Source organism: Phyllobates terribilis, unplaced genomic scaffold, assembly GCF_046119375.1.
Source record: "Phyllobates terribilis strain yellow unplaced genomic scaffold, ASM4611937v1 Scaffold_1__5_contigs__length_1240528914, whole genome shotgun sequence".
Classification (NCBI taxonomy): Eukaryota; Metazoa; Chordata; class Amphibia; order Anura; family Dendrobatidae; genus Phyllobates; species Phyllobates terribilis.
In genome coordinates, this window is record NW_027362761.1 from 565,686,967 (window position 1) to 565,831,145 (window position 144,179).

Here is a 144,179-nt window from a genome sequence, read left to right on the forward strand (position 1 = left end):
GACCAGGGAGGATCCGGGCAGAGGGACCAGGTGCTACTCTGGGGACGACCTTGTAAGAGAGCAGGTGGCTCCCACGGGTCAGATGGCTGGGACTGACCGGTATCGTGGATGGACACAGCAAGCAGGCAGAAGTCTCTGGTTAGCTGACAGGTGGTCACGGGACGTGACAGCAGAGCAAGTGGTAGTCTCTAGGTTTACCAGGCAGGTGGTCACAGCAAGTGACAGCAGGAGCCTCCAGGTAGGCTAACAGGTGGTCATGGCAAGTGACGGCCAAGCAGGCTGAAGTCTCTAGGCTAGCAGGCAGGTTGTCACGGCAAGTGACGGCAGAGCCTCCAGGTAGGCTAGCAGGTAACAGACGGGTAGCAGGCGAGCGCTCCCAGGTGAGCGGGTTAGCAGGTACGGCAGGTAGCAGGCAGGTAACTGGCAGGTGCTTCCTGGTAAGCAGGTGGACTTGCCCATAGACAGACTGGCAGATGACCGGAGACAGACTGTCGGGCTGGAGAGTAGACAAGCTGGCAGACAGGACTGGTAGTCAGGCTGGCAATGGGACCTAAGGGCTGAAGCAGAGGTAAGTATACTTGTGCAACAACTTTTGCTCAGGCACCTCCATTTTGGAGGAGGTGCCTTATATATGGGAGGTCCTCCGGCAATTGGCCGGGGACTCCTTAGGACGGCGCGCGCGGCCCCTTTAAGAGAGAGGGAGCGCGCGTGCGCCCTAAGCACAGTGCCTGGGAAGGAGCAGGCGCCGGCCGCTGCAGGAAGAGGAGCGCTGGAGGACGCCGCGCAGGGAGCGGTGAGGTGAGAGGGACAGCGTCTCTGCCTGGCAGGAGGCAGAGACGCCGATGCTACAGCATGTAGCTCCCCAGATACAGCATGAGGCCGCACGTAGCTCCCCATGTCCAGCATAAGGCCGCACGTAGCTCCCCAGATACTGCATGCGGCCGCACGGTGCTCCCCAGATACATCATGAGGCCTCACGGCGCTTCCCAGATAAAGCATGGGGCCGCACCGCGCTTCCCAGATACAGCATGAGGCCGCACGGCGCTCCCTAGATACAGCATGAGGCTGCACGTCGCTCCCCAGATACAGCATGAGGCCGCATCTAGCTCCCCAGATACAGCATGAGGACACACATAGCTCCCAAGATACAGCATGAGGCCACACGGCGCTCCTCAGATACAGCATGAGGCCGCACGGCGCTCCCCAGATACAGCGTAAGGCCGCACGGTGCTGCTCAGATACAGCATGAGGACACACATAGCTCCCCAGATACAGCATGAGGCCGCACGGCGCTCCTCAGAAACAGCATGAGGCCGCATGTAGCTCCCCATGTCCAGTATGAGGCCGCACGTAGCTTCCCAGATACAGAATGAGGCCGCATGACGCTCCCTAGATACAGCATGAGGTTGCACGTCACTCCCCAGATACAGCATGAGGCCGCATGTAGCTCCCCAGATACAGCATGAGGCCACACATAGCTCCCAAGATACAGCATGAGGCCACACGCCACTCCCCAGATACAGCATGAGGCCACACGGCACTCCCCAGATACAGCATGAGGCCACACGTAGCTCCCCAGATACAGCATGAGGCCGCACGTAGCTCCCGAGATACAGCATGAGGCCACACAGCACTCCCCAGATACAGCATGAGGTCGCACGGCGCTTCCCAGATACAGCATGAGGCCGCACGGCGCTCCCTAGCTAAAGCATGAGGCTGCACGTCGCTTCCCAGATACAGCATGAGGCCGCACGTAGCTCCCCAGATAAAGCATGAGGCCGCACATAGCTCCCAAGATACAGCATGAGGCCACACGGCACTCCCCAGATACAGCATGAGGCCGCACGTAGCTCCCCAGATACAGCATGAGGCCGCATGGAGCTCCCCAGATACAGCATGAGGCCGCATGTAGCTCCCATGTCCAGTATGAGGCCGCACGTAGCTCCCCAGATACAGCATGAGGCCGCACAGCGCTCCCTAGATACAGCATGAGGCCGCATGTAGCTCCCCAGATACAGCATGAGGCCACACAGTGCTCCCCAGATACGGCATGAGGCTGCACGTAGCTCCCCAGATACAGCATAAGGCCGCACGTAGCTCCCGAGATACAGCATGAGGCCACGCGGCACTCCCCAGATACAGCATGAGGCCGCACGTAGCTTCCCATGTCCAACATGAGGCCGCACACAGCTCCCGATGTCCAGCATGAGGCCGCACGTAGCTCCCCATGTCTAGCATGAGACCGCACGTAGCTCCCCAGATACAGCATGAGGCCGCATGGCGCTCCCCAGATACAGCATGAGGCTGCACGCTGCTCCCCAGATACAGCATGAGGCCGCACGGCGCTCCCCAGATACAGCATGAGGCCGCACAGCGCTCCCCAGATACAGCATGAGAGCACACGGCACTCCCCAGATACAGCATGAGGCCGCACGTAGCTCCCCATGTCCAGTATCAGGCCGCACGTAGCTTCCCATGTTAAGCATGAGGCCGCACGTAGCTCCCCATGTCCAGCATGAGGCCGCACGTAGCTCCCCATGTCCAGCATGAGGCCGCACGTAGCTCCCCATGTCCAGCATGAGTCCGCACGTAGCTCCCCATGTCCAGCATGAGGCCGCACGTAGCTCCCCATGTCCAGCATGAGGCCGCACGTAGCTCCCCATGTCCAGCATGAGGCTGCACGTAGCTCCCCATGTCCAGCATGAGGCTGCACATAGCTCCCCATGTCCAGCATGAGGCTGCACGTAGCTCCACAGATACAGCATGAGGCCGCACGGCGCTCCCCAGATACAGCATGAGGCCGCACAGCGCTCCCCAGATACAGCATAAGGCCACACGTAGCTCTCCAAATACAGCATGAGGCCGCACAGCACTCCTCAGATACAGCATGCGGCCACACAGCGCTCCCCAGATACAGCATGAAGCCACACGTAGCTCCCCAGATGCAGCATGAGGTCGCACGTAGCTCACTAGATACAGCATGAGGCTGCACGTTGCTCCCCAGATACAGCATAAAACCGCACGGCGCTCCCCAGACACAGCATGAGACCGCATGGCGCTCCCCAGACACAGCATGAGGCCGCACGGCGCTCCCCAGATACAGCATGAAGCCGTACGGTGCTCCCCAGATACAGCATGAGGCAGCATGGTGCTCCCCAGATTCAGCTTGAGGCCGCACGGTGCTCCCCAGATACAGCATGAGGCAGCACGGTGCTCCCCATATACAGCATGAATCCGCACGGTGCTCCCCAGATACAGCATGAAGCCGCACGGCGCTCCCTAGATACAGCATGAGGCCGTACATAGCTCCCCAGATACAGCATGAAGCTCTGTGATGGAGTGCGTGGTCGGTGGACTGGGAAACAGTGAGTGACTGCAAGAGGAGAGACGGGTTCCGGTGCCATTCACATTGAGAGGATACTGACAAGCCCTGGTGAAAAGTTCTTCCCGGACCGTAATCTGAGGCTACAGGACTAAAGTCCCTGGCATGTGGGCTCGGCATCAGCCGACAAGACAAGGAACCTTTGCTGTTTTTGTAAGAGTTGTTTTTATTTGGCGCCAAAGTTTTTCGGGACTAGCTGCAGCCACCGCGAATCACAGGCCTGGGAGAGACCACATCTGAATTTAATGGTATTGTAACTTTAAGATACCCGGGTATCCCTATACTAAGGGTATAAGAGCAATTGGTGTAGTGTCATGTATTTTTATTGTTAATTTTGGTAGGTTTGTACTCAGTGTGCCATTTCAGGGATTCCCATAGAACACCCTCACTAGATTGACACTGTGTTTAGGTAAAATTGTTCCAGATCTTTAGTGTAACTCACATAACCTGGGAACCTTGGGATTGGCACATTGATTTCAGCTTTTGCTGAGTGTGTGTAACTAGTAGAGATAGTGTCCTAGGGGTAACCTGAGACTGATTCATTCAATACTGAATTGTAGTCTAACCCCTGTTTCAGTAAAGAAAGTGTTGTTTATTTCTGTCTTTGTCTCAGTTTGTGACTCACTGGATCTCTCTCGAACCTCCGTTCATTACATTTTTGGCATAATCGGCAGGATCCAGTGCTTGTTATGGATGGAGGCGAGGGAAGAAATGACTCTGCCGGACCAGCAGCCCCCCCACTGGTAGCGAAACCACTGGCAGCAGCCGCGACTTTGGGAGGGTATGTGCCGGTAAGAGCTTTACTCCAACACATGCTGAAATACGACGGGCGTAACATGGCATTGCAGGATTGGGCTGAGAGGGTCCAGAGTATTCTGCGGATGTGTAATCTGGTCCCCGCGTTACGAGCAGAGCTGGCATTAAATGCACTAGAGGGAAACGCTAGGCGGATGGTAATGGTACGTCCAGAGTCAGATAGGAGCGCGTTAGAGAAAATCTTGGAGCTGTTAGAGGGGAGTTCGGTAGGCCCGGCTCGTGTGGCCCAACTTCGATCCTTGTTTCTCAATCGACTACCTTACAGGATACGTTGAATGAGGTGCAGCGACTAGACCCAGGGGCCATGGGGGCATTCCGAGAGGTAGACCGCTTGCTCCGGGATCAATTCATAACAGGGTTAGCCAATAAACTCTTTCGAGACAAACTGATGGAGATGACCCGGGCTACCCTGGAGTTATCCTTCTGGCAGATTTATCGGGCCATGGTGGAAAGGGAGGAGGAGTCTACTCTGGTGGTCGAGGAGGCAGTGGACAGTGCACAGCTGGAGGGAGGTCGGGCGCCAGTTTCAGGAGGGGAAGGACTGGTAAACGTTGTACAGGCTCTCCATGCCAAGCTGAAGGAGCTAAAGCTGGAGGTCTCTAAATTCAGAGCTGGGCCAGTCCCTACTCCCACGGAAGGGTCACCCACCGCATCCTCTGGAATGGTGGTTCCGCAGTCTGCCAGGTCGTCATCCTCAAATGATTCAAGCTCTCGTCCTGCTGGAGGTGTGGGCGTCGGTGACACATCTCCCGATACTGCCGGATTTCTGCAGCCCCGGAGCCTCCTTCGCTGGCGTTAAACGCCCACCCCCCACAAAGTCCTCGACGGGATGAACAAAATTTGTTCACATGCAGTCCAGTGCTGGAAGCAGAGTTTGAAGGGTGGAAGATGAGATGCTTGGTTGACGCGGGATCCGAATGTACCGTAATGCCCTTAGAGGTGTACGAGAGGCACTTCAGTCAACTAGGGGTTCCCGAGAACAGCCGAGTGATACGACTTAATGCCACTAACAATGGCCAACTTGCGGTGAAGGGGATCATGTGGATGCAGCTGAAATGTTTGGTCAAGAGCTGGGTCAGAAAGGGATAGTGCTGGCGGACCACCCTCCTAGAATAGGAATGGAGGTGACACTCGGAATGAACGTTCTGTGAGATTTAAATCATCAGATGTATGCCAGTGAGGGACCCCGATACTGGGCTCGTGCTACCCACCATCAACCCACACAGAGAATGCTACACCGTCTAGTGCTGAGCTGTGATCTCCTGAAGAGTGCGGTCCCTGGGGGCCGGGTGAGCCTGGTCCGAGTGCCATCGCAGACCACGATCTCACTAGCGCCCCGACAAGAAGAACTCTTAATGCTACCGGTGGGGGCTACGCAGAGACTGAATGGGCTTGAAGTACTACTCGAGCCAATCCCTGAGAAGTCCTCGTTTGCCAAGGCGCACCTGGCCCGGTCTCTGGCGATTGTGAAGAATGGATGGGTGCCCGTCAGATGTATCAACGTTTTAGATGAGGCTGTTACAATTCCTGCTGGGACCATTCTGGCTGAACTGTTCATGCAGGCGGGGAATGTGCCTGACAAGGCAGTGTTCGAACTGCGCCCAGATGAACAGTCTTCCTGGACATACGCGGTCGAAGTAGGCCGGACTGAACCTCCTACCAAAGAATGGAATGGTCTTGTGATCATGGACCAGTTGGGATTGGATTGGGAGAAACTGCCCCCCGTGCAATTGGAGCAGCTGGAGAGGGTCTTGTGGGAACATCAAGAGACCTTTTCGCGACATGCGGAGGACTTCGGTTGTTCCCGGACGATTGAGCATGAGATTCCCACAGGGGATACCCCTCCTATTAGTGAACGTTATCGTCAAATTCCCCCGACGCGCTATCAAGAGGTGAAGGGCATGGTGGCCAGTATGCTTGACAACCAAGTGATCCGAGAGAGCCTGAGCCTGTGGGTGGCCCCTGTGGTCTTGGTGCAGAAGAAGGATGGGACCCTTCAGTTTTGTGTGGACTATCGCAAATTGAATGCTCATACGGTGCGGGACGAATATCTATTACCTCGCATTGAAGAGTCTCTGTCGGCATTGGGTTAGGCCAAATATTTTTCAATGTTGGATTTAGCAAGTGGCTATTGGCAGGTACCAATGGCCGAAAAAGATAGGGCCAAGACGGCGTTTGTCCTACCAGTGGGGCTCTATGAATTCAACCGGATGCCCTTCGGGCTCACTAACTCCCCGGGACCTTTCCAACACCTGGTGGAACATTGCTTAGGCGATCTGAATTTGGAATCAGTCCTGATATATCTAGATGACATCATGGTGTTCGGGACCTCATTTGAAGACCATCTTGAGAAGTTACGTCAACTTCTTCGGCGGCTCCATTGCTACGGCCTAAAAATAAAACCGAAGAAGCGCCAACTGTTACAGAGTCAGATTGAGTATTTAGGCCACGTGGTGACTCCGGATGGGGTGCTGCCCGCGACCAGTAAGGTCATGGTTTTGCAGAAGTGGCCACCTCCCTGTACCCTAAGAGAGGTTCGGACCTTCTTGGGTTTATACCTAAGTTTTCACAAGTAGTGAGTCCCCTGAATGAGCTTTTAAGAGAGACAGCACAGGGCCCCCAAAATCGCCCCTTCCCATGGGGACCCCAGCAGCAAAAGGCATTTGAGGAGGTGAAAGCCGCCCTAACAAGTGCTCTGTTGTTGGCGTATGCCCGGTTTGATGCTCCTTTCCTGTTTTACACCGATGTCAGTCTGCATGCGCTGGGGGCGGTACTAGCACAAATGCAGGATGGTCAGGAGCGAGTAATCGCCTATGGTAGCAGGTCTTTAAGAGACATTGAACGCAACCCAGCTAACTACAGCTTGTTTTGCCTAGAACTACTGGCCCTGGTGTGGGCGATGACAGAATGCTTTGCCGAGTATTTAACAGGAGCTGAGGTGCTAGTCATGACTGATAATAACCCTCTGGCTCACCTAGAAAATGCAAAACTGGGAGCGTTGGAGCAGTGGTGGGTCGCTCACCTTGCTAAGTTTAATTATCCAATTAAGTTTCGCTCTGGGCGGGAAAACGGAAATGCGGATGCACTGTCAAGGGTGCCCCTTGGATCCTCAGGGGAAAATGTTGATGACCAGCTTGAGGACACTGAAACCCCTGACTTGGGGCAGGTACCTATCTTCCGAAATGTGGTACATTCAAGTGGGGTGGCGTCAGGGATGCCGTGTGTTCTGGGAAAAAAACCTTCGGATTGGGCGAAAGACCATAACGAGTGCCCAGACATTACACTAGTACACACTTGGGTACAAAATGGAGTCGGGCTGCGTGCAGAGGACAAGGCCCAACTGTCCGCGGAAGGAATGAAACTACTGCGACAGTGAGATAAGCTGTGTGTGGAACAGGGCCTCTTGTATCTCAGGGTGTACCTGCCATTTGAGCTGCAGCACCTTTACCAGCTAGTAATCCCTATGGGGATGGGTCCAGTCGTTGCTCGCAAGGCACATGAGAAGGGGGTCCACTTTGGGAGTGAAAAGACACTCCAGTGGCTACAGCGAGTCCTCTATTTTCCTGAATTGGGAGGGATGGTGACAGAGGCATGTTGGCAGTGTCAGATCTGTGGGCTCAGTAAGAGCCCTGAGCAGCGGGCGCCCACGCAGTCTATTAAGACTTCCGCTCCCTTAGAGCTGCTCATAATTGACTATGTCCTGATAGGATACTCAATGTCTGGGTATTCCTATTGCTTGGTAATGACAGACCACTTCACTAAGCATGCTGTGGCGGTGCCGAAAAGAGATCAGACGGCGGAGTAGGCGGCTGAGGCCATGTGTCGACATTTCATCTAGGTGTTTGGGTGTCTGCAAAGAATACACTCAGATCAGGGGGCATGTTTCCAGGGGGCGTTGATGAAGGAGCTGTACCAGCTGTATGGCATCGCACCGTCGAGAACGGCACCTTACCATCCCCAAGGTAACGGAGCTTGTGAGCACTTTAATCGGACTCTGTTGCAGATGTTGAGGACGTTAGAGGGTAAACAGCAGGTACGCTGGCCTGAGTATCTCCCCGAATTGATGTGGGCTTACAATAATAGAGTGCACAGCACTACTGGCTACTCACCCCACATGTTGATGTTCGGGAGGCCAGGACAGGACATTGAGGATTTGAGCATGCCAGGTCCATCCTCCAATCCCCCTCGAACCGCATCAGAATGGGTTTGAGAACACCAGCGGCAATTAAGGGTGGTTCATCAAGTGGTGGGTGATCGACTCAGTCAGGTGACCCATAGGTACGCATGGCTTGTGCAAGCCAAGCCTTTCTCCCCGGGGCATAGAGTGTTGGTGAAAATCAAACTATGGTCAGGGAAGCTGAGTGACCGGTGGGAGGCGACGCCGTACCTGATAAAAAAACTGGTGAGCCCTGAGATTCCAGTCTACGAGGTAGAGCCAGTGGGGACAGGGGGCCATTCCGTAATCTTCATCGTAACATATTACAATGGTGCTGGTTTGAAGATGCGGTCCCCGTTCCCACGGTACCACAGGCCGTGTCCCGAGGGCTGGGCATTCCTAATGCTCTTGAATTTGATGATGAGTCTCCCTCTGCGCCTGCTTACTCGCCCTCTACGATCAATCTGTCCCCGTGTGGAGAGAGTGTTGAGAATGTGGTATGTCCTTCAGAGAATAGGGAATCAGATCAGTCACCTGACCCGGATGATGTGGCACAGGGTGCCACACCTCAGGAGTGAGCAGCTTCATTGGCTCCCTCTGATGACACCGCTGAAGAGACTTCTGCCCTCTGGGGGATCGAGTCTGTTGGGGTGTGTCTCAGGAGAACTACTCAATCTACGAAGGGTATACCCCCTCAGCGCTATGCACAGGACGACTTTGAGTGGGGAGGTGTGTCAAGGATGCCAACCTCTAGTGGGGTGGCATGTGAGAGTGCGAACTGTAATAGCAGCAGGAGAGCATTAGGGCCTTGTGGGTTTTGCCTGGCTCAGCAGAGAGCAGGGGCAGACCGGGAGACCCTGTGTGTTGTGAAGCAGACTGCTGTGAGAGATGCAGGAAGCAGAGTCTGAGGAGAAGTGTGAGGATTGAACTTTGGTGAGACTTTCTCCACAAGGTTTCCTGTAGGGGTTGTTAACCCCTGTCCCAAGGGAACCTGTGGCCCTGCTTAAGAATGAGTGCTGAGCTGGGGAAAGTTGTGTGGCTCTTTGGAGTTTTGTGGAAGTCCATGTGGAGTGGACTAGAGACTTTGTGCTGAAAGGGCTAAGTGGCGAGGATTTGTATGGAGACAAAGGATACCATCTCTGTGACGGAGCGCATGGTCGGTGGACTGGGAAACAGTGAGTGACCGCGAGAGGAGAGACGGGTTCCGGTGCCATTCACATTGAGAGAATACTGACAAGCCCTGGTGAAGAGTTCTTCCCCGGACTGTAACCTGAGGCTACAGGACTAAAGTCCCCGGCGTGTGGGCTCGGCATCAGCCGACAAGACAAGGAACCTTTGCTGTTTTTGTAAAAGTTGTTTTCATTTGGCGCCAAAGTTTTCGGGACTAGCTGCAGCCACCGCGAATCACAGGCCTGGGAGAGACCACATCTGAGGTTAACGGTACTGTAGCTTTAAGATACCCGGGTATCCCTATACTAGGGGTATAAGAATAATTGGTGTAGTGTAATGTATTGTATTGTTAATTTTGGTAGGTTTGTACTCAGTGTGCCATTTCAGGGATTCCCATAGAACACCCTCACTAGATTGGCACTGTGTTTAGGTAAAATTGTTTCAGATCTTTAGTGTAACTCACATAACCTGGGAACCTTGGGATTGGCACATTGATTTCAGCTTTTGCTGAGTGTGTATAACTAGTAGAGATAGTGTCCTAGGGGTAACCTGAGACTGATTCATTCAATACTGAATTTTAGTCTAATCCCTGTTTTAGTAAAGAAAGTGTTGTTTATTTCTGGCTCTGTCTCAGTTTGTGACTCTCTGGATCTCTCTCAGACCTCCGGTCATTATAAGTGCACAGTGCAAATGGCTATGTGAATAAAGGATGCGCAGCTGTGGAGACATAATTCATGGTAATATCAATATAACAATATATACAGTACAGACCAAAAGTTTGGACACACCTTCTCATTTAAAGATATTTCTGTATTTTCATGACTATGTAAATTGCACATTCACACTGAAGGCATCAAAACTATGAATTAACACATGTGGATTATATACTTAACAAAAAAGTCTGAAACAACTGAAAATATGTCTTATATTCTAGGTTCTTCAAAGTAGCCACCTTTTGCTTTGATGACTGCTTTGCACACTCTTGGCATTCTCTTGATGAGCTTCAAGAGGTAGTCCCGGAAATGGTCTTCCAACAATCTTGAAGGAGTTCCCAGAGATGCTTAGCACTTGTTGGCCCTTTTGCCTTCACTCTGCAGTCCAGCTCACACCAAACCATCTCGATTGGGTTCAGGTCTGGTGACTGTGGGAGCCAGGTCATCTGGCGTAGCACCCCATCACTCTCCTTCTTGGTCAAATAGCCCTTACACAGCCTGGAGGTGTGTTTGGGGTCATTGTCCTATTGAAAAATAAATGATGGTCCAACTAAACGCAAACCGGATGGAATAGTATGCCGCTGCAAGATGCTGTGGTAGCCATGCTGGTTCAGTATGCCTTCAATTTTGAATAAATCCCCAACAGTGTCACCAGAAAAGCACCCCCACACCATCACACCTCCTCCTCCATGCTTCACGGTGGGAACCAGGCATGTAGAGTCCATCCATTCACCTTTTCTGCGTCGCACAAAGACACGGTGGTTGGAACCAAAGATCTCAAATTTGCACTTATCAGACCAAAGCACAGATTTCCACTGGTCTAATGTCCATTCCTTGTGTTCTTTAGCCCAAACAAATCTCTTCTGCTTGTTGCCTGTCCTTAGCAGTGGTTTCCTAGCAGCTATTTTACCATGAAGGCCTGCTGCACAAAGTCTCCTCTTAACAGTTGTTGAAGAGATGTGCCTGCTGCTAGAACTCTGTGTGGCATTGACCTGGTCTCTAATCTGAGCTGCTGTTAACCTGCAATTTCTGAGGCTGGTGACTCGGATAAACTTATCCTCAGAAGCAGAGGTGACTCTTGGTCTTCCTTTCCTGGGGCGGTCCTCATGTGAGCCAGTTTCTTTGCAGCGCTTGATGGTTTTTGCAACTGCAGTTGGGGACACTTTCAAAGTTTTCCCAATTTTTCGCACTGACTTACCTTCATTTCTTAAAGTAATGATGGCCACTCGTTTTTCTTTACTTAGCTGCTTTTTTCTTGCCATTATACAAATTCTAACAGTCTATTCAGTAGGACTATCAGCTGTGTATCCACCAGACTTCTGCACAACACTACTGATGGTCCCAACCCCATTTATAAGGCAAGAAATCCCACTTATTAAACCCGACAGGGCACACCTGTGAAGTGAAAACCATTTCCAGTGACTACCTCTTGAAGTTCATCAAGAGAATGCCAAGAGTATGCAAAGCAGTCATCAAAGCAAAAGGTGGCTACTTTGAAGAACCTAGAATATAAGACATATTTTCAGTTGTTTCACATTTTTTTGTTAACTATATAATTCCACATGTGTTAATTCATAGTTTTGATGCCTTCAATGTGAATGTACAATTTTCAAAGTCATGAAAAAACAGAAAAATCTTTAAATGAGAAGGTGTGTCCAAACTTTTGGTCTGTACTGTACATATATGTGTTTGTCCCATCCATATCATGAAATTATGACCATGCTAATACACAATAATGCAGCATATGTATACATATACCTGCATGTCACCCTATCAAAAATATAATGGCATTCCCTGCCAGATTAGGGGTAATCCAGAACTACAGGAGTGAAGGAAGACAACAGGCTCCAACAGCAACGAGGCCTGTGATCATCTTTTCTGTTCTTGTTGTGGTTTATGGCTATCTAACGATCGGCCCCTTATAGTCCTATTACGTGGTAATTAGCACTGGTAATCCATTGTTATACATAGTGTATTATTATATTACTACCTTTCCTATGAATTTCTTTCAGACATATACAAAGACACATACATACACGCATAAACATATTTGAAACAAAAAAATACATATGAACAGACATATCACACATACATAGATAAACACAATCCCGCACACACACATCACTCACCATTCCCCCTGCTCGACTCCCGTCGTCCAGCTCCTCTCCGATGCAGCAGTGCAGGACGCACTGCATGACGTCACATTAGCAGACACGGCTGCGCACAAGGCCGTGTCTCCTAGCTGTGAAGGGCCGGCACACAAGCAAGTTTACAGGTGCAGTGCCGGCCCGGCCGAAGAAGAAGCTAGCAGCCCTGTACAGCTGCTGGGAGAGTGGCCCCAGGTCCCCCGGCCCAGCCCGACCATGCCTGTCAGGATATGTGAACAACGCACTGCATCGGCAGCGTACACATTATAATGAGGGCAATCTGGCCATGGGCCCCCCCTGAGACCCGGGCCCGGGGCGGTAGCCCAGATTGCCCTTGACGCGCCCAGGGGATGGGGATGACTCGTACCCGGGCCTTTACCTGGTTTGGGGATGTCGCGGTGGTCGGCTCCCGAGCCCGTACCCTGGGGTCACTCTTGAAAAAGGGGATTGGAACTTGGATAAAATAAATAAACAGTTCGTGACGCCACCTGTGGTACCTGGTAATGATTACCAGCGCTTCTTCAGACCTCTGGGGGTGTTGGGATGGCAGCTGAAGTGTTTCTGCTCCCCACAGGTGGAGCGGGCCCCCAGGGCAGGGATGGTGTGAAGGGATGCAGGAGAGAGGGGACCCAGCCGGGTCAGAGGAAGAACAGACACGCACACAGGGTTTCGCTTCAGTACCTTTACTGATGATGGTAGTCAGGTACAGTCCGGGGTACTTGTAGGTGGTGTGCACTTCTGGACTTGCTCCCCAGTGAGCGGGTGTGAGGCCTCCTTGCCTGTATCTTCCTGTCTCTCTCCCTGGAGCTTCTGACCTGCCTGGAACAGGGTCTAGCTTCCTTGATGATTCTCTCACCCGTCTGCTTGGCGGCGAGCGCTTTCCCCTGGTTACCACTATCCCTGGACGCTGGGGCCTTCGTGGTACCTAGTCCTCTGAATGTGTGGTATTCACGGGTGGACCGAGGCTATAAATCCTCCTCAGTATGCCGGATTCCCTACTGGGCATAGAGATCCCAATAGGCACGGGCCCGATGTCCGGCTTGCGTCTGGGACGAACCTTCTATGGTCCCTCTGTCCCAGATGGCTCTTCTCCTCTACTCTGCCTTCTGGCCCACTATAGGCCCTCACTGGCCATACTAGCCCACAGCCTGGGGCCTAGCCTGGCCTTCAGCCACACAGACTGCAACTTGCTCTCTCTAGTTCCTCTCTGTCTGGAAGCTGACTGAGAACTCAACTCCACTGCACTGAGAGCTCCCTAGCTAAACTCCACCCCCCAGTATCTGCATACTTGTCAGGGCTCCATCTAGTGGACTTGGGTGGAGATGTCTGCATGTATTGAGGCCACTGGGGAGAATCCGTCTGTGCAACACCCAGGAGTTCTGTGACAGCTTGCAGCTGCAGGGCGTCACACCCTCATTATAAGCCACCTATGTTGGTCATTTCCAGCTGTCAGATCATGTTGGAGGTTGCAGTGTTTTACATTTATAGGGTATAATGAAGTTTATTTCGTGGTCATGTCCAGTGGTTGGTAATGTTCATAATTGTAGTTTTGTATGAATGAAAAAAAGTTCTATTATGGTTGTGTCTAGTGATTGGGTCATGTTGGAAGTAGTAGTACTATGTCTAAAACGGTATTATAATCATGTCAAGTGATTGGGTCATGTTGAGAGTTGTAGTGCTCTCTGTATAAAGCCTAGTAGAATTGTATTATCTAAATTTCCTGTGGTTTGAATTATGTTGGGAGTTGTAGTGTTTTATGTATACAGTGTATTATATACTTTACATCAATTGGAATTGAAATAGCTGGTATATCAGCCTGTAGCTTTGACATGACATTGCTTTCACTGTAAATATGATCCCATGTAATTGCCATCTACAAAGAGATGAATTATCGTTATCTTCAAAGTTCCTTGCTGCCCTTATACCCTGAAAATGGACATTTACAATAACGGCTCCGGTGTCGACTTTCAGGATAATTATCCATAACTCAATCTCAGCAAAAATGGCCGATCAAAGACATTTCTAGCCTAAAGTGAAGGGTCTGACAAAGTTATGCCGCAGACAAGGAATACTGTAATTTGTGAGGCTGTTAGAAGAACACAATTCCATTGTGGAATATTTACAGTCTGTGAGCACATTCTATGGAGAAAAGCTTCCTGCGGAGTACAGTGCAGCGGATGAAATTCCACATGAAATATAATAGTAGATGCCGGGATTGTGGGAAAAGGATGTAAAAAAAAAAATCTCATTTTTCTTAATTTACTGTACTCACCAAAATAATTAACCCAAATGTGAAATAGGTGCAGTTGTTGACTTGCAGTTGTATGGAGTGAGCACTCTACCAGGCAGATGTTATCTGCGTTACATTGCTGATGTGGCGCCCAGCTGTGCTTGGTACCACAGATCCTAGGAGGGTGTATTGAAGGATTCCTCCACCAGAGGGCTCTCTAAGCACACACACACCTTCACCTCCCACCTCAGACCACCAGAGGGAGCCCGTTAGGGATATAAAAGAGGGGAGGTGGAGCTAGGGAGGGAAGTCTAGGCTGGAGTGCACAAAGAGCAAGTGTACAGAGCAGAACCCAGGTTGCTGTGTGAGGTAAGCTAAGCTTCGAGCAATCCTGAGGCCCAGTACTGACCCAAGTGGCTTTAGTTAGTTAGAGCCCAAGGTGTGCCGACGCCGTTAAGAGCGGTAGAAGAGGCAGCCAGCTAACTGCCAGTGTGTATATATATTTGATACCCTCGGCACAAAAGAAAGATAACTAGTGTAATGCCAAAAGGAAAATTTTATTCAGAGCGACCCAAAAATGGAAGACAGTGCAATCCATCCTGCCAGTGTGTATAGCCTAGTGAGGGCCCCGAGTAGGCCGAAGGCGAGTCGAGAGTTAGTAGCAGTGGGGGCAGAGGAGCTTAACCAGCTCACCCCGAACGATACCGGACACCGGGTCCGAAGTTACCGGGATCTCTATGACCCAGTAAAGTACAACCGGAATCCCTGGAGGACTACAGGTCCCAGGACGACTAAAGTGCTGATACGTAACAGAGCCAGGAGACACATAGGCCCCGCAAGCTGGAAGCGTGCACTCTAAGAGAAGGCCCTACCACAACGTCAGCCAGTGTAGGACGGAGACAAAGTTAGGCCTAGCTCCAGGCAGGTCACAAACTTACCACACAAAGACAAGAATCAGGAGGCCCTATCCCCGCTCCCTGGGGGAGAATCCGGCAATGCACCCTTCACCCTACACTGCTCCGGGATGTGCCTGAATTCCATCAGTAAAAGGTACCGAAGAGAACTGTGTGTGTTTGCCTGTCTTTCCGTAGGCCCGGCTGGCCTCTTCATTCTGCACTCCCCTCTTCATACGCTGCCCTGAGGCCTAGCTCCACCTGTGGGGAGCTATACCACCGAGCTGCCTTATCATCGGCCTCAGCGGACTGCCGCAGCGCTGGTGAATCTCACCAGATACCACAGGTGGCATCACGAACTTTCATTTAATTTGTCCACCCTTTTAAAAGAGAGGCCCAGAGTACGGGCTCCGGAGCCGACTACCGCGACATCCCCAGTGACAAGGCCCGGGCTCTGAGTAACCCCATTCCCCTGGGCTATACACTGACATCTGCCTTGACCAGAGTTAGCTACTATCGTTGCTTTTTCAACATATACATGCTGGCCACTAGAGGAAGTGGAGAGGTAAGTAAAACCTTTTTTTTTTAATAAAGTGAATAAAATGTGGCTGGGAGAGAGGACATTATAATGAATTGAGGGTGAGGGGTGGGAGATAGAAGACATTATATTATAATGAAATGAGGGTGGGGTGGGAGAAAGGACATTATAATAAATTGAGCGTGAGGGGTGGGAGATAGAAGACATTACATTATAATAAAATGAGGGTGGTGGTGGGAGAAAGGACATTATAATGAATTGAGGGTGAGGGGTGGGAGAGAGGACATTATAGTGCAATGAAACAAGGGTTGAGGGTGTGAGAAAAGAAATTACATAGTGAATTGGGGAGGAGGGTATACAATTATAATGAATCGGGGGAGCAGGAGGAGCACAGTGGGGGGAAGTTGAGGATTCAGAAGTGTGACTGGTAATGATTTGGGGTAAAGCGTAAAGGGGCTAATTCATTTATATATTTATTGGGTTGGGAAAGTGGCTAATTATAGTTAACGGGGCATAGTGGTAGATTTTAATTAACAGGGGTGGATTATCAATTTACATTTGTAATGGTGGGTTGCATAAGAGCTAATTATATATTATTGGTGGATGGACGTCTGTATTCAGTGGCACAGAGTGGGGGGATTTCTTATTTAGGAAACATGTGTATTGTGGTAGATTGGCTCACTCGACAGCACACAGAGGTAGACACGGGAACACTGTCTCTTTAAATTCTTCCCAGGTTTATTAAAAAGCATAAACTGTGGTCACTGGTGACATAAAATTAAACACTGTCATTTTGGCAAAAATAGGAAAACAAAACACAATGGTACCACAAAGCACAGTCCATGTGGCAGCGGGGATCAGTCCGCTCAGAGTTCAGCAAACAAATGGTTCAGCTTTTCCTTGTCAGGACACAAAACACTGGAGTCCCTCTCTCCAGCCCTACCAAACACTGAATAATTCAAAAGGTCGGCCATTTATAGCCCAGGCCACACCTTGGGGTGGAGATATGGTGAACAGCCTTCCACCTGCTCTACAGCTGTTCACATAAAATCCTAGCCCATTAAAAATGGTCAATTAACCCCTATACACATAGTGTGCTGGAGAAAACTTCTAGGTTTCACATCACTGAAGCAAATAGCCTCAGTGAAACATACAGTATCTCCCCTCCAGTACTTTGCCAATGATTTTGTCACAGTACATACTGTATGTGTAACCTTTTTTATTTTCAGGTCCGCAGTGATCAATGCAATAAACTCTGCAGTGACCGAGTCCTGGCGTAAGGATGTTGACATGAAGGTTTGACAAGATTAAAAAGAAAAAGGGTATAATCAGATGAGACTCCGGCAGTAAGTTACTGGATGTAAATATTTATCCTGTATCTCCACTGTATATGTGTATATTTACACGGAATGACCGGCGGCACTAAACAACCACCAATCGGTAAACCATTACCAATCGTCAGTCATTCACTGCAGTCTGTCTGTTTAAACAGGCTATTAAACAGTGAGCACTGGGTGATCTGTCCCATACTAGATAGCATCCCCTGTTGTTATATATAGCGCCATCCCATATTATATAGTGTCCTCTCTTATTACATGATGATTTCCTCTATTATGTATAGTGCAATGTTATGTATAGTACTGTACATAAGAGAAAAAACTTTGCACGGCGCACTACATGGGCCACTCTCTCTGTCTTTTTGCATCTGCAGATGTGCACCAGAGCACCTGTGTGGTAATCGCATGACCTATCACATGTCCTCTCGAAGGAAATAATGTGAAATGTCACATTATACATTGAGTACTGGGGGCACCCATGCCCTCTAAACTGCCTGGGGTCCTGGCTACTCTTAATCCTCCTCTAGATGGGAGTGATGCTATACTACATATAAGGGTAAGGTCACATAACCGTTCTCTCCACAATCGAGAAAAACGGTCCTATTACAGAGCTTCATCAGCGTTTGATCAGAGTGGCAACAGTTTTTCAAACAGGCCCAAAAGCTGCCAAAACACATCAAATTAGGGGCAGACACCGGGAAAGTGCTATCAATTGACCCAGAGTACAAGTACTATAATTATTATTTATTTTTATAGTGACATTTATTCCGTGGCGCTTTACATGTGAAAAGGGGTCACCGACTGGTACAAGAGGAGAGAGGACCCTGCCCGCGAGGGCGCACAAACAATCTACAAGGGATGGCTGAGGATACAGTAGGTGAGGGTACATGCAGCGGTATGCTGGAGCAAGGGTTAGCGCAGATTGTACACTTGTCAAAAGAGGTGGGTCTTCAGCTTCCTTTTCAAGGTTTCCACGGTAGGCGAGAGTCTGATGTGTTGGGGTACAAAGTTACACAGTAGGGGACATGCACGAGACAAATCTTCTGAGAGCCTAAATGAAGGTAAGCTTCCAAAAGCTCACAACTGAGAAGATTAACCCCTGCACTGCTAAAAGAAACATGCACCGATTAATATGAAGGCGAAAGGCTTCTAATGAGTGCAGGAGTGGGAGGAATCAGATGCTGTGGTCTTCTAGCTCCTCTCTGTCACTGTAAACCCGTGACTAGAGATGAGCGTTGTTCTACTCGAACTGTTCGCCAATCTCAAATTCGAGCTGTTTTGGGCGGTGTTCGAGCCGTTCGGCGAACACGAACAATTTGAGAAAAATTCGGCTGTTCGAGGTTATGTTCGATAACTGTTCGTGCACCAAAATCATAACTGGATTTTTTCTCAGTAATGATGAAAATTAATGTTAATACACAGTTTGAGTGTACAGCGGGGCGGGGGGAGGGGCAGGGGATGGATCTCTGCAGGAACAATGAAGATCTCCATTTTTTTTTCTCTTTCCCGCATTTACAGTGGGGAGGTGCAATCTGTCAGCCTATCAGCAGCGCACACACGGAGCGAAGTGCTTTTTTTCACACAAGCAAGGGCATGTGTCATTGGCAGTGTATGTCACATGTCCTTGCCCTATAAGACCAAGCCATTTTCCCCGTCGCCACCATTTTCTCACTGCTGCAGCTGCGTGTTAGACGGCACCGCTGTTGCTGTGTGCGCTATACCTTGTTAATTTCAAGCCAATTTTCGCACAAATATACAGATAGCTTGGGAGTAGGGAATAGTTGTGATTGTAGTCCTTTTAAGGACTAGGTTACAGCATTTCCTACGACTTTTATCAGGGAGGTCTGTGCTCTTAAATAGATAGGTTGTGGGAGTAAAGACTAATTGTAATTGCAGTCCTTTTCAGGACTAGGTTACATCAGTTCCTATCAGTTTTTGCCAGGCAGGTCTGTGCCAGTGCTGTGCAAGTTTTTTTCACAGCATTTGGCTGAATCTAGCAAAGCTAATCCTTTTTGGCCTATTGCAGAGTGTGTTAGTCAGTGGAGTAGCCTATCTGTGTTGCAAGATATACCACCTGTGCATAGAATACCAATTTTTTTACTGCACCTAGTGAAGTAAAATCTTTTGGGCATAGCATCATTCTATTAGTCCATCTATACTGACCTCCATCAGGTTGCAAATTAAAACTAATTTTTATCTGCATCTACAGTACCTCTGAAAAAATATTTGGGCTTCTACCTGTGTGTGGGACTTGTTGTATTAGTCCATCTATACTGACCTCCATCAGGTTGCAAACTGAATATATTTTTTTCCTGCATCTACCTCTGAAAAAATATTGGGCTTCTAGCTGTGTGTGGGTCTTGTTCTATTAATCCATCTATACTGACCTCCATCAGATTGCAAACTGAATATAATTTTTTTCTGCATCTAGCTCTGAAAAAATATTTGGCCTTCTAGTAGTGTGTCGGACTTTCTCTATTAGTCCATCTATACTGACCTCCATCAGGTTGCAAATTAAAACTAATTTTTATCTGCATCTACAGTACCTCTGAAAAAATATTTGGGCTTCTAGCTGTGTGTGGGACTTGTTGTATTAGTCCATCTATACTGACCTACATCAGGTTGCAAACTGAATATATTTTTTTCTGCATCTACCTCTGAAAAAATATTGGGCTTCTAGCTGTGTGTGGGACTTGTTGTATTAGTCCATCTATACTGACCTCCATCAGGTTGCAAACTGAATATATTTTTTTTCTGCATCTAGCTCTGAAAAAATATTTGGCCTTCTAGTAGTGTGTCGGACTTTCTCTATTAGTCCATCTATACTGACCTCCATCAGGTTGCAAACTGAATATAATTTTTTTCTGCATCTAGCTCTGAAAAAATATTTGGCCTTCTAGTAGTGTGTCGGACTTTCTCTATTAGTCCATCTATACTGACCTCCATCAGGTTGCAAATTAAAACTAATTTTTATCTGCATCTACAGTACCTCTGAAAAAATATTTGGGCTTCTAGCTGTGTGTGGGACTTGTTGTATTAGTCCATCTATACTGACCTCCATCAGGTTGCAAACTGAATATATTTTTTTCTGCATCTACCTCTGAAAAAATATTGGGCTTCTAGCTGTGTGTGGGACTTGTTGTATTAGTCCATCTATACTGACCTTCATCAGGTTGCAAACTGAATATATTTTTTTCTGCATCTACCTCTGAAAAAATATTGGGCTTCTAGCTGTGTGTGGGTCTTGTTCTATTAATCCATCTATACTGACCTCCATCAGGTTGCAAACTGAATATAATTTTTTTCTGCATCTAGCTCTGAAAAAATATTTGGCCTTCTAGTAGTGTGTCGGACTTTCTCTATTAGTCCATCTATACTGACCTCCATCAGGTTGCAAATTAAAACTAATTTTTATCTGCATCTACAGTACCTCTGAAAAAATATTTGGGCTTCTAGCTGTGTGTGGGACTTGTTGTATTAGTCCATCTATACTGACCTCCATCAGGTTGCAAACTGAATATATTTTTTTCCTGCATCTACCTCTGAAAAATATTGGGCTTCTAGCTGTGTGTGGGTCTTGTTCTATTAATCCATCTATACTGACCTCCATCAGGTTGCAAATTAAAACTAATTTTTATCTGCATCTACAGTACCTCTGAAAAAATATTTGGGCTTCTAGCTGTGTGTGGGACTTGTTGTATTAGTCCATCTATACAGACCTCCATCAGGTTGCAAACTGAATATATTTTTTTCCTGCATCTACCTCTGAAAAATATTGGGCTTCTAGCTGTGTGTGGGTCTTGTTCTATTAATCCATCTATACTGACCTCCATCAGGTTGCAAATTCAAAATAAGTTTTTTCTGCATCTAACCCAGCCAATAGTTTTGGCCTAATACCACAGTTTGGCCACTCAGCTCTGCTCGGTTACCATCCATTGTTTTTTTGTGCAAACAACTCCAGAGTTGTGAATTAGTTAACCACCAAAATGAGTGGAAAAAGGCCTGCTGCTGGTGGAAAGGGGAATAGGCGTGTTGGGAAGGGGAAAAAAGGTTGTGTCCGTGGGGTAGGTGTTAAAGCAACAGTAACATCTGCAGAAGAAAGACAATCTTCCAGCCAAACTAAAATGTCTACTTCTTTTAGCGGACAATGTGATAAGATCCCTTTCTTACGGCCACGCCAATCGCTACAAATTCCAGATGAGGCACAAAAACAGCAGGTGCTTCAATGGATATCAAGTGCTCCTTTAAGTGGGCTCTCCTCCACATCAACTTCAACATCACAAATACTCCAGTCCTCAAAGGTGTCACCCAAATCGCACTTGCTTCCTCACAGCTCCCAAATCTCCAGCTGCCCGTCTGAGTATGAGGTAGAACAGATGGTTGAGTCTGCAGAGCTGTTTACTCATACTATAGCCTGGGAATCAGAGGTCGACTCCAGCGCTTCTGTGAATCCAGACGAGGAAATGATCTGCACTGATGCCCAGAATCTTTATGAGTCGGATCCAGGACCAGACGCAGAAGGTTCTGACCATAATGTAGACCCTCATTCCCAAACTGTAACTCCTGTTGGTGGAGACAATGAGGAAGACGATGATAAGACTCAAATACCTGATTGGAGCGACAACTTTAGTTTTTTGTCAGGGCAGGAACAGGTTGGCTCTGAGGACGACGGGTGTGATAACGCACAGGGTGATGATGATGAGGTCGGAGATCCCACTTACTGTCAACCCACAGTCAGCCAAGAGATGAGGTCAGCAGAGGAGGTGGAGGAAGATGCTAGTGACGACGAGGTCAGGTTGCGCCTTCCTGGACAGAGACGTAGTACTGGAAGCACGTCAACAACTGCATTCTCAAACACAACTCTGCCTCTCACCACAAGTCGTGGTGGCTCTTCAGGTCGCATGGGTGCTAAGCCTTGCATAGCCTGGGCATTTTTTCAGATCGATAAAGATGACCCAACTCGTGTTATCTGTAACATTTGTCAGCAAAAGCTAAGTAGAGGCCAAAAAATACATAGTTTGAGTACTTCATGCATGAACCGGCACATGGACATGAAGCATAAGTTGCAGTGGGAAGCTCACTGTGCTACAATGCGGCCTAGCCGGCCGGGCCAACCACCGTCTGCCATATCTTGTGCATCCGCAGCCTCTTCATCCTCTGTGACTGGGGGGACAGCAGTCACACCTGTTTTGGGGCGCAGACCTGCCACCTCTTTACCCGCAACAGCCAGCGTGATTGGCAGGTCATCATTTTCTTTGGAGGTGGTAACACCAGCTGGTGTTGAGCGCTGTCCGACATCGATAGCACCACCTTTGGATCAAGGCAACCTAACATGTCCGCCTGCATCTTCCTCACAGACCGGCAGTTTGCCGGGGACACCCTTATCAACCCCGTCTAAGCACAATAGCCAGCCCTCGGTCCCTCAGATGTGGACAAGTAAAAGACCATTTCCTCCTAGCCATGAGAAAGCTAAGAGGTTGAATTTCACCATCTGCAAGCTCTTGGCTACAGAAATGCTGCCTTTCCGCCTGGTGGACACAGAGGATTTTCGAGACCTTATGTCCGTCGCAGTGCCCCAGTACCAGATGCCCAGTCGGCACTACTTCTCAAAGAAAGGTGTGCCTGCACTCCACCAGCATGTCGCACATAACATCACCGCTTCTTTGAGAAACTCTGTGTGTGACAGGGTGCATTTCACCACAGACACTTGGACGAGTAGGCATGGACAGGGGCGTTACATGTCGCTGACTGGGCACTGGGTAACTATGGTGACAGCAGGACAAGGGGCTGCTGTCCAAGTCTTGCCGTCCCCACGAGTTGTGCGTCAATCCTCTTTATGTCAAAGTTCCTCCACTGCTTCTGCCTCCTCAACCTCCTCTCGGTCTTCCACCTGCACCCAAAGCCTGTCTGGTCATGCCACAAGCTTTCTAACTGCGCAGAAGGGATCCTGCACACCTCCTTACTATGCTGGCAGTAGGGCTCAACGTCATCAGGCGGTTTTTACATTGAAATGTCTGGGAAATGTGAGTCACACAGCTGAGGAGTTGTGGTCAGCTCTGGAGAACCAATTTCATGAATGGTTGTCTCCACTGGACCTGAAACCAGGGAAGGCCGTGTGCGACAATGCTGCAAACCTGGGTGCGGCCCTTCGCCGGGGCAATGTCACACACGTGCCTTGTATGGCTCACGTGTTGAACCTGGTTGTCCAGCAATTTTTAGCCCACTATCCCAGACTAGATGGCCTTCTGCAGAGGGCACGGTCGCTGTGTGCTCACTTCCGCCGTTCGCATCCCGCAGCTCAGCGACTTACATCTCTACAGAAGTCGTTGGGCCTGCCACTTCACCGGCTAAAATGTGATGTGCCTACCCGGTGGAATTCAACTCTGCACATGTTGCAGCGACTGTGGCAGCACCGACAAGCCCTGGTGCAATACGTTCTGACGTATAGCCTGGGCCAACGAGATTCAGAGGTGGGGCAAATCACGCTGGAGGAGTGGTCTCAGATCAGGGACCTATGCACCCTTCTGCACAGTTTTGAAATGGCGACGAAGATGTTTAGTGCTGACGATGCCATTATCAGCATGACTATTCCGGTGATTTACATGCTGGAGCACATGTTAAACAGAATTCGGAGTCAGGTGGTGGCACAAGAGGAGGTGGAGGAAGTAGAGGAGGAGGAGTTGTATGCGGAAGGGCTAACATCTGCAAGGTCCAGACGGTCGGCAGCACCAAGGCGGCAGGCATGTGAGGGTGGGGGAGATGGTTTTACCAGGGCGCATGGTAGCAGCCAAACTAGTGAGGAAGGTGCAGGAGCCCAGGAAGAAGTGGAGGACGAACTGATGGAAGACTCATCAGATGAGGGAGACCTTGATCACATTTCTGTTGTGCGAGGTTGGGGGGAGAGGACAGAGGAAGGAAGCATGATTGTTACCTCGCCACCAACACAACAGGGACTTGGTGCTCCTGGATGCGCAACACACATGAGTGCCTTCTTGCTGCACTACCTGCAACATGACCCTCGAATTGTGAGAATTAGAAATAATCCTGACTACTGGGTTGCCACACTGTTAGATCCCCGGTACAAAAGTAAATTTTCAGAAATTATTCCTGCCATAGAAAGGGATGCACGCATGCAGGAGTATCAGCAGAGACTGTTGCAGAATCTTACATGTGCTTTTCCACAAAATACCAGTGGTGCACGTAGTGAATCTCACAGTTCCAACTTGCCAACCGTGGGACCGTCAAGTGTTCAGCACTCAAACCGTAACAGAACCACAGTATCTGCTGGTAACATCAATTTTGCGGAATCATTTCACCACTTTTTTAGCCCATCCTTTGCAAGGCCACAGGAGACAAGAAGTCTGACACATAGTCAACGCCTAGAGACGATGGTACAGGAGTATCTCCAAGTAAACATTGAAGCCACGACTGTGTCACTGGACCCTTGCTCTTTTTGGGCTTCCAATCTGGATAAATGGCTGGAGCTAGCCACTTACGCCTTGGAGATCTTGTCATGCCCCGCAGCCAGCGTTCTGTCTGAACGTGTGTTCAGCGCTGCTGGTGGTGTGCTGACAGATAAGCGCACGCGGCTCTCCACTGATAATGTAGACAGACTCACGTTCATAAAGATGAACAAATCATGGATCCGAAACGACTTTTCTACCCCTGTGTCATCCTGGGGAGAGTAAAAGCTTGATGATTGGTTAAAATCACCCTACCAACCGTTTTAAGCTTTCAAATTACTAATCATGTTTATCTGTATCTTGACTGGAAAATAATTTGGGCTTTGTAGCAGTGTGCAGCACTGATCCTATTAGGCCATCTATACTAAAGCTTCACCAGATTTAAAATTAAAAATAATTTTTAGCTGCATCTAGCCCGGAAAATAATTTTGGGGCTCCGAGATGCGCAAGGCACATAAGTGCCTTCTTGCTGCACTACCTGCAGCATGACCCTCATATTGTCAGAATTCGAAGTAATCATGACTACTGGGTTGCCACACTCTTAGATCCCCCAAACTTTTCGATCAACCTTTTCATTTTAATAAAGACCAAAAAAATGGTCATTTTTGAAATTATAAGCATTAGCAGGTTGTTAGAAACTGAAATCAAACAGTTTTCAACTCAAAACTTTATTCTAGGTGATGTTACATTTTCACATAGGACCCCTTGTTCGAAAGGAGCTTCTGAACTCTCTCGTCCATTGAATTTGTCAGGTTTTGGATGGTTTCTGCTTCAATTGTTTTGCATGAGGACAGAATACCCTCCCAGAGCTGTTGCTTAGATGTGAACTGCCTCCCGCCATCATAGACACTCCTTTTAATGATGCTCCAAAGGTTCTGAATGGGGTAGAGGTCAGGGGAGCATGGGGGTCACACCATAAGTTTGTCCCCTTTTATGCCCATATCAGCCAGAGATGCAGATGTTTTATGTGCAGCATGAGATGGTGCATTATCATGCAGAAAAATGATCTTGCTGTGAAATACACGGTTCTTCTTCTTGAACCATGGCAGGAAGTGCTGTTTGAGAAAATCCACATACATTATGGAGTTCATCTTTAGCGCCTTCAGGGATCCTAAAGGGGCCGACAATCTCTCTCCCCATGATTCCAGCCCAAAACATTACTCCACCTCCTCCTTGTTGGCGCTGTAGCCGTGTTTGCGTGGGGTGTCCATCAACCAGCCATCCTCCACTCCATCCATCTGGACCATCGAGCGCTGCACGGCACTCATCCGTGAACAAAACAGTTTTGAAATCAGTCTTCATGTAATGTTTGGCCCACTGGAGCCGTTTCTGCTTGTGTGAAGTGGATAGAGGAGGTCGACAGGATGGCGCATGCACAGCTGCAAACCTCTGAAGGACCCTGCATCTTGTTGTTCGGGGGACGTTGGAGGCACAAGCAGCTTCAAAAACTTGTCTGCTGCTATGACAAGGCTTTTTTGCCGCTGCTCTTTCAACCTGACGTAATTGCCTGTAGGAAAGAGTCCTCAATTTGCCCTTATCAGCACGCACACGTGTGTACTGTGAATCAGCTACATACTTCTTGATTGCCAAGACACTTCATCCTGATCATCGCACAATGTTGATTGTAGTCATGCCTTGACCTAAACACTCCACAATTTGTTGCTTCTCAGCAGCCGACACATCCTTTTTCTTTCCCATTTTGGCAGAAAATGTAGGCTGCCGAATAATGTGAGAGAGCCTTCTTAAGTAGTCTTGCCTTTCATTGGACACACCTGACAAACTAATTAGCACTGGTGTCTGCAATTGCTTACAGTGATATAAAGAGCCCTGACACACATCACCATCAATGAGTTTAACTGACAAACAAACAAATTCTTCCCTTATCACTCCTAAACACTTTTTGCATAATAATTTGGAACGCAGTGTACATGTGCTTTTCCACAAAACACCAGTGGTTCACGTAGTGAATCTTACAGTTCTAACTTGCCAACCGTGGTCTGTATGGAGTTGTTCAATAAAGTGCCCAAAATTAAGATAACATAGATGGGAGAGGTCTCTATGAATAGGAATTCCTAAGTATTTGATACCCTGTGAGGGCCAGGCAAAGGGAAAGTTGGACTGGATGGAATCCTATATGGATTTGGGGAGGGAGACATCGAGGGCCTCAGACTTCGCTGCATTGATTTTAAAATTTTACCATGTAACAAAGTGATCTATTTCAGCCATAACAGCAGGGATGGATATATGTGATTGAGTGATATATACTAGGACATCATCAGCAAATAGAGAGCACTTGTACTCGGTGCCTCCCACCTCAATCCACCTAATATTGGGGTTATGGCGAATTGATGAGAGCAGGTGCTCCGTCACTAGGATGTATAAGAGAGGGGACAGAGGACATCACTGCCTTGTCCCATTGGTGATTGTGAAAGGTGATGAAAATGTTCTGACGTACCCCCTGGGCCTTGGGACACCCGGAGCCGGACCCTTTTTGGTGGATGCTGGTGGTTGTAGTCTTCGTGGCGGCGACCCGGTTCCGTGGCTCAGGGCGGCCAAACCAGTGGCGGAACTATTTATGTGGTTTTGATGTTTAAATGTCCGACTACGCCACCCGTGGATTGCGGTCAGAGTGAACCGCCGCTACAGGGCAGACCGCTGAGGCTGGTGTTGTGGGTGCAGCAGAGCGTAGCATAACTCCCCACGGGAGGAGTATAGCCTCAGGGCAGTGTATGCGGAGGATGGGGGTGATGGTGCAGGGCAGCAGCAGTAACGACACGGAGTCAGTGATGCAGTTCAGGGCCTTTACTCACAGTTCTTATTATCCAGACCACGTCTGCAGGTAACGGCTGCCCACGTCGTACTGTGCTCACCAGGTGAGGGGCTCAGACAACTCCCAGATAACTTTGGAGCACTTCACAGGACCCCCTTTGTGTGTCCTTTGTCTGGCCTTTCTTACCAACACTTCTGTCCGGCTGCCTCGGGCCTCCTCTTGGTAAACTTGGCGCCAGTTTCCCTGACCCTATGTGGTGCCTTCCTAGCGGGTGTAGCGAGGGGCTGCGCCACATAAAATGTCAGAGCCTCCGGTTTCTAGCTGAGGGTCGTTTCCTGCCTCCACTAGTTCGGGGACCGGTCTCCCCCTTTGGCCTGACCCCTCCACGCAGGTGGATTCGGGCGTGCGGTGGCGACTCGCCCGTCCGCACCCCTGGGATCCCTTCATTCCTCGTTCCTGGAGCCTTCTCCGCTCCTCTTCCTTCCTTCTCCCTCTTCCAGGCCTGGGCCTCTGTTACTAGGCCCGCCTCCGGAGCAGAGCTCATGCAGAGCCCCTGCTCCCTGCCACTTCTGCTCAGACTTCTCTGCACTGAACTAAGATGGTGCCCACCTTTTATACTCCCTTCTCAATGCACCCAGGAACTGCTTCCTCCCTGCTCCTGCACTACAGGGTTCCCCTTCCTCAGTGTTCCCTCCCCCCACTCCAGCCAGGGACAGGGACTGTCGTGCCCATCTCAGGGGCATATTGGTCGCCCTGCCCCACGGCAATGTGGTGTAATGCATGCAGGTGTCGGGTCCTGATCCACACTCCATCCTTACCTGAGAGTGAGATATCACACCTCTGGGTGAGGTGCAATACGTCTGTAGCAACCGAGCCCTCAGGGTGCTACAGTTCCATTTATCTTCAGCCTAGGTGACGTATTGCGATACAGGGCCGTGATTTTGGCTATAAAAGGGTCCCCCAGACCCCTACCCCAAGCTTTTTAAGAGAATCATATATGGCGTGCCAGGAGACTCTATGGAATGCTTTCTCAGCATCCAACGAGAGTATCTAATTACAAATTTTTAACTGCATCTAGCCCAGGAAATACTTTGTGCCTAGTAGCAGTGTCTGCTAGTCAGCAGATTATCCCGGCTGTTAAGCAAGCTGCACCGCCTGTAGTTTAGACACTTAATTTTTTCAAAGGAAATGCTTCGGGACCATGGGATACTTAGTGAAGAGCATCAGGAGGCACCCCAAGGCATAGGGGCTGGGACTGGCAGTAGGATGCCTTGCGGTGGACAGCCGAGCTCGATCCTTATAAAAGCTTTTTAACTGCAGCAGCTTTAGTGGACGCTACTGGAGCTGGAATTACCGCGGCTGCTGGCATGAGACTTGCCCTCCAATAGATCCTTGTAAATGGATTTAAAGTGTATTCATTCAAATTAGAGAGACAATTTAAATTAAAAAGCTTAGAGCTGCCTCCACCACAGGGGGGCTCGCTCGACCCACCAGCGGACAGGCACCAGTATTGGGAGAGGGGGGCTGGCCGTCAGGGTTCACCGCGGCTCTGGCACAAACCCGGCGACACGGAGGTGGCACGGGCAGGAGCGGACTGGCCGTGTCGGCTTCTCACTTTTTGGATTTTAGAAGGGCATGACATGCCTATATCTGTGTCTCCCCCTCCTTTTACTCCTCCACCTCTTTTATTTTCGCATGACTATATGTACTTGTCACTTTTCCATGTGTTAGTTATGTCTTCTGAGCAGTTTGTCAGCTTTTGGACACCTTTGAAGGTGTTTTCTATGTGTTTCTATGTGTTTTTGTTTGCCTGCCATTGGTTTTAACGGTGTTCGAAGGTGTTCGACGAACAGTTCGACGAACAGTTCGGCGAACACACGGGTGTTCGGCGAACCGAACCGAACTCGAACACTACGGGGGTGGCTCAACACTACTTATAAGCATAAAATGGAGCACAGAGAACATGTCCGCTCTTTATATAGAGAGGACATGTGATTTCAGCTGCCAATGGCACCAGCCCTTGTGTCTGGACAGTGTGGATGCATCCTGCGCTGTGATTGGCTAGCTGAGATTTGCACATATAAAGTTGGAAAAAAAAATTAGAAGCACGACGCTGCTCTCAGCTTCTGTCTGCTCTCCCCCAGCCCCTCCCCTCATCAAACACGTCCCCCCCACTCAGCATACACAAGCAGTATGCTAGGCAAAGTGTTAAAAACACTTTCGTTGCACCACAATAATTTTCCTGCACTTTTTCACTGAATGTTACCGATTTTTGCCGATTTTAAGAAAAAATGCTCGCGTTTCCGATCACGAATCCAAATGTGCCATATTCGTGTCGAATTTAACATTTGCGATCAGATTTCAAACATATTCGCTCATCACTAGTCATGTGAAAACTTATATGCGATTTGTTTACTTACTCTCAAATGCCAACTAGCTGCTTTTCCTAATTCTTTCAATGTTCAATGGATAACTACAGCCGCTCCTTCATTGAAAGAAGTAGGAAAAGAAGATAGTTGGCACGTGAAGTATGAATATCACATATGAATGGTCATATGATGACCACTGGAACCGGCAAGAAGAGCCAAATCCTGACAGTGGGTATATTATACACTGTTAGGATTTGGCATGCACAGTACTTAATTATATAATTAATGCTACTAACATAAATACAAATGTAGAATCACTTAACTTGTCAGGTGGCACAATTCTTTATTGACGTAGCCATGTATCACACTATCTGGAAAGTTTTGATATGTGTAAGGCAGCACTAGTCATCATAATGGTGAATACTCGCTTCGCTGCGACAATCAATGCACACGTGCAATGTCTTTCCATTTTTAAACAATGCTCAGCAGTTTATTACTTCATAAACCACAGTTCACCGGGTCTAACTCAGTGGCACGCCGACACACATATCTATAATATTCACGAGCCAAGTGACACACCGGCTCACTTGCTCCAGGTACAGCCTTCAGCAAGGTAATAACATAGCAATGTCCATATTAATGTCCATATAACACAGGGTATTACCTTTGCCAGGTTTAGCTGTCTCAGTCCATTACTCCGCCACCACTGTGGCTTTGCGGCTTCCCAGGTGGGGGTCTCCAGCCGTCGTTCCCTCAAAGGCCACTGACATCCACACAGGATCCAGGCTCTGCCTTTCAGGCACCAGGCTTCACTCAGCCTCACTAGGCCTCATACGGTCGGTGTCCCACATACACGGGAACAGGACTTACGCCTCTCTCACAGAACACACCTGTCTCCCATCAAGCAGGGTTTATATATGCATCCCGTGCACACACACACATACTGACAGGACCTTGCTGATGTCACAGTCATGTGATCAGACAGACATTCTGTGCGCGCAGGACCTGTGCTATGTCACAGTCATGTGACTAGTCACCTGAGGGGGAAGGTACATGGTCAGGTAAAACACATCCTGGACCATTACAGTAATGCCAGCAAGTCGCTGCATTACATATCCCCCCCACCTCTGTTCAAACTTGTGGGGTTGAACACATAATATACACAATGACATTATAACCCCCAGTTCACATAGGGACCATGTACTTTACAATTGTGCTACTCAGCCCCTGGAACATTAGTCAACGACATTAGCCCATTCCTTAGGGACCTACCATTTGTCACTGTCACTGACTTTGTCAGGTCACCTTCCCGGGTCGTAACCTTGTCAGAGCTCCCCCGCTCCCAGCGGTCAGTTGTAACCTTGTCAGGTCTCCCCCGCTCCCAGCGGTCAGTCATAATCTTGTCAGACCTCCCCCGCTCCCAGCGGTCAGTCGTAACCTTGTCAGGTCTCCCCCGCTCCCAGTGGTCAGTCATACAGCGGTGTGACTCACATGCCCTGGTATCTAAGGTCCGGTTCGACTCCGTAATGTCCCGTCCTCTATTGGGTCGTTTGTATGGGCTGCTCAAACCTGAGTTACTGGAGGTCTCACTACCTCTAAACCCACGCCCACTACTCTCAGGACATCTTGAAAGGTCCCTAACTCCAGCTATAGCTGTTCTGTTATTTAGGGGGCCCTTTCTCTGTCTGGTCTCATAATTTCTAGACGGCTGCCATCTTCTGCTACTCAGATGATGCTGTCTATCCACTCGCAGTCTAGCGAGATTCAACTGTTCTACCTCTCGCAGGTAGGTCACTCGGTACTCCAACAGCATGCGCATATATCCAGGCTTTCTTCTGTTCCTACAGCGGAGAATGATACCTTGCCGTCTTCGTCTGGTATCCAGTCCTGGCGATCACGTTTGACTGCTTACTTTCACCACACCAGACTTCTTGACCATCACCTGCATGGCTCGACCATTTCTCCCAACGATCTTCCTCACCAGAACATGAGGCACCCGGATGACCTCTTCACGCATACTGTGAGCTTTCCTAATCAACTCTAGTTGTCTAATGGCTTGTTCCGTCTTCAACCGGAGAAACCGCTTCGTGCGAATACATCGCCAGTGCATGTCACTTAGGATAGCCACCCTCTTCACTGTGACTTCGGTCGTGGACAGGACCACCAGCTGTTTAGCTTCTGAGGTCAGGTACACCTTACAGGCTCCCACGGCCTTCTTAAACTCCTCATGCACGGACTCACTGGTGCATTCTTCCCTCAAATCCTCGGGTACATCTACAAGGCACTTGTACCGAGACGTTTCGGTCTCACCAGTGGTTTCCAGACGACCAACCAGCTCAGGTTTCAGGGGCAACTGACCTCCAGCTTCTTCTGCCTGTATACTTCCCCTGAGCTGACTCACAGCTACAAATTCACAAATTTTCATCTTGACCACTTCCATCTCATATTTATCTGTGGTTAACACTCTCTTAGCTCTCCTCAGGTCCACCTTCTCATGGTATAAGGGAGTGAGTGCAACGTGTTCGCCCTTTTCCTTCTCCAAGAAGGCCTCGTTCACTGAGTGATACTTTGTCAGGCGACTTTTGAGCCCGGAAACTTCTTCCTCTAGCTCCGCCACTCGCCTCTCAGCGGCCCGTCTCTGAAGCTCTTCCTGCTTCAACTGCTCTCCCAGCAGCAGAGCTCTCTCAGACCTCTCCATCTCCAATGCGCCCACTCGGCTCTCAATAGCCAGTCTCTCACGCTTCTCTTGCGTCCACTGGGTTTGTAGCAACTCCTTGAGCTGCTTGATCTCGGCTCCGACATCCACCGAACCCTTCGAGCCCACATCACTCAAGGAGGTATCTGCTTCATACCTCCCATCACCAGCGGTCAACTCCTGGCCCTGGTCTGTGGCTTTTCCGATGGACTCCTCCATCCTCTCTCGCTCAGCTTCCATCTTGCTGACTGTTTCCTTAAGGTACGTCTCTGCCTTCTGGAGAGTATCACAGGACATCTGTAGCTCCTTCACCTGAGCTTCCAGATCTAGGGTCTTTCCCCGGAGACCATCATTCTCCTCACGGGTGTCTTGCAGAGTGGTCTCAACCACTTGGCGCACTTGCTCTGCACCCGCCTTATCCTCCCCTAGTTTTTTCTTCACCTTGAGGAGATCCTCATAATCTCTCTTACTCTGTTACAGTTCCCTACTGCGTTCACCACACTCCTTCTTGGAGTCACACAGCTCCTGGTTGAGCTGTTTGCGCAGTCGTTCTAGGATTTGTTCGCGTCCAGAAACACCATCCTGCCGCGCCTCCTTCTCAAGCTTCAACTGCAAAACCTCTTCCTTGATTTTGCGGCGGTCCTCCTTAATTGCTTAGAACATTTCCTTCCACTGGTTAATTTCCTCATTGCTTCCCTTTAGATCTCGCTGTAAGTTCTTCACAAGCTGGTGTATTTTCTGCTGTTCAGACTCCAGGATCAACTGGTCTGAGGACACGTTCCCCAGGTTTCCACATAATTGCTGCACGTCACTCTGACCCTGCTGGCCGATAGGCTCCAGCTCTTGGTCACGACTGGCCGCCTCCTCTTTCAGGGCTGTCAGATCCTTCTGACTCGGTACCGTACCGGAGGTTGCTACTGGCAACGTCACCTCCTCTTCTACCTCTAATGGAGGATCCACACTTAAAGCAAAGGCACACAGTACTACATTCTCTTTATTTTCATTTTCAGCCTAGTCTACAGGAGCAACCTTTTTGTGGCCCTTGCGCCGTCTACGACATGGGGACTTTCTCACCTCGTCTAGCCCCTCCTGACTGACCTCTCCTTCTACTTTCGTAGTGTCACCGTCAGCTACGGGGTCTGTGTCACTCCCCATGGTGTTGTGGACTAACAGGTCACCTCCCCCCGGAAAAATCTTCGTGGCCACGCTGAGCCACAGCAAAACCGGATTTGAGTGCGATGACAACCTTTGCAACCCCGCCGAGTTGCAGCCAGATGCTTTAAACTTCGTGAGCCCCGTCGAGCCACAGCAAACCAGGTTTGAGTGCGACGCCAATCTTCGCAACCCCACCGAGTTGCAGCCAGATGCTTTAATTCACACTCGTCCTGTGCCGTTGCCCCTAGCAACCGGGCTGCAGTTGCCCCTAGCAACCGGGTTGTCGTTGCCGCTAGCAACCAGGCTGCAGTTGCCCGCATTCTCGAACCATATGTAAGGCAGCACTAGTCATCATATTGGTGAATACTCGCTTCGCTGCGACAATCAATGCACACGTGCAATGTCTTTCCGTTTTTAAACAATGCTCAGCAGTTTATTACTTCATAAACCACAGTTCACCGGGTCCAACTCAGTGGCACGCCGACACACATATCTATAATATTCACGAGCCAAGTGACACACCGGCTCACTTGCTCCAGGTACAGCCTTCAGCAAGGTAATAACATAGCAATGTCCATATTAATGTCCATATAACACAGGGTATTACCTTTGCCAGGTTTAGCTGTCTCAGTCCATTACTCCGCCACCACTGTGGCTTTGCGGCTTCCCAGGTGGGGGTCTCCAGCCGTCGTTCCCTCAAAGGCCACTGACATCCACACAGGATCCAGGCTCTGTCTTTCAGGACTCTTACTCAAGCCTCTGCCTTCCAAGGCCACTAGCATCCACACAGGATCCAGGCTCTGCCTTTCAGGCACCAGGCTTCACTCGGCCTCACTAGGCCTCACACGGTCCGTGTCCCACACACACGGGAACAGGCCTTATGCCTCTCTCACAGAACACACCTGTCTCCCATCAAGCAGGGTTTATATATGCATCCCGTGCACACACACACATACTGACAGGACCTTGCTGATGTCACAGTCATGTGATCAGACAGACATTCTGTGCGTGCAGGACCTGTGCTATGTCACAGTCATGTGACTAGTCACCTGAGGGGGAAGGTACATGGTCAGGTAAAACACATCCTGGACCATTATCGTAATGCCAGCAAGTCGCTGCATTACATATGATACACGTATACAGGATCAGTACCAATAACAGTAGAGGAATACAGCACAAGAATCACCATCAGTACAGGAATACAGCACCAGAACCACCATCAATACATAAATCCATCACCAGTAGCACCATTAATACATCACCAGAAACACCATCAGGGCATAATTACATTACCAGAACTAGCATCAGTACATGAATACAGCACCAGAACCACCATCAATACATGGATACAACACAAGAACCACTCCAGTTTATGAACACAGCACAAGAACGACCATCAGTCATAAGTGCAGCACCAGAACCATCATCAGTACAGGAGTAAATCACCATAATCACCATCAGTACATAAATGCATCGCCGGAAGTGCTATAAGTATATGAATACATTACTCAGCTCAGTACAGTGATCAATTGCTGGGTGGGGAGAAGCTGCCGAGGACTTGCCCCTTGGATTAGTCATTTGTGCAGCATAGTCCATGGTCAGTATTTACATGTATGTATTCTCAAAAATTCTGCAGCATTTCACAGCAAAATATACCTGGCTGAAATGATACAGCCAGTGCCGATATCGGTTGTTTGTGGTTTGGACAGCATGTATCAGCTATCAGGTTGCCTTTAAGGCCTACCCTGGAAAAGTACACTGTATTGAACGCCATCAATACAGAACGCAGAATGCCTACCCCTGCTGTCAATTGATGTATGAAGTATGTGCCTCTGTATACCGCAGATGTGAAACCGTTAAAGCATAACTGTACTTTCCTGTGAACTTGTAGTGAAACATCTGAGTCTGCGTCTAGCTCCTTCTTCCCTCTCCATAGAATCTTATGAGCACCAACTGTAATCTCCTATCTCAGTAACGGGAACATCTTTTGTCACTAAATACTGATTTTAAAATTTTTCCCCATCAATTGTCATTGAAAGATCCATCCAGGAGGAGAAAGAAACAGATTTCTCTGATAAGATATATTGCAAAGTTGCTTATTTTGTGGTGCACTATTGATTTATAAAATAATTACATTGTGTATCACCATCCATAACCATCCAGTTTTAACTATTGCTACTCTTCAGGTCTTCTCTTTATTTGACATCACAGGGTACGCCACGACCATGAGGGAAAAGAAGGGTCACCCTCCCACATTCATGATGATTTAGCCCTTCCACACTGTATGAATACTGATCTATATATCCACACAGCGCCCTGGATCCTGCTTTGAAGCTCAGCAATTTAGAAAAAACTTTAAAAAAAAAAGTAAAAAATGCAACAAGAAATGTTTTCAAAAATATAAAAAATAGAAATGTTTGAATCCAGAACCCTTTTCCCCAATTTCAGAATAAAGAAAAAAAATAAAGTACATATGTTTGGTATCACCTCTACTATAAAAATTCAATCTATTAAAATACAAAATTATTTAACATGTCCAGCAAATAACGCTAAAAGAAAAAAATCAAAATGCCAGAATTACCTTTTTTTTTTCACCATACCTCCCTAAACAAAATGGAATAAAAAGCGATTAAAACATCATTGGTACCCCAAAAGGTTACCCACAAAAACTACAACTCTGCACTCTAAATAAAAAAGTTATGGATCTTACCGGCTACATAAACACCCCCCTCCTCCCCAACATTTTTTCTTTACAAATTTCTGCGCTTTTTTAGACACTAAAATATAAAAAAATCTGAATTTCTCTCTACAAATACTTGTCCAGGGAGGCAAATTTAAATTATCCACAGATGACCTGTAGTATTCTTACCTGTTTTATGTCAACTGAATTCATCCTGAAAACTCAGAACATAAAGGGGTTGTGGCAAGTTTGGAGGTTATCCCTTATCCATGGGAATGAATATGACTTTTCGATTGTTGAGGATCAGAACGCTGGACACCCATCGATCTCAAGAATGGGGCTCTAAAGGGCCCTGTCTAAATTGATGGGAGGTTGAGCATGCACACTGCCACTCCATTCAATCTTAAATGGTGTGCTGAAGACCACCCTAGTGCAGCGTTCAACTATCCCATTGAGAATGAATGGTACGGCAGTGCACATGCTAGGCCTCCGTGTCATTCAAACAGGACTCTTCAGAACCCTGTTCTCGGGATCCTTAGCATCCCAGCATTGGGACCCCCAGCGATGGGACATTATATCTATATATTATTATTTACTTTGAATTACTGAACTTCTAATCTTGGTAGACACACTTTAAGGCAAAATTGAGCAAATCCTTTGAATTTTGGGGGTCCATGTGAATATTTGGCGTATTGAAGGTGTGAGGTCACCTGTACAAGGCAGAGAGGAAGCATTGAGCACTATCTAGAGACTACCCTTGGATTGTTGAGCACTCATTAGAATGCAGCGCCAGACAACTTCAAAACTTTTTTTCATAGATTGTGATATAGAGGAATTGTAAGAAATAGATATAACAAATGAATAATGTGAAAGCAATGACTTTTATGGGGAAAACCTGACAACGCCTTTATTAGAGTGAAAATCTTTGTCCTAATCCCACCCCTCATCTATCCTGCCATGGTAGCTCCCAACCCAGTCTGTTTACCTCGTATTGGTCTTCTCTTCCGGCCAAATCCTTCAGTGCTGACAAGGCCTCATGGGGTCACATGGGTCGCGATGCACATCAGTGATGTAAATGATGTGGGTTGCGACACACGTCGTGCCCCACATAAGGCCTAATTTTCACCAGAAGGTTCCGACTGAAGAGAAGACCAACCCAAAGACCAATCTGAAGAGAGCATAGGACCAGGCAGGGAGCTGTGATGGCAGGTCAGGTGAATATCCGGCCTTGGAAAGGTGAATATAATGTTTTTTATTATTTTTTAATCCCTTTGATAATTATGCTTTTGGGTCTCGAGAGATATCAGAGCATAATAAACGTCTTGTCGGGGCATATTTGATTCAGATCTAATTTTATTCAAACAGAATTGAATCTGCATGACGATTTTAGCAAATCTGCCCAAAAAGGAATTTTGGAAGATTTGATCATCTCTAGATTGGAATAACAAAGGGCAAATTGTGAATGTCTAGGCTAAATGGCAGATGTTATAGGATGCTTTCGGTATATGGCAGGTCTTGAGTTGTGTTCCTGGTATAAGACAGGTATTTTGGGATGTTGTAGGCATATGGTAGGTCTTGAGTTGTATTACCGATATACAGGAGGTCTTGAGGGGTGTTCTCAGTTTACGACAGGTGATATGTGGTGTTTATGGTATATGGAAGGTCTTATGGGGTGTTCCTGGTATATGGCAGGTCTTATAGGGTGTTCCCGGAATAAGACAGGCTTCTGGCTGCTCCTGGTAGATAGCAAGTCTTGTGTTTTGTTCACTGTATATAGCAGATATGTTCATGGTATTGACAGATCTTGAGTTGTATACCCGGTATACGGCAGGTCTTGTGTTGTGTTCCCGGTATATGCTATGCCTTTAGGAAGCTTCCCAGTGTATGGCAGATCTTGTGGTGTGTTCCTGGTCAAAGGAAGGTTTCTGGTTTGGTCCCGGTATATATCAGGTCTTGTGTTGTGTTTCTCCTATATGTCAGATCTTATGGGGAGTTTCTGGTTCTTATGGGGTGTTCTTGTTGTACGGTATACCTTGTGTTGTGTTCCCGGTATATGGTAGGTTTTATGTTGTGTTGCTGGTATATGCCAGGTCTTATGTAGTGTTTCCAGGTGTTAATTGGTGTTTCCAGTATACTGAAAGTCTTGTGGAATGTTCTTGGTATACAGGAAGTCTTATGGGGTGTTGTGTTTCCAGTATACAACAGGTTTTATTGGGTATTCCCGGTATACGGCAAGTCTTATGTAGCGTCGGCGTCCCTGCCCTCTGCTAGGCAGGGACGCTGTTCCCCTCACCTCTCTGCTCCGAGCCCGGGGTCCTCCTCCCGCTCTGCTGGCAGCGCGCGCTCCTTCCCGGCCACTGTGCTTAGGGCGCGCGCGCGCTCCCTCCCTCTTAAAGGGGCCGCGCGCGCCGTCCTAAGGAGTCCCCGGCCAATGGCCGGAGGACTTCACCATATATAAGGCACCTCCTCCAAAATGGAGGTGCCCGAGCAATGTTGTAGCACTGTTCACTACTCTGCTTCAGCCCTCAGGTCCCGTTGCCAGTTACCTGCCTGATTCCTGCCAGAGTCCTGCCAGTTTGCTGTCTGTTTCCTGCCTGATATTCCTGCTACCTGCTTGCTAGCCTGAGGTCCGACGGTCTGCCTTCCTACTCCTGTCAGTCTGTCTATGGACCAGCTTGGCCGCTCACCTGGGAGCGCACATCTGCTACCTGCCTGCTAGCCTTCCTGGAGGCTCTGCCGTCACGTGCTGTGACCACCTGCTATTCCAGAGACTCCTGCCCGCTCACCTGGGAGCGCACATCTGCTACCTGCCTGCTAGCCTTCCTGGAGGCTCTGCCGTCACGTGCTGTGACCACCTGCTATTCCAGAGACTCTTGCCCGCTCACCTGGGAGCGCTCCTCCGCTACCTGCCTGCTTGCCTACCTGGAGGCTCCGCCGTCACGTGCTGTGACCACCTGCTATTCCAGAGACTCTTGCCCGCTCACCTGGGAGCGCTCATCTGCTACCTGTCTGTTGGACTTCCTGGAGGCTCCGCCGTCACATGCTGTGACCACCCGATTATCCAGAGACTCTCGCCTGCTCACCTGGGAGCTCACGTCTATCATCTGCCGTACCAATCCTTTACCCAGAGACTGCCCCGGTCACTTGCCGTGACCTCCTGCCCGTTCATCCAGAGACTGCCCCGGTCACTTGCCGTGACCTCCTGCCCGTTCATCCAGAGACTGCCCCGGTCACTTGCCGTGACCTCCTGCCCGTTCATCCAGAGACTGCCCCGGTCACTTGCCGTGACCTCCTGTCCGTTCATTCAGAGACTGTCCCAGTCACCTGCTGTGACTGCCTGCCCGTCTACCCTGGTCGCCACCCGCTCCCTTACAAGGACCGCCCCCTTGTATAGTAGCTCAGAGGTTCCGCCTCCCAGACCCGTTACAGTTTGCTCGGGCCCTGGAACCCGGTGGCCCCCAAGCTCCCTCGCTCTCGGACCTGTGTCATGAACTGTCCCGTCAGAGGTCCCAACAGGAGTCCATCCTGGGTCACCTGCGGAATGTCAATTCTCGCCTGGACACTCTGACTGCTCTGCCTGCAACCACCGCCAGTGCCATGACTCGCAATCCGGCAGCTCCACTGCCCACTAATAACATGGTATCCTACCCCGGACCCCGGCTTTCTGCACCTCCTCGTTTCGGAGGCGACTCCGCCCAGGCTCGGGGCTTCATAAATCAGTGCACCCTGCACTTTGAACTCCTGTCTCACCAGTTTAACTCCGACAGGGCCAAAATTGCCTTCATCATGTCCCATCTCACCGGAGAGGCCCTGGCCTGGCTAAATCCTCTATGGGAGAGAGGAGACCCCCTGGTGTCCGACTTGCCTGCCTTTCTCATGGCTTTCCGGAAAGTCTTCGACGAACCCGGACGGAAGACCTCATCCGCATCATCTCTGCTACGCCTCCGTCAGGGAAGTCTCACCGTGGGCCAATATGCCATACGGTTCCGTACCCTTGCCTCGGAGCTGGCCTGGGATAACGACGCTCTGGTATCCGTCTTCTGGGAGGGTCTGTCCGGCCGTATTAAAGATGAACTTGCCGGTCGGGACATTCCTACCACTCTCGATGACCTAATAACTCTTGCCACCCGGATTGACCTACGGTTCCAGGAGCGTGCCAAAAAGGTCACCCGTGAGAGGAGGTTTCCACGTCTAGCTCCTACTTTTCAGAAATCCGTCTCTCCCCAGGTACACTCTCCTGAGCCTATGCAGGTCGACCAGACCAAGATGGTCAAAACCCGTCAGGACTTACGCCATGCCGAAGGGAGCTGCTTCTACTGTGGCAGTAAGGAGCACCGGATCCGTACCTGCCCGGAGAGGTCGGGAAACGCCTGTGTCTAGGTTCGCTCAGAGAGGTCAACCTAGACAAGAATAAATCCTCTCCATCTCTGCTACTGTCAGTCTCTATTATCTGCGGGGAGAATCGTTATTTCGAACTAGCCCAACTTGACTCTGGAGCGGCCGGGAATCTTATCTCACAGTCCCTGGTAGAAAAATACCGCATTCCCACCAAACCTCTTTCTGTACCATTATCTGTCGCTGCTGTGGATGGGGGCCTCTTACCACGTCCCATCCAACTCATCACCGAATCCGTAACTCTGCAGGTGGGAATGCTGCATTCTGAGAGCATCTCTTTTCATGTTCTGCCTGGACTCTCTCACGCCCTCTTACTAGGTCTACCTTGGCTCCAGAGACATGCACCCGTGCTTGACTGGCAGACCGGAGAAGTCCTTCGCTGGGGACAGGACTGTCATAAGACTTGTTTGGTTCCTGTTCATCCCGTCTGTCCTTCTCCTACCCCAACTAATCTACCTGGACTTCCGATTCCCTATTGGTCATTTGCTGATGTCTTTAATAAAAAGGAGGCAGAGACATTACCCCCTCATAGACCATACGACTGTCCTATCGACCTGTTACCTGGTACTACTCCTCCCCGTGGGCGTATTTACCCATTGTCCGCTGCTGAGACCCGGTCGATGTCCGAATATATTGAGGAGAATTTGGCCAGGGGATTCATCCGGAAATCTACCTCCCCGACGGGAGCAGGCTTCTTCTTCGTAAAAAAGAAGGACGGCTCTCTCCGTCCCTGTATAGACTATAGAGGCCTTAACCAGATCACGGTGAAGAATAAGTACCCCCTTCCGCTCATTCCAGAATTATTTGATCGCCTGAGGGGGGCTAGAGTCTTCACCAAACTGGACCTCCGTGGGGCGTACAACCTGGTCCGTATCCGTCAAGGGGATGAATGGAAGACTGCATTCAACACCCGGGACGGCCACTATGAATATCTGGTAATGCCCTTTGGTCTCTGTAACGCTCCTGCCGTCTTTCAAGAGTTGGTCAATGACATCTTCCGGGACCTTCTCTACTCCTGCGTTGTGGTGTACCTGGACGACATCTTGGTCTTCTCTCCGGATCTCCAGACTCACCGGAGGGACGTTCGTCAGGTCCTGCTCAGGCTCAGGCAGAACCACCTCTTCGCTAAATATGAGAAGTGCCTCTTTGAGCAGACCTCGCTTCCGTTTTTGGGCTACATTATTTCTCAGACCGGCCTACGAATGGATCCAGAGAAACTGTCTGCCATCGAGAAATGGCCCCGACCGGAGGGGTTGAAGGCCATTCAGCGGTTCCTGGGCTTCGCCAACTACTACCGCCTCTTCATACCGCACTTCTCTTCCCGGACTGCCCCAATTTCAGCGCTCACCCGTAAGGGTACTAATCCCAAAGGGTGGCCGCCCGAAGCAGAGGAGGCCTTTCTTTCCTTAAAACAGGCCTTCTCTTCCGCCCCGGTGCTGCATCGTCCGGACGGCAACAAGCAGTTCTTTCTGGAGGTTGACGCCTCCTCCTCTGGAGCCGGAGCTGTACTTACTCAAAAATCTTCTTCCGGGAGGATGGTAACTTGCGGCTTCTTCTCCAAACTCTTCTCCTCTTCTGAGCGCAATTATTCCATAGGAGACCGAGAGTTATTGGCCATCAAGCTGGCATTGGAGGAGTGGCGTTACCTACTCGAGGGGGCTCTTCATCCGGTAATAATTTACACTGACCACAAGAACTTGGCTTATCTCCAGCATGCCCAGAGACTTAATCCGCGCCAAGCCCGGTGGTCCTTGTTTTTTGCTCGCTTTGATTTTGTTCTACATTTTCGCCCGGCTGACAAGAACATCAAAGCAGACGCCTTGTCCCGATCCTTTCTGGTATCTGATCTCGAGGAAGAACCTAAACATATCATCGATCCCGCCAGAGTAATGCAGGTGGCTCCCGTGAGTCTAAATCGTCTCCCTCCCGGTAAGACGTTCGTATCGGTACCTGATCGGGAGAAGATCCTACACTGGGGTCATTCGTCTAAACTAGCTGGCCACGCCGGTCAGAAAAAGACCCTCCAGCTTATTTCCCGGCACTACTGGTGGCCTAACCTGCGCAAGGATGTAATAGACTTTGTTTCTGCCTGTGTGTCCTGTGCCCGCAACAAAGTTCCGAGACACCTGCCAGCCGGTCGCCTTCTTCCTCTGCCAGTACCTGCTGCCCCCTGGCAGCATATAGCGATGGACTTCATAACTGATCTTCCCGTCTCTGCCGGTTGTACGGTCATTTGGGTGGTCGCTGACCGCTTTTCCAAGATGGCTCACTTCATTCCCCTGCCAGGCCTCCCGTCTGCACCCGAGCTGGCTAAAGACTTTATCCGCCACATCTTCCGTCTTCATGGCCTGCCCCGTCACATCGTGTCGGATCGTGGGGTACAGTTCACTTCTCGTTTCTGGAGAGCCACTTGTAAATTGCTAGACGTCACCCTGGACTTCTCCTCCGCTTACCACCCACAGTCTAATGGTCAAGTGGAGCGGATCAATCAGATCCTGACCAGTTACCTCCGGCACTTCGTTAATGCCCACCATTCTGACTGGGTGGATCTCCTGCCATGGGCCGAATTCTCGTACAACAATCACGAGAGCGAATCTTCCTCCAAATCCCCGTTTTTTGTAGTCTTCGGTCAGCATCCTCGGATCCCGTTTCCCGTCTCCACCTCGGTGGACAATCCGGCTGCGGAATCTCTTGTTAACAAATTTTCCTCCACATGGGAGAGTACCCGGTCCGCACTCCTTCTGTCATCCGAGCGTATGAAAAGACATGCTGACAAAAAACGTCTGGATCCTCCTCAATTCCGTCCAGGGGATAAGGTCTGGCTCTCGTCCAAGTATGTCCGGCTCAAGATTCCTTCCTATAAGTTAGGGCCTCGGTTCATCGGTCCTCTGGAAGTCATCAGTCAGATCAACCCGGTGGCCTATAAATTGAAACTCCCGGCCAACTTGCGGATCCCTAACTCCTTCCATGTATCTCTCCTCAAACCTGTGGTACTTAACTCTTTTTCCAAGTCTACAGGCACGCCTCCTGCTCCGGTTTCCGCTGAAAACGAATTTGAGGTAGAGAACATTCTGGCCACCAAAAGGGTAAGAGGGAAGACCTTTTTTCTAGTAGATTGGAAGGGGTTTGGTCCTGAAGAGAGAACGTGGGAGCCCCGGGAGAACATCCATGCCCCTCTCATCCTAGCTAAATTTCTGTCTGGCCTAAAAAAGGGGGGGCCTAAAGGGGGGGGTACTGTAGCGTCGGCGTCCCTGCCCTCTGCTAGGCAGGGACGCTGTTCCCCTCACCTCTCTGCTCCGAGCCCGGCGTCCTCCTCCCGCTCTGCTGGCAGCGCGCGCTCCTTCCCGGCCACTGTGCTTAGGGCGCGCGCGCGCTCCCTCCCTCTTAAAGGGGCCGCGCGCGCGCTCCCTCCCTCTTAAAGGGGCCGCGCGCGCCGTCCTAAGGAGTCCCCGGCCAATGGCCGGAGGACTTCACCATATATAAGGCACCTCCTCCAAAATGGAGGTGCCCGAGCAATGTTGTAGCACTGTTCACTACTCTGCTTCAGCCCTCAGGTCCCGTTGCCAGTTACCTGCCTGATTCCTGCCAGAGTCCTGCCAGTTTGCTGTCTGTTTCCTGCCTGATATTCCTGCTACCTGCTTGCTAGCCTGAGGTCCGACGGTCTGCCTTCCTACTCCTGTCAGTCTGTCTATGGACCAGCTTGGCCGCTCACCTGGGAGCGCACATCTGCTACCTGCCTGCTAGCCTTCCTGGAGGCTCTGCCGTCACGTGCTGTGACCACCTGCTATTCCAGAGACTCCTGCCCGCTCACCTGGGAGCGCACATCTACTACCTGCCTGCTAGCCTTCCTGGAGGCTCTGCCGTCACGTGCTGTGACCACCTGCTATTCCAGAGACTCTTGCCCACTCACCTGGGAGCGCTCCTCCGCTACCTGCCTGCTTGCCTACCTGGAGGCTCCGCCGTCACGTGCTGTGACCACCTGCTATTCCAGAGACTCTTGCCCGCTCACCTGGGAGCGCTCATCTGCTACCTGTCTGTTGGACTTCCTGGAGGCTCCGCCGTCACATGCTGTGACCATCCGATTATCCAGAGACTCTCGCCTGCTCACCTGGGAGCTCACGTCTATCATCTGCCGCCACAGGTCGTACCAATCCTTTACCCAGAGACTGCCCCGGTCACTTGCCGTGACCTCCTGCCCGTTCACCCAGAGACTGCCCCGGTCACTTGCCGTGACCTCCTGCCCGTTCATCCAGAGACTGCCCCGGTCACTTGCCGTGACCTCCTGCCCGTTCATCCAGAGACTGCCCCGGTCACTTGCCGTGACCTCCTGTCCGTTCATTCAGAGACTGTCCCAGTCACCTGCTGTGACTGCCTGCCCGTCTACCCTGGTCGCCACCCGCTCCCTTACAAGGACCGCCCCCTTGTATAGTAGCTCAGAGGTTCCGCCTCCCAGACCCGTTACATCTTATAGCGCGTTCCCGCTATACGTCGGGTCTTGGGAGATGTTTCTGATATGTCAGGTTTTGTGACATATTCCCATGGATACCTGAAGTGTATGGAGCAATTTATAAAAAAAATTGCTAAAAAGTTAGTCCTCGAAACAATCAGAGGTGTCGTGGAACCGATGGGTCGATAGGTCAGAGCTGGTTTAGTCGCACAATATTATGTAGGTGGTTCTTAATGGTCAATCGGTGTATAATTTAGAAATAACATATACATGGCTGAGATAATGCCACGCAGTGCATAGATAATGTCATACAGTATTCAAAAATATAGTAATTTATTGTTTTTTTTTAACATTGTGGGGCAAAATATTTGTCCCAAACAAACTATTTAAATCCTGATTGTTCAGCTGCCTTGCAGAGTAGTTGGCACTTGTAGCCGATGGACTATTGGAATAACTTTTTCCCCCTGTGATTAAGTGGTTAATTGCTGCCACAACAAACATTTCCTCAACTTTCCATTTCTTTAGCTCCAGCAGTTTTTGGAGTCACTGACCATTCCCAGTTCATTAACTGATTGACCTCGGCGTTAACACCCCCTCAGCCGGGGTTGTCTTGGAAACAAAGCTTCCTGTGCGTAATCCAAGATTATCCGGGCCTTTATCCCGCATGTGACCCTTAATTACTTGCTAAATTAGAATGGTTTTCTGAAAATCACAAGAGGAGGTTAATGTGCTCTTCCAGATCTGGTCAAGCTAAGATGACACTGAGTTTGGAGGGAATTGAAATTACGTGATCCTTGAAGGCGTCTCTTTTCAGTAAGAAGACGGCGTGGACCAGCAGGAGACAGTAGGTCCTCATGAAAAGCCTGTCACTTACTCTCCCGCGGTCATTATCCTTCTATTAACTAATCTCATCTACACCATTCAGTCAGGTAAATAGAGGCCATCAATAACGAAGAATGAGTTGCAATCAATTGTGTAACCAAAGTCGACGCATAATGGCCGCAACGTCAAAGAAAATTTTTCCACAATTCCTTGTTAAAAAAATGACTGGTCCTGTAGATAGAAAATGTCTGTAAAATGAAAAAAAAACAATTGGTGTAAAAATCAGTATCAACTAGAAAATAGTTTTCCTTGGGTTGTCAAAAAGGTCAATTGTTAGCTGACAACCAATATGGCTGACATTGCAGGTGGATCAAACATGTCTACAGGGGTTCAAAACTTTATGTGAATCCTACCATCTCTGGCGCCGCTTGGTGACACGAAAAGTCCATTAGAGAGAGCGACGTATCGGGATGGAAAGTCTGCCTTCTACTGGTTAACTGTGTCATTTCCTACTGGCCCTTTGGCACCAGCTTGTGTCCCGTTTTCCACCATCAAGTTATGGAAGTGCTAGTGTTTGTTGAGGTCTAAATTATTTTGGGGGTCTGAAATCTGGGCTCTCCATTATTTTTGGTGTCTGAAGTTTGGTTCTAAATTATTTGTTTGTCGCCTTGGATCAGAATTCATTTTTGAGATCTGAAGTCTGGAGTCTGAATTAAATTTAGAATCCTGAAGTCTAAGGTATAACTCAGTTTTGTGGTCTTAGACTGGGGTTTAAACTATTTGTATGGATATAGATGAGTGAATCAATTTGTGGCGCCCCTGAGGGTTCAGTCGCCACAGAGGTACTGCACCTCACCCAGAGGTCTGGTATCTCCTTCTCTCAGGTAAGAAGGGAGTGTTGCCCGGAACCCCAACACCCACACTCAACACTACACTACTCCAGGCCGGCTGGAAGGGCAAGATGCATTGTGTTCCTGCTGAGCCCTGTCCCTGGCTGGAGTGGGGGGAACCAAAGGTAGGGGGAACCAGTAGTGGGTGTGGGTGGAGGAAGTAGAGTAGGGGAGCACCAACATAGGAGGTATATAAAGGGAGGCCATCTTAGGGTGGCAGGTCAGTAAGAGGAGTTAGTGAAGACAGTCGGTTGGGAGCAGAGTCTCTTCAGGAGCTCTGCTCTACAAGTGGGGCCTAGTGATAGAGGCCCAAGAGGGGAGCAGAGGAGAAAGGCTCCGTTCTACCGAAGGGATCCCAAGGGGTACGGTGAGTGTAGGATGGCACCCGTACGCCCCGAATCTGCCAGGTGTCAGAGGGATCAGGCCGCAAGAAGGGACCGTTCCATGGACCAGCCGTGTTACTCCAGGTCTCAACTGGAAAAACCGGAGGCTTCTGCACTTCAATGGTGCAGTCGCCACAGTCTCATCCTAGTCACCGTGAGGGTCAAGTAGGTCCGGGAACTCCAGGTTGCCCAGAGGGACTTCAGAGCACCCGAACGGGACTGTGTGTGGGAAGCGCAGGGCAGGAGGGAGAAGACCCAGCGTGGGAAGTCGGTCTAGTTAGGAACATAAAGAAAGCGGGTTCCATCAAGCACTCCTGACTAGTGTTGAGCGAGTATGTTCTATTAACCCTTTCGCCAAGTATGCTCGGGCCGAGCTCCAAGTATTTATAGCTGCTCGGTGATAAGGTTAAATCACTCCCGTGTGCATGATTTGCAACTGTTTGACAGCTTTATTACATGTGAGGAATGTCTATTTCTTACACATTCCTCACATGTAATAAAGCTGTCAAACAGTTGCAAATCATGCACACGGGAGCGATTCAACCATATCACCGAGCAGCTATAAATACTCGGAGCTCGGCCCAAGCATACTCGGACAGAACATACTCGCTCAACACTACTCCTAACACTTCTTAGGAAGAGCTGAAGCCCTGGTCTGGTAGATGCAGTGCGACGCGGAGGCGGACACCCGTACAGTGTACCTGAGAACCTTGTACAAGAACTGTGAGTAAAGCTCGGATGACTGCACTGCACTGCCTCCGTCAATTATTTCAGCTGCGCCATCTCTCTCCCCGCACTACAAGCCCCAGCATCACCACGCACCACCAAACTCTACCCTGCCCTGAGGCCCGCTCCACCTGTGGGGAGCCGTTCCATCCCAGCTGCCTTATCAACTGCCTCAGAGGTCTGCAGCAGCGCTGATAAAAATTACCAGAAACCACAGGTGGCGTCACAAACTATTTACTTATTTATTTTATCCAAGTTCTAATCCCTTTTTTTCAAGAGTGACCCCAGGGTATGGGCCCAGGAGCCAACCACCGCGACATCCCCAAACCAGGTAAAGGCCCGGGTACCGAGTCGTCCCCATCCCCTGGGCGCATCAACCTCTTTCTGGCATCACGAACAGGATTTCGTGCCCGTTGCCACCGGGTACTGTGTGCCTAATATGAACTGTTTTTCCACATTGAATGTGGCGCCCGCCCCAGAAGAATGGGCGCCATTATGTGTGTGATCAAAAACAACAATATGGAACCTCCCATCGTAGGCCGGGTCCCAGAATGGCGCCAAAAGCACAACCTGCCCCTTGCAACTGTGACTGTCCGCATAGATGTGTCCATCAAGGCAGGGAGGACATCTCAGGGAGTGACCGACAGCAGGATGCCATGGGACTGCTCCTGAAAGGGGAGGAGAGATGGAATGGAGACAGGGTGTGGTCTTAACCAGTCTAGACAGACCGCACCCAGCATCCAGCATGGACGGAAGCAAGGATCAAGCCTCCGCCTCTGGCCTGCAGCAGCAAGTACCCCCCCTCACCCTGGAGGGAGCGACAAACCAACTTTCCCCGGAGGATGCTGAGTTCCTACAGAGCGAGATCCAGGAGCTGAGCCAGCAGGTGGAATGGGCCCAGCAAGCAGCGGTCGCCAGGTGGAAGAAGGAGCTGCTGGAGAAGTTAGCAGTTCGGCGGCTGCCCGCCCTGGGTACCAGCAGTGGCGCTCCAGCCCCGGCGGAGCCAGATGAGCACCAGGAGGCCGTGAGCAGCACAGGAGCAGGTAAGAAGAGTTCCCCGGTCCTGGGCGCTGCAAGCGCCGACCTGCTCCTGGGCCTCCTACACCAGCACTCCCAGTACCCCGCCATGTACCCCCTGGAGCAGCTGCTAAGCCCAGAATCTCCAAACCCGGGCGCTGACTCCAGAGACCTCCTGCTCAGCTCCCTCCCGGAACCTCCACCCCCGGGCGCTATCTTCACGGGCCCGTTGCTCAGCTCCCTTCTGGAACCGCCACCTCCAGCACCCGAATGGGTGTACGGCGCACCCTCCTTTGATTGGTCCGTCAGGTTTGAGGACCAGCAACAACACCCGCTACTCCCGACACCAGCGCTTCCGGTTGCCTGCCCCGGCGGAGAAGAGTTTAGCTGGGACAACCGGTGGGGGACCTGATGGGGTTTACCGCAGGAGACCCAAGCCCAAGCCCTGCAGAGAAAGGAGCTCTGTAGGCGGGAGCTCCTACAGCTGGAGATGGAGCGGCGCACCCGGAACAAAGTCGCGAAGGCCCAAGTCCGGCAGGCGGAATCTGCCCACTCCAGCCCCCGTGAAGAGGGACTGGTCATGAAATTTGACTTGAAGGCTGGGTGGGGCTTCATCCGCGATCCCAACTTCAACAGGGATATCTTCGTAAACCGACAGGATGTTGAGCCCTATCTGGAGCAGGGCCATCCCGACCGGAACTTGTACCCCGGTGACTGTGTCACTTACACTCGACACCACGGGGAACACGGGTGGTATGCCCTCCAGGTATACCGCGTGATTGAGGAGGAAGAGGACATGCCCCCGCAGTTCATGGCTGATGACCCGGCTGGGTCAGCCAGCAAAAATCAGAAGTACCCCCGGCGGGGACCCCACTACTAGGGACCAGTAGGTGGGACTGAACATTGTACATAATTTACCCGTAAGGGTACCAACAGAAACTTTAGTTATGAGTGTATAATTACCCGTCAGGGTATACAGACTTCAGGCTGAGGACTGTGAGCAGCCAAAGACAGACCTTGTATATAGTTTGCGCTTCTTAAAGTGCTCTCTATTGGTTTTATAAATGCAACCAAGTGACCTCAGAACAAAAACCCGTTTGGCGTGGCGGAAACGTGGTCCAGCACCAGGATCACTTATGCCCTGCAGCCACGCCCAGGGCCTACGTTGGGAGTTTGAGGACGGGTCCCTCATGCTGCTGATTTTGCACCTTTTACCAGTAAGGTGGACACCCTGTTTGGGATCTTACTGCAAGATGTTTGAAAAACGTATATGCCAGTGAAAAGTGTTTTATAATGTTTTGATAACCTGTAACGCTCAAAGAAAAGTGCCTCCCATAAACGGAAGAAATGTTTTGTTTATAGTCTTATAAGCGAATGCATTCTAAAAATTTTTGTATGTCTAAAATACCGTGTTTTTGCTCAGTTCCAGCCCGCGGACGTGCTGTGTTTTACCAGGGGGGAGTGTGGCGCTGTGGCGCCCTGCTGCGCATTGGTGCCACAGATCCCAGAGGGGTGCATGGATGGACTTCTCCACAAGAGGCCCTCATAGCATTCACACACCTCTACCCTACCACCTCAGACCACCAGAGGGAGCCCGGATAGGGATATATATACTGGAGGGTGGAGTTAGGCAGGCAGTCTAGAGAACAGTTTCCTCAGGGGACAGAGTTGGTTCCAGTTCCTGCAGAAGATGAGCCTGAGAGAGGTCAGTCTGCAGTGGAGCTCAGTCAGTTCCTCTAGAGAGAGTTCAGACTCAGTGAGCTCAGATTAGTGAGCCAGGAGCGTGCCGACGCTCAGAGAGCGGTGAAGAGTAGCAAGGCCTACTGCCCGTGTGAAGCCTAGTGAGGCCCCGAGCGAGGCCGAAGGCGAGTGAGTAAGCAAGCAACATAGGGGGCAGAGGAGCTTAACCAGCTCACCCCAAAATCATTTACCGGACACCGGGTCCGCGCCTACGGGGGGCCTATCTCCCCAGCAGGAATAACCGGAACCCCTGGAGAACTATACGTCCCAGGTTCACCAGAAGCTGACTGTTATACCAGGGTCAGGAGTCACGGAGGCCCCAGAGACCAGGGAGTGTGAACTCCAACAGAAGGCCCTACCACCAGGTCAGCAGGTGCAATACAGAGACCAAGTTAGGCCTAGCTCCAGGCAGGCCAGAAACTCATCCAAGAAAGGCAAGGAACAGGAGGCCCTATACCCGCTTATTGGGGAGAGTCCTGATATGCACCCTTCACCCTAAAGTGCCCTGGATCGTACCTGAAACACCACCAGTAAAGGTACTAAAGTGAACTGTTGTGTGTGTGCCTATTCTCACTCTGACCCGGCTGGGTCCCCTCTGTCCTGCATCCTTCACCTACACTGCCCTGAGGCCCCTCTCCACCTGCGGGGAGTCGCACCAACTAAGCTGCCTAAACACCGGCCTCAGAGGACTGTCGCAGCGCTGGTGATCCTCACCAGAAACCACGGGTGGCGTCACGAACATCCCTATCCCATACAACTTCCCCTTTCTTTTAAGAGTGACCACAGGGTACGGGCCCAGGAGCCGACCACCGTGACATCCCCCACGATCAGGCAACAATAAGGCCCGGGCGCCGAGTCGTCCCCATCCCCTGGGCGCATCATCTCCCCTGAGGGTTCAGTCGCCACAGAGGTATTGCACCTCACCCAGAGGTCTGGTATCTCCTTCTCTCAGGTAAGGAGGGAGTGCTGCCCGGAACCCCAACATCCACATTCAACACTACACTACTCCAGGCCGGCTGGAAGGGCAAGATGCATTGTATTCCTGCTGAGCCCTGTCCCTGGCTGGAGTGGGGGGAACCAAAAGTAGGGGGAACCAGTAGTGGGTGTGGGTGGAGGAAGTAGAGTAGGGGAGCACCATCATAGGAGGTATATAAAGGGAGGCCATCTTAGGGTGGCAGGTCAGTAAGAGGAGTTAGTGAAGACAGTCGGTTGGGAGCAGAGTCTCTTCCGGAGCTCTGCTCCACAAGTGGGGCCTAGTGCTAGAGGCCCATGAGGGGAGCAGAGGAGAAAGGCTCCGTTCTACCGAAGGGATCCCAGGGGGTACGGTGAGTGCAGGACGGCACCCGTACGCCCGGAATCTGCCAGGTGTCAGAGGGATCAGACCGCAAGAAGGTACCGGTCCCTGGACCAGCCGTGTTACTCCAAGTCTCGCCTGGAAAAACCGGAGGCTTCTGCACTTCCATGGTGCAGTCGCCACAGTCTCATCCTAGTCACCGTGAGGGTCAAGTAGGTCCGGGAACTCCAGGTTGCCCAGAGGGACTTCAGAGCACCCGAACAGGACTGTGTGTGGGAAGCGCAGGGCAGGAGGGAGAAGACCCAGCGCGGGAAGTCCTTGTACAAGAACTGTGAGTAAAGCTCGGATGACTGCACTGTACTGCCTCCGTCAATTATTTCAGCTGCGCCATCTCTCTCCCCGCACTACAAGCCCCAGCATCACCACCCACCACCAAACTCTACCCTGCCCTGAGGCCCACTCCACCTGTGGGGAGCCATTCCAACCCAGCTGCCTTATCAACTGCCTCAGAGGTCTGCAGCAGCGCTGGTACAAATTACCAGAAACCACAGGTGGCGTCACAAACTATTTACTTATTTATTTTATCCAAGTTCCAATCCCTTTTTTTCAAGAGTGACCGCAGGGTACGGGCCCGGGAGCCGACCACTGCGACATCCCCAAACGAGGTAAAGGCCCGGGTACGGTACCGAGTCGTCCCCATCCCCTGGGTGCGTCAACCTCAATGTTGCTCAAATTCATTTCAATTTTTTAGAAACCTTTGGAATTAGAGCAATATGGCCAAATCGCCTAAAGTGGTCTCAAAATTGCAGAAGATTGCATCAGCCAGAGAGAAATCACAGGACATCAAGTGCAGCCAGTCGGGTATCGTCATAATATTTAGCAACTATCACATCACATGGCATAGCATAGTCAATCAGGAGGGACTATCAGAGCCTGTATAAATGCAGCAGCCACTTTGTGGTAAATCTGGATAGTGAGAAGAAGTCAGAATTCACAGCTCGCCATAGAGATAAGGAAAGAAAGACAGAAAACACTGAATAAACTGTTCAGATAGTGTGTAATAGCACAGCGGTGAAGGCTATTGCATTAATTGGAGCCCTTTCTATTCCCCCCAATTCAAATTTCCTGACAAAATTTAGTCAAGCTGTTGAATTAAATTTTTTCAAAAGATTTGCTCATCTTTAATACTTAAGACCTGAATTATTTTTACAATATCGCATTTCAGGTGCTCGTCCTCTTTACTCCCTTCTCTGCAGATAAATGCGCCTGGTTTAGCTGCTGATTGGTTGAGAACATTTTGGGAAGGGATTCACATTGTACCAGCTTTCATCAACTTTGGCATTGGGGTTCCTGTTTACTTGGTGCAGTTATCACATTCTTGTTTCACTATTTAACCCTTAACAGGATATGATTTTGATATGGTACCCTAGACCTCCAGGGATCCTTACAATAACTTATACCCTAGACCACCAATGATCCTTACATTAATTCGATCCCTAGACCACCAGTTCTATGGTTGAAATTAATGACTACTTCCAGGTACGACCAGGACACATTTGAAATGGACAGCGATGAACTGGAAGTTGTAAAGGACTTCAACCTAATCGGACCAATGATCACTCAAGTTACAGCGACAACACCAGAAGTCAATAGGAGAATAGCTATGGGCAAATCAACAAAGAAGTCACTGGACAAGGTCTTCAAATCCAGGAAGATTTTACTGGTGATGAAGTCTGATCTTTTCTGTGGTAACATATGGATACGAAACCTGAACAATAAAGAAAAAAAAAGGAAAAAGAGTCAATGCCTTTGAAAAGTGGTGCTGGAGAAGGATGGTATCAATACCATGAATGGCAAGAAGAACAAAACAATCAATCTTGGAACAAATCAAGCTAGACATGTCACTGGAAAGAAGGATCACCAAGCTAAGACTTGCCTACTTTGGACAAATCATATAAAGAGAGAAATCACTGGAGAAGGACATCATGGTCGGAAGAATAGATGGAACAAAGCAAAGAGGAACAACAGCAACCCAATGGCTTGATACTATCACGATAATGGCGGAGATGACCGTGGTGGAGCTATCTAAGCTTGCACAAGATTGATCTTCCTACAGATCATTTATCCATCAAGTTGCTGTGGCTTGAGATCTAGTTAAAAGCCATTTAAAAAAAAGACCACCAGGGATCCTTATATTAAACCATACCTTAGATCACCAAAGATTATATAATACTTGAGATATCAACCTGGAAGAGCCCTTTACTGGGTGGTACTCAAGCAGCAAGTCATGCAAAAAAAGGAAGTGTTTTTTTTTTTTTGTGGGCAGACACTTAAAGACACTTATTTCTGCGCCTGTTCTTGACATATGGCCCCCTCTTCCCTATATGTAAATGTTGTGTTCCTATCCAAGTGGGTATGGTCTTACATTTCCCCTTTGGGTATCTTTTTGAGGACCACACCCACTTGGTAAGAAGCCTAAATTTATATACATTGTTGAGGGGTCTAGATTTCAGGAATGGAGAGGCGTAGGAACAAAAGGAAAAAAAATGTCAGATTCAGGAGAACAGCAATATTTCTACCATATACCGTAAATATAATTATATATTAGGTCCTCTATGATAATAGATCATTCGCAAAACATTTTAAAAATACATTAACCTTTGAGCCAATAGAAAGTGAAATCAAATTAGATATGTTGGGTAAATGTTTCTCATGAAACCCTTTGTGATATTGTAGACTATAAAAATAGGGTTTTTCATTTCTTAGGTCACATTTATAGTACCTCTAGTATTTATAATACTTCTCCTCCACAACACCACTGCTCAATACAAAAAATGGTAGATTTTATTTATGTAAGGATTGATGCGGAATAAATATATCGGACATGTTCATGTGTATTCTGTGTCACTTTTGAATAGCATTATTATTATATTATTAGAATAGTATGGAATTTACCTCTATTCCATGAAAACTGGACAATTGTTTGATTCTGCATGGAGAACATCACGTGTTCCTCAGATGTTCTAGATTGTGTCTTCAGGAGCATCCACTTTTATCCACAGTCAGTAAAGCTGACCATACACATGAGATTGCTGTTGACCAAGCATTTGTTCAACAGTGATTTCTCCCTATGTGTATGGGGACCTTAGATTTCTACTTTATTTTAAATAAATAGTTTAGAATTTAAAGTAATCCATATACAGTATTTATATCCCTATACACATTAGACTAATGTCGACTCTAACACACCAATATCGAATGGTTCAGTTGACAGTCTAATGTGTGTTTGGACTCTCGACTTCCCCCCGATAGATGATGTCTGATTTTGTACTACCGATTCTTCTATTTTTGGAGAGATAAGCCGTTAAAATGTCTCAGAGAATACAGGAACGCTCGGCAGAGAGTCAAGGGAAATGACTGTCATATAAAAATCGTCCGGATGATATTCATAATGATATTTAATGTTTTGGGGCATTTTTGTTATACATATAAGTGCATATGCTAATATCATAGGATGGATCTACCAATGGTCTGTAGATAAATATCTCATGTCACTTCTGTATTGAGAGTTGAGTGGTGCTGATGATGACACATCTGCACATACCTTCAAGGACAAGTGCCTGATGCATACTGGTAGATATGTGCAGACGTCTCATCACCAGCGCCATCCAACGGCCAAAGCAGAAGTGAGCCATGTCGGACAACCCTCTAGAGGTTTAGTTGTTCCAAGTCACTCAGCTGTTGGGAACTTGGGGTGATCCAACAACAAATACTATTTTCTCAAGTGCAGGATAGCGATTCTTTCCCAGGTGTTAAAAGAGGTCCTACAAAGACTTTTAGTGACAGGTCAGAAGTTTTGATTGGTGGAGGTCTGGGCTTTAGGACACCCACTGATCACTAATAATTTTCTGTGATCCTTCTTCAATCAACCACACCTCAATGACTGTAGTGGCCGAAGATTTTTGTATCTTTGTTTCACAGATTGGTGAAAGTTTCAGCACATGGACCTCCACCAAGCAAAACATCACTAAGAAATGTCATAATTTTTGGGAAGCCCAGTTACAATTCCACCTTTTGGCGCAAATGGATATTACTATTTGTCCACGCTGGGGTTTACATCTGAAGCAGGATCAAGAGCTAAGCCCACTTAACATGCCGGCTGTGCTATACTGCAGGTAACAGCAGCTACAAGAGCTTGCTCCGATTGCTGATGTTTAACCATTTTGATTCCGCTGTCAATTACAGAAGGCAGCATTTAAATGGAGCAATGGCAGCGTTACGATGGTTTACCATGGCAGCAGTGGGACAACTGAAGGCTGCCATGTCTACAAACTTGGTAGACAGCTATGGAGGCTTTCCATGGTTGACTGTATCTGGAAATTCCTAGACCATCATACTATTGCAGTATACAGAACAAGCGCTCAAAGGGTGGCAGTATCAAGTACCAAAAAAAAACAGGTTATACAAGTTTGATATTAATCAATTGGTTTAAAAATGCCCAAGAGAGAAGGAATTAAGGTTATGGTTGAATATTGCACATATTTTGAAGAATTATAGTAGGGTTGTGGGGTGAATTATATGGCTCTGCAAATGAAGAATGTGGCTCTTTTTGGGACTGAGCGGTAAGAGATTAAGGCTCCATCAGTAGCCGGTGTCCATTTTTATTTTATTATCTGTGCATATCAGGAAGCAACAACGACAGTAAAATTATTGTATGGCCAAAATTCTCATTTTTTGGATTTTCTTCATCTTGTCTTCACTAATTGTATAGTACACGGCCGGTATTTGAAACCCATTAAATGTTGTCGCGTTTGATATTGAATAGGCACCCTTGTTCGGGAATATTATCCATTCGCCCATTTCCAGATCTGGGAGACTGACCTCTTCTATAATAACGTCATAATCTGTACAGCAGGGGCCCCAAAGTCTGCTGGGAAACTGTTGTTGTGAATGGTGGTGGTCCTAGTACAGAAGGAAAAAAAAATAATGAGTGTAAATACAGGTGCTTCTCACAAAATTAGAATATCATCAAAAAGTCAATTTATTTCAGTTCTTCAATACAAAAAGTGAGACTCCTATATTATATAGAGTCATTACAGAGTGATCTATTTCACGTGTTTAATCCTGTTAATGGAGGATCACAAGGAAATGGACAGCATGTGACTTAAATATGAATGTCTGAGCCAAGGGTCTGAATACTTATGACCATGTGAGATTTCAGTTTTTCTTTTTTAATAAATTTGCAAAAATTTCTACATTTCTGTTTTTTTCAGTCAAGATGGGGTGCAGAGTGTACTTTAATGAGAAAAAAATTAACTTTTTAGAATTTACCAAATGGCTGCAATGAAACAAAGAGTAAAAAATTTAAAGGAGTCTGAATACTTTCCGTACCCACTGTATGTGTCTGTATGTTTGAGCTGTATATACATGCGTATGTATGTATTTGCCCTATGTATACTGTAAGATAGCTCTCGGACACATAGCTGATGGGAGGTATGTATCACCGAGATAGTTGTCGTCTGTGATGTAATGCTGGAATGTTGCTCTAGTGCACATAAGCATTAAGAGGATTGTTTGGTGCATCCGGGCCCAGGTTTTACGGGCAACCTGAGAGACAAGGGGTCTGAATACTTTCCGTACCCACTGTATATATGCTCCAATCTGATATAACCTGAGTATCCCTTCATCATGCGTGTATCATTGGTAGAAAAGGTCATTTACCTTCAACGGTTTCATTTTCAGACCTCCTAATTCATGAACCCAAAATGTTCCAAGTACTCCGTCATTCATATAATACGAGAGTTTCCTTATCTCTTTCCCATCTGTGCCTGTAAAACAAAAAAATCAATGCACAATGTCTCCTAGATCCCAGATTGTCTATGATTTTGTACCTTGGGTTCATAGCGAAGAGTCTAATAAGTTTTGGAGGTCAGCCTCAGACTAAATAATTTGGAGATGAAGCCATTTTTCTTGCTTTAATTTTTCCTCCCGTTCCTCCAAGAACCATAATTTTTTCAGTAGATAATGTTATACAAGGGTTTGATTTTGTATTGAACCTCGAAGGAGATCAAGGCTCCACTGAGCACTTCTACCTCTTCAGGCTAAAGATCAATGGAGGTCTCAGAAACTGGACCTCCACCATTCAGAACTTTTGACATGTCTCTCTCTTTCTGTGACTCGTCAACAGTTTTCTAAAAGTGCAGTTTCTCTTTAAAAAAAAATCAGCTAAAAGAGGAACCATCGCTTGAGTGAATGTAAAAGATTTTGCAACACCCAAAATAATTGATCTTCGTAAGAAGGATAAAATCAAATATATCCCAAAGCACCATAATCTTCTCACCTGTCACATACTCCTCTTTTTTGCCAATGATATTTAGAGCGGCTGTAAGAGCAGAGCCTACGAAAAATCGTCCAGGCTCTGAGATAATTTCCACTTCTTCCTTACTGGGAAAATACTGATTCAAAGCTTCAGAAATCACCGCGGTAAACTAAAATGAGAGATAATGACAGGCATTTAAAGCGAATTGTTCAGATTATTTTTCAGCCCTAAATATCCACCACAACCTGAAAATGTATGTGCTTTGCTTTCTAAAGATGTTCACGTATGTGATAATAAGAGAAGCAGAAGAGTCAAGGGTGGCCATGCTGAAAAAAACTCTTCCCATAAGGCTAGATTGACAGCATGTGCTGTTGGTTTCAGCCATTTTCTACTTCTGGCCCAGTGCAATGATGAGATCATGAAAAATGTTCTCTCCTTCACTGAACACAGGCTGGTTCTTAAATACAATGGTGTGCTATGGCACATGCTGGAAATTAAGCCATTAAGGGCTTTGGGCATGACCATTCTTGATGGCTAGACCTTCATTACTCCGGAAGAGTAATAATAATAATAATCTTTATTTTTATATTTGTGCCAACATATTCCATTTACAGTATTAGTGTGACGCTGAGACAGGGTAGCTAGGTGGTCCGAGGTCAGACACCAGAAGGACTCGTAGTACAGAGGAGTAAATCAAAGGCATGGTCAAGAAACAGTCCGAGGTCAAATGGCAGGAGGGTACGTCAAAACCAGGGAGTACAAAAAACAGATAGTAAAAGGCCAAGTCCGGGGTCAGATACCTGTACAGTCATGGCCAAAAGTTTTGAGAGTGACACCAAAATTATATTTTCACATGATCTGCTGGCCTCTGGTTTTTACTAGTGTTTGTCTGATGTTTATATCACATACAGAAATATAATTGCAATCATATTATGAGTACCAATAGGTTATATTGACAGTTAGAATGAGTTAATGCAGCAAGTCAATATTTGCAGTGTTGCCCCTTCTTCTTCAAGATCTCTGTAATTCTCCCTGGCATGCTCTCAATCAACTTTTGGACCAAATCCTGACTGATAGCAGTCCATTCTTGCATAATCAATGCTTGCATTTTGCCAGAATTTGTTGGTTTTTGTTTGTCCACCCGTCTCTTGATGATTGACCACAAGTTCTCAATGGGATTAAGATCTGGGGAGTTTCCAGGCCATGGACCCAAAATCTCTATGTTTTGTTCCATGAGCCATTTAGTTATCACCTTTGCTTTATGGCAAGGTGCTCCATCATGCTGGAAAAGGCATTGTTGGGCGCCAAACTGCTCTTGGACGGTTGGGAGAAGTTGCTCTTGGAGGACATTCTGGTACCATTCTTTATTCATGGCTGTGTTTTTAGGCAAGACTGTGAGTGAGCCGATTTCCTTGGCTGAGAAGCAACCCCACACATGAATGGTTTCAGGATGCTTTACAGTTGGCATGAGACAAGACTGGTGGTAGCGCTCACCTCTTCTTCTCCGAATAAGCTGTTTTCCAGATGTCCCAAACAATCGAAAAGGGGATTCATCAGAGAAAATGACTTTGCCCCAGTCCTCAGCAGTCCACTCCCTGTACCTTTTGCAGAATATCAGTCGGTCCCTGATGTTTTTTCTGGAGAGAAGTAGCTTCTTTGCTGCCCTCCTTGAAACCAGCCCTTGCTCAAAGAGTCTCCGCCTCACAGTGCGTGCAGAAGCACTCACACCAGCCTGCTGCCATTCCTGAGCAAGCTCTGCACTGCTGGTAGTCCCATCCCGCAGCTGAAACAGTTTTAAGATATGGTCCTGGTGCTTGCTGGTCTTTCTTGGGCGCCCTGGAGCCTTTTTGACAACAATGGAAGCTCTCTCCTTGAAGTTCTTGATGATGCGATAGATTTTTGACTGAGGTGCAATCTTTGTAGCTGCGATACTCTTCCCTGTTAGGCCATTTTTGTGCAGTGCAATGATGGCTGCACGTGTTTCTTTAGAGATAACCATGGTTAACTGAAGAGAAACAATGATACCAAGAACCAGCCTCCTTTTAAAGTGTCCAGTGATGTCATTCTTACTTAATCATGACTGATTGATCGCCAGCCCTTTCCTCATCAACACCCACACCTGTGTTAATGGATCAATCACTAAAACGATGTTAGCTGCTCCTTTAAGGCAGGACTGCAATGATGTTGAAATGTGTTTTGGGGGTTAAAGTTCATTTTCTGGGCAAATATTGACTTTGCAAGTACAGTAATTGCTGTTAAGCTGATCACTCTTTGACATTCAGGAGTATATGCAAATTGCCATTACAAAAAATGAAGCAGTAAACTTTGGAAAAATTACTATTTGTCTCATTCTCAATACTTTTGGCCATGACTGTACTCAGAGAGCATCCAAAGCAGAAGGGATAATCCACAAGAATCGTCACAACAGATACAAAGTCATAAACAAGATCAGAAGTCAGACACAGAGCAAGCACGCACCTAAAGCAAAGCTACAACTGACAATCTGCTGCTTACAGCAAGCAAGCTAAATACCTAGCAAATCGTTTGAGAAAAATGACCGTAGGCTAGACCAGATTGAGCAGCAGGGATGTCGTTCAAAATGCTGATGCTAACTCCGGCACGCCCCAGGATCAGATTGTGTGACTGGACTGTCCCTAGCAAAACCCACAGTACAGCTGACTCCAGTTCCATATGGCGGCTGAGCTGTCACTCACAGCGTTCCTAGACCACAGTCAGTTATAAAACCATGACAGTTAGCGCATGCAAGGATTAAAAGTCTATTTTTAATTAATTCTGCTGCTATAATTACAAATGATGGAAACCTTTAGAAAGCAAATGTAGACATTTTTGCAACATGTAACACATTGTGATCACAAGTTGACTAGAATGTTATCAGGACTCCATTTTCCTCATATAAATGCATGAAAATCATGAGTAGCCATGACAATTGTGCGATATCTATCTAATTTTAGTAGTGCATACCAACTAATGAAAGTTTTATTGAACAATCAGAGGTAATAAATCACCCTTTTCTGGAGATCCCACCCATTTTACAACCCAGAAAACAGGACACTTGTACGATTACACGTGTTAGGCATATTGGTTTAGCAGAAGTGCTTCATGAATGTGCCATGGTATCTTCATGGATCAGGGACATATATAAAAAGTCATGGAATGATGGAAAACACGGGATGGATAAGCATGTTACTGATCTGCAAATAATAAAAACATGGAAACAACATTTTTAAAACATCTTGATTTATTCAGTATCAAGCATGAGCGACACTCAACGTTCCCACATGAAGGTCTCTTCATGCCATTGCCCACGTGGTCTCCAGACCAATCTCTGCTAATCATTGCATCTCAGACAAAAGCGGCATTCATTGTTGAAGATGATAGGCTATCATTCCAGCCTTCATTGTCGTCTTGCTCTGCACCACAATAGCCTTTCCGAGCAGTGACATGAGGTCAATAGGAATGTGGCAATGCCAAGAAGAGACCTTCACGAGGAAATGTCACACCGGTCCTACTCCCACGATTATGGTGTAGATTGGCATAATGTACAGTAGCCAGACCCCTCCAGTCTTTACTTATTCTACACTAACAGCTCGGTTTGGTCGCTGAACTAGTGGACGGTCATGCTGCTGTGAGCTATCATGGCCTGCAGCGTCTCCGGACTTGTCTCCCATGAAGCACATCTGGGACGTCATTGGTCAGCAATTTCATAGGGAGCTGCCAGCAGCGGTTCTTGATGATTTGCCCAAGTGCACTCAGTGGCAGAACCTTCCTCAGACGACCATTAATAACCTGATAGCAGCCAAGGATGTAAGCATCGGGATTTCTGCACATTACGCTCATACTTGAGTCATTTGCATATCAGTAACATGTCTATTCATTTTGTAATTACTATAATTGCACAACTTTTCCTTCTTGGTGTTGCAGTTTCAATGTTGAGGAGTGTAGAAATGTCACCCCAAAATAATTAGTTTGTGCTTTTATGCTATTATGCCAGTGACACGAAAAAAAAATCACTTTCCAAACATCAGAGGAATTGATGATGATGATGATGATTATGATGACTTGCTTTAAATAGAACATTGAAAGTAGTGTTCCTCGTTCACAGATGATAGAAGGAGGCAGATAATCACAGGACAGTTAAGAAACTGTTTTACTCACAAAGAGGTAAAAAGTTTTGTTTTAACAGTCTCACAAGAGACACTTGTGACAGTGTGCAATCTCTTCATCAGCACTTTGGATCATTGCTTGTGTCTCTTATTTTGCGGTCACAAACATTGTTTGTGACTGCCATCCTCACTGTCTGTACTCTCGTGATATGGGCTTATCTTCTCCACCTGGGTTAAACTATACTGGGCAGAGCTCATGCTGGAGCTTGTCTATATTCCTCGGCACATCTCAGTAGCAAATGCTACTCACCCCTACATGCTGGCTAGCTATGGTGCAGACATTTCCTTACTGCTGCAAAGCTTCTTCTCCTCTTTGCCTCTCTTCATTTGAGTGGGGCTTAAATGACATCATTTCCTAATTTTTGGTAACAAGGCTGCAGATTGATTTTTCAACTCTCTCACAAACAGCCACTTCATTCTTTTTTACACTTATATTTAAAACTGTGGCAAGACATTTCTTGGGATCTTCCTATGGAGTATTGGATTCTCATACCACTGTCGCGGTAGCCCCTTCCAAGGAGAGCTAGTTTGGATTGAGATACAAATTCTTTTCAAATCTGCCATTTTTGGTTCAAATTTAATAAATAAAATAAATACGATGCATAGAAGAAAAGAAAATAAGACACAGTCAGTGTCCGAGTGTACAATTCTTGTCTGCCCTAAGATCCCAAGCAACAAGTATTTTATTACACCCCCAAAAGAAAGGGAATGGCTACGTACATTACCTAACACAGAAAGTATTTTAATTGGAAATAACAGAGTCGTAAACTATTGATTCTCCAGAAGTCCTTGAAAGTTGGCTGTGTCCAATTAACTATACTCTTAAAAACAAGGAAAGCTTTACATAAAGACACTTCATTAGAGACAACGCCCTGTGTTATTGCTTTATGAATAACACTTATAAAGCTAATATTAAAATACAAAATTATCAAAGATATATGAATTGTCTAAATAATAATAAAAGCAAAGTATAAATATTTACCATAACACCACCTACATACACAATCTAACAAACAGTAATGTTAAAGTACATAAGTTTGACATCAGGAGGCCACTTGGTAACCTTACTTCTTCAAATCCCGGCTGGAAGTCGTCATCTCCTGGAAAGCCTCCTCCAATATCTAACAGCCTCATGTCATGACCAACTTTCTTTCCAAGGTCAAATACATATCTGGAATCTGCAATGGCCTGGTAAAAAGATTTTGGCTGTCTGGATTTGGTACCGATATGAAAGCTGCAGCAGAAGTCAAATATAAAAGTTATATAGAAGACAAATGTAACCAAAACTTAATTATAGAGTATTGTTTTCATCTTTTTTTTACTAGTTGGCATCAGTGACAGGGAGAGTAAGTATTAGTTACCAACAAGACCAATATTACAAAATCCACCGACAACCTGTAAAGAGCAACCTGAATTTTGCCCGCTGTAGGCTGTTGGAGGGGGCAAGGATTGGGCATGTTGTACTTTAACATGCCCGATCATTTGTTCTGTGAGAAATAGGCAGTATCTTCTAGATAAGTTTATGATAAATTGTTATGTAAAGTGAACACACAGCTTATCTCTCTCAAATTGAGCCACTATAGTCATCTCCAATTTTTAAAATGGCTTTCATCTTGAAAAAAAAATGTGTCTTTAGATACCCCGATCTTAAGATACTGATGACAGTCCCAAGTCCGGGCAGTTCCACTTCTGGCTTGTGTTCGAAACAGGAGAGAGTTTCATTTGTTCTCACGTGATCAATACTGTATATCAAAGAGGCTGACTGTTGATTTCAATAGCTGAGCCAGCACCCTTCTCTGTGTGTCTGCTGTGACACAGAAGGAGGTGGTTTAGCTATTGAAATAAACTCAACCGCCAGCCCCCTTCATTCATGTCACTGGTCACATGTTTCACACAGGAAACAAACAGGAAGCGGACCTGTCCGGGACCCAGAACTGGCACTGATATTTTTTAGTTTGGGGCACCTTTTTTAATGCAAGCATATTAGTATGTTGCATACAGTATATGTTATCTATATGTTAACCTAGCATTTACGATGATTGGTCCTGGGCTTTAATGCCTCACAATTGCAAATTTAGCAAATTTATAGCACGAGTTTAAAGCCCCTGCAATCTAGCAGGAGCAGGTCCGGTCTCCAGCTGTTACTGCTGTTAGATACAGTCGCAGATCCTGGGGAGAAGACAGAATCGGATTATTAGTGTTTCTGTCTTCTCTTTTGCCAGCTATAGAATGCTCAATTATCGCTATGTACTGAATAGAAGCACCGGTACTGCCGAAGCTTTAGAAGGATCTGGTGAAGACATAAACGGTAGGTGTGTGCCAAGAAGAGCTGAGCTGCTAGGTCTTAGCAGATGAGTTCTGCTCTGTGTATAAAAAGAGGAATATAAAAACGCAGAAACAATGATCAAGAGGCCACAAGATGATGTATATATAAAAAGATCTTTATTTAGCAATAATTAATAGGGAGAATGTGGGGAAGAACAAGTGCAAAATGTGCAGGCAACTGTGTGCACAAAGGACGCACAGTATTGTAGTCATAATACATAGCAGTAGAATAACAGCATATATGTGTGTCACCCCAGGTCTGGATGCCACAAATATTAAAGGCTGTGTCTGAGAGCAGGAGGGAGGTTCCCTGGACAGGGACAATTAACATACAGCACCTCCTGTTCCAGGCCAGTAGGGGGAGCTGGCTGCCCCTATAAAAGCTGGAACTGAGGGCAGGGTTAGAGAGAACTGGACGACCTAGCTCAGGACTGAGACTAGTCCCAGAGAAGGAGGGACAGTTCAGCTGTAGCCAAGGAGTCCATGAGGCAGAGGAGAAGCTGCGATCCAGGGACAGAGGCGACGAGAGCCGGTCCTGGCTGAGAGAACTACACTACCGGACATTGGGGTCCGAGGCTGTCAGGGTTGTAAGCCCAGCAGCAGAGAACCAACCCGCGATGGATTTCAGGTCCCTTGGCCTAAGAAGCCTGGAGGCTCCGCCATACAGAGGGACCAGTACAGCACGGAGAAGCAAAAGGTACCTAAGGCCCGAGTCGCAAGCCATACAGGCGAAGTACATGGCCAGCTCAGGGACGTGGGCTATTACACCACGAAAAGGGGGATAGTCAGCAAGTGCAGAGAGAAAAAGGTAGGCCTTCACACTCACCCTGACCAGTGGGGCTCGCCCGAATGCTCTCAGATACCCAGGCCCATTCCTAACCGGTACTCCTGTTGGGTCATTAGTACTAACTACAATAAAGACCCTGGACTGTTTGAAGCGGACTCTGAACTCTTATTACTGCGGCCTGCACTATCACCCCCAGCATTCACCTACACTGCCCTGAGGCTACACTCTTCCCGTGGTGAGTTGTCCTACCCCTGTGCTGCACACCAACACCAGCCTCAGCGGTCTGCCTCGCAGCAGCAGTCATCCCTGACCGCAATCCACGGGTGGCGTAGTCGGACATTCAAAACACTGATAAATAGACTGCCACACAATTTGGTCTGACCACCCTGAGCCACGGGATCGGGTTGCCACTACTACCCCCAGCATCGCATAGAAGCCCGGTTCCGGGTGCCCCATGGCCCAGGGGGTGAGTCAGCTTTGGCGTAGTCGGCAGGATTGTGACCAACCCGCCACAAACGGGTATTGCGTGCCTGAAAAAGACTTCATACTTACCCGAGTAGAGCCTAGAAAAATTGGAGTGGGACACCCAACATATCAAAAACAACAGGATTGTTGTATGATTTAAAAAAGTCACTTTTATTAGGTAGAAACATTAAAAAATGTATGTATATATAAAGATAGTGGACAAGGTCAAATAGGGTAGGAAATATATGAACAGCAATGGCGGCAATAAATATGTGGGTCCCCCGGGGACACGGTATAAAAATCACATCAATGGATTCACAAATCATGGAGCAATTAGGATAATATATCCACAGTATATACCAATATAAGGCATTTCTGCAAGCTCAGAATCTAAAGATGAAGAAGGGAATGGCCACTGCTCAAAATAAGAGAGGAAATGGCCAGAGTCGAGAAACAGTTCAAAATAGGGAACTCACCCATGGGGACTGGGGACTGGGGTAACCACGTAGCCGTGCTGTAGCCCCAACGCGCGTTTCGCGTGGCTTCCTCAGGGGGCTGTGGTTGTGGATGGGGTGGGCATCAGTTAAATACCCTCCTGGATGCATCGCTGATGAGTGCAGCGCATGCGGAGTGACAGCGTCCCCCCGCACCGCGTCACGTCCGGCCAGTTTCCCGGGGGAGCGCGGGCAGTGACGCACAACACTTACCTGAGTGAAGTTTCCCGCCATCCGGAGCCGTTTCCCACCATCTTCAGCCGTTTCCCGCCATCCTCAGCCATTTTCCCTCCATCGGGCGCCATCTTCGGGATGCCGCGCGGGAAGAAGAGGGGCGTGGACGTCCGAACCCCGCGAGACCTGAAGCCCCGCCCTACGCACCAACTCTGCGCAAGGTCCTGGAAGGAGAGAGAGCGATGCTGACGTCACCAGGACGCGACGCAAGGTCCTCCCCCGGAGCAGCACCAACGGAGCCGCGGCCTACAGAAAAGGATCGCCGGAAGGTAGGCCACGGTTAACTAGGGGGGAGGAAGATGTCGGACGCGGAGGGACCTTCTACCACCAGGGTGGCTGCAGCAGCGGTGATGCCGTTCTCCATGCCCTACATCCCAGGAGCGGCCTGGCTGCCCCAATACTCAGGGGAATCCCATACATTAACTGACTTTAAGGAAAGATTGCACAGTTTATTTAAAGTTTATCCCCTGACAGAAGAACAGAAAGTGAGCATTCTGACGGGGCAGCTAACCGGTGCAGCCCAGCGGGAAGTGAAATCATGGTCAGATGAGGAGAAAAGGACTGTAAAGGACATTCTGACCCGGCTGCGGGGTACCTTTGACACCCGCACCTCTGCTGAAATTAAAATGCGGTTCTACGGATGTAAGCAACGGGCACAAGACAGCATTAGAGACTATGCCCTAAACTTGCAGGAAGCCTTGAGGGCAATTAAGCAAGCTGACCCTGGCAGCGTGCAGGATCCAGATAAACTGTTGACTGATCAGTTCATAGAAGGTCTGCTGTCCAGCGCCCACAGAACCCAGCTGCGCCTCATGGCCCTACTGAACCCCGATTTGACTTTTGCACAGTTCAAAGATAGGGCCATCCGGGTGCTCCGAGAACCCGCACCAGGTGGCGCTGTAGCTTCCCGGCGCCCTGTCATCATTTACCACCAGGGGGCGGCGCTCTACCCCGCAGACCTTGTAGGGGCTGATGCACAGGCCCTAAATCCATCCCAGCCTGCAAATCTGCACCATCAGGTCCAAGAACTGACAAAGAGTGTTGCTGCATTGACCAGGACTGTACAGTCGTTACAGATGGACCCGTCAGGACCAATCAAGCTGGCTTCAAGTCCGGAGGATGTCCCGTGGCACCGACAGAGGAGGATCCCGTCATTCAGAGGGAGGCCCGCCGACTGTTAAACTGAGGATGGACAGCCGATTTGCCGCCGTTGCAGCCAGCCTGGACACATAGCCAGGCACTGTACTTTAAATGGGTCCGACCTGGGGCAGAGGGGCAACCCCCAGGCATAAGGTCATCATGCCCGTCGAATTGGCGTGATAAGTACGTAGGGGGACACCCGGTTTTACCCGTAGTGCTGGACGGTATCCCCATGAGTGCACTGCTGGACACCGGGTCCCAAGTGACTACCATCCCCTATGTACTTTTCAAGCAGTACTGGAGTGACACTGACATAACCCGCTATCCAGACAGTGACTTGAGCATCATCGCCAGCAATAGCCAACCCGTGCCGCAGGTGGGGTTCAGAGAGATGACCATCAAGATTGGTAAGGTTGAACTGCCGGCACAGGGAGTGATCATTGTGGACATTGACCGTCGAGAAAGTCACCCTAAAATAACCTTGGGTACTAACGTGATTGAAAATTGTCTTTCAGAAGTAATTGTAATTTTGCAGTAGGTGGTGATGAATGCGAGCTCCAGCCAACAGAGGGTCCTCCAGAAAGAGATAAGAGCCCTGATGAGACGGCAACTGGTAGAACTGTCTGGTGGTGAGATCGGTAGCGTGAGGATGAGCGACCCGTTCCCCATTGCCATGCCTCCCAAAAGTGAAATGATGATCTGGTGTCGGACTGCAATCGGGTTAAGAGGAAGAGACTACCAAGCCATGGTAGAACCCGTGTACTCAGACAGCAGGCCCACCATTTTGACAGCCCGGGGGGTGGTTGATGTCCGCCATGGGGGAAAGGCGGACATTGGGGAAAGGGAAGTACACTTGCCCCGGTACGCTACATTAGCCAAATTGTTTGCTGTTGAACACAATGCTCTCAGGGTCGTGGAACCCTTGCCTCCATCTCCACCGGTGGAGGATAATGGCTCCCAGAAACACAAGGAGGACTGGTGCCAGAAACTCCACGTGGGTACTGACTCCACTCCCTCGCACCAAAAACAAGGAGTCTACCGGGTGGTTCAGGAGTACGAGAGAATCTTTAGTAAGCACCCGCTAGACTTCGGCAGAGTGAAAGGGGTAGAACACCACATCCCCACGGGGAGCCACCCACCAATAAAAGAGAGACACAGACCTGTACCCCCTGCACATTATCAGAACACAAAGGGCATGCTGAGAGAAATGAAAGAAGCCGGGGTCATTAGAGACAGCTGTAGCCCCTGGGCAGCCCCCTTGGTTCTGGTAAAAAAGAAAGACGGTACCATGAGAATGTGCGTGGACTATAGACAAATTAATCGTATCACCCATAAAGACGCGTACCCGTTACCTAGGATAGAGGAGTCTTTAGCCGCACTAAAATCAGCTAATTTCTTCTCTACTTTGGACCTTACTAGCGGGTACTGGCAGTTTCCTGTGGCAGAGGCTGACAAGGAGAAGACCGCCTTCACCACCCCGATGGGATTGAGCGAATTCAACTGTATGCAACACACCCGGGACCTTCCAGAGGCTGATGGAATGCTGTCTAGGGCACCGAAACTTCGTGACGGTCCTACTTTACCTGGACGATGTGATTGTCTATTCAAAGATGTACGAGGACCATCTAAAGCACCGAGGTGTCCGAAGCCCTGGCAGGCTATGGCCTGAAAGTGAAGCCCTCAAAGTGTCACCTGTTAAAACCGAAGGTACAGTACCTAGGGCACGTGGTGAGTGCTGAGGGAGTAGCCCCCGACCCCGACAAGGTTACAGCCATCAAGAGCTGGCCAAGCCCCTCTAACGTCAAAGAAGTGAGGCAATTCCTCGGGTAGGTAGGCTACTACCGAAGGTTCATCCCCGGGTTCACTAAGATGGCAGCTCCAATGCAGGACCTCCTGATAGGCCAGTCTAAATCCAGAAGTCACAAGCCACCCTTCAAGTGGGACAAGCCGGAAGAGGAGTCCTTCCGCCAGTTGAAGATGGCCCTCACGGGGGATGAGATCCTGGCCTAACCCGATTATGGCCAGCCTTTTATCCTCCACACAGACGCCAGTAATGTGGGGCTAGGAGCCGTACTGTCCCAAAACCAACAGGGCAGTGAAAGGGTGATCGCGTACGTCAGCCGGAAGCTGAGGCCCACTGAAAGGAACCCGGAGAATTATAGCTCCTTCAAGCTAGAATTCTTGGCAGTGGTGTGGGCCGTCACAGAATGGTTTAAACATTACCTGGCCTCCGCAAAATTCACCGTGTACACGGACAACAACCCGTTGACACACCTGGACAATGCAAGACTTGGTGCCCTAGAATAGCGGTGGATGGCCCAGCTATCAAATTATGACTTCACAATCAAATACCGGGCAGGCAGAACCAAAGCCAACGCAGACGCTCTATCAAGAATGCCCCACCTACCCGAAGGAGAAGAAGACTCAGAAGAGCTGGAGGAAGTAGAGCTCCCTGTGTTCCACCGGTATGGGGCCACTCAGTATTCTCACCGGGTAAGAGACAAAGGCCTAACCACCATCATGTTCAACCCCTTACCCCACCACGGCTGGGCTGAAATGCAAGATAGTGACTCTGCAGTTCGCCTGGTGAAAGACCTGTTGACCCAGGCAGACGCTAGCCCTGGCCCGGACGCTCCAGAGGAAGCCAAGCAGTTATGGAAGGAGAAAAGCAGGCTATTCCTCTACGAAGGTAAGCTGTGCTGAAGGCTTGTCAACCACCGGACGCACGAGCTGACCTGGCAGGTAGTGGTCCCGAGACGGGATGCAGCAATGGTCCTGGAGGCCTACCATGACAGAGCGGGACACTTCGGGTGGAAGAAACTGGAGTTCCTACTGAGAGAGCGGTTCTACTGGATCGGCATGAGAGGGGCCATAGAGAAGTGGTGCAGGGACTGCAGCCCATGTCACCTCAGAAGGAACGACCGTACCAGTCAGAAGACACCCTTGAGGCCCATCGTCACCAGGCAGCCTCTTGAGCTGGTAGCTCTGGACCATGTGAAACTGGCTCCAAGCCGGTCGGGCTACGTCTATGCCCTGACAATAGTGGACCACTATTCCCGGTTCCTGGTGGTGGTTCCTGTTAAAGACTTGACGGCCCAAACGGCGGCCAGAGCCTTCCAACAACACTTCTGCCGTCCACACGGGTATCCGGAACAGGTCTTGACAGATCAAGGTCCAGCGTTTGAGGCGGAAGTCTTCCAGGAGTTCTGCAACCTCTACGGCTGTAGGAAGATTCGGACAACGCCTTACCACCCGCAAACCAACGGGCTGTGTGAGAAAATGAATAATATCGTCATTGATCTCCTCAAGACGTTGCCCCTGGAAGAACGCAGTCTGTGGCCGGAGAAGCTGCCAGACCTGATAGACTTGTACAACCATATCCCGGTGAATGCTACCAACTGCACCCCGGCTTACCTGATGCGAGCAAGACCAGGTAAGCTGCCTATTGACCTGGAGATGGGAGTCCTGACACCCAAGGACACCACCCCAGATGCAGACTGGGATACGGAACGGCTTCTACAGTACAAGAAGGTACAGGAGAGTGTAGAGAGGAGTCTGGCTCAAGCCAGAGAAAAGCAAGAGAGGCTCTTCAACCACACGCCCCTGCTGGTCCCCTGGAACCTGGTGAGCAGGTCCTGAAGTGGAAGAGTAGGCTTCACAAGCTAGATGACCAGTGGGAGAGCGACCCGTACACAGTACTGCCGTCCAATCACGACAACCCAAAGGTATGTGTAATTACCAAGGATGGAGGAGAAACCACTAGCACTGTCTCCAGAGACCACCTAAAACAGTGCCCCGAGCAACTGCAGAATCCAAGTGAAGATCAAGATGACCTTGAGCCCGCAGTGGACAAGGAGGAAATGGTCAGCACCATTCTCGGAGAGTTCCCCCGGTCCTGGACTCGGATAAACGATGCCATAGTGGTACCCATCCTACACTTCCTTCAACCTACCCAGCAGGAGCCTACAGGAGAGCAGGAAGAACAAGAAGAACAAGCAGCTCCGGAGGCAGAAGAACCCATGCCAGCAGCCCAGGAGAGTCAACCTTCTGCTGACAGTGAGCCTGCCATGCCTGCGGTAAGCCAAAGGACCCACAGACAGCTGCCTGCCCTGCCTGTAAACCCAGCTAGTAGCTGTACCCTAATTGATAGTGGGGAAAGCCTGGTTAGACCACCACCAGACAGTGGGTTACGCAGGTCAACCCGGAGCACTAGGGGTCAGATACCCGCTCGCTGGAAAATCTGAATGTAAAGTATATAGTTAATGTTTTATGTTTGTTATCCGAGTATTAATACTGTTTTCCAGTTTTTCCTAGTACAGTGGACTAACAGGTTATGAACTTTGAGTAACCAGGACTTTCTTTGTAAAATATGTTCGCAGCCTAACCAAAGGAATGAATAAAGTCGGTCAAGGACTCGGGGCAAGGACAGACCCCCACCTGGTTAAGGCTCCCGTTGTGTTGGTGATATGGACACCCGGTCACAGACCACACTGTGACCAAAAGAACTCAATTGTGTTTTGTTTGTTGCCATGTATTAATGTTGTCATTTATACCCTGTATTTGTGTTTCCTGTTTAGTCCCGGAGTACTAAATTTTACTAGGGGGGAATGTGTCACCCCAGGCCTGGATGCCACAAATATTAAAGGCTGTGTCTGAGAGCAGGAGGGAGGTTCCCTGGACAGGGTCAATTAGCATACAGCACCTCCTGTCCCAGGCCAATAGGGGGAGCTGGCTGCCCCTATAAAAGCTGGAACTGAGGGCAGGGTTTGAGAGAACTGGACGACCTAGCTCAGGACTGAGACTAGTCCCAGAGAAGGAGGGACAGTTCAGCTGTAGCCAAGGAGTCCGTGAGGCAGAGGAGAAGCTGCGAGCCAGGGACGAGAGCCGGTCCTGGCTGAGAGAACTACACTACCGGACATTGGGGTCCGAGGCTGTCAGGGTTGTAAGCCAAGCAGCAGAGAACCAACTAGCGAGGGATTTCAGGTGCCTTGGCCTAAGAAGCCTGGAGGCTCCGCCACACAGAGGGACCAGTACAGCACGGAGAAGCAAAAGGTACCTAAGGCCCGAGTCGCAAGCCATACAGGCAAAGTACACGGCCAGCTCAGGGACGTGGGGTATTACACCACGAAAAGGGGGATAGTTAGCAAGTGCAGAGAGAAAACGGTAGGCCTTCACACTCACCCTGACCAGTAGGGCTCGCCCGAATGCTCTCAGACACCCAGGCCCATTTCTGCCCGGTACTCCTGTTGGGTCAGTAGTAATACCTACAATAAAGACCCTGGACTGTTTGAAGCGGACTCTGAACTCTTATTACTGCGGCCTGCACTATCACCCCCAGCATTCACATACGCTGCCCTGAGGCTACACTCTTCCCGTGGGGAGTTGTCCTACCCCTGTGCTGCACACCAACATCAGCCTCAGTGGTCTGCCTCGCAGCGGCGGTTATCTCTGACCGCAATCCACGGGTGGCGTAGTCGGACATTCAAAACACTGATAAATAGACTGCCACACAATTTGGTCTGACCACCCTGAGCCACGGGATCGAGTTGCCACTACTACCCCCAGCGTCGCATAGAAGCTTGGTTCCAGGTGCCCCACGGCCCAGGGGGTGAGTCATATGCATATCTCATATATCCTGCATGAATAATTACATGCATCCCATATTAGATAGCATGTACCAGCACAATAGATACTGAAACAAAATCTCGTCTATTCATACTTCAATACTTCAGTATAGGCACATACCAGGATCCGGGCTAATGAATCATATATGTATAAACAAGGTCACATTTGACCTGTATAAGTAGTAACATGGGTATCCCTAAAGTATCAATACCTGGGATGCAGGAACGAAAGTACAGAGAGCTCCAATACCACCGCGTCCGCCCCAACGCGTGTTTCGGTGCTGCGTTCGTCATGGGCTATCATTCCTATGAATTACCTTTATTATTTGTGTATAAAAAGCTTTACAAACTAAAAATGTTAAGGAATCTGTATTTACCTGACCCCAGTTACTGCTAAATTTAGAACCTTTGCCAGTTTTAAGAGATCCTCACACTTGTGTAACTGGACACCAAATTTCTTGCTGAGGGAACTCTTTGCTTCAGAGTCATTAGCGACAATTCGGATGAGCATCCTGCATAAGAAATATGGAAAAAGTAAGTCAAACACTACAGTGGTACAAAAACATTTAGTAAATAGAAGCAAATACTGATCTAAAACTGATGAATACTGATGCATTCGTATATATTAATCGTTCTCCATTGATTTCAATGGATGGATGAAAGTAGCTCGTAAAAAAAAAAGTGCATGCAAAAATACAGATGAAATATGGATCAAATACGCCAATTGGGAGGACCTATAGCAGGTTCCTGTGTTGTGCTGAATTTAATATTGCCTCGAGGTTGTTGCCACTTACTCGGCCGCTGGGTGGTTCTCTGCCACTTTGATCAGTTCACTTTCACAATCAAAGGTCATTTTGAGCACTCCGTGCTTGGCCGCATGTCGAATGTAACACGGTTGCTTGCAAGTGTTTGCATAAACTATATCATCCGCCGGCACTCCTAAACTCAGTACTAGGTCTATCTCTGCCTGCAGACAAAAGAGTAAGAGTCAACATACATATAAAAGTGTACAAGTCAATTTCAGTTTAAAGTGCCTTTTTTCATGCAAACTGTATGAGGATGAATGATCACTTATACCCCACACACAATGCATACTGTTGGCAGCACATACTGATTTACACAAGCAGTTGTGCTATCGACAATAATGATTGCAAGATTTGCTCGATCACAGTCATGTTTGCAAACTCCAGCGATCAGAAACGTGCTGTCTTACAAATGCTTGTTCAGTCCATGTAAAGGGACATTTGTATCAGACGGAGCTGAAGATTCAGGGGTTGATTCATTAATGCTTTTTCGTCTTTTTTTGTCTAGCCCTGTTTGTTTTGCGGCTATTTTCTGTTTGCGCCATATTTATCTTTTCATTTGTGTCTTTTTTAAGCCACTTTATTTATTTGTTCGTCTGTTTTTTTTTCAGTTTGCCAGATATTTTCAGCTGATCCATCATTTATGAATTTGCAAAATGTTTCCGCAAATGTACTCCAGTACTCCCATGGAGTCCCATTTTTTTTTTTTTACACAATTTTTGCAACATTTAGCAAAATGTGCAAAATTTTGTGCTAAAAAGTAGCAAAAAAAATTAAAGCGGTTTTCCCACGAACAAAGTTAATTTCAAATAACATTTTAATCAATAAATATTTGAATAATAATATGTTCCACAATTGGATGTGTTTACAAAAATGTTCCTGTTGCGCTCATACTTGACAGTGAATAAATCGAGATGTTTTGAAAATTTTGTTTATTTTTTTTCACCATTTGCAGATCACTAACATGTCTATCCATTCTGTAATTACTATGATTTCACAACTTTTCCTACTTGTTTTGCAAGCATGAGCGCAAAAAGTCACCCTGTGGCTTTTTGCGTTCAAAAAGCCACACGGTGTGCCTTCCTTCCCGAGCCCTACCGTTTGCCCAAACAGTGTTTTTTTCCCCAAATATGGGTGATCGGCATACTCTGGAGAAATTCCACAACAATTTTTGTGGTCCATTTTCTCCTCTTACCCTTGTGAAAATAAAAAAATTTGGGGCTAAAAGATCATTTTTGGGGAAAAATTTAGATTTTTTATTTTCACAGCTCTATGTTATAAACTTCTGCGAAGCACCTGAGGGTTCAAAGTGCTCACCACACATCTAGATAAGTTCCTTGAAGGGTCTAATTTCCAAAATGGGGTCACTTGTGGGGGGTTTCCACTGTTTAGGCACATCAGGGGTTCTCCAAATGCAACATGGCATCCGCTCTAGATTCCAACCAATTTTGCGTTCAAAAAGTCAAATGGTGCTCATTCCCTTCCGAACTCTGCCGTGCGCCCAAACAGTGGTTCTCCCCCACATATAGGATATCGGCATGCTCAGGAGAAATTTCACACCAAATTTTGCAGTCTATTTTCTCTTGTAACCCTTGTAAAAATAAAACAAACTTGGGGTCTTAAGTAAAATTTTTGTGAAAAAAGTTAAATGATCCTTTTTTCTTTCCACGTTGCTTCAGTTCCTGTGAAGCACATGAAGGGTTAATACACTTCTTGAATGTGGTTTTGAGCACCTTGAAGGGTGCAGTTTTTAGAACGGTGTCACTTTTGCATATATTCTGTCATATAGACCCCTCAAAGTCACTTCAAATGTGATATGGTCCCTAAAAAAATGGTTTTGTAAATTTTGTTGGAAAAATGAGAAATCGCTGGTCAACTTTTACCCCTTATAACTTCCTAAAAAAAAAAAAATTGTTGCAAAAATTGTGCTTATGTAAAGTAGACATGTGGGAAATGTTATTTATGAACTATTTTGTGTGACATATCTCTCTGATTTAAGCGCATAAGAATTCAAAGTTTGAAAATTGCAAAATTTTCGCCAAATTTCCATTTGTTTCACAAATAAACGCAAGTCGTATCGAAGAAATTTTACCACTATCATGAAGTACAATATGTCACGGAAAAACAATCTCAGCATCAGTGGGATCCGTTGAAGCGTTCCACAGTTAATACCTCACAAAGTGACAGTGGTCAGAACTGTAAAATTTGGCTTGGTCATTAAGGACATAATTGGTTCCGTCACTAAGGGGTTACGTTTTTGTTTGAAAAATGCAGATGATGAATCGGGGACATAGTTTTCAGAGGGATCCAAAATAAAGTCTAATGTTCCTACGGAACTGTTGGTTGTTGGCCACAAATTTTTTCTGTCCCCCCAAATAGTTGGCTCTTAAAGTCTTTGTTCTGCTGAAGCAGAAAAAAAACTCCCAAATCTCAGAATGGCTGTTTTTGATTCATTTCTGTTCAAGAGCACACAGGTTGGATTGCCTGGCAACATCTGCAGCAGCCTCTGTGGCTTTTCTTGTGGATTATGCAAAAAAAAGAGAAAAAAAAACAATGATCTAGTAATCTGCATTTAAAATCTGCTACCGATCAGCGGATAATCTGCAGCAAAATCCAGGAAAATTAGGTTTAGTTGCAGTTTCTGACTTAAGCAACATGCACCCAATTGAAACTGCTGGGATCAGACCTATCTACAGTTTAACCTCTTACATGCCACTTTCGCCTGTCAAAGCCATTGCTCCCTGCGATGAGATTGTGGAGTGTCAATGGCATTTTTAAGGCAAGCAGGGCCAATTGAAGCATGTGTGCCTTGTTTGTACACTCATGAAGTCAAATAGATTTAAATTACTCAAAAAGAACCTGTCATGAGAACAAAAGTAGCCAATTTTTCAACTTATTTTATTGCCACTGCTCTCTGGTGTACTTAGTTATTATTTTTATATATATGTATATAATCTACCATGCTCTTCTACAGATATAGGGCTTTTTTCCTTGGGGGCGTGTCCAACAGGATCCTCTGGGGCATGTCTTTAAACTACTCTGCATTATTACCCTATGCGCCACGCCCCCTTGGTAAAGACCATAAAAATTAGCACTAAATAAGAAGACCCATATATCTGGAACTGTATAGTGCATAAAAAAATAATAAGAATAATCAGGGGAGCAGTGGGAATAAAAGATGAGCAAAAATTGGCCACTCTTAACCTGGTTACAGGTCCTTTTTAAGGGGAAATGTAAAAACCATAAAAAAAAAAAATTAAAATATAAAAATTAAACAAAATAAAAGTTTAAATCATTCCCCTTTTCCCAAAACATAAATTGCATCATGTAAAAAATGAAAAAAATGAAAGAAAAAAGTATATCTGATATTGCCACGTATTTAACTGTCTTAACTAAAAAAATATCGAAATATCCATCCTACATGATGAATGTCGATATTGTTTTTGACAGTCGTAAGGATCCCTACATAGTACCATTTAAAATTTCTGTCCAGCCTAGAAAAAATAAAACTTTATCAGACGAAAAATAAAAAAATGTCAGGTCTCTTAGAATATGGTGGGCAAAAACTTTTTGCAAGTCTTTTTTATTAAAAAAATAATAATAATTATGTAATCATGCTGACCCCTAAGACAAAGCTACATTTTTACCACAAATTTAATTTTGCCAGTTAGAAAAAAAGAAACAATGGTGGAATTATTTTTATTTTTTAGTAAATTATATGGTGTCATTCAAACCTACAACTTGTCACACACAAAAACGATCAACGGCTGTGTCTGTAAAAAAGTTATGGCTATTGGAAGGGCTAGGAGGAAAAAATGAAAGGGAAAAATATGGCTGCATCTCCATAGGATTAAAAGTTGCTCAATGATTCTTTTTAGGGTTTAGTATAAACCCAACACAACTCAAGTTCCTTCTCTTTGCTCCACATTTATGGTCTGATGCAATGATAGTGTCTTGTAGAGGGAGATAATGATGGCGCCGTGATAGAGCTCAATGGACCTCGGCCCCCATACTGTAGGTTTCGGAATAAGTTTTATATATACAAATCCCAACCAAGCTCGGAGTTCTGGATACATAGAGTAGTAATGGTCTACTGGTTGTCATCTAAGGACCAAGAAGCAGATTACCTTGCTGGCACAATCAAATCCAGCCCCGAGGGTGGAGAGTGTGTGGATAACCTCCTTACTATTGTTGCACTTTACAGCATAGAATGGCTTCACTCCGGGCAGTTCCTTTTGGAATCGGTAATATTTATCCACCACATCACTCAGGTCAGCGACATAGAAAGCATCCTGGTCAGCCTGTTGTCGCAGGATAGATGAAACATCAGATTAGTTATTGCTAAATATTACAAAAAAATTGCTTGCTTGGATGCAGTGGTACCATGGTTAGTGCTTACATCTTTGACTGCTGGGTGCAACAAAAGGGAGAGACAACGTGGGATTTTCTGGCTTTCTTAGTCAAACCTCAACAATTTATGGCATTGCGTAATTTAGGAGAGAACTTTTTTTAAATTTTGCCTATTTTGTTATTTTTTTCTTTGACCCGCTTCATAACTTATCCTAATGCGAAGAATTCATTTTTATTTTGTTTGGGTGCTGGCGTAGAAAGCATGGTTGACCTATAAGTTGGGTTGTCTCTCTAACACCAGGAATGGAGATGTGCCTTTGGGATAATCTCATTGTCTCATTTGGAAAAAAACAAAAGAACAACTTAAGTTGGGATATTATAATTTACCTCTCCGAACCCACTATTTATTTTTTTCTTGATGAACTCCGGGATAGATGTGCCCTTTTCCACTATGGTCACATTGCTGAGATGATCAGTTGTTCCATTCAAAGGGCAATCCTGTTCTTCAACCTTCTTCCCTTCTAGAAGCTTCTCTTTACCTGTTTCGTAAAAGGAAATAAATGGGTGTTATGAAACAAAAATTTAATCTGGAGTTTTATGGCAAAATTAATTTAGTGGAGAGCACCAAAATGAACAGGGAAAGTATCAATTTATCTCCAACTTTTCCTTTAGTATTAAACTAGTGATTGTATGGGAGTGGGGGTTTTAGGTTATAAAGACCTAGCAGTATATTTTAGGAAATTGGCCAAATAAACTGAATATAGAAAGTATAAAAAAACAATTACATCATTGTTTTTTGTGGTTGTGTTGCTATGGTGTTCAATGTGTAATAAAAATAACCTGTAAGGTTAGGTTCACACGATACATTTTTTATGCGTTTTTGCTGCAGTTTTCCCCCCGAGGAAATGGTGCGAAAATGCTTGTTAATAGGTCTGCCAGGTATTGCAATGGGAATCCGGATGTGCTGTTCACATGATGCGGAAATTTCTGCTCCAGATTAGCATTGCATCAAAAATCGCAGCAAGAAAATTGTTTGGGCATTTCCGCCGCGAATTCGCACCCATTGACTTGCATTGAATCGCAGCAAACCTGCAGGCATAATATCTATACCTGCGGATTTGCTGAGTTTCAATGACAGTCAGGCTATGTGCGCATGATCAGGATTTGAAGCAGAAATTTCCTGAACGTTTTTGCATCTCCTTTGCAGAAAAAACGCATGCGTTTTTACATGCGTTTTTGACGTGTTATTGATGCGTTTTTTGAAGCGTTTTTGTACATCAATGAATGCTTTTTGGAGCTAAATAAAGTTATTTGGTGGGACATTGCTTAAACCATTGGATTACCATAAGAACTGGGGTGAGTTTATTGGTTCATTTAAATGATTAAAGAATGTGTCTGTTGTATTTCAAATAAAGTGCTTACATTGTGTCTGTGTGTTTATTTAACTCTTTACTTTACTTTAATTAACTTTGGTCATGAAAAGGTCTGATTGACATCTTGACTTAACCAAACAAAAGAGCTAGGTATCAGCTGTCCCATTCACCCAATCTTCATTAGCATTTCAATTCATGTAATTTATGCGGCTGCTGTGAGCTGGTATTTTTAGCCTAGGAAGGTGCCATTTGCAAACATGGTCCCTGGCCATAATTAACATCTCACAGCTGGTTTGTTAGCTGCTACGTCCCCCCGATCAGAACTCAGCAGCGCTTTGGACGCAGCGGATTTTTGTTGCGTCCAAAACACGGTGTTCTAATGCCGCACATTTGTTGTCGGTACATGTGAATCCACCGCATATAATGAATCTTCAATCTGTCAAAATCTGCAGTGGAGACTGGCATGTCCACTACGGAAATTGACATGCTGCGGGTGAGTTTGGGTACGTGGCCACGGTCAGAAGACGCTGCAGGTTTGTTGGCTGCATGTTTATACAGCGTCAAACCCACAGAGTCCAGATATTACAGCATAGTGTATGGGATCTCTAGAAATCCCATGTCCGCTATGCGTGTGACGCGCCCCCTGGGCCATGGGGTACTCGGAAGCCGGGCCGGTCGATACTGGGGGATGTCATGGTGGCAGTGACCCGGTCTGTGACCCAGGGCGGTCAATAAAAGGGGAATTTGTAAAAGGGGAATAAAGTTTTTATAGTTAATGTTCGTGACGCCACCTGTGGTATGCGGCTATATGGGGCCGCCGCTGCGGTGCAGATCCTCTGGAGTTGATGGTGACGCAGCAGAGTTGGTTCAGCTCTACACAGGTAGAGCTAAGCTCCAGGGCAGTGTAGATGGTGATTTGGTAGATGTTGTTGTGCAATGTGGTGCAGGTGATGGCGCAGATAATAACTCTAGGACACAGTGGGGTGCAGTCTTCATATTTACTCAAACTCCAGGTCACCAGTACCACGGTAACCTCCCACGCCATCCTGTGTTTACCAAGGCAGGGGTTCAGTAATCTTCCAGGTGCTTCAGGAGTACATAATGAGACCCCATTCTGTGTGCCTTCCTCTGTCGTCTTCCTGCGCTGGCTCTTACCCTCCTGCCTCGCACCTCGCAACCAGTGTCCCAAGCCGGTAACTTCAGATGTTGGCGGGCAACGTGAAGTCCCCTGAATCCTATGTGGCTACCTTTTTAGCGATTTAGCTGCGGTGGTGAGCAGCTGCACCCTGAAAGTGCAGTAGCCTCCTGTTTCTAGCTAAGCCTTGTAGTTCTCCACTAGTTAGGGGCCGGACCCCTCTGCGGCCTGAGCCCTCCACGTTCTGGTAGATTCGGGCACACGGGTGGCATCCACACTTCCCGTGCCCCTGGGATCCCCTCTGTTCCTCTTGGAGCCTCCCCTCTGCTCCCGTCCTCTTCCAGCCTGTCCTCCTGGGCCTCTCAATCTAGGCCTGTCGTCTGAGCAGAGCTCCTACAGAGCTCCTGCTCCTCTCAGACTTCCTCCTCAGACTGATCTGTCTGAACTGACCTGACTGTCTGCTTCTAGAGGGTTCCCTGCTTTCTTATACTCCTACTGAAGGTGCTCCCCCGAACTACTTCCTCCCCCCACTTCCAACCAGGTACAGGGCTCAGCATAAGCCAGTGCATCTTGCCCCGCCTGCTGGTCTGGAATGGTGTAGTGTTGGATGCATGTGGGTGGGTCCCGGGTAGTACTCCTTCCTTACCTGAGAGTGGGGCACCACACCTCTGGGTGAGATGCAGTACCTCTGTGGCGAGTGAACCCGCAGGGGTGCCACACATGCATCAGAGGCTGCGAATCACCCGCGGACACTGACATGCAGTGCGTCTTTCAGGACCGCAGCATGTCAAATATTCTTGCGGAGTCGCTAGTCTCTGCAACAGAAATCTGACCACTAGAAAGTATTGAATGCGATAAATCCACATGGTTCAGTGAACACATGTGGATTTACCTGCATTCAATAGAATGCAATGTTTTGGATGCAGAAAAAAATGCGTCCAAAGCGCTGCTACGTCTGAATTATGGGAACAGAGCCTAAAATTAAAATAAAAAATGGCGTTGGCTCCGAGCAGAGGGAAAGCCAACCACTGTGGGCTGATATTAGTAGCAGTGGAAGGGGCCATTAGCCAACAATGTTCCCTTGCTATTAATATCAGCTGTTTGCTTAGCCTCTACTGGCTAGATTACAGGGGGACCCCAGAAAAAAATTGATGTGGGATCACCCTATAAAATCTAACCAGCAAAGGCTAAACTAGACAGCTGCAGGCTGATATTAATAGCCAGGGAAGGGGCCACGGATATTAGCCCCATCCGCGGCTATTAATATTACCCCTCAGTAGTCCAAGAAATGGCGCATCCATAAGATGCGCCAAATCTGGCGCTTGGCCTCCGCTCTTCCCACTGCCCTGTAGCAGTGGCGAGTGGGGTAATAGGGTTGGGCTTCACGTCAGCCTTGCATTGGCGGCTAATGTGAAGCCCAGGTTAGTAATGGAGGGCGTCTATAAGACGCCCCCATTACTAACCGCGTAGTAAAATGGTCGCCGGTTTTTCAATAAAAATACTGCCAGAATAAAGTATTTTAATGAAATAAAAAACATACGTTTTTTTAAAAAAAAAATAATTTATTGTACGCCTCTGCAAAGCCCTCGATTTCATGAAAAAAACGTAAAAAAAACCCAAACAACCATATTCCTCACCTGTCCGCCGTCAACGAGACAGTCCACGTACCACCAACGAGTGTCCCATGACGATCTGGGTCACTTCTACAGCTGTGACAACAGCAATCACTGATGTCACAGCTGTAGAATACAGCACTGTATACTGACAGTGGTGTAAAATCATCCCTGTCAGTGTACATTGCTGTGCAGGAGGTCACTGGGGTTGATCGGCTGAAGATCAGCTGATCAGACCCGGCGAGTTTACCACCATGGGAACCTTCTTCTGAAGGTTCCCACGGTGAGGTCACATGAGCATCACGTGACCAATCAGCTAATTGCTGAAGTCACCGATCAGCTGATGGTCACGAGACTGATCAGCTGATCGGTAATGTCAACGCAGGTCCTGGAAGCATAGTATAATGTGGGAGCGAGCCCGCTCCCCGCATTATACCACTGGCTGCCAGGCTGAAGACATCGCCGCCGGGGACCAGGAGAACAGTGGGGGCCGCTGGACAGGTGAGTATAGAGGTTTATTTTTTTATTTTTACTTTTTTTTTTATTTTTTTACCGCGGGCATGCAGGCTGGGAAGAGCAGACTACTGCTCCTCCCATCCACGCAGCTCTCGCTGTTATCAGCGAGAGAGGCGGTCGGATAAGAGGGGTAGTAGCCTCCTCTCCTGACCCGGGTACCACCTGCAGCGCGTTTCCGGCGCGAATTCGTGCCTATTGAAATACGATTCTCCAGGTCAGTACGATGACAGTGATACCAAACTAATAGAGAATTTTTTATGCCCTTTACTGGTTTTAAAACCTTCAGAGCTTTGTAATTAAGTAACAAATTTTTGTTATGTTTTCATCCATGGAGCTGTATGAGGGGTTTTTTTTATTTATAGATTTTATTGCTATCATTTACGCAAGGTGTTTTCATGGCATTCTCGGACTGAAAAATTGCAATTTTTCATTTTCAAATTTTTCTATTTTTACACCATTTACCACATGGGTTAATTGAATTTATATTTTGATAGCTCAGACTTTTACAGACAATGCAACACTAGATAACTTTTTTAAAAACAAATAAGTGTATTTTCATATTGGAATGTATTTCTTTACATTATTTTAACTACATTTTGCATATTTTTATAGGAACCTTCAATTGTTTATTTGATCGTTGAACTGAACACAACAATACTTCATTATTGCAATATATAATGAAACTATGAAGTCCAGCCACAGACTGGGTTTAATGGTTCCATGAAAAATGCCAAAAGTAAAAATGCCCACAGCCAAGAATGCCCACAGGAAAATTGCCCACCTGAAAAATTGCCCACACACAAAAATACCCACATAGACAAAATAACAGCGGTTTATTAAAGGGAATCTATCAGGTCCCCCATGTACAGGGAATCTGTCAGGTCTAGTAGCATTCAGCCATGTATGATTACACTCCCTGCCTAACCAGCCCTGTATAACATAATTCAGTTGAATGCTTTCAAAAAGCATTTATAATGTTCCTATGCTAATGAGGGCTTTGACTAGTCGACGCTCACAAGGGCGGGATAACATGGAAAGAGGGCTGACTAGTCTGGGGAGCTAACGACCCATCGACTAGTCAAAGCCCTCATTAGCATAGGAAAAGCAGACTTTATATATACTTTTTTAAAGCATTTATTTAACTGAATTATGTTCTACAGGGCTGGTTAGGCCAGGTGATTAATCAAACATAGCTGAATGATGCTGGGTAGGAGGATATGGGGGATCTGACAGGTCCTCTTTAAAACAGTTTATTAAAGAGGGCTAAGGCTGTATTCACACAAGGAAAATTGGGCACATTCCGGTACAGCCGGGATCACACTGTACACAGGCTCCGGAGCGATATAACATATTACAGGTCGGGGGGGTGATAACTGTTGTTATTTTGTCCATATGAGCAATTTTCCGTGTGGGCAATTTTCTGTGTAGTCATTGATAGCTGTGGGCATTTTTCCAGTGGGCATTTTTTTTTTTACATTTTTCTGGTCATCGAGTTTCATAGGATCACCACTCCCAGCAATGGGAGTCTTCAAAAATTGAAGACTCCCATTGATCACACATGTCACAACCATTTATATGGTTGTCTAAATGGTTAAACAGCAGCAATCAGAGCTAGATAGATATTCATTGTATGATCACTGGGGGGTCCAGTTACTGAGACCCCACCAGTCCCAAGAACTGGGAGCCCAATGTCCCCTATGTGAATGGAGTCGTAGTGAGCATGTGCGACCAACACTTGTATAAACAGCGAATGGAGCACTATTACTCTATTCGCACAAGGAACTTTGGGAACCCCACCCTTATGATTAGTGGGGGTCCCAGCAGTCAGATCCACAAAATTATACATTTATCACCAATATTCTGTGGATAGTTAATATACTTTATTTACAGGACAAACCCTTTAACAGTAAATATAGTATATATTTTATATACTTACTGATATCCTGCATCCGCATGCCTTCTGTTTCAGCCATCTTTCAACCCTCTGTAGCTTGGGGAGATCTGGTGGTAAATACATATGGAAATTTGGAAAATACTATAAATAATTTCAATCATCCATCTACAGCTGTGCTCAAAAGTTTACATACCCCGGCAGAATTTTTCCTTTCTTGGACTTGTTTCAGAGAATATGAATGATAACAAAAAACTTTTTCTCCACTCATGGTTATTGGTCGGGTGAAGCCTTTTATTGTCAAACTACTGTGTTTTCTCTTTTTAAATCTTAATGACAACCAAAAACATCCAAATGACCCTGATCAAAAGTTCACATACCCCAATTCTTAATACCGTGTATAGTCCCCATCATCTAACATCAATGACATCTTGAAGTCTTTTGTGGTAGTTGTGGATGAGGTTCTTTATTTTCTCAGATGGTAAAGCTGCCCATTCTTCTTGGCAAAAAGCCTCCAATTCCTGTAAATTCCTGGGCTGTCTAGCATGAACTGCGCGCTTGAGATCTCCCCAGAGTGGCTCAATGATATTGAGGTCAGGAGACTGAGATGGCCACTCCAGAACCTTCACTTTGTTCTGCTGTAGCCAATGACAGGTCGACTTGGCCTTGTGTTTTGGATCGTTGTCATGTTGGAACCTCCAAGTATGTCCCATGCGCAGCTTCCGGCCTGATGAGTGCAAATTTGCCTCCAGTATTTGCTGATAACGTGCTGCATCCATCTTTCCTTCAATATTTACCAAGCTTCCTGTGTCTTTGTAGCTCACACATCCCCAAAACATCAGCGATCCACCTCCATGCTTTACTGTAGGAATGGTGTTCCTTTCATCATAGGCCTTGTTGACCTCTCTCCAAATGTAACGTTTATGATTGTGGCCAAAAAGTTCAATTTTGGTGTCATCACTCCAAATTACCTTGTTCCAGAAGTTTGAGGCTTGTCTCTGTGCTGTTTGGCGTATTGTAGGTGAGATACTTTGTGGCATTTGCGCAGTAATGACTTTCTTCTGGCGACTTGATCATGCAGCCCATTTTTCTTCAAGTGCCTCCTTATTGTGCATCTTGAAACAGCCACACTGCTAGTTTTCAGAGAGTCCTGAATTTCAGCTGATGTTATTTGTGGGTTTTTCTTTGTATTTCAAACAATTTTCCTGGCAGTTGTGGTCAAAACCTTTGTTGGTCTACCTGACCGTGGTTTGGTTTTTACAGAACCCCTGATTTTCCATTTGTTAATCACAGTTTGAATGCTGCTGACTGGCATTATTAATTCCTTGGATATTTTTTTGTATCCCTGTAAGGGGGATGGACGCCACCACGCCTTTAAGAAGGACTTTTCCCTGTTATTATTCCCACGTGCAGCAGTAGTTGTCCCCGTGTGAGTGTAATGTCTAATGTAATGTTGATGCTTTTATGTGTTCTCCCTGTATTGTACAGTGCAGTAGTTGCCTAGTTACAGCAGCATGGCAGAGCTGGCCAGGGCGAGGAGCGGGGGCAGTGAGCTTAGAGACAGGAGACAGGAAGTCAAGGGGCTGTGTCTGGGCGGCCATGCCCAGGACAAGGTGTCAGAGAAGAGCTCCAGAGAAAGGGAGCTTGTGTGAAGACGGGGGTGTCTCCGCAAAGAAGGAGTCGAGGCAGTGGGGGCCGTAAGCCCACAAGAGAGGACCTGCTCGAGACAGGTCGGGACCGAGGACAGGTTGAAGCAGTGGGGCCGTAAGCCCATGAGTAAGGACCAGTGATGGTGTAAATGCACTCAGAGAAGAGGACAGTACACGAGACATCAAGGGTCCATGTGTAGCACCCTGAGGATTCAGCTGCTACAGGGGTATTGCACCTCAACCCAGAGGTGTGATATTCCACTCCCGGGTAAGGATGGAGTGTGGACCTGAGCTCGGTAGGCTGCATGCACTACACACATCCCATTTCCGAGGAGCAGACCGACGGTACTCCCACTTAGAAATGTGCAGGTACGACCGAGTCTGTTCCTGGCTGGAGTGGGAGGGGGGTGGAACATCCCAAGTAGTGTAGGGGCAGATAGGGGGAGCAGCCTGGGTAAAGATAGGAGCTCATTGGGTGCTGGTCACCTGAGCTCACACATAGAGGGTGTATATAAGGTGGGCACCATCAAAGAACAGGGTCAGTCAGTCTTTGCAGAGGAGTCAGTCGGTCAGTCTGCCAGCCTTTTGCAGAGAGAAGTCAGAGGAGGAAGCGGAGCAGAGAAGCCCCAGAGAGAGAGAGAGGAGAAAGCCAGAAAGACCCAGAGGGGGAAACAGAAAAGGAACTCTGAGAACCCAAAGTCCATCAGCGGGTGAAGAGTTGGCAAAAGGGTACCGGATCCCAAGCTGGTGGGGGCAAAAGCACACCCTAGCCAGAGACCGGAGGCCGTGGGCAGTGTCTGCCACGGCCACCCACCACATCCACCCCGAAGGCATACCACGTGGAGGGTCAGGGAACCCAAGGCCAAGGGTGTCCCAACAGAAGGCCCGAGGGAGCTGGACCTGGGTGGATCACTAGTGGGGACGGCCAGAGGAAGGGACAGAAGGAGAGCTCAGGGTCACGCTCCGGACTTGTTTGGGGGTTGGCTGGATCCAGGACCTGGTGGACGCAGCACGGCTCGGGTGGTCGCTTGAAGCTGGAGTGACCGGAACATCAGCAGTGAGTAAACACCCTAAACTGCACAACCCGACTCTGTCTTCATTTAACACCTATGCTGCACCACCACAACCCCCATCCTCTGCACCTGACCCCCTGAGGCTATACCCCACCCGTTGGGGGTTATACCATCACAAGCTGCACCTACACCATCAGCCTCAGCGGACCCTGCTGCAGCGGCGGCCATAGTGACCGCAATACAACGGGTGGCGTAGTCGACAATAAAGAACTTAATAACATCTGTAGGACTGCCACATACAACTGAGTTTGACACCCTGGGCACGGACCGGGTCACAGCCACTCGGAAGACTACAACCCCCATCTGATCCGGCTCCGGATATTCCCCCTAAAAGAATATGGCCCAGGGGGTGCGTCACATGCAAGTACCAGAGAGTCCGGCAGCCAGAGACCTGAGCCAGGGCTAGAAGATGCGCGGATCCGAGGACAGAGACTAGGCACTAAGCAGAGTCCGGCAGCCATAGACAGAGGCCAGGGTTAGAAGGTGCGCGGGAGAGCGAGAGAGTGCAGACAGCCCTCAGCAGATGCTGAGGACCGAACATAGGCTGTGGAAAAGAGATGTACATATATATATCTATATCCGAGTAGCACAGCGAGAGAGAACAGGGACTGTGGACAAGGGATAGGAGCCTTACCCGAGTAGCACAGCTTCCCTAGGACAAGCAGCAACCAGGACAGAGTGTGTGCTGAAGGTGAAAATCTGCCTGCTGTGATAAACTGATTCGGAAGGTAGAGAAATGGCTTATTGTCCCTGCATAAGACCTGGGCCTGAGAATATCTGCTGCACCTGCCTGTACACTGCAATCTGTCAGTAAAGTTGGTTTTATTTAAAAGCACTGGCTCTATCTGTTTATTCATGTGCGAGGTGCCGGGGTGCTCGCTGAAGGTTGCTCAGTAGACTCGCCCACGACTACCACCCCGTTCCACCTTGTTACATCCCTTTCCTGTGTTACACAGTTCACCTACCTTTTCCCGTAGGTCTGTTGACAATTCTTTTGCTTTCCCCATGACTCACAATCCAGAAACGTCAGTGGCTGGATGAAAGATGCAATAGTCTGTCTGGATCCCAGAAACTCACTCAGCTTTTATGTATACACACTGATTACAAGCAAACAGGTCACGGGTGAGGATGCTACCTTTAGTAGCCATTCAAACGCATTTGTGTCAAATTCTGTGCATGTTATCATGCCAAAATCGCCAGGGTATGTGAACTTTTGATCAGGGTCATTTGGATATTTTTGTCATTAAGATTTAAAAAGAGAAAACACAGTAATTTGACAATAAATGGATTCACCCAACCAATAACCATGAGTGGTGAAAAATTTTTTTGTTATCATTCATATTCTCTGAAACAAGGCCAAAAAGGGAAAAATTCTGCCGGGGTATGTAAACTTTTTAAAACAACTTTATATGTGTGTGTGTGTGTATATATATATATATATATATATATATATATATATATATATATATATACAACCCCCCGGCCAGGGTCCGTCTAGTGAGTGTGGCCTCAATCTGACTTGTGACGATGCCATCCAATGTGTGTGGCCAACTAGACGGCGCAGCTTTGCTCCATACAATTGACGGGCCCTGGCCGGGAGAATGTATAACGCATACCCTCCGATCCCAGCTCAGAAACCAGTGGATCCTCGCAGAGCACTGGGGGGATTCATAAGTCTGCAGTCACATACAGTGACTGCAGACTTATCGATTTGGACCAGACAACCCCTTTAAGGTCAATGGGGCTGTAACCGACCTCCCTGGACGTGGCTGCAAGAGGAGAACTGATGACAAATGGAAGAGACGGATAATACAAATAGTAACCAAAGTGCCCAGAACAACTTCCAAGGAGATTAGAGGGGAACGCCAAGGTCAAGGTCCATAAGTGTCAGATTGTACCATTTGCTGCTGTCTTGGCCAAAGTGGGCTTCATGGAAGATGACAGAATTGAAAGCAAATCATAAAAAAAGAAGACTCGAATTTGCCAAAATGCATATTGACAAGCCACAAAGCTTCTGGGAGAACGGCTTTTGGACAAATGAGACAAAACTGGAGCTTTTGGGCATCACATCAGCTCTATGTTCACAGACACCAAAAGTGAGCAAAGAAAAGAACATTGCACCTACTGTGAAACATGGAGGAGACTAGGTTATGTTTTTGGGCTACTTTGCTGCATCTAGCAAAGGTGATCTTAAATCTGTGCGGGGTACAATTACATCTCAAGACTATCAAGACATCTGAGAGAGAAATGTACTACCCAGTGTCTGAAAGTTCGGTCTGAGCAGCAGGATATGGGTCCTCCAACAGGATAATGTCCCAAAACACAGAGCTAAAACATCCGAGAATGAGCAAAGCATTGGACTCTTCTGAAGTGGCTTCTATGAGCCCTGATCTAAATCCTATTGAACATCTGTGGAAGAAGCTGAGACCTGCAGGTTGCAGAAGGCTCCTCCACAATCGGAGACAAAATGAGAAATTCGCTAACGAGGAGTCAGCCAAAATACCTGTGGACGGGGGCAGAAGTCTCATTGAGAGTCACAGAAATCGTTTCAACCAACGGAAAACTAAAAATATTATGGGTGCCAGAAAATGGGGACAAAATGTTTCAACAAATTTGCTGTTGCCATAATTGCAATGACTCAAAGAATCACACTGCCAGATTACTTTTATGACTCAATGAACAATATAAGAATAAAGCCTAAAAAACAATGACGGAATTGCTTATTTTTATCTTCAATTGGAATTTTCTTCCCATATTTCACAACCATTATATTGAAAAATGAGTGGGGTCGTTAAAAACTACACTTTATCCTGCAAAACACAAGCAATCATACTGCAATGTTGATGGAAAAGTAAAAATGTTATGGCTCTTGGTAGAAATGGAGGAAAAAATAAAAGCTCAAAAACAAAATTTGGCCACGTTGTGAAGGAAATAAAGAGGCTACAGGGAGTTTTATAAAAAAAAAAAAATAAATAATAGATGGCGGGTAACTCTTTTGAGACATAAATGCTTCTTTATCTCTCCTCTTACAGACAGCTCTTGTGTCTTTGTCTAGTTGGATCTCAGGATCGTTGGAGATCCGCGCAGATTAGAGTTGAGTTGACACGTCTTCTTTGGTGACATACCCATTTTCCATTCATACATTTTTCATTAATATACAGTAATATAAGTGGCGGACACACATAAGGCGTGTTTACGCTAGATAAATGAGGGGAACAATCATTCCAAAAGGGTCTTACATCGGTGGAATGATTTTTAAGCTTACTTAAAGGGGACCTGTCTCCAGGTCAAAAGTGTCCAGTTTTTGCTCTTGCTTTATTCCCGCTGATCCCTGAGTATGACATTCTATGTGCACAGAATGATTTATTACTGATTGTTCTGTACATATTGGAAGCACGGTCAACTTGCCTAAACAGGCTATCAAACGACCGCCGATTGGCAAAAATGTAGAAGATCAGCGATCGTTTAACGGCACAAGTCGACTAACAATAATCCGTCCATACATGTTTATATCTAGTACTTACAGATTTACTTTCTGCTTCTAACCTTCTATGAGAGTCTTCTCCCCTTTTCTTATTTTTTTACAATGAGAACAAGCCCTCTTCTGCCCTCGCTTTATATACATGTCTCATTAATAAGAATGTCACCTGTCCAGTTGGTCATAATAATTTGACTTTTTGGAGATCTTGACAAGCGTTTTCTCGTATTTCAGGATTCCTTTTTTTAAACTTGTTTGGTGAGAAATAAGTACTAATTTTACATCTTCTCCACCAAATGTGACATTCTTAAACACAATTATCTATCCCGTGCTATTAAATGATATTTATGAACTTATACATCAGACATAAATCAATATGTATTATATATCATCGTCAAGTTTACCCTCACATGTTATTAAAATAGCAAGTCCTAGATTGAAAAGGTAGGGTATGATGGTGAATCTCCGCAGTAGTTAAAGGAGTTTTCAGCGCAAGAGAAATTTCTGCAGTTACTCTAATGTGCACACTGTCTAGATTCCCCTCTGTTATGGAGATGTTATGAATAAGATCAATCAAAATCTGATATCCCATGACCCCTGGCAGCTTCTCCTGTGAGTAGAAAAAATAAATTAGAGAGTATATGACAGGTACTGGTAGGGCAAACCTTGACTGTGTACTTCCTCATTGGAAAATTGGTGCTAATTATTGTTGAGCGAGTATGTTCTGTTCCGAGTATGCTCGGGCCGAGCTCTGAGTATTTACAGCTGCTCGGTGATATGGTGGAATCACTCCCGTGTGCATGATTTGCAACTGTTTGACAGCTTTATTACATGTGAGGAATGTGTAAGAAATAGACATTCCTCACATGTAATAAAGCTGTCAAACAGTCGCAAATCATGCACACGGGAGCGATTCCACCATATCACCGAGCAGCTATAAATACTCGGAGCTCGGCCCGAGCATACTCGGCGAAAGGGTTAATAGGACATACTCGCTCAACACTAGTGCTAATCAATGCAATGAGAGATAATTGCCCCTAAGGCAGATGACACAGCTCCATGTCATAGACCTAGGGCTGGCATTAGGGGAAAATTGGGCAATTGCCCAGGGCTACCACACTGTCAGTGGCCCCCATCGTTTACAGCAGAAACTACATTGATAATAACTGTTCTGCATTATCAGTGTAGTTTCTGATGTTGAGAATGAGCCAGGACCTTTGGTGACATCACAGTCATGTGACAGTGATGTTACCAAAGGTTCTTGACCCTGTGGGAGTTTAGAAGAACTGAACAAGAGACAAACTGATAAGTCCTCTATAGTGAGTGTGAATGTATGTGTGTGTGTATTGTGATGTTGTTACTACATCTGTGATTGGTTGGCTGTTATCCTTGTTTCAGTTTCTGCCTAGTAACGATGATGTAATGGGGAGGAGGGGACAAGGCAGGAGAAGGGAACGGAAGCAGGAGAATAAAAGTATGGCTGTTTAAGCCTACCATCCAGCATCTCTGTGTGGCCTTCTGGAGTTCCTTTCGTCTGCATAACAACACCACAACTGGCGACGAGGAAGCGTTCATCATCAACTAAAGGTATTTCAGCTCTACAACAATGGCCTGTTTACCTGCCTTCCCTGCTTTTGATGTACATCAGTCCCCAGCTAACCTAGCAGCATGTTGGGAGAAATGGCTGAAGCGTTTTGATATATTCCTACAAGCCATGAACATATCAGATGATACCAGGAAGAAAGCCATGCTATTACATTATGCAGGGGAACAAGTCTATGATATCTTCACTACTCTGCCTAATACTGGAGAAGACAAAGACTATGAGCTCAGCAAGGCAGCATTAAGCAAATACTTCTCCCACACAGAAATGCGGCATTTGAAATCTTCAAGTTTAGACAATTAAAGCAGTCAGCAACAGAAAATATTGATGAATATCATGTCCGACTACGGCACCTTGCAGCTTACTGTGAATTTGCAGATGTCGACAAAGAGATCCAAATGCAGATTTTACAAGGCTGCATCTCCTCTAAATTACGGAGACAAGCACTCAGAGATCCCACCATGACTTTAGCAAAATTGCTTGAAACAGCACGTGTAAATGATACCGCCGAAAAACAAGCTAAACTCATAGAGAACATTGAGTGCAAGGCGGAAGCACCATCTTGTATAGCAAAGCTAACACAGAGACCGCCTGTGCCTCGTATGCCAGGGGCAACTTGCTACAACTGCGGAGGGTCGTATCCTCACCAGAATATCTGCCCAGCAAAAGGGGGGACCTGCCATAATTGTGGAAAACAAAACCATTTTGCAAAAGTGTGTAGATCCAAACCACAATCCCCTCATCCCACAGTACAACCCAGGTCACAAAAAGTCCAAACGCTGCAGCTTACTGACGAGCCTCACAGTACTTATCTATTCTCAGTAACTGCAGAGGGATCTCAAACACTGCACGCACTTACCAGTCCAAGGCGACTTATCCTGATAAATGGCAGTCCGGTGGAAGCCCTAGTAGACACGGGGGCGTCAGTAAACGTCATCAGCCGTGCAGTCTATAGCCGACTCCCGAACAGACCTGCTTTACAAAGCACTAGCCTAAAGATTTTTCCTTATGGTTCAGCATCGGCACTACCCCTGGTGCGGCAAATTTCAGTCAGAACTTGCAGCTGACGGGAAGTCCATCACCGACACTGTATATGTAGTAGAGTGCTCCGCAGACACGCTTCTCAGCTGCAGTACTGCTATATCTCTGGGTCTGGTCAACCTGGTCAATAGCGTCACGGGTCCTTCGGCCCAACACATCATGCATAGGTACCCCAATCTCTTTAAAGGTCTCGGTAAGCTAAAAGACGTTCAGATAAAATTGCATATTGACCAGTCAATACAGCCGTCTGTTCAACCTCACAGGCGCATCCCATTTCATGTCCGCAAACTTGTGGAGCAAGAACTGCAAGATCTGGAAACGTCTGATGTTGTTGAACGAGTTGAAGGCCCGACCCCTTGGGTATCGCCCATTGTTGTTGCACCAAAACCAAAGCAGCCTGGTAAAATCCGGCTATGTGTGGATATGCGGCATGCCAATCTGGCTATTCAAAGAGAAAGGCACATCACGCCCACTATTGATGACATTCTCGCAGACCAGAATGGTGCAAAAGTATTCTCTAAAATTGATTTAAAATCAGGTTATCATCAACTTGAGTTGCATCCAGATTCCAGATACATTACAACTTTTAGTACCCACGTGGGTTTACGACGATTCAAGAGGTTGAACTTTGGTATCTCATCTGCGGCAGAAATATTTCAGAACGTTATCAGTCAGGTTCTATCTGGAATAGCAGGAGTCCTAAACGTCAGTGATGACATTCTTATATATGGTACAACCCAAGAGGAGCATGACAGTCACTTAGAGCAAGTGTTTCAGAGACTGCAAGCCTGCAATCTAACTGTCAATCCGTCAAAATGTGAGTTTAACCAAAAGTCATTAAGCTTCTTTGGATATATCTTTTCTGAGCAAGGAGTTTCAGTAGATCCTCAGAAAATTTCTGCCATAAAGTCAGCTAGCCAACCTCAAAATGTGTCAGAGGTTCGCAGTTTTCTAGGACTAGTCACGTACTGTGGACGATTTATACCTGATCTGGCCACGGTCTCCGAACCCCTGCGACTACTCACGAAAAAAGACACTCCTTGGACATGGACTACTGAACACCAAGCAGCATTCGACTCCATGAAGTCCAGTCTAACTGGCGACACCGTCATGGCCTATTTTGACCCCCTAAAGTCCACCGAGCTGATCGTGGACGCAAGTCCGGTGGGCCTGGGTGCAATTCTCACACAAGTGTCCAAAGCAGGCAACGTCTCTACCATTTCCTATGCAAGCAAAGCCTTAACAGAGACAGAACAACGCTATTCACAAACTGAAAGGGAAGCTCTTGCGGTTGTATGGGGATGCCTTCATTTTCATCTGTACCTTATGGGACATAAATTCACAGTGATAAGTGACCACAAACCGCTCATTCCGCTTTTCAACAAACATTCTTCAAAGCCTCCCCCACGACTTGAACGCTGGTTGCTCCGCCTACAGAACTACCAGTTTCGGTTGAGATACAAGGCAGGAGCTGGTAATCCGGCAGACTACTTCTCGAGACACCCAACACCACAAACTACCAAGGACGACATCCCAGCAACTATCCTTGCAGAGGAACATATCAATTTTATTGTTGCACATTCTGTGCCAAAAGCCATGACTATGGAGGAAATACAACAAACGGTGGATTCCGATCACCAACTTCAGTTAGTTATAGAGACTGTTCGATCTAAAAATTGGAGCAATTTTCTTGCTGAAGCCCGCCTCCAAACACCAGATCAAACAACCTACTTGACAGCTTTCTTTAATGCACGACATGCTCTCTCCGTGTCTGATTCGAATCTACTGTTGCGTAACAATCGGCTGGTGATACCCCAGAAGCTTCAAAGCAGAGTACTGGATCTGGCCCACGAGGCCCATCAAGGGGTGGTGAAAACAAAACAATTACTGAGAGAGAAAGTCTGGTTTCCAGGACTAGACAAAAAAGTAGAGGCACTTATTGAAACTTGCATACCTTGCCAAGCAACTACAATTGACCATAGACGCGCACCCTTACAAATGACACCCCTGCCAGAGGGCCCGTGGTCTGCTGTTAGTGTTGACTTCTGTGTTTTACCGGATCACTCCTATCTGCTGGTTGTCATGGATGACTATTCGAGGTTCCCAGTCATTGAACATGTTTCGACAACCTCTGCCAGGGCTGTTATACCAAAATTAGACAAGATCTTCTCGGCATATGGCATACCGGAAACAGTGAAATCCGACAATGGACCACCTTTTAACAGCACAGACTTTCGATCATTCGCAACCTATCTGGGTTTCACTCACAGGAAAATAACTCCTTACTGGCCTCAGGCCAATGGTGAAGTGGAACGGTTCATGCAATCAATCAACAAACTTTGAGGATCGCTACCATGGAGCACAAGGATTTACAGCAAGAGCTACACAGATTTCTTAGACAGTACAGAGCTACACCCCATTCTACTACCGGGGTACCACCCGCCACTGCGCTGCTCAACAGGCCTATGCGTGTCAAACTCCCGAGCGTTCCGCTGAGTCCTGTTCAAACACCAATTGCTACTAAGGATGCCATATCCAAACAGAAGATGAAGAGGTATGCAGATAAGAGCAGTCATCGTTGCAAGCCGCCGGAAGTTTTGGTGGGAGATTGGGTCCTTGTAAAAAGACTAAGATCTAGTGACAAGTTTGCATCACGATACTATCCTGAACCCTTTCAGGTCACACAAGTCAAAGGCACCATGGTCACTGCTCAAGATCACGGTCGCCAGGTCACAAGGAACGTGTCACATTTTAAAAAACTTTGTGACTATATCCCAGAAACAGACGAGGCAGATGGCGATGACGTCCTGCCGGGTCCCCAGAGCTCAGCAGTTCCAAGGGAGGATACCTCAGAGGACTCGGAAAGTTCATCTGGGACTGAGATGTCTCACCGCTATCCAGCGAGGGCAAATCGAAGACCGCCAGCCCACCTCTTGGACTATGTTCTGCAGTAAAAAGAAAAAAAAAAAAAGAAAAAACCCTTTGTACTAATGTGAATTTTTGAACCGTTATCCAGTTCTATTGTTGTTTTGTTTTGTGAGAAGGTGAGAGATGTGATGTTGTTACTACATCTGTGATTGGTTGGCTGTTATCCTTGTTTCAGTTTCTGCCTAGTAACGATGATGTAATGGGGAGGAGGGGACAAGGCAGGAGAAGGGAACGGAAGCAGGAGAATAAAAGTATGGCTGTTTAAGCCTACCATCCAGCATCTCTGTGTGGCCTTCTGGAGTTCCTTTCGTCTGCATAACAACACCACATGTATGTGCTCTGTGTATACATACAGGTGCATCTCAATAATTTAGAATATCATCAAAAAGATAATTTATTTCAGTTCTTCAATACATAAAGTGAAGCTCATATATTATATAGAGTCATTACAGAGTGATCTATTTCATGTGTTTATTTCTGTTAATGTTGAGGATTATGGCTTACAGCCAATGAAAACACAAAAGTCATTATCTCAGTAAATTAGAATACTTTATAACAACAGCCTGAAAAATGCTATTAAAATCCGAAATGTTATCCTACTGAATGTATGTTCAGTAAATGCCCTCAATACTTGGTCGGGCTCCTTCTGCATCAATTCCTGCATCAATGTGGCAATGTGGCATGGAGGGATCAGCCTGTGGCGCTGCTGAGGTGTTATGGAAGCCCAGGTGGCTTTGATAGCAGCCTTCAGCTCGTCTGCATTGGTGGGTCTGGTGTCTCTCATCTTCCTCTTGATAATACCCCATAGATTCTCTATAATAGATTCTCTATGGGGTTAAGGTCAGGTGAGTTTAATGCCAATCAAGCACAGTGATACTGTTGTTTGTAAACCAGGTATTGGTACTTTTGGCCGTGTGGTCAGGGGCCAAGTCATGCTGGAGAATGACATTTCCATCTCCAAAAAGCTTGTCGGCAGAGGGAAGCATGAAGTGCTCCAAAATTTCCTAGTAGACAGCTGTACTGACTTTGGTTTTGATAAAACACAGTGGACTTACACCAGCAGATGACATGGCTCCTCAAACCATCACTGATTGTGGAGACTTCACACTAGACCTCAAGCAGCTTGGATTGTGGCCTCTCCACTCTTCCTCCAGACTCTGGGACCTTGATTTTCAAATGAAAATTGAAACTCTGGGACCTTGTGGAGTGTGCACTTACTGGGAAGGACCGCCTAACCACAAACACATGGACACGTGAATGTGGCCAGGGACGGTACGGAGCCAGTCCACAACTTTTTTTGCTGACTGGCATAGAGGGAAACCGTATGTACCCTGCGTGTCATTTCTCACAGGAAGTCCTCTATAGCTGCTTGCACTTGAAATGTGGCCTGAACATTACTGCTGGTACTTTTCTGTGGGAATTTGCTTGCCTCCTACCAGCCTGGAATATTTCCAGCAAACTATGGTACAATGCCATGGTATTAACACTGCCCCCAGTACCAGTAGTGAAGCCATCCCCAATTCTTTCTCAGGAATTTTATTTGGTAGACTGAGTGGCTGCCCAAATACATTTTCTCACAAAGGAGCTGAAGATAGAGTGGCAGTAGGTGCAAGTTTCTCCAGCCTGTTAGATATTAGAGGGTGAACAGCAGCACATTGGATCAGTGGTTAGCACTGAAGACTTGCAGCGCTGGGATCCTGGGTTCAAATCCCAGCAAGGACAAAATCTGCAAGGACTTTGTATGTTCTCCCCGTGTTTGCGTGGGTTTCCTCCTCAGTAAAAAAGCAGCCACAGAGCGTCCAGGAACCTTTCCACACACTTTTCTTAGCCAGGACTGCTTCTCAGCAGGGTTGAACGGTCCCACCAGAGAATCCTCATGTGTGCCTTGGCTTCTACCTCAGGAAAGTTCATGATAGCGCTAACCTTGCAGCTGCTATGGGGCTCTTGAGCGGGTGAGAAAGGTTAGCCCTCAGAATCAAATCCTCTGGTGGGCACAATGTTTTTCAATCTGAAACAGCTTCTCAGTGGGAGTTGTATTTCACCACAGCCATATTCTTTAGCTCGGTGAAAGGGCTGGCATAGAGGGAAACCGTATCTATCCCAGCTGTCATTTCTCCGTCACCAGGTTCCGCCCATTGTCACACACGACCATACCTTACTGTATGTTCAGCGGTGAGAGCCACAAATCAGGCTGCTGTGTTACAGCTTTCAGCAACTCTGAAGCGCTGGGCGGTTTGTCAATTAAGCATTAAGCATGTTATCTTCAGCACAGCCTGTTGCCGCTTGGCCAAGGCAGTGCTGCAGTGCTGTCAGCTTATGACTGATGTGATCATTTCGGAGATGGAGGAGGAGGTGCATGAGCTGAACAATGTGATTACATTGAGGTCAAATTGGTGATGCTGTTTTTTATACTAAAGAAAGATCCTATTGTTTTGTTTTTTTTACGTTATTTTTTAAGACAAATGCATTCACTGGGAAATGTCATTTTAACATTTTACAACCTTATCTGGCAATGTGGTGTGTGACACATTATCAGACACATCCTTTTGTATTTATGATGGAGGGACTCTGAATGTCATAAAGCCTATTTTTACAGGGACATCAGACGGCCCTTACTATTCTTAAATGGCCAGCAGTCGGCCGTAGCTATTGTTAGAGAGCCATCAGCCAGCTATGCTTTCTTGTTCCCATTATTAACAAGTGGGTCTCCTATACTGTTATTGCATATCCAGTGACTGCAAGGGCTGCCAAAAATTTGGATGCAACCCAATACCCCTTTGAAGAGTCATAGAGGAGGGTCTCAGTAAAAAATAATGTTCCCATTATAAAGCAGCGGGTCTCCTATAGTGGTAATGCCCATGCTGTGACTGCAAGGGCTGCCAACATTTGGGAAAAACACCACTAAGAATTTAAAGACACATAGAGCAGGGCCACAGTAACAAAGTACGACATGTTCCCATTAGAAAGGAGAGGGTCTGCTATACAGTTATAGGGTATGCAGTGAGTCCAACGGCTGACCAATTTTAGGAAAAACCCCACTATAAATTTAAAGACACACGGAGCAGGGCCACAGTAACAAGGTACGACATGTTTCCATTAGAAAGGAGAGGGTCTGCTATACAGTTATAGGGTATGCAGTGAGTCCAACGGCTGACCAATTTTAGGAAAAACCCCACTAAGAATTTAAAGACACATAGAGCAGGGCGTCAGTAACAACAAATTCCCATTAGAAAGGAGAGAGTCTGCTATACAGTTATAGGGTATGCAGTGAGTCCAACGGCTGACCAAATTTAGGAAAAGCCCCACTAAGAATTTAAAGACACATAGAGCAGGGCCACAGTAATGACAAATTCCCATTAGAAAGGAGAGGGTCTGCTATACAGTTATAGGGTATGCAGTGAGTCCAACGGCTGACCAATTTTAGGAGAAACCCCAATAAGAATTTAAAGACACATAGAGCAAGGCCACAGTTATGACAAATTCCCATTAGAAAGGAGAGGGTCTGCTATACAGTTATAGGGTATGCAGTGAGTCCAACGGCTGACCAATTTTAGGAAAACCCCCCCTAAGAATTTAAAGACACATAGAGCAGGGCCACAATAACAAGGTACGACATGTTCCCAATAGAAAGGAGAGGGTCTGCTATACAGTTATAGGGTATGCAGTGAGTCCAACGGCTAACCAATTTTAGGAAAAACCCCACTAAGGATTTAAAGAGACATAGAGCAGGGCCACAGTAACAAGGTATGACATGTTCCCATTAGAAAGGAGAGGCTCTGCTATACAGTTATAGGCTATGCAGTGAATCCAACGGCTGACCAATTTTAGGAAAAACCCCACTAAGAATTTAAAGACACATAGAGCAGGGCCACAGTAACGACAAATTCCCATTAGAAAGGAGAGAGTTTCCCATAGTGTTGGCCTATGCAGTGAATTCAAGGGCTGCCAAAAATTTGGAGGCACTTCAATGCCCCTTGGAAGAGACGTGGAGGAGGGCCTCATAAAAAATTGTTCCCATTAGAAAGGAGCGGGCCTCGGCTGACAAACATTTACCCCTGGGGGGTATACATGAACATACTGTATTAAAAAAAAAAATTCACGGGCATCATAAACACCCTTTAAAAAAATGATGTGGGTGTTGCATCACGGACCACGGTCACCCTGGTGATATGGTGGTGGAGGATGAGGAGAAGGAGGAGGATAAGAGCAAATAGACAAAATCAGGAAGCATATACCCATGTGTGGGTGTGAAAAGGTGCATGGGAATACACCTCCCAAGAAAAGACACTGGATTGGAGTTTATGTTACGCTGCTATCATTCGGTGGTGTTGAGAAGTCTGGCACAATCCAGCCCTTGTTCATTTTTATGAGTCAGCCTGTCAGCATTTTCAGTTGACAGGCTGATGCGCTTATCAGTTATAATTCCACCAGCGGCACTAAAAACCCGCACTGATAAAATGCTGGCTGCAGGGCAGGCCAGGACCTCCAAGGCATAGAGAGCCAGTTCATTCCACGTATCCAGCTTGGATAACCAATAATTATAAGGCACAGAGGAATCACGGAGGACGTTTGTACGGTCGGCAAGGTACCCCCTCAGCATCTTCCCAAACTTTGCACTCCTTGTGAGAGTACCCCGCGCCTCAGGGCCTGTGCGATGGGAGGGTCTGAGAAAACTCTCCCAGAACTTTGACAGTGTTCCCATGCCTCTGCTGGATTGAAGTTGTGTCTCTCTCGCCTGTACTCCTTGGTTGTCCAACGAAGTGTGCCCTCTTCCGCCAGCGTTTTTAGATGGGAATTTTTTAATAGTTCCGCAACAAGGGCCTTCAGGTACTGCCCCATTTTTGTAGACCTGTCCACCTCAGGAATAAGAGATATAAAGTTCTCCTTGTAGCGTTGGTCTAGAAGTGTCACCAACCAGTAATGACTGTCACCCAAAATTTTGAGAACGCGAGGGTCATGGGAAAGGCAGCATAACATAAACTCAGCCATGCATGCCAGACTACTAACAGGCAAGACTTCCATGTCCTCACCAAGAGGATGACTGACCATGCTCTCCTCCTCCTCCTCTCTGTCCTCTGGCCATCCATGCTGAACAGATGGTATGACAGCTGTGCAGGTAGTACTGTCTATAGTTCATGAAACTGGCTCCTGTCCTTCCTCCTCCTCCTCCTCTTCCTCATTGTCACCCAATCCAGGTTGGGATGAGATGAGGCTTGGCTGTGTGTAATCACCCTGTATGGTTCCTTGCTCCATCTCATCGTGCTCCGCCTGCAATGCATCCTCTTTGATTGTGAGCAAAGAGCGTTTCAGAAGACAGAGAAGCGGGATGGTGACGCTAATTATGGCGTCATCGCCGCTCACCATCTTGGTGGAGTCCTCAAAGTTTTGGAGGATGGTACATATGTCTGACATCCATGTCCACTCCTGAGGTCTTATGTGTGGAGTCTGAACTGAATACCGATGGCCTTGTTGATGCTGGTACTCAACAACTGCCCTCTTCTGCTCACAAATCCTTCCCAACATCTGCAGTGTAGAGTTCCAACACATGGGGACATCACACACCAGTCTGTGAGCCGGAAGCTGCAAACGCTGCTGAAACAAGGCAAGGGTGGCGGAAGCTGTAGCTGACTTTCTAAAATGGGCACACAGGCAGCGTAATTTAACAAGCAGATCCAGCAGCTCCAGGTAGGATTTGAGAAACCGCTGAACCACGAGGTTAACCACATGGACTAGGCATGGTACGTGTGTGAGCTCACCTCGCCTCAGAGCCGCCACCAGGTTCCGGCCATTGTCACACACGACCATGCCTGGCTGTAGGTTCAGTGGTGTGAGCCACAGATCTGCCTGCTCTTTCAGAGCTGTCCACAACTCTTCAGCATTGTGCGATTTTTCATCTAAGCATATTAGCTTCAGCACAGCCTGTTGCCACTTGGCCGAGGCAGTGCTGCAGTGCTTCCAGCTTGTGACTGATGTGGTCATTTTGGAGATGGAGGCTGAAGAGGAGGAGGTGGCTGAGGAGGATGAGGTGCAGGAGCTGTAGACCATGGGGGCAACCCTGATTGATCTAGGGCCCGCAATCCTTGGCGTTGGGAGGACGTGTTCCGTCCCAAGGTCCGACTGGGTCCCGACTTCCACGATGTTAACCCAGTGTGCCGTCAGCGAGATGTACCATCCCTGCCCACAAGCACTTGTCCACGTGTCCGTGGTTAGGTGGACTTTACCGGTAACTGCTTTGCTGAGAGCACGGATAATGTTTTGGGACACGTGCTTGTGTAATGCGGGGACGGCACACCAGGAGAAATAGTGGCGGCTCGGGACCGAGTACCGAGGGAAAGCCGCCATCAGATTGCGGAATGCTTCCGTCTCTACGAGCCTAAAAGGTAACATGTCGAGCACAAGAAGTCGTGAAATGTGAGAATTTAGTAGTGTGGCCTGTGGGGCGTTGGCTGCATATTTGTGCTTGCGTTCCATGGACTGGGGTATGGACAACTGAACGCTGCGCTGGGACAAGGACATGGACGTGCTTCCTGATGCTGCTACTTGAGAGTGTGTAATGACAGGTGCAGGGCAGGAGGCGTCTTCTCATGCACCATGGACAGGGGATTGGTTTGCATGCACAACAGCGGAAGAAGCAATGGTGCCACCTGCAGACACTGTATCTGGACACTGGGGTCGGCCCACAAAGTCGGGTGCTTTGCTGCCATGTGCCTGATCATGCTGGTGGTGGTCAGGCTGGTCGTTTTGCCACCCCTGCTGATGCTGGCCTGGCAGGTGGTGCAAATGGCCTTTTTGGGGTTATCGGCAAAGTCTTTAACAAACAACCAGACTCGGGAAGACCTAACAGTTGTACTGGCAACTCCCTTTGTGTTGGTGTTACTGGGAACGGTTGCCTGCCTTCTGTATGCGGCCACCACACTGATTCTTCCTGCCTGTTGGGGTGCTCTGCCTCCCTCCCCCTGTGTGCTGCTGTCCTCACTCTGCATGTCCTCCTGCCAGGTTGGGTCAGTTACTATATCATCCACCACCTCGTCTTCCACTTCCATACCCTGGTCCTCCTCCTGACTTTCTGGCAATTGTGTCTCATCATTGTCCACCTCTTGTGACACTTTCCCACCGTCGCCTTCGTGTGACCGTGGCTGCTCAAATATTTGGGCATCGCTACACGCGATCTCCTCTTGCCCCGCTTCAAGTGGACCTGGCGAGAGGCCCGAATCTATAAATGGAAAAGTGAACAGCTCTTCTGAGTGTCCAAGTGTGGGATCAGTTGTCTCTGGGTACTCGGCATGGTGGGAGGAAGGAGGATCAGGGTGAGGAATATGCGGTCCAGACTCACGGCTACTGAGACTTGACCATGTGGAAGACAGGGTGGTGGTGGTGGTGGCTAATTGACTGGAAGCATTATCCGCTATCCAACCAACAACCTTTTGACACTGCTCTGGGTTCAATAGTGGTGTGCTGCGGTCCCCTAAAAATTGGGACAGGAAGGTCAGGCGAGTAGATTTGGTTGTTTGTTGTGGTACAATTTCGGCTTGCCCACGGCCTTGTCCTCGGCCTCTGCATGCACCATTACCATCACGTCCAGTTCCCTGTCCCTTGCCACGTGCCTTGCCCATTTTAAATGGAGGACAGTATCTTCCACGCTCACTACAAATGATTGAGTTTGTAGCAAACTTATATGTGATCCGTGTGATAGAGAAAACAGAGTTTTAAATACCTGGCCTGTAGGTAAGGTGTTTGAACAGCAAATTGCGGTGAATTGCTTCAGTGACACACTAAAGGAAATTTTTAATGGAGGCCAGAAATGGCAGTATTTTCAGACAACGTATATGTGATCCGTTTGGCGGAGAAAACACAGTTTGAAATAGCTGGATTTCTAGCGCTCTAATATGGAAAAGACTTGGCTGTATTCTGCAGTGCCAACAAGCAAATGGCGCAGAAAAAATGGTGTTCTCTGGATTGCTTTTTAAGCAAATAATGAGGATTAACATCCAAAGAAAAGTATTCCTGGCCCCTGAGACCTGGGCCTTTGTATAGAAATATCTAACAGCAGCAGAAGGCAGAATTGGAATGGAGCCTCTTGTGCTATGTGCACTGCAGTCTGCTATATACCCTGTCTGCCTGCCTATATACACTGCCTGCCTGATATCTCTGCAGATGGATTAGTCCTCAGAAGGACTGTTTGTTAAGATGGATATGTGTAATGTACTTGTTTTCTCCCTACACTACCTAATACACGATCAAATCTCTCCCTGACGCAGCAGCAGCTCTCCCTACACTGTCTGATCCAGAGTGACTGTGACGAGCATGGCGGGGCCAGGTCTGATATAGACCTGATGACGCTGTGCGGCCAGCCAATCACTGTAATGCCCACAACCAACATGTCTACGGCATTACAGTGCATGGCAGGCAATCCCTGCATGTTCATTGGCTCTCTAAAGAGCGCCAAACATGCAGGGAGGGGACCCGAGTTCCCGCCCGAGCAACCCGGAAATACTCGGCGAGCGCCGAGCATCTTGAGCAGTGAGATGCTCAGGCAAGCACCGAGCAGTAGCGAGCATGCTCGCTCATCACTAGCTGTAAGCCATAATCATCAACATTAACAGAAATAAACACTTGTAATAGATCACTCTGTTTGTAATGACTCTATAATAATATATGAGTTTTACTTTTTAAAGAACTGAAGTGGGGTCCTCAAATCTCTCTTTTCCCTAAACATATACAACAAAAAGAGAAAGGAAAAATTGCATACCCATGTGTCTTACTATTACACATAGTATTTAAATATCCTTTGTCACAGGGATCCCGCAACAGAGAGGGGACATAAGTTTGCGGGGTCTGGTTACCCGAACTCCTGCACTGGTTAGAATGCTTCACCATCATACTAAACAGTGCAGGTTTTCTTTGCTGTGGCATTGCTAGGATTAAGCATTTCAGTTGATCTCCTGAAGCTCTCCATCATGCATTGCCTCAGCCGTACTCTGTTGGTCACTCACTTCTGGTATATATGCTTGCCACGGGCATTTGGGAATTGCCAGTGATTGTTCATTCTGCCTGGTTTGGAGTTAGAGGTGCTGTTCGGTGTTTGGAGTTGGCGAGTTGTTCTGGAGATTTCTGCATGGATTTTGTTTGCGTGTTCATCCTCGTCCCCTTCTATTTGGTTTCACCTACCTTACCCTCCCCTGTGTTACACTCTGTTGTTTGGTTAGTGTATTTTGTATGATTGAAGTTTTCATTTATCCGTCTGTCTTCCCTTGTCTGTCTGGTTAAGTGTAATCCTATACACTTTGGCCTCACACCTTCCTGACTGGGGCAGGGAACAGATAATGGAAATACAGGAGCATAGCAAGGTACGTGACCCCGGCATCTCCACCATCCGGAGTAATCCAGGGGACAGGGATAAACTAGGGCCTTTCTAGTGTGAGGGATAGTGAAGGAGCCTCTTGCCCTGTGAAATACTGCAACCGTACCATGACATTATTACTGGCCCAACTTTTTTGGATCCATTATGGATCCAGTGGCTGCTCTAGCAGGGCAGCTACAACAACTCAGCTTGGAGGTGGCAGACTTGTGCGCACCCATTCACTTCATGCTTAGGGTCCACGGCTCCCGGGCAACCCCTGGTGGAGGCCAAGATTTCTCTACTGGATAGGTTCTCTGGGAGTCAGGATACGTTCGTTGTTTTTTAGTGAGGCCTGCAAACTCTATTTTAAGTTACATCCTCACTCCTCGGGTACCGAGGAGCAAAGAGTGGGGATCGTAATTTCTCTCCTACAGGGTGACCCCCAAGTCAGGGCATTTTCTCCCCTGTCTGTCTCTCAGTCGCTTCAGATGGTTGAGGAATTTTTTCATGCTCTAGGTGATATCTATGACGACCCCCAGCCAAGGCTCTCTGGCTGATTTTTCAGGCTCTGGGTGATATCTATGATGACCCCCAACCACATCTCTCTGGCTGAGTCTAAAGTATATTGACTTCAGCAGGGAGACCGACCAGTGGAGGATTATTGCTCTGAGTTCCGTAGGTGGTCTACGGATACTAAGTTGAATGACTCCGCACTCCGTAGTCAGTTCTGTCAGGGGCTTTCTGTGAGAGTAAGGGTATGTGCCCATGATGAGGAAATGCTGAGGGTTTGAAGCTGCATGTGACGCGCCCCCAGGGCCGTGGGGTACTCGGCAGCCGAGCCTCCGGTAGCCGGGGGATATCACGGTGGCTGGCCCGGTCCGTGGCCCAGGGCGGTCACTCAAAAAGGGGGAAATATGTATAGGGGATTTGTCGTGACGCCACCTGTGGTGTCTGGTGAGGATCACCAGCGCTGCGACAGTCCTCTGAGGCAGATGATAGGGCAGCTTAAGATGGAACGGCTCCCCACAGGTGGAGCAGGCCTCAGGGCAGTGTAAGGAGAAGATGGAGGAGGTGCGCTGGGCGTTATGGTGCAGGGAGGGAAAAGGCACCATCGAAATGAAGGAGCAGAGGCAGCTCAGTGCAGTCATCTGAGTTTACTCACAGTACCGTTCAAGTTCCTCAGGTGCACAGTACTGGTGCAAGCCTCCCTCGTCGCACTGCGTTCACCGGGCAGGGGTTCAGTCCTTCCTCAGGCAGCTCGGGCATACCTGGCAGAACCCCACTTTCATATGTACCTTCCTAGACCGACTTCACGCTGGGTCTTTACTCCCTCCTGCCCTGCGCTTCCCACTGTGAATCCTATTCGGGTGCTGCGAGGTCCCCCCTGTCCATCGGAGTTGCTCAGACCTGCTCGACCTTACTTTGGATTGAAGTGAGAGTTTGGCTTCTGCTATAGAAGTCAGAAGCCTCCGGTTTTTCCAGCCGAGGCTTGAAGCTGCACGACTGGGTCAGGGCCTGGTCCCCTTCTTGCGGCCTAGATCCTCCTGACACCTGGCAGGTTCAGGGTGTACGGGTGCCGCCTGCACTCGCCGTACCCCCTAGGATCCCTTCTTCAGAACGGAGCTTCCTCCCTGCTCCCCTCCTGGGCCTCTGAGGTTAGGGGGAGCAGAACTTTGACAGAGACTCTGTTTCCAGACTGTCTTCACTCTTTCCTCTCACTGACTGGACTGCACTATTCTAAGATGGCTTCTTTTTATATCTTTACTGTATGAGTGCTCCCCTAAACTACTTCCTCCATCCACACCCACTTCTGGTTCCCCCTACCATTTGGTTCCCCCCACTCCAGCCAGGGACAGGGCTCAGCAGCTGTGATCTGCATGTCGCCCCTCCAGCCGGCCTGAAGCAGTGTAGTGTTGGATGCAGGTGTTTGGGGTTCCGTGCAGCACTCCCTCCTTACCTGAGTGAAGGGAGGCACCACACCTCTGAGAGAGGTGCAGTACCTCTGTGGCGACTGAACCCTCAGGGGCGCCACACATGTTTATGCAGCGCCCAGATGTTACAGCATAGTGGATGGGATTTCTAGAAATCCCTTATCCACTATGCGTGCATCTGAATCTGCGGATCACCTGCGGAAACTGACATGCAGCACGTCTTTCAGGACCGCAGCATGTCAATTTCTCTTGCGGGTCTGCATATGGACTTTCTCCATAGACTTGCATCAATGAGGAAAGTCTGCATGTGAATAAAAATCGCAGCAGCTCATTTGCATAATGAGGGCGGAAGTGGTGCGGCTATTTTGCAGCGTTGGGGTGCAGCGACTGCTGATCATGGGCACATACCCTAAAGGTTGTCTTTGCCCTTTATGAGACCCCAGTTTCCCTGGAGGCGGCCATGTCTCTGGCTATCCGTGTGGATTGTCGTCTACGACAGAGACATAAAGAGACTCCCCAATTTTCGGTGGGTCTAGGGAACCTAGGGCTGAGTCAACTGAGGAACCCATGCAGTTGGGGGGTTGACTCGCTTTATCGGTCCTCCTGCAGTTCGGCACAAAGAGGGAGTGTGCTTTTACTATGGTGAGAAGGGTCATTTTGTGGATACTTTTCCATTCATACATAAACACAAACAGCAGCCGAAAACCGGGTTGCAGGGACTTAGCAACTCGGGTGTACATATTTCCTCTGTGGGTGGGTCACAATTCTTTTTACCGGCTGAGATCCATTTTGGCGAAAGTAAGGTGGTTATTTCAGCCTTTTTTGGACAGTGGGGTGGGCTTTACTCTGATTGATGACCAGTTCATCCAGGACCAGGGTCTCAATCCACATAAATTGTCTAGAACTATACCCATAATTGCTATAGACTCTGTACCCTTGAGCCACGGGTATTTTACTCCAGTCGATCGAAAGATACATCTGCAGGTAGGGGCCATGCACTCGGAATCAATCGATTGTTATGTGCTAGAGGCTTGCCCTCTCCTGTGGTTCTGGGACTACCAAGGCTTACATTAAACAATCCTGTAGTGGAGTGGCAGACTCGGGAGGTAGTAAGGTGGGGCAAGTACTGTCAAGGAAACTGCTTGGGCACTCGTTTAGCCAGGGATGATACCCGGTCTCTACCGGAATACTTGTCTGACTTTGTGGATGTGTTCTCGGAACAGGGGTGTTAAGGACTCTCTCCTCATCCTCCTTATGATTGCGCCGTTAATTTTATTGCTAGGGCCAAATTGCCTAAGAGCAGGTTATACAGTATTTCAGGTCCAGAGAGGCAGGCTATGAAGGACTATATTGCAGAAAGTCTGGCCAAGGGTCATATCAGACCTTCCTCATCTCCCGTTGGAGCAGGTTTTTTCTTTGTTAAGAAAAAAGACAGGGGGTTACGTCCCTGCCTAGATTTCCGTGAACTAAATCAGGTCACAATCCGGGATGCATAACCTCTCTTTCTTATTCTGGATCTATTTAAAGTGAGCTTTTGAGAAGCGGTGCCATTGTTTGGAGGTGGCAGTACATCCAGTCATGGTAATCACCGATCATAAAAACCTTTTGTATTTGGAATCTGCAAAACGTCTGACACTTAGACAGGCAAGATGGTCATTGTTCTTCACCAGATTCAACTTTTTTATGACATATAGGTCAGGGAATAAGAACATTAAGGCGGATGCCTTTACTCATTGTTTTCCTGGGGGAGGAGGTGAACCTTTTCCAATATTACAGAAAGGGGTAGTTATTGTTTCTATATGTTCTGATCTGGAGAGGTAGGTCATAGAGGATTAGGGGGACGCCCCTGCTGCCTGTCCTTCAGGCAAACTGTTTGTTCCTGTGAACCTCCATCTTAAAATTTTAAGTGAACATCATGATTGGGTCTTGGCTGGACATCCTGATAGTAAAGCTACCACAGTACTTCTTACTTACCATTTTTTGGTGGTCTGGGGTGCACCAGGATGTTCGGTGCCTCCTGCAGTACTTGTGCGAGTTCTAAGGCCTCACATACTCATCAGTCTGGGGCTCTTCAACCTTTGGTGATTCCCTGTAGACCTTGAACTCATTTGTTGGTAGATTTCATCACGGATCTACCAGTATCAGCAGGTAACACTGTAATATTGGTGGTGGTGGACAGATTCAGTAAGATGTCTCATTTCATTGCGCTACTTGCTTTATCTAATGCCATGACTTTGGCACAAATTTTTATAAAAGAAATTGTGAAATTACATGGGATTCCATTTAATATTGTGTCCTACCCAGGGGTGCAATTTATTTCCAAATTTTGGAAAGCATTTTGTGCTCGCTTGGGGATTCATCTGCCTTTCATCCACAGTTTAAAGGGCAAACTGAACTAGTGAACCAGGATCTTGAGACTTATCTTAGGTGTTTTGTGTCCGAGAAACAGGAGGAGTGGGTTTCTTATTTACCTCTAGCTGAGTTTGCTGTGAATAAACGTTGCCATGAATCTAATGGCAATTCCCCATTCTTCAGGGGATATGGATTTCATCCTCAATTCTGCTCCTTCAACATGAATCGTTCTTCAGGAGTACCTGAGGATGAATGGTTTTCTTCATCTATTACATCAGTATGGCAAGGTGTTTTTGATAATTTGAAGAAGATGTGGTACAAATGTAAGCATATGGCTGATCGGATATACTTGCTGGGTCCAGACCTGTGTGATGGTGACTTGTTGTCCCCGAAGAACACTAAGTTGAAGGTTCCTTCTTGGAAACTCGGACCCAGGTTCATCGGTCCCTATAAGCTTGTGATCGTCATTAATACAGTAGCGTTTTGCCTTGCTTTGCCACCCACTTTTAAGATTCATAATGTGTTTCACCAATCTCTACTCAAAAAATACATTGCTTCCTCTGAACCATCTCCACCACCACCTTCCCCAGTCACTGTTGATGGGAATCTGGAATCACAGATAGCAAAGAATATAAATTCTTTCTTGGTACGCCGGTCTCTTCAGTATCTGGTACACTGGAAGGGTTACGGTCCAGAGGAGAGAATGTGGGTACCAGCACGTGACGTTCATGCGATCAGTTGGTCCGGTCTTTTCACGCTGCACATCCAGATAAACCTGACCCTATTTATATTTAATATTTATATTTGTGTTTGTAGTTACAGTGCTGTTATTTTCTGCAATTTTCTTCTGGCTACACATTAATCCCCTGTGCAGTTATGTTGGACCTGATTGTTAAAATTACCATCATCTGTGCTCACTTTCATTGCGGATACTTAAGGAGTCCATCCGTTCACCTTTTCTGCGTCGCACAAAGACACGGTGGTTGGAACCAAAGATCTCAAATTTGGACTCACCAGACCAAAGCACAGATTTCCACTGGTCTAATGTCCATTCCTTGTGTTCTTTAGCCTAAACAAGTCTCTTCTGCTTGTTGCCTGTCCTTAGCAGTGGTTTCCTAGCAGCTATTTTACCATGAAGGCCTGCTGCACAAAGTCTCCTCTTAATAGTTGTTGAAGAGATGTGTCTGTTGTTAGAACTCTGTGTGGCATTAACCTGGTCTCTAATCTGAGCTGCTGTTAACCTGCGATTTCTGAGGCTGGTGACTCGGATAAACTTATCCTCAGAAGCAGAGGTGACTCTTGGTCTTCCTTTCCTGGGGCGGTCCTCATGTGAGCCAGTTTCTTTGTAGCGCTTGATGGTTTTTGCAACTGCACTTGGGGACACTTTCAAAGTTTTCCCAATTTTTCGCACTGACTGACCTTCATTTCTTAAAGTAATGATGGCCACTCGTTTTTCTTTACTTAGCTGCTTTTTTCTTGCCATAATACAAATTCTAACAGTCTATTCAGTAGGACTATCAGCTGTGTATCCACCTGACTTCTGCACAACACAACTGATGGTCCCAACCCCATTTATAAGGCAAGAAATCCCACTTATTAAACCTTACAGGGCACACCTGTGAAGTGAAAACCATTTCCGGTGACTACCTCTTGAAGCTCATCAAGAGAATGCCAAGAGTGTGCAAAGCAGTCATCAAAGCAAAAGGTGGCTACTTTGAAGAACCTAGAATATAAGACATATATTCAGTTGTTTCACACTTTTTTGTTAAGTATATAATTCCACATGTGTTAATTCATAGTTTTGATGCCTTCAGTGTGAATATACAATTTTCAAAGTCATGAAAATACAGAAAAATCTTTAAATGAGGTGTGTCCAAACTTTTGGTCTGTACTGTATGTGTGTGTTCTGTGTGTATACATACAGTGAAGGAAATAAGTATTTGAACCTTTGCTGTTTTTGTAAGTTTGCCCACTGACAAAGACCTGAACAGTCTATAATGTTAAGGGTAGGTTAATTTTAACATTGAGAGATAGAATATCCCAAGAAAAAAAAATCAAGAAAATCAGATTGTATAAATTAAATACATTTTTTTGCATTTTGCAGTGAGAAATAAGTATTTGATCCCTCTGGAAAACAACACATAATATTTGGTGGCAAAACCCTTGTTGGCAAGCACAGAACGCAGACTTTTTTTGTAGTTGATGATGAGGGTTGCGCATATTTCAGGAGGAATTTTGGTCCACTCTTCTTTGCAGATCATCTCTAAATCATTAAGATTTTGAGGCTGTCACTTGGCAAATCGGAGCTTTAACTCCCTCCATAAGTTTTCTATGGGATTAAGGTCTGGAGACTGGTTAGGCCACCCCATGACCTTACTGTGCTTCTTTTTGAGCCACTCCTTTGTTACCTTGGCTGTATGTTTTGGGTCATTGTCTTGCTGGAAGACCCAGCCACGACCCATCTTCAATGCTCTTACTGAGGGAAGGAGGCTGTTGGCCAAAATCTCGTGATACATTACCCCATCCATCTTCCCTTCAGTACGGTGCAGTCGTCATGCCCCCTTTGCAGAAAAGCAAACCCAAAGTATAATGTTTCCCCCACCATGCTTCGCGATTGGGATGATGTTCTTAGGGTTGTACTCATCCTTCTTCTTCCTCCAAACACGACGAGTTGAGTTAGTGCCAAAGAGCTCAATTTTTGTTTCATCTGACCACAGCACCTTCTCCCAATAACTCACAGAATCATCCAGGTGTTCATTGGCAAACTTCAGACGGCCCTGCACATGTGCCTTCTTGAGCAGGGGGACCTTGCAGGCACTGCAGGATTTTAAACCTTTAAGGCGTAATGTGTTACCAATAGTTTTCTTGGTGACTGTAGTCCCAGCTGCCTTGAGATCATTAACAAGTTCCCCCCGTGTAGTTTTAGGCTGATCTCTCACCTTCCTCATGATCAAGGATACCCCACGAGGTGACATTTTGCATGCTGCCCAGATAGATGTCGATTGACAGTCATTTTATATTTCTTCCATTTTCTTACTATTGCACCAACAGCTATCTCTTTCTCACCCAGTGTCTTACTTACGGTTTTGTAGCCCATTCCAGCTTAGTGCAGGTCTATGATCTTGTTCCTGACATCCTTAGAAAGCTCTTTGGTCTTGCCCATGTTGTAGAGGTTAGAGTCTGACTGATTAATTGAGTCTGTGGACAGCAGTCTTTTATACAGGTGACTATGTAAGACAGCTGTCTTTAATGCAGGTAACGAGTTGATTAGGAGCGTCTAACTGGTCTGTAGGAGCCAGAACTCATAATGGTTTGTAGGGGATCAAATACTTATTTCTCACTGCAAAATGCAAAAAAAATTATCTAATTTATACAATGTGATTTTGTTGATTTTTTTTTGAGTTCTTAGGTATAAACATGTCAGCAATTTCCCAATAAGCAAGTAAAATGCTGCCTATTCATCAGGCGATTTGATTGTTTATGCAGAATAAAAATCATTCTCAGCAGCACATCACTCAGTGTAAACTGCAGATGTCCTGCTGATAACATGATACTGTATGGAGACTAAGTGATCTATTAGTGATCGCTCTGTGCCATCATTCTTCATCAGCTGGTGTAAATGTAAGGGGGAGCATAGGTATCCCTGAAGAGCCTTTGGGGGATGTCACATTAGTGGAGAAAGAATGCCATCTGCTGGCCAGGTGAAATCAGACGGAACCAATTTGTAAAGGAAGTATTGCAGGGGGAGTGACTTCAGGTTCTGGACCTGATCAAGTGACTGGCAGGACAGAGTTCAATAATATATAAGCCCTGTGCACCAAACGGCAGGCAGATTTGGTGTCAGGAAGGAGAGTGGAGGAGACGCAGACCAGAAATGGCGCCGAGGCCAACGTGACAGGCCTCCGTGGGAAGTCCATGCCACCAAGTTGCAGGTCATTGTCTAGCAAGGCCCAGACTACGCCTGGGAAGACCCAGGGTTCTGACTACACCGTTCAAGACCAGGATCTGTGCCCTGAGACCCAGAGACCAGACCACGCTCGTCGAGAGCCGAAACCTAGGCCAGTCCGCCCCAGGCCCAAGAGACTTCCACCGACGGTCAAGCCGCGAAGATCTGCAAGGAGACGACGAGAGAGACATGCCTGCGGTTGCAGAGGGAGACCGTGAGTGAGCAGGGCCATCACTTCCAGCTCTAACATACGGTACCATTGTTGGCCGGGATTGGGACAACAGGTTGGGAGGGGGCCGGTTGGAACGTGAGAGGCTCAACGTGCTTTAATAGACTACATCAGAAAGACTGTTGCTTAGCGGGAAAAAACGGTGACCCCCATTAGGGCCACAGCTGCAGAAAGAACTTACGTGGTAATCCCTGTGAACGGGCGTACCATCTCTGTAGTAGGAATATTAGTATTCTATAGGGTAGAACTTTCATTGCTATTTCAATGGCGTCGTTATTTGGTCCATTGTTGATTAGCTTTGTTATTATCACCAATTGTTTATAATTACTGTAAATTACTACTGCACCTAAACAGAATTATACCGTTCACTGACTGTTCCTGCCTTGTGTCCTCTGTGAGTTGCATCCCGGCGCCGGCATTACATAAAGACGCTGGTAAACAAGTAACCGAGCGACTTGAATGTACGGATGACACTCGTTTAACACCCTGAACTGTTTCTGTGCGATGGTGCAATATGTTTCTATTTGGTCCCCACTTTATCTAAAATCAACCCTGCATATACCTCACATGAATTGTTATTGGAGATCAGCTATCCTTCAAAAGAAATGGAGGAAAAGAAAGAGGAGGGAAGACAAACAACAGCTCTATCCAAGTAGTAAACACATAAATAAATGATAACAGAGGTGTAGTTGAAAAACTCTCACCTTCTAGGATTGTGCAATAGGACACCTTAAAGCATATACAAATAATCCGAATGTGTGCAGCAGCCTGTCCTGCCGCCTCCTGGTTTTCCTCCAAACAAGATCCCAGGGGCGGGAACATGTTGGAAAGCTCAAAGGTCACTGGATTGATCCGGCGCTGCAACAAAACGTGTATTTCATATGTAAGACCACCGGTTGTAGGAACAAGTGGTTTTATTGAAGCAATAAAAAAGTAATAAAATCCAACGCGTTTCAGCTACACTTAGCAGGTATTGAACTGTTAGAATGCATGAATTTATATACAGTACAGACCAAAAGTTTGGACACACCTTCTCATCTAAAGATTTTTCTGTATTTTCATGACTATGAAACTTGTACATTCACACTGAAGGCATCAAAACTATGAATTAACACATGTGGAATTATATACTTAACAAAAAAGTGTCAAACAACTGAAAATTTGTCTTATATTCAAGGTTCTTCAAAGTAGCCACCTTTTGCTTTGATGACTGCTTTGCACACTCTTGGCATTCTCTTGATGAGCTTCAAGAGGTAGTCACCGGAAATGGTCTTCCAACAATCTTGAAGGAGTTCCCAGAGATGCTTAGCACTTGTTGGCCCTTTTGCCTTCACTCTGCGGTCCAGCTCACCCCAAACCATCTCTATTGGGTTCAGGTCTGGTGACTGTGGAGGCCAGGTCATCTGGCGTAGCACCCCATCACTCTCCTGCTTGGTCAAATAGCCCTTACACAGCCTGGAGGTGTGTTTGGGGTCATTGTCCTGTTGAAAAATAAATGATGGTCCAACTAAACGCAAACCGGATGGAATAGCATGCCGCTGCAAGATGCTGTGGTAGCCATGCTGGTTCAGTATGCCTTCAATTTTGAACAAATCCCCAACAGTCTCACCAGCAAAGCACCCCCACACCATCACACCACCTCCTCCATGCTTCACGGTGGGAACCAGGCATGTAGAGTCCATCCGTTCACCTTTTCTGCGTCGCACAAAGACACGGTGGTTGAAACCAAAGATCTCAAATTTGGACTCATCAGACCAAACCACAGATTTCCACTGGTTTAATGTTCATTCCTTGTGTTCTTATGCCCAAACAAGTCTCTTCTGCTTGTTGCCTGTCCTTAGCAGTGGTTTCCTAGCAGCTAATTTACCATGAAGGCCTGCTGCACAAAGTCTCCTCTTAACAGTTGTTGAAGAGATGTGTCTGCTGCTAGAACTCTGTGTGGCATTGACCTGGTCTCTAATCTGAGCTGCTGTTAAGCTGCGATTTCTGAGGCTGGTGACTCGGATAAACTTATCCTCAGAAGCAGAGGTGACTCTTGGTCTTCCTTTCCTGGGGCGGTCCTCATGTGAGCCAGTTTCTTTGTAGTGCTTGATGGTTTTTGCAACTGCACTTGGGGACACTTTCCAAGTTTTCCCAATTTTTCGCACTGACTGACCTTAATTTCTTAAAGTAATGATGGCCACTGCTTTTTCTTTACTTAGCTCCTTTTTTCTTGCCATAATACAAATTCTAACAGTCTATTCAGTAGGACTATCAGCTGTGTATCCACCAGACTTCTGCACAACACAACTGATGGTCCCAACCCCATTTATAAGGCAAGAAATCCCACTTATTAAACCTGACAGGGCACACCTGTGAAGTGAAAACCATTTCCGATGACTACCTCTTGAAGCTCATCAAGAGAATGCCAAGAGTGTGCAAAGCAGTCATCAAGCAAAAGGTGGCTACTTTGAAGAACCTAGAATAAGACATATTTTCAGTTGTTTCACACTTTTTTGTTAAGTATATAATTCCACATGTGTTAATTCATAGTTTTGATGCCTTCAGTGTGAATGTACAATTTTCAAAGTCATGAAAATACAGAAAAATCTTTAAATGAGAAGGTGTGTCCAAACTTTTGGTCTGTACTGTACATGGCAATTTGAAAGTTGAAATGTATCAACTCAATCGGCAAGGAGTTTGTATGTTCTCACCGTGTTTGCGTGGATTTCCTCCGGGTTCTCCTCCCACACTCCAGAGAGATACTGATAGGGAATGTAGATTGTGAGCCCCAATGGGGACAGTGACCATAATGTCTGTAAATGCAGAATATTTTGGCACTATATAAATAAAAATATTATTATTATAACTCAATAAAAACTTTTCTTTTTTTTGCATATTTTTCTCTGTATTTATATATCAACATACAGGCAGTCCCCGAGGTTTCGGAGGAGATCAATTCTGTAGGTTTCTTCGCTAACTCGAATTTGGAAACTGCAATTCAAAGAGTTATGCGGCACTCCTAGGATGTGTTGCACGAGTAAAAATTCCACTCTATATATAAACAATATGAAGATACTCGGCGCTCCCAGACTTCAGGCAAAATAATTTTTATGATCATTTTTTTATTATAATTTTTATTATCATTTTTTAAAGCAATCCGAAAACCGTGACGTTTCGACCTCATAAAACGGGTCTTTTTCAAACTCTGTGTGCCAAAATAAAGAGACAGTATAAGAAAAAAATTTGGAAACTGGCACAGAATAAAAAAAAACTAACACTAACCTCATCGCTGATCTCTCCGGCCGCCCCGCTGTTTGCGGTTCACTGTCCTTTCCTCTTCCTTCCGCCGTAGAGCGGCACATCTTTGTCTTCTTCATCATAGGCCAGGACTTCCAAGCCCCAGAAGTCACTGCGAGTCATGGACGAGGCCAGGATCTATAGTGATGAAGCCAGGATCTATAGTGATGAGGCCAGGATCTATAGTGATGAGGCCAGGATCTATAGTGATGAAGCCAGGATCTATAGTGATGAGGCCAGGATCTATAGTGATGAAGCCAGGATCTATAGTGATGAAGCCAGGATCTATAGTGATGAGGCCAGGATCTATAGTGATGAGGCCAGGATCTATAGTGATGAAGCCAGGATCTATAGTGATGAGGCCAGGATCTATAGTGATGAAGCCAGGATCTATAGTGATGAAGCCAGGATCTATAGTGATGAGGCCAGGATCTATAGTGATGAGGCCAGGATCTATAGTGATGAAGCCAGGATCTATAGTGATGAGGCCAGGATCTATAGTGATGAAGCCAGGATCTATAGTGATGAGGCCAGGATCTATAGTGATGAAGCCAGGATCTATAGTGATGAGGCCAGGATCTATAGTGATGAGGCCAGGATCTATAGTGATGAGGCCAGGATCTATAGTGATGAGGCCAGGATCTATAGTGATGAGGCCAGGATCTATAGTGATGAGGCCAGGATCTATAGTGATGAAGCCAGGGATGCATCACGTGATGGCAAAAAGAAAAGGTGAGGAAAAGCGGCTAAGAAAATAATGATTAAAAAATATAGAACCAAATAAATCGCCAACTTCACATTTATTTTCATCTGATTTTCACATATTTACAGTACAGACCAAAAGTTTGGACACACCTTCTCATTTAAAGATTTTTCTGTATTTTCATGACTATAAAAATTGTACATTCACCCTGAAGGCATCAAAACTATGAATTAACACATGTGGAATTATATACTTAACAAAAAAGTGTGAAACAGCTGAAAATATGTCTTATATTCTAGGTTCTTCAAAGTAGCCACCTTTTGCTTTGATGTCTGCTTTGCACACTCTTGGCATTCTCTTGATGAGAAAATACAGGGGATGAATCTGCCGACTCTGAAGTTTGTATATCCAGTACGATTCCTTCTTCTTCAGCACAAGCGTATGTGCACACGTTGAGTATTTGCAGCAGATTTTTCTACTGCAAGAAAAAAAGTGTTGGCAGGAAAAACGCTCCGTAATTTACACGCATTTTTGCCGCATGTTTACGGGCGTTTTTTTTATGTGTTTTTTTCCCATTCATTTGAATTGGGTGAAAAATGCTGCCGAAAATACTGGAAAAACTCACACGGTACAGATTTGAAAAATGAACACTTTATGGCTTAAATCTGCAAGGAAAAAAAAAAAAAGGCAGCATGTGCACGAGATTTCAGAAATCTCATTCACTTTGCCGGTACTGGCGAAAAAAAAAAAGCAGCAAAAAACGTAATGTGTGAACAAACGTCTGTCTGATTAAATTGTCACTGTTAATTTCTCCTATTGGGATTACCTTTAAAATATCAAAGTTTCCCCCCATATTTTGTATAAACATGTCAGGATAGACTTTGTTTTAGGGCTCGCTCACACTGGCGTATACATCGGACGAGTGCTATGCGATGTTTTATCGGATAGCACTCGGGCCAGTGTTATACTTATGGGGCAGTACAGATCTGCATTTTTTTTCTCATGCCGATTCGGAGAAAAAAAATCACAGCATGCTGCAAGTGGCTCGGATCACGTACAAGTCTATGGGTGCGTGTAAAACATCGGACTGAACTTGGATGTCATCAGAGTGCAGCACAGAAAAGATGGAGAAATTACGTTCTACCGTCTTTTCCGCACCTGTGCCGCGATTCTCTCATGCAAGGCAATCGGATCGCACTACGATGACACTTGGATAAAACTCTAAACAGAGTATGATCCGAGTGTCATTAGCATAATCCATCCCATTCTCTCGCATGAGAGAATCCTTGCTCGTGTCGCCCTGCCATTAATGAAACATTTTTTTTTGTTTTATGCCCGTTCGTAGGAGAGCGTAAGGTCTGAAGCCCTGCTATGTGTATAGCACGGGCGATCAGACGATCGCAGCTTCAAGTCTCCTAAGGAGATTATTGAAGCAAGTAAAAAAAAAATATTAAAAAAACATAAAAGTTCAAATCATCCCCTTTTATCCCATTTAAAATAAAACAATAAAGAAAAAAAAATACACATATTTGGTATCGCTGCGTTCAGAATCGTCAGATCTATCAAAATATGTAGTAAATTAATCCTATCGGTGAACGGCGTAACGAGGAAAAAAATCAAAACGCCAGAATTATGTTTTTTTGGTCGCCGCAACATTTCAATAAAATGCAATAACGGGCGATCAAAACATCATATGTATCCCAAAATGGAATCAATAAAAATGTCAGCTCAGCGCGCAAAAAATAAGCCCCCACCCGGCCCCAGATCCCAAAAAATGGAGACGCTACGGGTCTCAGAAAATGGCGTCATTTTATTTTGTCTTACAAACTTTGGATTTTTTTTCACAACTCAAATAAAAAAAGAACCTATACATGTTTGGTATCTACGAACTTGTAATGACCTGGAGAATCATGATGGTAGGTCAGTTATACCATATAGTGAACATGGTAAATAAGAAACCCATAAAACTATTGTGGAATTACACTTTTTTTGCAGTTTCACCTCATCTGGAATTTTTTTCCCCGTTCTCCAGTACACGATATGGTAAAATCAATGGTGTTTTTCAAAAGTACAACTCGTCCCGCAAAAAACAAGCCCTCAAATGGCCATATTGACAGAAAAATAAAAAATGTATGGCTTTGGGAAGAAGGGGAGCAAAAAACGAAAACGCATGAAACGGTAAATCGCAGGGTGGTGAAGGGGTTAAGGATGAGTGAATTACTTTGAATTGAACTCTACTTGAATTTTATAAAAAAAAATCCCCAGAGGAAAGCACCCCGACGCGTTTCTGCCTCAATAGTGAGGCCTCATCAGGAGAGTGTACTGGTAAAGATGCGAAAAAGGATCGATTAGATCCAACTCAAAGGGGGTGTAAACGGGTCCTGCAGTGGCAGTGAGAGCATAGACTCTCCTGATCAGGCCTCGCTATTGAGGCAGAAACGCGTCAGGAAGGCTTTTCTTTGTTTTAGGTGACACACTTGGGTACTGTCCTTGTCAGGGCAGGAGACATTCAAGGCACAACAGGGGATAATAGGCTACTTATCTATCCAGCGGGCTTTGTACTCCGACGTCTGTCGGTGATCTGGCTTCATTTTAAGAACTGGGTGAGATAAAACCTTTTTTTGCACGAAGCACTTTATTATTATTGTATCACTATGTTTTATTGACTGTTGCTCATATTGTTTGTATACTTGTATAGGGTTTCTCCTCGAGCGGTGCCTTTTACTTATTGCCGTTAAAAGTCACAGTAGATTTTAATTTACTTATATTGAAGACTCTATTACTTATTTAGCGTTTATCCTTTGAAGGATTGACGTAGCCATCGTCATTGATGGACTTGTAGTTTTGGGGTTTGCAGAGACCATAGTAAGGCTGTGTGCCCATTATGCATTTTTTAAGTGTTTCTGCTGCGTAATTTCCGTAATTTCCGTTGCGGAAACGCTTAAAAAACGCTTGGTAGAAGGTCTGCAATGGCCCTCAATGATAATCCGCATGTGCTGTGCACATGCTGCGGAAATTACGCTGCGGATTATCATTGCGGAAAAATCCGCAGCAAGTCCATTAATTTCGCGGAATCGCAGCCTTTTAGCCGCCATTGACTTGCATTGGACAGCATAATATCCGCATGACTACACGTACACATGCGTATATTATGCGTTTCAATGCGCGGATGGTACCCGGGTCTGAAGAATAGGAGACTCTCCTCCAGACCCTGGTACCATAGTACCTGTAGTTAAAAAGGAATTAAAATAAAAAATAAACATATACTTACCTTCTGATGGCCCCCCTGTCTGCTCCCGGCAGTGCTGCTGACTCTTCGGCTGCTCGCGGTGGTAAAAGGACCTTCCATGACGTCATTTAGTCATGTGACAGCGGTCAGCGGTCGCGTGACCTGTCACATGACTAAAGGATGTCATGGAAGGTCCTTTTACACCACCGCGAGACACCGGAGAAGGAGACCGGGGGCCATCAAAAGGTGAGTATAATGTTTGCAGCATTTGCAGTATCGTAACTTGGTCACACTATATAAATCCATGCCGGTTGCATGGATTTATATAGTGTGACCAAGTTGTCAAGCACTTTCCAAGTGATGCTAAAATCCGTTGGAAAGCGCTTGTCAACCCGCATGCGGAAATGCTAGTGAAGAACGCTTCACATCCGCTTGTCCCTGGCAGGAAAACGCATGTACAATCCACATGTACAATCAGCATGTACAATCCGCATGTACAATCCGCATGTGACGCGCCCCGTGGGCCTGTGTTGTGGAGGGAATACCCGGAGCCGGATCGCTGGGGGGTTGTAGTCTCCATGGCGCTGACCCGGTCCGTGCCCAGGCTGGTCAATTCAGTGGCAGTCTTAGTGTAATAACAAGTGTCCGACTATGCCACCCGTGGATTGCGGTCAGTGGGGACCGCCGCTGCGCTGCAGACCGCTGAGGCTGATGTAGTTTGCGCAGCCAAGTATGGGATAACTCCCCACGGGAGAAGTATTGCCTCAGGGCAGCTAAAGTGGATGATGAGAGTGCTGGTGTGAGCGTCCCAGTACTGATGGTGCTGGTGCGGCGATGAAACACAGAGACGTGTGGTTGCAGTTTCCAATGCTTTACTCACAGTTCTTTACTGGTCCTAGTCACCTCGGTACTGGCGGTGACTGCCCAAGCCGTGCTGCGTCCACCAGGCAAGGGGCTCGACCAACTCCCAGGCAATTCCAGAGCGTGGCACAGGGCTCCCTTCTCTTCCTTTCTCTGGCCGTCCCCACCAGTGACCCACCTTTGTCCAGCTTCCTCGGGCCTTCTCTTGGCGAAACCTATCTCCGGTTTCCCTGACCCTATGTGGTATGCTTTCCTGGTGGATGTAGTGAGGGGTCGCACCAAGATGTGGTCACAACCTCTGGTCTTTGGCTGAGGAATTTATTGCCTCCACCAATTTGGGTTCCAGTACCCTGTTCTGCCAACCCGTCACCCGCAATCTCCTGGGCCTATGGGGTTCCTTCTGTCCTTGTGTCTCTGGGCCTTTCTCTGTGTTCCTGTTCCTTTCTTACTTTCCTTTCTGTTTCCGTTCTCTCTGGCTCCGGCCTTCACCCTAGGCCTGCCTTGTGGAGCGGGGCCCACAGCTCCCTGTCAGCCCTCTCTGGCTGAACTCCTTCTCTCACTGAACTGAACCCTGTCCTAAGATGGTGCCCACCTTATATACCTCCCTCTATGTGTGAGCCCAGGTGACTAGCAACCAATGGGCTCCTACCTATGCCCAGAAACGCACCCCTATCTGCTCCTACACCACTGGGTTTTCCTCCCCCCGCCCCACTCCAGACAGGGACATAGTCGGTCATGCCTGCACTTCTGTCTAGTGGGAGCACCGTTGAACTGTCCCTCGGAAATGGGGTGTGTGTGATGCATACAGCTACTGAGTCCTGGTCCACACTCCATCCTTATCCGGGAGTGGAATACCACACCTCTGGTTTGAGGTGCAATACCCCTGTAGCAGCCGAGCCCTCGGGGTGCTACACATGCGTTTTTTCTGCCAGGGAGATGCAGAAAAGCTCAGGAAAAATCTGGAGCATTTCTGCATCGTGGGCACATAGCCTAAGAGTCATTAAATTTGTGAAGAATAGTTTCTCTGAAAATCGAATTTCCTGGGAAAAAAGTGTGAATAGGCAAATTTAATTTTGCCTGATCTGATCATATTTAACCCCTATAATTTAGTTACAAATTTTTTTCTATTTTTCTAATTTTTCTCATTTTTTTCTATTACATTTTTTCATTATTTAAATTTTCCTCAGGGCAATTATATTTTTCATCATAGTGCCACTGCGGAATGTAATTCCCATTTCTGTTGGAAATACCTCTTTTTTTTTTAAATATAACAGTATCTTTTTTAAAACACAGAGATATCACATGGAAATGGAAGTGCAGAATTTTCTATTCCAATATACACTGCTCAAAAAAATAAAGGGAACACTTAAACATCAGAATATAACTCCAAGTAAATCAAACTTCTGTGAAATCAAACTGTCCACTTAGGAAGCAACACTGATTGACAATCAATTTTACATGCTGTTGTGCAAATGGAATAGACAATAGATGGAAATTATTGGCAATTATCAAGACACCCTCAATAAAGGAGTGGTTCTGCTGGTGGGGACCACAGACCACATCTCAGTACCAATGCTTTCTGGCTGATGTTTTGGTCACTTTTGAATGTTGGTTGTGCTTTCACACTCGTGGTAGCATGAGACGAACTCTGCAACCCACAGAAGTTGATCAGGTAGTGCAGCTCATCCAGGATGGCACATCAATGCGAGCTGTGGCACGGTTTGCTGTATCTGTCAGTGTAGTGTCCAGAGGCTGGAGGCGCTACCAGGAGACAGGCCAGTACACCAGGAAATGTGGAGGGGGCCGTAGGAAGGCAACAGCCCAGCAGCAGAACCGCTACTTCCGCCTTTGTGCAAGGAGGAACAGGAGGAGCACTGACAGAGCCCTGCAAAATTACCTCCAGCAGGCCACAAATGTGCATGTGTGTCACCCTGGCCTGGATGCCACAAATGTATAATAAAGCTGTGTCTGAGAGCAAGGGGGAGATTCTCTGGTCAGGGGCCATTGGCATGCAGCACCTCCTGTCCCAGGCCAGTAGGGGGAGCAGGCTGCCCCTATAAAAGCTGGAACTGGGGGCAGGGTTAGAGAATTCTGGACAACCTGTCTCTGGAGTGCGAGGTGTCCCAGAGTAGGGAGAGCCAGTTCAGCTGAGGCTGAGGAGGATGAGTGGCAGCAGAGTAGCCACGAGCCAGGGACGGAAGGCGAGGGAAGCCTGTCCTGGCTGAGAGAGAAACTGAACTACCGGACTTTGGTGTCCGAGGCTGTTAGGATTCCAAGTCCTACAGCAAATAACCAGTCCGCAGGGGATTGTATGTTCCCTGGCCTAAGAAGCCCGGAGGTTCTGCCACAGCAGAAGGGACCAGCAGATCTGTACCAAGCCAAGAGTAGAAAGGGACCCAAGTTGCAAGCCATACGGGTGAGAAGACACGGTGAGCTCAGGAACGTGGGCTGTTACACCACAAGGAGGGAAACAGCCAGAAAGAGCGCAGAGAGTACGGTAGGCCTTCACCCTCACCCTGACCAGGGCCAGCTTCCCACTTGTTCTCAGACATCCAGGCCCCCTCCTAGCCGGAACTGTTTTTGGGTCGTCTCACCTGTTCTAATAAAGACCCTGAACTGTTTAAGAGGCCTCCGTTTCCTGGCTATTGAGGTCGGAATCATCCCCTCCATCATCCATTTATATACTGCCCTGGGGCCATACTCCTCCCGTGGGGAGTTGTACTATTCAGTGCTGCACATTTACATCAGCCCCAGCGGTCTGCACTGCAGCGGCGGTTAACCCTGACCGCAATACACGGGTGGCGTAGTCGGACATTTAAAACCCTACAAATAGACTGCCACAACATTTAGTCTGACCACCCTGAGCCACGGACCGGGTTGCCACTACTACCCCCATTATTGCCCTGTTGCCCGGCTCTGAGTGCCCCACGGCCCAGGGGGCGAGTCACATGCGTCTGCACAAACGGTTAGAAACCGACTCCATAAGGGTGGTATGAGGGCCCGACATCCACAGATGGGTGTTGTGCTCACAGCCCAACACCGTGCAGGATGCTTGGCATTTGCCACAGAACACCAGGATTGGCAAAGTCGCCACCGGCGCCCAGTACTCTTCACAGATGAAAGCAGGTTCACACTGAGCACATGTGACAGACGTGACAGAGTCTGGAAAACCCGTGGAGAGCGATCTGCTGCCTTCAACATCCTTCAGCATGACCGGTTTGGCAGTGGGTCAGTAATGGTGTGGGGTGGCATTTCTTTGGAGGGCCGCACAGCCCTCCATGTGCTCGCCAGAGGTAGCCTGACTTCCATTAGGTACCGAGAGGAGATCCTCAGACCCCTTGTGAGACCATACGCTGGTGCGGTTGGCCCTGGGTTCCTCCTAATGCAGGACAATGCCAGACCTCATGTGGCTGGAGTGTGTCAGCAGTTCCTGCAAGATGAAGGCATTGAAGCTATGGACTGGCCCGCCCGTTCCCCAGACCTGAATCTGATTGATCACATCTGGGACATCATGTCTCGCTCCATCCACCAGGAGTTGGCGGATGCTTTAGTCCAGGTATGGGAGGAGATCCCACAGGAGACCATCCGCAACCTCATCAGGAGCATGCCCAGGCGTTGTAGAGAGGTCATACAGGCACGTGGAGGCCACACACAATACTGAGCCTCATTTTGACTTGTTTTAAGGACATTACATCAAGGTTGGATCAGCCTGTAGTGTGTTTTTCCACTTTAATTTTGGGGGTGACTCCAAATCCAGGCCTCCATTGGTTAATAAATTTGATTTCCATTGATGATTTTTGTGTGATTTTGTTGTCAGCACATTCAACTTTGTACAGAACAAAGTATTCAATGAGAATATTTCATTCATTCAGATGTAGGATGTGTTATTTGAGTGTTTCCTTTATTTTTTTGAGCAGTGTATATAACATCTGATGCAAGGCCGTACATAGAAATCATGGGGCCCCATAGCAGAAGTTCTAATCCCCCCCATTACCATCTTAAAAATAATGAATATTCAGCGGGGTCACAGAAAAGCATATCTCCCAACTTTGCAGCCCTTACAAAGCAATTTTCTTACTATTGAAGCCCCTAGATTCCCCTCTCATTGCCCCCATAATGTATGATGGATGCCAACAAAAGTACTCCACAAGCACTGTATGATACTCCCACAGTGAATTCCTTCACAGTACCCGCCACACACAGTATGATGACCCTACTGTACCCCCTTGGCAAAGTATGGTGACCTCAACACAGTATGATGCCATTACTGCCCTACATACATTATAATGGCCCCAACACAACCGTCCACACTGTATGATGGCCCCACTAGCCCTCCATACAGTATAATGGCCCCCACACAGACCTCCAAAAATCATAATGGCCGCCACACAACCCGCCAAATAGCATAATGGCCCCCACACAGCCATCCACACAGTATGATAGACCACACACAAACCTTCACACTGTATAATTGCTCACATACAGTATAATGGCCCCACTAGCTCTCCAAACAGTATAATGGCCCCCTGCATAGCCCTCCAAATGGTTTAATGGACCCCCCCCATATAGCCATTTTTTTCTGTATTCACTTACTCATCCATACAGTATTACGTGCTCTGTGGTACATTTCTGTGGCATATAACACGCCAAAAAAGCGTTGAAACATTATTCTGGATTCAATTACTCACCCATAGAGTAGTACGTTCTCTGGGGTACATTTCTATGATATAAAACACTCCAAGCGTTGAAAATTTTTCTGGATTGAATTTGTCATCCACACACTTTTGCGTGCTTTCTGTTACATTACAGTGGTATTAAACTACAAAAAAATGCTTTGACTGCTGCAAGTGACCAATTTTTTTCTTCTATTAAAAATAAACTTGGTTTCAAGAGACCTATCAATTAGAAAATGCGTAAGGCTTGCGGTATGGGACGGGGAAGTGGAAGTTCTGATGATGGTGCGCGCAGACGGCGAAGACGTGGGGCATGTGAGACTACGCCTGTTGCTGGAGCACAAGCAAAGCGCTCATCCATGACACATAGCTTCCTGTCCCACTTTGCAAGGAGGCACAGGACACCACATCGGAAGCCAAAGCAGTGCAAACAGGTGGTCGGTTGGATAATGCTTCCAGCAGGCATGGCAGCACCACCCAGTCTTCCACATGGTCCATTCTCACCATCCAAGAGTCTGGATCACTTAATCCTCCTTCCTCCCATCATATTGAGTCCCAGAAGACCAGTGATCCCACACTAGGGCAATTAGAGGAGCTATTTACAACATAATTTTTTGATTGTGGCCTCTCAACCTGCATGCTCAAAGAGGGACAGGAGAACATGCTGTTTAGTGATGCACAAAATGTAGAGCAGCCACGGCCACAAAAAGATGATGGTGGCGAACGGAAAATTTTATCTAAGGAGGAAGGTGATGATGAGACACAGTTGCACTTGACTTCGTGGGCCAAACACCTGGGTACACGAGTGGTGCCAGCGGGTGACACCACTGCCTCTTCCCCTGTGCTACGTGCTTCCCAATCCCCTGTCCATGACACTGGCGCCAATGTCTCTCACCCTGCTCCTGTCCTTGCACATTCTGAGGCATCATCATCATCAGGCACTTCAAAATCCTTGACCCAGCACAGCGTTCAGCTGTCCCTACCCCAGACCTTGGAACAAAAAAATAAGTTACCAGCCACCCACCCACAGGCCCAATTGCTAAACGGCACATATCCAGGCTGCTTGCTGTGGAAATATTGCCGTTTAGGCTTGTTGACAAGGAGGATTTCCGCCGACTCATGACGGCAGCCATATTTCGGTACTCGGTCTCCAGATGCCCCTATTTCTCCCATTCTGGTGTCCCCTGCTTGTACCAGCACATGTCCAGGAACATCACCCGTGCCCTTACCAACTTACTGGGATTGTCCACTTAACGACCGACACATGGACAAGCGCTTGTGGCCAGGGAAGCTACATTTTCCTGACGACACACTGGGTGAACATTGTGGAGGCCGGGGCCGAGCCTGACCCTGGCACGGCACGTGTTACCGACACCAAGGATTGCTGGCCCTTCTTCTATCACGGTTTCCTCAACCTCCTACATCAGTTCCTGCACCCCCTCCTACTCCTCCTCATCTTCCATCTCCGATGTGTTATCTCAGAGCACGTCGTCCACATCATCTGGAAGCTCTGCAGCACTGCCTCAGTGAGGCGGCAACAGGCTCTACTGAAGCTAATTTATCTAGGAGACAAACCGCACACCGCGGCAGAGTTACTTAAAGGAATAACAGACCAGAAAAATCTGTGGCTTTTACCGCTGACCCTCCAACCAGGCATGGTTGTGTGTGATAATGGGTGTAACCTGGTGGTGGCTGTGAAGCTTGGCAAGCTCACACATGTACTATGCTTGGCACATGTCCTCAACTTGGTAGTTCAGCGGTTTCTGAAAACCTAACCAGATTTGCCAGAGCCTCTGGTCCAGGTATGCCACATCGGCGCCCATTTCCGCAGGTTGGCTACAGCTGCTGCCGCTCTTGCAGTGCTACAGCAGTGCATGCAAGTGCCAGTGTGTCACCCTGGCCTGGATGCCACAAAATGTAATAAAGCTGTGTCTGAGAGCAAGGGGGAGGTTCTCTAGTCAGGGGAACATTAGCATGCAGTACCTCCTGTCTCAGGCCAGTAGGGGGAGCAGGCTGCCCCTATAAAAGCTGGTGCTGGGGGCAGGGTTAGGGAGAACTTGAAGGCCTGTCTCAGGACTGAGACTTGTCCCAGAGCAGAGCAGGGACAGACAGTTTTGTATTGCACCTAGGAGGAAGTGTGGCAGGAGGAGAGCCACAAGCCAGAGACAAGAGGCGAAGAGAGCCTGTCTTGGCAGATAAAAGACTTACTTTACCAGACTTTGGTGTCTGAGGCTGGGAGGATTCCACATTCTCCAGCAGATAACCAGTCCGCAAGGGACTGTATATTCCTTGGCCTAAGAAGCCTGGAGGCCCTGCCACAACAGAAGGGACCAGCAGAGCCGTACAAGGCTGGGAGCAGAAAGGAACCCACGTCGCAGGCCATACAGGCGAGAATACACGGAAAGCTCGGAACCGTGGGCTGTTACCCTATAAGAAGGAGATAGCCAGAAGGAGCGCAGAAAGCACGGTAGGCCTACACCCTCACCCTGACCAGGGCCAATCTCCCAATTGCTCTCAGACATCCAGGTCCCCTCCTAGCCGGGACTGTTTGTGGGTCAATTTACCTGTTCTAGTAAAGACCATGGACTGCAACCTGTTGTCTGTGTGCTCCTTGCTCCTCCAGCACTATCAGCACTGGGACTCTCACTACCATCACTCCCAACATCTACTACACTGCCCTGGGGCCGCACTCTTCCCGTGGGGAGTCACACCATCCCAGCTGCACACCTCATCAGCCCCAGCGGTCTGCCTTGCAGCGGCGGTACCTAATGACCGCAAATCCACGGGTGGCGTAGTCGGACATAATCAATAGCACATAACGGACTACCACTGGTCTGACCACCCTGAGCCACGGAACCGGGTTGCCACTACTACTCCCATCGTTTCCCTACTGCCCGGATCCGAGTGCCCCACGGCCCAAGGGGCGAGTCACTAGCACACCGACTGATGTGCAACGTGGCCACGTGCTGGAACTCCACACTGCATATGCTGGTAAGGCTTTGTAAGCAGCAGAGACCCGTTGTGGAATACCAGCTCCAACACACCCGTCTGTATTCCAGTCAGCCTCCACACATAACAACTGAAGAGTGGGCATGGATGTCTGACATTTGTGTGGTTCTCCAAGACTTTGATGACTCTACAAAGATGGTGAGCGGCAATGACGCCATCATCAGCACAACAATCACGCCTAAACAGTCGCTGCTGACAATTAAACATGAAGTTTTGTATGCTGATCAGAAGGAGACTGAGAAAGACACGAGACAGGGAGATACTACCCAGCCCAGCCTCATCTCATCTGCTTAGCCTGGATTGAGTAACAATGAGGAGGTGGAGGCTGAGGAAGAGGAGGAGTAATAGGAGTTGGTGGCTAGTACAACAGAGGCTAGTACCCACACAAGCTTCGTCCCGTCTCTCCAACGTGGATGGGCTGAGGAGGGGAATGAGGAGGAAGAGATGGAGGAGGGGGGGGAATGGAGTGTCCTGATCATGGTGGAGACAGGGAGGTGTTGGCTGTAGGGAGCTTGGTGCATATGGCAGACTTTAGGTACCACTGCCTTTCCCGTGATCCTCTCGTTACAAAAAATAGTACTGGTTGTTCTCCCTGCTGCTCCGACGCCACAAAGAGAACTTTGCTTCTCTTCTTCCCGAGGGGCAGAGGTTTTCTAAAATGTTGCTATACCAGAAGACCATTGTGCAAAATATGTTGAAAAAATTCCCAGACAATGCTAGCAGCAGGGGGCAAGCTTCCTTTCCCAACCAAGGAGGAGCGGCGAGGGAGACACACACAGGCACACTGTCAAAGATGGACAATTTGAACTTTTATACTCAGACCAGAAAATCACTTTATAGGGGTTGTCTACTACTCTGACAATCCCTACTCAAGCCCTATTTCTTCCCCCAAGTAAAATAACATACCCACGGCCGGCGCCGTTCCAGAGGTGTCAGCACTGGCTGCAGCCAATCGGCACTGGCTTCACGCTCCTTGAAGGAGGGGAGAGTGAACCCAGCATGATTGGTGGCAGGAACAGCGAGAGCCAGTGCCGACACTACTGGAACAGTGCCGACACCACTGGAATGGCGCCGACACCGGAGGTGAGTATATGTGTTAATAGTTACTTGGTAGTGGGCAACCCCTTTACAACAAAAAAACAAACCCACAGGGCAGAAAGACAAAGGCAAAAAAAATATTCTTGTCAATTATTTTTTATTTGGTTTTATCAAATTAAAATATTTGTAACTTTTTATAACACAGGCACAATCAGATATACAATCTGTAGTCGGCTTACAATCAGGATTATTAGTTGTATAATAACCATAAAGAAATATAATGGGAGACAAAAACGAGGGGAGGAAGAGGGAATACGGAACGGGGGGCACAGAGATATATTATCCGGGTGTACACTTGGGGTGATATAAGTTTACCAAAAAGCAATGAGGTGAGCACTTCCAATTCCTAGTGTGGCGCCCCTGAGGGTTCAGTCGCCACAGAGGTACTGCACCTCACCCAGAGGTGTGGCATCACCTTCTCTCAGGTAAGGATGGAGTACTACCCGGGACCCCAACACCTGCACTCAACACTACACTACTCCAGGCCGGCTGGAAGGGCATTATGCACTTCTTTTGCTGCCCCGTCCCTGGCTGGAGTGGGGGGAACCAAAAGTGAGGGGGAACCAGTAGTGGGTGTGGGTGGAGGACGCAGAACAGGGCAGCACTTGAAGATATATATATATATATATATATATATATAAATATATATGGGAAGCCATTGTTAGAACTCTCCTGTTAGGTTTTTTTTAGTTTGCTTGTCACATGACCATTTTTGCCTATTTAATCCGGCTCCGCCCTCGTGGTCTTGCTGGACTTCATTGTATTTACTACTCTTGAGCTAGCTTGGTGCTGTTGCCGTTCTCTGTTAGTTTTGCTAGGTCTTCTGACCGCTATGCTTTTTGTTGTGTGTTTGTCTTTGACTGCTACTATTTCTGCTAGGAGGTGTCCAACTTATCCCAGTCCCTAGTTCTTGTAGGGATCCCTCCCTCACATCTATAGGTCTTCGTTCAGACTAGCCGAGGACTTTAGCGGGTCTGATCGCAGGATCAGGTTCCCCGTTACATCGTAGGGATCTAGTTTAGTTCTATTGTAGGGACAGTTCTCCTGTCTTTCCTTAGTCCCTGTAGCAGATCATAACAGTAAGTCCAGCCCTAGAAGAAAAAAAAAATTTTCTCTAAGGAAAGACCTCCAGTTTTCCATCATGGTCTCGGTTCAAGATTTGGCTCAACGCTTGCAGGGACTCTCTCTGGAGGTGGCCAAGCTCCAACAACACGTGAGTAGCTGTTCTGGAGCACATTTTGTGGAACCAAAGGTACGTCTGCCTGATTTATTTTTTGGCGAACAACAAGATTTTTTTCTTTTAAAAATGCTTGTTTATTGTATTTTCGTTTGAGACCCGGATCCTCTGGTGATGAATCACAGCGCATAGGGTTCATAATGTCACTTTTGCACAAAGATCCTCAGGGATGGGCCTTCTCTCTCCAACCTAGTGATCCATGCTTTAGATCAGTGGATAGTTTTTTTTCTGCTTTGGGTTTGTTGTATGATGATCCTGATCGTGTCTCATCTGCTGAGTCTGAATTGAGACGTTTGAGGCAGGGATCAGGTAATGTGGAAAAATATTGTTCTCACTTCTGTCGGTGGTCTGCCCAGGTGGGGTGGAACGATTCAGCTTTGAAAAGCTTGTTTCTTGCAGGGCTAGGTGAAAGGGTTAAGGATTTACTGATTGCTTATCCCACACCTGGAAACTTGCAGGAGGCTATGCAATTAGCTATACTGGTGGACAGGAGACTGCGTGCAAGGGTTAATGAGAGCAAATCCTCTGCTATGTCAGCTCCGAGTCTTGAGAGGGTCTGTGCTGACAATGGAGAGCCGATGGAGATTGGGGCGATGCCACCCCGCTCTCAGGAAAAAGATCGCAGGCTTTCTGAAGGCTTGTGCTTCTATTGCGGAAATTCTGGTCATTTTATTAAGAACTGTGTGCTTCGTTTGAAGAAAGAAAAAAAAATGGTCAGTTATGCCCGTATTGCCTGTTTAAATTTTAAGGGAGTATTCCTATCTGCCACTACTGCTGCTCAGGATGAATTAATTGAATTTCGGGTATTTGTGGATTGTGGTTCTACTCTGAATGTGATTGATGGGGGATTCTTGGAAAAACTTAGATTAGAACCTAAAACTTTGTCATCCCCTATTGCTGTGGTTTCTGTTGATGGCTCTCCCTTGAAGAGTGTTACTCATAAGGTCTGTGAATTTCCCCTCACTATTAATGGTATTCACCAAGAAAATTTGGATTTGGTGGTATTGGATAATTTGCCTTCTCCAGTAATATTGGGGTTACCCTGGTTAAAATTGCACAATCCTGTACTGGATTGGTCTACCAATGAAATTAAGTCCTGGAGCCCTAAGTGTTATGACAAGTGTTGTAACGGACGTATTGCTGCTGTGGATGGAGGGGAATTGCCTGTACCTATTCAGGATTTTTGGAGAGTTTTTTCTGAGGAGGAGTCACAAATTTTGCCTCCCCATAGAGACTATGATTGTACCATTGAATTTGTCCCTGGAGCGACTCTTCCTAAAAGTCGTTTATTTAATCTTACTATTCCTGAGAGAAAGGCTTTGGAGGAATACATATAGACAAGCTTGGCCGCCGGTCACATTAGGCCTTCCAAGTCTCCTGTGGCTGTTGGATTTTTTTTTGTTAAAAAAAAAAGATGGCGGTTTACGTCCTTGTCTGGACTTTCGTGAGATTAATAAAATTACTGTACGCAATCCTTACCCACTGCCATTGATTCCTGATTTATTTAACCAGTTAGTGGGGGCCAAGTGGTTCTCTAAAATTGATCTCCGGGGGGCATACAATTTGTTGCGCATGAAGGAGGGTGATGAATGGAAGACAGCTTTTAACACTCCTGTGGGTCATTTTGAGAATCTGGTTATGCCTTTTGGTCTTACCAATGCTCCAGCATTTTTTTAGAATCTTATTAATGACATCCTTAGACCTTTGATCGGTAAAAATGTGGTTGTGTATTTGGATGACATTCTGATTTATTCGCCTGATCTGGAGTCTCATTGGCGGAGCGTACATGAGGTATTACAGTTATTAATGGACAATTCGCTTTTTGCTAAGCTGGAGAAATGTGAGTTCGCTGTACAGAGAATTAGTTTTTTGGGCTACATTATCTCCAGTGAAGGTTTTGAGATGGACCCGGTTAAAGTTCAAGCTGTGCAGGAATGGCCTGGGCCTATTGGTTTGAAATCGATACAGAGGTTTTTGGGTTTCGCCAATTATTACAGAAAATTCATAAAAAATGTTTCTATTATTGTCAAACCGCTGACCGATCTCACCAGGAAAGGTGCTAATGCGGTTCAGTGGACTTCTGAGGCCATTGAAGCTTTTGTGTTTCTAAAGGAGAGGTTCACCTCTGCTCCCATCCTTATGCAGCCTGATGTGACTAAGCCGTTTTTGGTTGAGGTTGATGCTCCTTCGGTGGGGGTCGGTGCGGTGTTGTCTCAGGAAAACAAGGATGGAGTACATCCCTGTGCCTTTTTTTCAAAAAAATTTTCTGAGACTGAACTTAATTACGATATTGGTAATCGGGAATTGCTGATTAAACTCGCATTTGAACACTGGCGTCATCTCTTGGAAGGTGCTGAATTTCCCATTCAGGTTTTCACTGATCATAAAAATCTGATCTATCTTGATGCTGCCAAGCGCTTGAATGCCCGTCAGGCTAGGTGGGCACTTTTTTTCTCACGGTTTAATTTTTCCGTTACTTACATCCCGGGTACCAAGAATGTTAAAGCTGTTGCTTTGTCTCGCAGCTTTTCTCCCATGGTCGGTGTTGAGGAGGAAGAGGAGAGCATTTTACAAGAAGGTGTTGTGATTGCTGCTTTGGACTCCGTTTTGGAGGATGAGATTCTTAAAGCTCAGGAGAATGCCCCATCTAACACTCCCCATGGGAGGTTGTTTGTGCCTAGGACCTTTAGGAGAGATTTGTTTGTTGAGTGTCATGAGTCTCGGTTGGCAGGTCATCCAGGAATTTCTGAGACCAAGAGACTCGTGGGTCGCAGTTTTTGGTGGCCTGGATGGCAGAAGGAAGTCATTAAGTGGGTGCGCCAATGTACTGTGTGTGCTAGATCCAAGTCTTCGCATGCTCCTGCTGCGGGGTTGCTTTGCCCTCTGGAGGTTCCTAGTGCACCTTGGACACATCTGGCTATGGACTTTATTACTGACCTTCCCCCCTCTGAAGGTTTCACGGTCATCTGGGTGGTCGTGGACCGTTTTAGCAAGATGTGTCACTTGGTTCCCTTCATCAAACTGCCTTGCGCTAAGACACTCGCTAAGGCCTTTGTCAAGGAAATTGTCAGACTACATGGTGTTCCTACTGACATTGTTTCTGATAGGGGACCTCAGTTCGTGGCTCGTTTTTGGTGTGCCTTTTGTGACAGGTTGGGAGTTCATTTGTCGTTTTCATCTGGATATCATCCTGAGTCTAATGGCCAGACAGAAAGGAAGAACCAGGATGTTGAGCAGTTCTTGCGTTGTTTTGTGGCAGACAATCAAGAGGTGTGGTCTGAGTTTCTGCCACTTGCTGAGTTTGCTCTTAACAACCATACATCCTCTTCTGCTGGGTGTTCGCCTTTTTTTTGTTGTTCTGGGAGACATCCGTCTTTTGGGTCATTCTCCAAATTGGTTTCGGCTGTGCCTGAGGAGGAGAGTTTTTCCGGTGATTTGGAGAGAGTTTGGACGGATGTGCGTGGTAATCTTCAGGAGGCTAACAAAAAATCTAAGAGGTACTTTGATAGGAAACGGCAAGAGGTTTTGTTTGCTGTTGGTGACATGGTTTGGTTGTCCTCTAACAATCTGCGATTGAGGATTCCTTCTAAAAAATTGGGTCCCAAGTTCGTAGGGCCCTTTAAGGTGCTTCAGATAGTTAACCAATCTGCTGTTAGGTTGGAGGTTCCTACGTCCTGGAAGATTAACCCGGTGTTTCATGTTTCTCTGTTGAAAAAAGCTGATGTGTCTGATGGTGACGCCTCTGCCACTGTTCCTCCGGTGGTGGAGGACGGGGAATATGAAATTTCCCGCATCCTAAATTCTAGACGGTATAGAGGGAGTTTGCAGTATCTCGTCGCTTGGAAGGGTTTCGGACCTGAGGATAACTCATGGGTGAGGGCGGATGATGTTTCTGCTTCCAGACTTGTCAGAGCGTTTCACAGGAGGTTTCCTGGTAAGCCTGGGCCTAGGGGATCCGGAGGATCCTCTTAGAAGAGGGGGTACTGTTAGAACTCTCCTGTTAGGTTTTTTTTTAGTTTGCTGGTCACATGACCATTTTTGCCTATTTAATCCGGCTCCGCCCTCCTGGTCTTGCTGGACTTCATTGTATTTACTACTCTTGAGCTAGCTTGGTGCTCTGTTGCCGTTCTCTGTTAGTTTTTCTAGGTCTTCTGACCTCTATGCTTTTTGTTGTGTGTTTGTCTTTGACTGCTACTATTTCTGCTAGGAGGTGTCCAACTTATCCCAGTCCCTAGTTCTTGTAGGGATCCCTCCCTCACATCTATAGGTCTTCGTTCAGACTAGCCGAGGACTTTAGCGGGTCTGATCGCAGGATCAGGTTCCCCGTTACATCGTAGGGATCTAGTTTAGTTCTATTGTAGGGACAGTTCTCCTGTCTTTCCTTAGTCCCTGTAGCAGATCATAACAGCCATCTTTTTAAGACAGTAAGAGTGAGTCAGAGGAGGAGAAGTGAAAGGAGCAGAGGCTCTTCAGGAGCTCTGCTCGGGAGGCAGGCTCGGCCTGTCATGCCCAAGGCTGAGAGAGGAGTGGGAGCTAGGGAGGAAGGCTCCAGTAACAGAAGGGATCCCCGGGGGTTCGGTGAGTGCAGGACGGCACCCGTACACCCGAATCTGCCAGGAGTCAGAGGGATCAGGCCGCAAGAAGGGAACCGGTCCCTGGACTAGCCGAGTTACTTTAGGTCTCAGCTAGAAAACCGGAGGCTTCTGCACTTTCAAGGTGCAGTTGCTACATTCGCACCTAAGCTGCCGAAAAGGGCACCAAGCCAGGTCCGGGAACTTCAAGTTGCCCAGAGGGATCTCAAGGTACCCGATCGGGACTTTGTGTGGCGGGGCGCAGGGCAGGAGGGAGAGACCCAGCGCGGGAAGACGGCTAAGAAAGGAACATACAGAGAGGGGTCCCGTTAAGTGCTCTTGAGAAACTTGAGGGAGTGCTGAACCCCTGCCTGGTGAACGCAGTGTGACGTGGGAGACTGTCAGCTGTATAGTGCCACCTGAGGAACCTAAATAACTGTGAGTAAACTCGGATGACTGCACCACACTGCTTCTGTCAGTTATTTCTACCACGCTATCGCTCCTGCACTACAACACCCAGCATCACCATCTGCACCTACAGTGGTGGCCAAAAGTATTGGCACCCCTGCAATTCTGACAGATAATACTCAGTTTCTTCCTGAAAATGATTGCAATCACAAATTCTTTGGTATTATTATCTTCATTTAATTTGCTTGCAAGGAAAAAACACAAAAGAGAATGAAGCAAAAATCAAATCATTGATCATTTCACACAAAACTCCAAAATGGGCCAGACAAAAGTATTGGCACCCTCAGCCTAATACTTGGTTGCACAACCTTTAGCCAAAATAACTGCGAACAACCGCTTCCGGTAACCATCAATGAGTTTCTTACAATGCTCTGCTGGAATTGTAGACCATTCTTCTTTGGCAAACTGCTCCAGGTCCCTGATATTTGAAGGGTGCCTTCTCCAAACGGCCATTTTGAGATCTCTCCACAGGTGTTCTATGGGATTCAGGTCTGAACTCATTGCTGGCCACCTCAGAAGACTCAAGTGATTTCTCTCAAACCATTTTATAGTGCTTTTGGAAGTGTGTTTTTGGTCATTGTCCTGCTGGAAGACCCATGACCTCTGAGGGAGACCCAGCTTTCTCACACTGGGCCCTACATTATGCTGCAAAATTTGTTGGTAGTCTTCAGACTTCATAATGCCATGCACACGGTCAAGCAGTCCAGTGCCAGAGGCAGCAAAGCAACCCCAAAACATCAGGGAACCTCCACCATGTTTGACTGTAGGGACCATGTTCTTTTCTTTGAATGCGTCTTTTTTTTTCCTGTACACTCTATGTTGATGCTTTTTCCCAAAAAGCTCTACTTTTGTCTCATCTGACCAGAGAACATTCTTCCAAAACATTTTAGGCTTTCTCAGGTAAGTTTTGGCAAACTCCAGCCTGGCTTTTTTATGTCTCGGGGTAAGAAGTGGGGTCTTCCTGGGTATCCTACCATACAGTCCCTTTTCATTCAGACGCCGACGGATAATACGGGTTGACACTGTTGTACACTCGGACTGCAGGGCAGCTTGAACTTGTTAGGATGTTAGTCGAGGTTCTTTATCCACCATCTGCACAATGTTGCGTTGAAATCTCTCGTCAATTTTTCTTTTCCGTCCACATCTAGGGAGGTTAGCCACAGTGCCATGGGCTTTAAACTTCTTGATGACACTGCGCACGGAAGACACAGAAACATTCAGGTCTTTGGAGATGGACTTGTAGCCTTGAGATTGCTCATGCTTCCTCACAATTTGGTTTCTCAAGTCCTCAGACAGTTCTTTGGTCTTCTTTCTTTTCTCCATGCTCAATGTGGTACACACAAGGACACAGGACAGAGGTTGAGTCAACTTTAATCCATGTTAACTGGCTGCAAGTGTGATTTAGTTATTGCCAACACCTGTTAGGTGCCACAGGTAAGTTACAGGTGCTGTTAATTACACCAATTAGAGAAGCATCACATGATTTTTCAAACAGTGCCAATACTTTTGTCCACCCCCTTTTTTAGGTTTGGTGTGGAATTGTATCCAATTTGGCTTTAGGACAATTCTTTTTGTGTTTTTTCATTGAAGACAAATTAAATGAAGATAATAATACCAAATAATTTGTGATTGCAATCATTTTCAGGAAGAAACTGAGTATTATCTGACAGAATTGCAGGGGTGCCAATACTTTTGGCCACCACTGTACACTGCCCCTGGAGCTGTGCTCTGCCTGTGGAGAGCCGCACCTACTCAGCTGCCCTAACATCAGCCCCAAATGTCTGCAGCAGCGCCGGTACCCATTACCGGGAACCACAGGTGGCGTCACGAAACAAATCCCTTCAAGCAACAAACCCCTTTTAAAGAGTGACCCCAGGGTATGGGCCCAGGAGCCGACCGCAGTGACATCCCACAGAAGGACAAAGGCCCAGGTACCGAGTTTCCCCCATATCCCCCTGGGCGAGTCATCTCTTCCTGGCGTCATGAACAGGATTCAAACAAACCCGTTATCACCGGGTATTGTGCGCCTAGAGACTGTTTTTCTTTACTGAATGTGGCGCCCGCCCCAGAAGAACGGGCGCCATTATGTGCGTACTCAAAGACAAGGAATCACCTCCCATCGTGGGCCGAGTCCCAGAATGGCGCCAAAAGGGAGGCCCGCTCCAAGCAACAGTGACCATGTATGTAGATGTGTCTATCAAAGTGGGGGGGGCCGCCCCTAGGAGTGACCGACAACAGGCTGCCATGGAACCGCCCCCGAAAGGGGAGAGGAGGAGGAGAGAAGCAGTGGAGACAGGGTGTGGTCTTAACCAGTCAAGACAGACTGCACCCGGCAGCCACCATGGACGGAAGCCAGGACCAAGCCTCCGCCTCTTGCCTGCAGCAACAAGCGACCCCCCTCACCCTGGAGGGAGCGATATCCAAACTGTCCCCGGAGGATGCTGAGTTACTCCAAACCGAAGTACAGGAGCTGAGACAGTGACGCGCCCCCAGAGCCGTGGGGTACTCGGCAGCCGGGCCTCTGGATGCCGGTGGGGGATATCACGGTGGCTGGCCCGGTCCGTGGCCCAGGGCGGTCAACAAAAAGGGGAAGTTATATATAGGGGATCTCTAAAGTTCGTGACGCCACCTGTGGAATGCGGCCAAAGGGAGCCGCTGCTGCGGAGCAGTCCTCTGAAGCTGATGTTACTGCAGCAGGGATGGTATGTCTCTCCACAGGAAGAGCTATCTCCAGGGCAGTGTAGGGGTTGTTGGTTGCGCTGGGCGTTGTAGTGCAGTCATCCGAGTCTTTATTCACAGTTATTAAGTTCCTCAGGTTGCACTGTCCAGCTTACCTGAGAGAAGGGGATACCACACCTCTGGGTGAGGCGCAGTACCTCTGTGGCGACTGAACCCTCAGGGACGCCACACCAGCAAGTGGAGAAGGCCCAGCAAGCAGCAGTTGCAAGGTGGAAAGAGGAGCTGCTGGCGAAGATCGCAGCCCGGCGGCAGCCAGTGCTGCGTGTCACCAGCGGCACCCCAGCCCCGGCGGAGCCGATGAACGCCAGGAGGCCTCGTGCAGCACAGGAGCAGGTAGGAGAAGTTCCCCTATCCCGGGCGCTGAAGGCGCTGACCTGCTCCTGGGCCTCCTGCAGAACCCTCCGTCCCCGGGCGCGTACGCCCTAGAGCAGCTTCTGAGCCCGGAACCCCTAACCCCGGGCGCCGACTCCGCGGACTTGCTACTCGGCTCCCTCCCAGAACCGCCAGCCCCGGCACCCGAGTGGGTGTACAGAGCCCCCTCTTTTGACTGGTCCGCCAAATATGAGGACCAGCAAGAACCCCCTCTAATCCCTGTACCGGCACCCCCGGCTGCCCGCCAAGAAGGAGAAGAATTTAGGTGGGACAACCGGGGGGGGGGAACTGATGGGGTTCCCGCAGGAGACCCAGGCCCCTAGCTCTCCAGAGGGAGGAATTCTGCAAACAAGAACTTCTGCAGCTGGCGAAGGAACGGCGCACCCGGCGGGTGCGCTGGGAGCAAATGGAGGCCCGGAACAAGGCCGCCAAAGCTCAAGTCCGCCAGACAGAATCCGTCCGGCCTAGTCCCCGTGCGGAAGGACTGATAGTGAAATTTGACCTGGAAGCGGGATGGGGCTTTATCCGGGATCTACAATTTGATCGGGATATTTTCGTTAATCAGCGGGATGTCGAGCCCCACCTTGAACAGGGTCATCCCGACAGGAACCTTTACCCCGGTGACAGTGTCACCTACACCAGGCACCACGGGGAACGCGCGTGGTATGCCCTCCAGGTGTACCGCGTGGTTGAGGAGGAAAAGGACATGCCCCCGTAGTCAGAGGCGGCTGACCCTGCTGGGTCAGCCTGCAAAAACCAAGGAAAGCCCCGGCGGGGACCCCACTACTAAGTAACAGTAAGTGGGATTGAACATTGTGAATAAGTTACCCGTAAGGGTACAAAAAGTTATATTTGTGTGAACTGGAAACTAATGTGTGCCTTTAGTTACCCGTGAGGGTGTAAAGACTTGCAGTCTGAGGACTGTGAGCAGCCGAGAACTGTCCGTTGTAAATAGTTGCACTTATTAAAGTGCCCCCTATTGGTTTTATATTAAAAGACCACTGAACAAAAACTTGTTTGGCGTGGCCGAAGACGTGGTCCAACACCTGGATCACTTATGCTCTGTAGCCACGCCTAGGGCCTACGTTGAGGGTTTTCAGACGGGTCCCTCATGCTGCTCATGTTGCACCTTCACCAGTGAGATGGACACCTGGTTATGGGAATCACTGTAACTTTAAGAAGAATGTCTTATATGAAAATGTTTTATATACTCAAAGAAAGTTTTACAATGTTTTGATAAAAGTAACCAGTAACGTTTAAGAAAAAGTGCCTCCCATAAAGGGAAGAAAGCATTTGTTTATAATCTTATATGTGATGCATCTAAAAATTGCATGTCTGTAATATAACGTGTTTCTTACTCTGTTCCAGCCCGCGGACGTGCTGTGTATTACCGGGGGGGGGCGGGAATGTGGTGCCCCTGAGGGTTTAGTCTCCACAGAGGTACTGCACCTCACCCAGAGGTGTGGCATCTCCTTTTCTCAGGTGAGGATGGAGTACTACCCGGGACCCCAACACCTGCAGTCAACACTACACTACTCCAGGCCGGCTGGAAGGGCATTATGCACTTCTTCTGCTGCCCCGTCCCTGGCTGGAGTGGGGGGAACCAAAAGTGAGGGGGAACCAAGGAGTGGGTGTGGGTGGAGGACGCAGAACAGGGCAGCACTTGAAGATATATATATATATATATATATATATATATATATATATAGGGGAAGCCATCTTTTTAAGAGAGTAAGAGTGAGTCAGAGGAGGAGAAGTGAAAGGAGCAGAGGCTCTTCAGGAGCTCTGCTCGGGAGGCAGGCTCGGCCTGTCATGCCCAAGGCTGAGAGAGGAGTGGGAGCTAGGGAGGAAGGCTCCAGGAACTGAAGGTATACCAGGGGGACGGTGAGTGCAGGACGGCACCTGTACGCCCGAATCTGCCAGGCATCAGAGGGATCAGGCCGCAAGAAGGGAACCGGTCCCTGGACTAGCCGAGTTACTTTAGGTCTCAGCTAGAAAACCGGAGGCTTCTGCACTTTCAAGGTGCAGTTGCCACATTCGCACCTAAGCCGCCGAAAAGGGCACCAAGCCAGGTCCGGGAACTTCAAGTTGCCCAGAGGGATCTCAAGGTACCCGATCGGGACTTTGTGTGGCGGGGCGCAGGGCAGGAGGGAGAGACCCAGCGCGGGAAGACGGCTAAGAAAAGAACATACAGAGAGGGATCCCGTTAAGTGCTCTTGAGAAACTTGAGGGAGTGCTGAACCCCTGCCTGGTGAACGCAGCGCAACGTGGGAGACTGTCAGCTGTATAGTGCTACCTGAGGAACCTGAATAAATGTGAGCAAACTCGGATGACTGCACCCCACTGCTTCTGTCAGTTATTTCTACCACGCTATCCCTCCTGCACTACAACGCCCAGCATCACCATCTGCACCTACACTGCGCTGGAGCTGTGCTCTGCCTGTGGAGAGCCGCACCAACCCAGCTGCCCTAACATCTGCCCCAGAGGTCTGCAGCAGCGCCGGTACTCATTACCGGGAACCACAGGTGGCGTCACGAGACAAAACCGTTTATCATCCCTTCAAGCAACAAACCCCTTTTAAAGAGTGACCCCAGGGTACGGGCCCGGGAGCCGACCGCCGTGAGATCCCACAGAAGGTCAAGGCCTGGGTACCGAGTTTCCCCCATATCCCCTTGGGCGAGTCACTAGGGATGGCTAATTTTTTAACCATGATTAGATAAGATTATTTGATATAAATTATAGTCTGTTACCCCAAGCGGGCAACATCCCGATCTAAACAATACACAAACATGGTGGTGAATCAATATATATACTCCACTCCAATAAATATACCATGTATCAAGGGGAGTGGCTCACAAGGTTCCTCGGAGGCGTGTCTTTATGGTACTT

At 47.4% G+C, this 144,179-nt stretch overlaps 1 protein-coding gene across 2 annotated transcripts; it reads right to left on the reverse strand.

Moving 5' to 3' along the window:
- Positions 1–56,696: 56,696 nt before the first annotated feature.
- LOC141270649 (ornithine decarboxylase-like) lies at positions 56,697–115,889 on the reverse strand. 2 transcript variants are annotated; one of them, XM_073680740.1, is made up of 10 exons: positions 115,756–115,889; positions 85,527–85,591; positions 79,341–79,492; positions 78,731–78,904; positions 74,595–74,767; positions 74,178–74,312; positions 63,800–63,965; positions 58,569–58,716; positions 57,950–58,056; positions 56,697–57,190 (listed from the first exon to the last, which is right to left on the reverse strand). In XM_073680740.1, exons 2-10 carry the CDS (start codon positions 85,561–85,563, stop codon positions 56,936–56,938), a joined length of 1,347 nt encoding a protein of 448 aa, XP_073536841.1. In that variant the 5' UTR covers positions 85,564–85,591; positions 115,756–115,889; the 3' UTR covers positions 56,697–56,935. The 2 variants fall into 2 exon arrangements, with proteins under 2 accessions (XP_073536841.1, XP_073536847.1); XM_073680746.1 differs by lacking the exon at positions 115,756–115,889 and adding an exon at positions 113,959–114,136.
- Between the last annotated feature and the right edge of the window lie 28,290 nt (positions 115,890–144,179).

Excerpts from the sequence above, each read along its gene's own strand:
- LOC141270649 (XM_073680740.1), bottom strand. The coding sequence starts at position 85,563 with ATGGCTGAAACAGAAGGCATGCGGATGCAGGATATCA. Across the intron at positions 78,905-79,340 it reads TAAATAGTGGGTTCGGAGAG|GCTGACCAGGATGCTTTCTA; the intron begins GTAAATTATAAT and ends CTGCGACAACAG. Across the intron at positions 63,966-74,177 it reads TTAGCAGTAACTGGGGTCAG|CTTTCATATCGGTACCAAAT; the intron begins GTAAATACAGAT and ends CTTCTGCTGCAG.